This window comes from Jaculus jaculus, chromosome 3 (genome assembly GCF_020740685.1).
Source record: "Jaculus jaculus isolate mJacJac1 chromosome 3, mJacJac1.mat.Y.cur, whole genome shotgun sequence".
NCBI lineage: Eukaryota > Metazoa > Chordata > Mammalia > Rodentia > Dipodidae > Jaculus > Jaculus jaculus.
In genome coordinates, this window is record NC_059104.1 from 102049433 (window position 1) to 102193611 (window position 144179).

The window sequence follows — 144179 nt, forward strand, 5'->3', positions numbered from 1 at the left end:
CATCCATCCCCTCATGCTTGACCAACCAGCACTCTTACCTGTTGAACCATCTCCCTGACCCCTGGTTTTGTTTTGGAGACAGTATTTCATTATGCATCCCAAGCTGGTCTCAAATTGATAGTAATTCTCCTACCTCAGCCTCCAGAGTGCTGCTGGCATCACAGACATGTGCCATTGCATCAGGTCCATTCTTCCCTCTTCTGGTTCTTGGTTATGCTTATTGGCAAACACTAAGAAGAAAACCAATTTGTTCACTGACAGTTTGGGAATTTGGTTTTGCTTTAGTTTTGTTTTTGAAGCAGGGAGAGTCTTGCTGTGTCCAAGGCCGAACTTACTCTATAGCTCAGGCTGACTTCAACTCACAGCAATTTTTCTACCTCAGCATCCTGAGTGCTGGGATTATAGGTGTGAGCCATCACACCTGGCACTTGTGTTTGTGTCCAGAGTTTATGCTTTTTGGATAATAGGCCATTAGGAATGTATTCTTTTTATAACAAATACAATACTATCAGTTGACTTGCTTTTTAAACTTTATTTTAGAAACTATATTTTATTTATTTATTTGCAAGCAGTTAGGGAGGAAGGAAGGGAGAGAGAAAGAAGCATTGAGAGAGAGACAGTATGGGCATACCAGGGCCTCTTGCCACTGCAAGCTCCAGATCTATGCATCACCTGGTGCATCAGGCTTTTTAACTTTTATTTATTTTAATTTGTTTATTTGAGAGAGACAGACAGCGAGAGAAAAAGGTAGACAGAGAGAAAAAGAGAGAATTGGGCACACCAGGGCCTCCAGCCACTGCAAACAAGCACAAGACTCATGCGCCACTTGTGCATCTGGTTTACATGGCAGGGTAAGTACACATGAGCGAGCAGTGTGGGCCAAGCTGAAGGCACTGTGGTCTCTCAGAGCTTCTCTATATATAGTCTGCCACCTGAAGGACAGCCACTCTGGCGAAAGGACTTCCTGCCTCAGTTAATTCTTCTAGGAAACATCCTCACAGACCCCCCCCTCCCAACATATATGCATATATATATATATGTATGTATGTATGTATGTATGTATGTATGTATGTATGTATGTATAGAGAGAGAGAGGGAGAGAGAAAATGAATATGGGCATGCCAGGCCCTCTAGCCACTGCAAACTTACTCCAGACACATGTGCCACCTTGTGCATCTGGCTTACATGAGTACTGGGGTATCAAACCTGGGTCCTTAGGCTTCCCAGGCAAGTGCCTTAACCATTAAGCAATCTTTCAGGTCCTTGATTTTTTTTTTAAACTTTTTTGTTTATTTTTATTTATTTATTTGAGAATGACAGACAGACAGAGAAAGAGGCAAAGAGTGAGAGAGAAAGAGAGAGAGAAAATGGGCTCATCAGGGCCTCCAGCCACTGCAAATAAACTCCAGATGCATACGCCGCTTTGTGCATCTGATCTTTACATGGGTCCTGGGGAATCAAGCCTCGAACAGGGGTCCTTTAGGTTTCACAGGCAAGCATTTAACTGCTGAGCCATTTTTCCAGCCCAGGCCCTTGATTGTTTTAAAGACAGTAAACAGTAGTGTTTTTGTGCTTTATTTTTAGACTAATCTTGTCATTTCACATTTTTTCTTTACTTTGGTTCTTTTTCTTTTTTAAAAAAAAATATTTTTATTGATTTATTTGAGAGAGAGAGAGAGGCTGACAGAGAGAAAATGGGCACACCAGGGCCTCCAGCCACTGCAAACAAGCTCTGTCGCTATGGGTGGCACTGAGGTGCACTCCTGCTTTGCACATTCAGAGAAACAAAGCAACACACTGCATCTACAGGCTGCCTTCCTCAGGATATAAATGAATACACAACCATTAATTTGCATATACCACTTTCTCAAACAAAATGCTTTCTTCCACTTAGGGAAATTACTTAGGAACCAATTAGACTATGAAGTAGAATGTTTTTAAATTGTGGTCCTGTGTTCCTAAGCAAAAGCTAAGCCTTGTGTTCACAGCTAATTATAATCTAATGCTAGTCCAAAGGGATCCTGTAGATTGAGAAAGGTAGGTTTATAACTTAGATTTTTATTTCACTAAATTATTATCATCACCATCATCATCATTATTATTAATTATTTGGTGGTGTCTCACTGTAACCCAATCTGATCTGCAATTTACTATGTAGTCTCAGGGTGGCCATGAACTCACAGTGATCCTCCTACCTCTGCCTCTCAAGTGCTGGCATTAAAGGCGTGCGCCACCACGCCCTCCCAGTACTCTTTTGATCTTTTTTAGAATCCTGTGTTTTTTCTCTTTTACTAAGTATTTATAAAATGTATGCAAAGTGACATAATGAACATCATTTTATCCTCTCAGCTAATGATGAAAATTGATTATTGTTGTTATCTGTGAAGTCCCTGTATTCCCCTTCCTCATTCCATCCCTTCCCTTCCTCAGAGCTACTATTCTGAATTTTGTTTACAATATTTTTGCTTTAATTAGCACTTCAGCCATGAGTTTATCTAACTAACATATTGTTCCTGTAATTTGAATAAGTGAAATTGCTGTATGACATCTTTTTAAGGTGTTTTGTTTTGTTTATTTGCAAGAGAGACAGAGAGCATGGGTGCACTAGGGCCTCCTGCACTTGGAAATCAACTATAGGCGCATGCACCACTTTGTGTATCTGGCTTTACAATGGCACTGGGAAATTGAATGTGAGTCATTAGGCTTTTCAAGCAAGCACCTCTAACCACCAAGAAATCTCTCCAGCCCCCATCTTGTTTATTTTAGTTGCAAAAAGAGAGAGAAGCACCCCAGGACCTCCTGTAACTGCAAATGAACACCAGATACATGCACCACCTTGTGCATCTAGATTTACATGGGTACTGAGGACTAGAACCCAGGCCACCAGGCTTTGCAAGCAAGCACTTTTAACCACTGAGCCATTTCCCCAGCTCTGTGTGTCATCTTCTAGAACGTGGTTTTTGCCTCACAATTTTAATGTTACTGCAGTTCCTTCAAGGTATCACATAACTCTAACTCATACATTTTCCTTGTATATGGTCTGTCAAAATCAATAGAAACCAACAAATAATTACCTGGCTGAGTGTTTCAATACTAGGGCTGAGAAATGTTGTCCTAGATACTTGCTGATGCTTTATCAGGGCTTTGTGTGTGTGTGTGTGGTGGGTGGAATTGTTTTGAGATAGGGTCCCACTGTAAGCCAGGCTGACCTGGAACACACTCTGAAACCCAGGCTGGTCTGGAACTCATGGTGATTCTCCTACCTCTGCCTCCCAAGTATTGAGATTTTAGGCTGAGCCCCTGCGCTTGGCTTTGTTGTTGTTTTTCAAGGTAGAGTCTCACTGTAGCCCAGGCTGACCTGGAACTCACTCTGTATTCCCAGATTGTCTTTGAACTCATAGTGATTCTCCTACCTCTGCCAAGTGCTGGAACTAAGGGTGTGCATCACCATGCTTGATACTCTTGGCTTTTTAATCAGCTTTATGTGTTACACTTTCTCCCAGTTTCTGGGTTGTTTTCTGTTTTTTGGTTTTTGTTGTTGTTGTTGTTTTTTTTTTTTTTTTGGTTTTTCAAGATAGGGTCTCACTCTGGCTCAGGCTGACCTGGAATTCACTATGTAGTCTCAGGGTGGCCTCGAACTCTCAGCGATCCTCCTACCTCTGCCTTCCAAGTGCTGAGATTAAAGGTATGCACCACCATATATTTTATTTTTTTTCTATTTTTATTTATTTATTACAGATATAGAGAGAGGATGGGCACATCAGGACCTCCAGCTACTGTAAATGAACTCCAGACGCATCCACAAAATGCATCTGGCTTATGTGGGTTCTGGGGAGTCAAACCTGGATCCTTAGTCTTTGCAGGCAAGTGCCTTAACCATTAAGCCATCTCTCCAGCCCTCGTAGTATTTTCAATCTTACTTATTTATTTGCAAGCAGAGAGAGATAGAAGAGAGACAGAAGGAATGGGCATACCAGAACCTCCAGCCACTGCCCTCTTTGGGCACCTGGCTTTATATGGGTACTGAGGAATCAAATCTGGGTTCTTAGCCTTTATAGGCAAGCACCTTAACTATTTAGCCATCTGCTCAGCCCCCCCTCCACCTTTTTTTGAGACAAGTTCTCTCATATAGCCCAGGTTAGCCTCCAAGTCATTATGTAGCTGAGGATGACCTTGAGCTCCTGGCTGTTTTGCCTTTCTACCTGACAAGTGCTATGCCACTAGACCAGCTATCTTGTTTGTTTGGTTTTGGATTTTTTTGAGATAGGGTCTCTAATTCTACCTCAAAATGCCTGACCTGGCATTCACTATGTAGTTTCAGGCTGGCCTCAAACTCACAGCAATCCTCCTATCTTTGCCTCTTGAGTGTTGGGATTAAAGACATGTACCACCATGCTCGACTTGTTTGTTGGATTTTTATTTGCATGTGTGTCTGTGTGTGGGCATTCCCCGGTCTTGTCCCCTACAAGTGCATGTCAGATGCCCAAGCCCCTTTTTGTGTTTGGCTTTTTATGGGTGGGGGGAAATTGAACCCGTACTGGCAAGCTTTGCAAGCACGTGTCTTTAACCACCTCACCAGTTCCCACTCCCGGCCACCCTCCCTCAAACTGGCTTGGAAGTCACTGTGTCCCTAGACTTGCCTCAAACTTGCAATCCTACTGCTTCAGCCTCTGAAGTGCTGTGATTACATACTACTCCAGGCATGCTAACACATGTAGCTATTATGGCACCATATTTAGAACACGAGTTTATAGGGAACATCTGATTTGAACCACTACAGTATCTTTCTTTTCTCCTTAGTATTGAGGACTGCTGCACACAAACTAGGTAACAAATCTGCCACAGGGTTGTAACCTAGCTGTGTTTGTTTGTTTGTTTGTGGGTGGTTGAGGTAGGGTCTCACCCTAGCCCAAGCTGACCTGGAATTCACTATGCAGTCTCATGCTGGCCTCAAACTCACAATGACTCTTCTATCTCAACCTCCTGAGAGCTGGGATTAAAGGCATTTGCCACCACATTTGGCTTTATCTTTTTTGCAGGAAAGAGAGACAGTCGACTTCCTGCCAATTGAAGGAACTCCAAATGCAAGCACCCTGCTTTGTGCATCTGGCTTTACATAGGTACTAGGGAATCAAACCTGGGTCATCAAGCCTTGCAAGCAAGCATCTTTACCACTGAGGCAGTTCTCCATTCCCCCCTCCTTCAGCTCGTTTTAAAATTTTTGTTATTTTCATTCATTTATTTGAGAGCGACAGACTGACAGAGAGAGAAAGAGGCAGAGAGAGGGAGAGAATGGGCACACCAGGGCCTCCAGCCACTGCAAAGGAACTCCAGATGCATATTGAACGAAGGTCCTTAGGCTTCACAGGCAAGCACTTAACCACAAAGCCATCTCTCCACCCCTCAGCTCTTTTTAAAATTTATTCTGAAAAGATATTTTTTAAAGAGCTTAGTGTTTAAGACATTTGCCTGCAAAGCCAAAGGACCTAGGTTCAAGTCCCCAGGACTCACATAAGCCAGATGCACAAGGTGGCTCATGCATCTGGAGCTTGTTTGCAGTGGCTAGAAACCCTAGTGCATGCTTTCTCTCTCTCTCTCTCTCTCTCTCTCTCTCTCTCTCTCTCTTTCTCTCTCTCTCTCTCTCTCTCTCTCTCTAATAAATAAAATAAAATTTATTATGGGACTTGAGGGATCCTTAGTGGTTTAGGCATTTGCTTTCAATGTGAAAGGACCCAGGTTCAATTCCCCAGAACCCACATAAGGCAGATGCACAAGGTGGTGCATGCATCTGGAGTTTGTTTACAGCAGCTGGAGGCCCTGGCGTGCCCATTCTCTCTGTCTCTGTCTCTCTCTCTCTCCCGCAAACAAATAAATGAATTTTAAAAAAAATACAGTTTGCTCTGGCAAAGAGTCTCACTGAGTTTCCTAGGCTGGCTTTGAACTTACACTGTAGCATATGGGGGCTGCCTTGTGCTTGTGATCCTCCTGCTTCAACCTTCTTTGTGCTGGGATTATAGATGTAAGTCACTCTACCTGGCCTTGTAGTGCCATTTTTTGGTTGTTCTTTGTTTTTATTTTTTTTTAGAAAGGCTGTCATGTTCATCAGACTGGCTTTGAACTTCTGATCCTATTTTCTCAGCTACCTGAATGCTAGGCGCACCATGCCCAATTTCCTTCCTTCCTTTCTTTTTTTTCAGTTTTTCAAAGTTGGGTCTTGCTCTAGCATAAGCTGACCTGGAATTCACTATGTGTTCTCAGGGTAGCCTCGAACTCACAGCAATCCATCTACTTCTGCCTCCCAAATGCTGAGAATAAAGATGTGTACCACCACACCCAACTCTCCTTCCTTTCTTCCTTTATTATTCCTTCCTTCCTTTTTTTTTTTTTTTTTTTAAGGTAGGGTCTTTCTCTAGCCCGGGCTGACCTGGAATTCACTATGTAGACTCAGACTGGCCTTGAACTCACCACAAAACTCCTACTTCTGCCTTCTGAGTGCTAGGACTAAAGGTATGTGCCACCACACCCAGCAATAAAATGTTTTGGCTCTTACATTCCACCACCTCTTCTGCAATGGACCCTGAGCCTTGGAAGGTGTGATAGATCTTTCAGTGCTGAGCACTCCTCTGTCACTTCTTTTCAGCATTATGGTGCCTTCTGAGTCATCCCAAGGTTACCACCACCTGAAAAGAGAGGTTTCTCTAACCAAAGTTAGAGTAGCATTAATATATGGGGGCTGGAGAGATGGCTTAGTGGTTAATGTGTTTGACTGCAAAGCCAAAGTACCTTGGTTTGATTCCCCAGGACCCATGTAAGCCAGATGCACAAGGTGGTGTATGTGTCTGGAGTTCATTTGCAGTGGCTGGAGGCCCTGGAGTGCCCATTCTCTCTCTCAAATAAATAAATAAGTAAAATATTGTATATATAATATATATATATATATATATATATATGTATGTATGTATGTATGTATGTATGTGTGTGTATACACACACACACATTACAAGAAGCACTTACCAGGCAATTTGGTGAGCATAATATATACATTTAGGTAGACTCCATCAGAGATTACATCCCTAGGGATCATGACTTCTCCTGTCATAGTTTTTCGTATCAGGCATGTATTCCCTCCTTTAGAGCAGGCCTCCAGTCCAATTAGAGAGTGTTTGGTTTCCCCCATGATAGACATGCCACTATTGTATCCATTGGCTCATTTGGCCTGGATGCAAAACTTAACACTTCCACTGCTGTTTATATCCACTGGTGAATTCACTCTCTCATATGGATCTGCATAGCAGCACAGTTTTTTTTCACCATTCTGTCAGCTGGTCTACAGGGAGGAGGTTTTCAGGTCAGCTCCCAAAAGATTTCTCAGTGACCTTGAAGCCCAAATGTATGGAGTCTTTAGCAATAGGGTCTTACCATCTATTCCTTATGGAAAACCAAGAGCTTCAGCAATGGTCTGTAATGTTTTGGGGGCATCAGGGACCTCCCTGGCCAACAACTCACTGTAAGTATCCCATTCCTGGCACTGAAATTTTTCTAGTAACAATCTATGGCTCCTGGGTGTACCATTGTGCAAAAAAGTAGCTTTCCATATGACTTATTCATACCCTCTTAGATTTTGATTAAACCTCCCCCACCTTTCCTTTACTCAATCCTACTGATTTTTGGGTTGCCTTGTTCTTTTTCCAAGGCCTAAAGGTGAAGCATTAAGTAGTTTTTTGTTTTTTTTTTACTGTGACATTTCTAATTTATTAATATAGTCACTTAAAGCTATAAATTTCCCTCTTGGGACTGCCTTCATTGAGTCCCAATGGTTTTGGTATATTGTGTTCTCATTGTCATTTGATTCTATGAACTTTTTGATGTCCTTCTTGATTTCTTCATTGACCCATTCATCATTTAGTAGAGTATTATCTAGTTTCCATGATTTTGTGTATTCTCTATAGCTTTTATTGCTGTTGATTTGTAGTTTAATCCCATTGTGATCAGACAGGATGTAAGGAATTATTTCAATTTTCCTGTATTTGTTAAGGTTTGCTTTGGGTTCTAATATACAGTCTATATTAGAGAATGTTCCACATGCTGCTGAAAAGAATGTATATTCTGTAACATTTGGATGAAATGTTCTATAAATATGTTTAGGTCCATTTGTTCTATGACCTCCCTTAATCCATATGCTTCTCTGGTTATTTTTTGCTGGTGTGACCTGTCAATTGATAAGAGTGGGGTATTGCAGTCATCCACTACAATTGTGTTTGGTGTTATCTGTGGCCTTAAATCTGATAGTGTTTGATGAAATTGGGAGTCCCCATGTTAGGTGCATATATGTTTAAAATTGTAATATCCTCCTGTTGGAGTGTTTCTTTAATCAATATAAAGTAATCTTCTCTATCTTTCCTGACTAATGTTGGTTTGAAGTCTACCCTGTCAGATATTGTTTTCTAGCCCCATTTGCTTGAAATACCATATTCCACCCTTTCACCCTAAAGTTGTGTCCATCTGTTATGGAAAGGTAAGTTTCTTGGAGGCAAAAAATAGGATCCTGCTTTTTAACCCACTGTACAAGCCTGTCTTTTGGTTGGTGCCATTAATGTTAAGAGTTATTATTGAAAGGTGTCTATTTATCCTTGCCATTCTTATTTTGTAGCTCTTCCTCTTTTCCCTTTACTCTCTTCTATTAACTATTATTTGAGCATAGTTTATTTTTTCATTTTCCTTGTATGTGTAATTTTCTTTCTCTTCAGCATGGAGAATTCTTTCAAGTATTTTCTGTAGAGCTGGTTTAGTGTTCATATATTCCTTTAGCCTATTTTGATTGTGGAATGTCCTTATTTCTGTCAATTTGGATGGACAGCTTTGCTGGATAGAGTAATCTTGGTTAACAGTTGTTATTTTTCAAAGCTTGAAAGATATCATTTCAAGCCCTTCTGGCTTTTAAAGTTTGTGTTGAGTGATCTTGCTGTTATCCTGATGGGCTTGACTTTATATGTGACTTGATGTTTCTCTCTAACTGCTTTCAATATATTTTCTCTGTGTGTGTGTGTGTGTGTGTGTGTTTTGGTTTGTAGGTAGAGTCCCACTCTAGCCCAGGCTGACCTGAAATTCACTATGAAATCTCAGGGTGGCCTTGAACTCATAGCAATCCTCCTACATCTCCAAGTGCTGGGATTAAAGGTGTGAGCCACCATGCCTAGCTTGGTTTGTGTGTTTTCCAGTTTAATTATAATACAACAGTGAGAGATTCTTGTCTTATTTTGTCTGTTTGGCATTCTAAAAACTTCCTATATCTGTATTGGCATCGCTTTCCCTAGTGGGGTGAATTTTCTTTTATGATATTGTTGAAAATACCTACTATACCTTTGGAGTGAAATTCTTCTCCTTCTACTATGCCCTGAATTCTTATATTCAATCTCTTCATAGTATCCTGAATGTCTTGAAATTCACATTCATGCCTTCCTATTAGCTTGCCTTTCTCTTTGTTGGACTGTATTAAACTTGCTACCTGGTCTTTTACTATAGATACTCTGTCCTCTCCTTGATCCATTCTACTGGCGAGACTTTCTACAGTGTTTTCTATTTTACTCTGTTTTTCATTTCTAATACCTTATTCATGTTTTGTATTGACCTCCTTATTTCATTAAATTGGTTTACTGTGTTCTCTTGGTATTCCTTCAGGAGTTTGTTTTCTTATTTGATTCCTTTGATTTCTTCTTCGATTTTTTTTTTTGAGCATAGATATATATATATTTTTTTTAAATCTTTGTCAAGCATTTCATCTAAAACCATCTCACTGGAGGTCATTTCTGATGAATTTGTAATGTATAATTACATACAATTATATATAATTTTATAATTTTAAAGTTATATTGTCTTGATTTTTTGAGTTTCTTGTATTATAAGATAGAGATTTTTTCATCTTGAGTTAATTTGATGCTTGGATTCTCTAATTATGTGCAGTGCTCTTAACTGTGTAAATCTGACTTTATGTACCTTCATGGCAGGAGTGTAAGGTGCTAGTTGTAGCTCTTCTACTCCCAGAGTAATAGCAGAAGTGACCCTAGCTGTTATGTTTGCCTGCTATTCAAGTCTTCTAATAGGCTGGATAGAACAACTTTCTGGCAAATTCTTAAATTCAAATGAGAAATATACACACTAAATCAAAACCACTACAGAGTATTTATGCAAGAATGGTGGCGACAAACAGATAATCTAATAAAGCCAAAGTCCCTAAGGACATGTTATCTTATACCCTTAATCCTGTCAATTGGGAAGCCAAGATTTCTGGTCTGCAATGGGCTCCAGGTTCAGCCTGTGGCCAAGTCAGTCCATGCCCAAATAATGACAGAAGAAAAAGACAAAGGCCCTAAAAATCAGAAAATGTCAAAGGCAACAATAGTCAACACCAAAACACAGCTTATTTTAGAATGGTAAAGCAGACCATGAATACATCAACCAAATCTAACACATAACCTGCCCTGACATGGAAGGTCAGATTAGCACTTCCAGTGCAGACCTGTGTACCTGACTTTGTATAAGTAGGCACTGTTGCCTTTTGAAATGGCTTCCAATATCACCAACGCTGAGTGCCCACCTCAAACCCTCTCTGTTGTGCTGTGTACTTGGTTAGGCTACTTGGGTCACTGGATATGGTATTCTGATCAGTTGTGCTGGGGGGAGAAAAAAGGTAGGATGAGTTCTCTGGTGGCTCCCAGCACTGGTGGTTGGAGGTTGGGAGGCTATGCAGGATGCCTGGAGTTGTATGAGAGCTGCTCAGTTGGCCCCCTTTGCAATCTCCTTCAGCAGCTTCTCAACTGGCCCTGCTGTCTTCTTCTGCGGGTTTCTTGACTTTTCAAGAAGGCTGGTGTGAGTGGAAAATCCCTCCACCTGGTTTCTGCTCCTTCCACTCTGCATTGGCTGGGCAGGCCAAGCAGATTGGGGCTACTGGTGCCTCAGCTGGATTCTGGCCAGTTTCCTGCTTGCTAGATGTAAATCTCTCCTGCTTCTTTGCTGTGGTTGATATTTCCATACACACCTTCCCTTTTCAGTAGAAGAGTGCATTTTTGCTATTTTTCTGCTTATTTCCCTCCTGAGCTACTTTGCATGGTTACTATGCTACCATCTTACCCGGAAGTCTCCTAAAAATATTTTTAATGGAAAATTCTTCATTGATTTTTGATTTTTACAGTTTAAAATATTTTATTAGTTATAATGGTCTTCTGGGGACTCACCAAAAAAAAAATTGAATGCTCCATGAATTTGCATGCCATCCTTGCACAGGGGCCATGCTAATCTTCTCTGTATCATTCCAATTTTACTAGATGTGCTGCTGAAGTGAGCACTAGTTGATGTTGTTTTAAGACAAAGTTTGTTGTGATATATCCTGGTCCCAATGCAAGTTGCACTTAATCTTGAATATAGGTTATATCAGCTTATGAATACACACACACACACACACACACACACACACACACACATATATATATACACACATATATATACAAGTTGCTGATGACACCCAACCATAAGTAGCTTGTGGGAGGAAAGGGTTTATTTTGGCTTACAGACTCAAGGGGAAGCTCCATGATGGCAAGAGAAAATGATGGCATGAGTACAGGGTATACATCACCTCTTGGCCAACATCAGATGGACAATAGCAGCAGGAGCGTGTGCCAAATACTGGCAAGGGGAAGCTGGCTATAACACCATAAGCCTGCCCCCAACAATGCACTGCCTCTAGGAGGCTTGAATTCCCAAAGTGCCACCAGTTGAGGACCTAGCATTCAGAACACATAAGTTTATGGAGGCACCTGAATCAAACCACCACATTGTCCCCTGGGCTCCCATAAACTAAGAACCATATATGATGTAAAATAAATGCCTACAGTCCAATTTTAAAGGTCAGCATACTTTTTATCAACCCCATTGATGGTCAAACATCCCCATAGTCTAAGGTCTTTTTAACTGAGCCATAATACCAAAAAAAACACAAACAAACATAATGGCACAGAATAAACCTTCATACTACAGAAGATGGGATTAGGTACAGCAAAGAAATACAAGATTTATAACAAAGAGGGCAGACATCAAACTCTGTAGCTTCAAGTCTGACAACTCTAACTAGTGACAAGCCTCTCTCCCTGTCTAATCAGTGACCAGTCTCTGGAGTTCCAATTCTGCCCCACCAGGTAGGCTACTTACAGTCCCAGAAAATTATCAGTTTGTTAATCCAGGGGTGAATAAAACAGACTTTGAAGAACAGGACACTCCTTCAGCATTCAGACCCCTTGAAAATACTCTGCATTCTTCCTGTTGTCACAATGCAAGTCAGCTGACTCAATCTTAATAGTTGTAATCTCTCAAACAATTGCAGCTGAATGGTTAGCAGTTTTGATCCAAAGATTTCATTTTTTCTGTGCCATATCCCTTTGCTCACACCAATCCATTTGTATGCAGTGCAACCCTGCACAAATTCTTGGAACATGAACATAACAGCAAGCCTCTCACACAAACTGCTTCTTGCCCAATCCAAGTAAAGCTCTTTCTCACCCTCAAAAGCCAAACCTCACAGTCCATAGTTCATACTGCAGTCAGGTCTTTCAACTGTGACCAGAATATCCCATTAATCTGCATTTATAGCACTGCAAGACATCTCTTAGGCCAAGGTTTCAAATCCTTCCACATTCCTCTCGAAAATCAGCTCCAAAAGGGCAAAAGCCACACAGTTTTATAGCAGTAATGATCTCAGTTCTTGGTACCAATTTTACTGTAGCATCAGGTTCGCATTGCTGGCAGAAAGCACCTGTGGTGGTTTGATTCAGGTGTCCCCCATAAGCTTAAGTGTTCTGAATGCTAGGTTCCCAGCTGATGGAAATTTGGGAATTAATGCCTTCTGGAGGCAGTGTATTGTTGGGGTTGGGCTTACGGGTATTATAGCCAGTTTCCCCATGCCAGTGTTTGGCACGCTGTCCTGTTGCTATTGTCCACTTTATGTTGGCCTGGGGGTGATGTCCACTCTCTGCTCATGCCGTCGTTTTCTCCTGCCATTGTGGAGCTTCCCCTCAAGCCTGTAAGCCAAAATGAACCTTTTCCCAGAAGCTCTTGTTTGGGTGTTTTCTACCAGCAATGCTGAACCTGACTGCAAGAGTAAAGTGTACTGATCAGTGGGATTGCTGCTAGACACCTGGCTGTGTGGTTTTGGCCTCTTGAAGCTGATTTTCAAGAGGAATGTGGAAGGATTTGAAACCTTGGCCTAAGAGACACCTTGCAGTTCTGTAAGTACAGCTTGATGGACGGTTCTGGTCAGAGTTGAAAGACCTGCATGCAGTAAGAACTATGGACTGTGAGGTTTGACTTATGAGGGTGAGAAAGAGCTGTGCCTGGACTGGGCTAGCAGTTTGTGTGGGAAGCTTGCTGTTATTCCTGTGTCCTGAGAAGTTGTACAGGGTTGCTTTGAGTAGAAATGAACTGGTGTGAGCAGAGGGATATGGCATAGAAAAAATGAAATCTTTGGGCCTAAATTGCTTCCCATTCACCTGCAAATTGAGAGATTACAACCTTTAAAATTGGGGTAGCTGACCTGCACTGGGGCAACAAAAGAATGTAGACTCTTTTGGAAGGGCCTGAGTGCTCAAGAAATGTCCTGTTCTTCAAAGTCTGCTTTATTCACCCCTGGATTAACAAATTGGCACCCTACCTGGTATTATGGAGTATAAGAAATTAGGGAAAGAGTGTCATTGGAAGATACTTCTTTTGTTTGGCTAAATGGACATGATGTGCTATAAAAGTGATGTCTAAATAACTGTTATGCCGTCAGCTTTGTTTAGAGAAGTTTCTGTTTACAATGGTCAGCGGCAATTGCAGGGACTCATACCTTGTCAAATTATTGAGAATAAGTAACTGGTGGATGCTGGGCCGTAAATGGGGCATCCATGTTACCCCTCAAGGACCCAGGGGATATCTCAGAAGAGGTGGAAAGAGCCAAGAGCTTGAGGAAAGTGGGGAAGTGGTATGGAATACTTGAACTCACAGCAGCTGTAATTACCTGCACACCATAAGGTTTATCAACATCCTGTCATGGAGCGGGAAGGATTGTTGGGTTTTATCTCTCTCTGAGCATTTATAAGCCATTAATAGTTGATAGGGGAGGGCTGAAGAGATGACTTAATGGTTAAGACACTTGCTTGTGAAGCCAAAGGACCTAGGTTCAATTTCTGAGACCCACATAAAGATAGATACACAAGGTGGTGCATGAGTCTAGAGTCTGTAGTGGCTGGAGGCCCTGGTGTGTCCATTGTCTCTTTGTATCTGCCTCTCCCCCCCGCCTTTCTCTCTCAAATAAATAAAACATTTTTCAAAATAGTTGATGGGGAGGGTTGTTTATCTGCAGTGTTGAAGTGACTGATAATGTACTCCTGCTCCTGTAAATGACCCTGTGGTGGTTTGAATGGAAATCTTTCCCTGAGGCTCTTGTGTTTGAATACTTAATGATCAGTTGGTGACTCTGTTGGGGTAGGTTGTGGAACCTTGCTGGAGGACGTGTGTCACTGGCTGCTGGCTTTGAGGCTTTTCAGCCTGGCCTGCTTGTGGCTTTCTTCTTCCCTCCTGATGTGACAAGGGACACTGACTTCCAGCTCCTGTCATGCTTTCTTTGCCATGAGGAAATCTACTCTCTGCAAATGTAAGTTGAAATCAACCCTTTTCCTTCCAGAAGTTGCTTCTGGTTTGGTATTTTGTCCCAGCAATGAGAAGTAACTAATATAAACCCAGCTGAAAATCATTGAGTCATCAAAAAGCATTAAAGTAGAAGGTGGGCAAGTAAAATGGGGTGGTGGTGGGGAATGAGAGGCTAGTATATGATTACTATGTAATTGAAATACACACATACATGCATAAAATGTGGTAATTCACTAGTTTTTTTATTTTATGTTATTTATTTATGAGAGAGAGAGAGACAGAAAGGACATGTCAGGGCCTCCAGCCACTGCAAACAAACTCCAGATATATGTGCCACCAGGTGCATGTGGCTTACGTAGGCTCCAGGAAATTGAACCTGGGTGCTTAGGCTTTGCAGGCAACCACTAACCCATCTCTCCAGCCCATAATCCATTATTATGTATAGCTAATGTATATTAATAAAAACATAAAAAAAAATAAGCCGGGCATAGTGGCGCACACCTTTAATTCCAGCATTTAGGAGGCAGAGGTAGGAGGATCGCTGTAAGTTTGAGGCCACCCTGAAACTACATAGTGAATTCCAGGTCAGCTTGGACTAGAGTGTGACCCTACCTTGAAACCTCCTCCCCCCCCCAAAAAAAATCCATAAAAAATAATTAAAGGCTTTCATGAAGTCATACTTCTTAACAGGTTTTATTCCTTCTCTACATTTTCCAGAGAAACATGGTTATTTTATTAATTTATTTTTTGTATTTTTTTTCACAGTAGGGTCTGGCTATAGCCCAGGCTGACCTGGAATTCACCATGTAGTCTCAGGCTGGCCTCAAACTCAGAGAGATCCTTCTACCTCTGCCACCCAAGTGCTGGGATTAGAAGCAAGTGTACCAGGCCCAGCTTTCTTTTCTTTTCTTTTTTTTTTTTTTTTTAACTTTTTCTTTTGAAGCAGGAAGCCTGCTGGTATGTTGCTGTACCTGTGTGTGTGTGTGTGTGTGTGTGTGTGTGTGTGTGTGTGTGTGTGTGCTGGGGCTTGAACCCAAGGCCTCCCACATGCCAGACCAGTAATATACTTGTGAACTCTATTCCCAGACAAGCTTCACACTTTGACAGGTTTCTTGATTGCATATGCCATAAATCTGAGAGCATCAGACTCCAGCTTCTTCAGTAGTAACTCAGGGAGCCTTCCAACCCTTCAGCCTTGAGAGAGGAGGGAGAGGGGGCAGAAACAGGCATGGAAGTGTGCGGGTGGCTGCCTCTTGTCCAGGAACTTCTAGCTTGGACCAAGCAATCACTTGGATCTTTGGCTCTCCAGAGTGCAGCCAGCCATTGTGGGATTACTGTCTTTGATTGTAAAATATCAACTTAATTAATTCCCTTTTATAATTTTTTGTTGCTATTACTGTCTTTGTTTTCTCGAGGACGAGACAGGGTCTCACTGTAGCCCAGACTGACCTGGAACACTCTCTGCAGCCCCAGGATGGCCTCGAACTGAGGTGCCTGCTTGCAAAGCCCGGCCGCCTGGGTTCCCATTCCCTAGTTCCCTCGTAAAGCCAGATGCACAAGGCGGGACATGCAACTGGAGATCATTTTCGGTGGCGAGACGTCCTGATATGCCCTTTTTTTTTTTTCCTCTCTCTCTCTGCCTGCAAATAATAAATAAGCAAACAAGCAAATATAAAAAACAGGAGGGCTGGTGGTGTACCTACTTGACCCTGCATGTGCAAGGTTCAATGCCAAGTAAACCACAGCCTGAAAATCCAAGCTTGGACTACCTGGCAATTCTTTTTGCTCATCACACCCTACAGGTCCTGTGCTGGGCATCTGTGCGTGAGGCTCGCGGCGCTCGCCGCTAGCAGTAGGTCCCCTGCCTCTCCTAAGACGTGGTGCTAAGCCTCTTGTCCCTGGCTCAGGAAGGGGCCCCCCTCCTCCCCGGAAGGCCCGGTCGGGGGTGGCAGCGGTACCCTGCGAAGCGGCTTCACCTCGCTGGAGGGGAGTAAGCTGGAGGCGAGGGTGAAGCCTGGAGATGGGTTCAGGAAGAAGCCTCCGAGACGGACGTGCCGCGGGAACCACTCCCTGGCCACTCAGAGCGGAAACCCCAACCACCAGGGGGAAGCGACGCTGACCGTTAGCGGCCGGAGGGGAGGCGGGGCCTCGGGTCACGTGGTCGCCGCGGGCCGGAGCACGTGGAGCGCGGGGGGAGGCGCTCTCGGCCGCGCGCCTGGCGTGCGCGCGCAGCGGGGGCGGGGCGTGAGGGCCCGGCGTGCGGCGTGCGGCGCGCGGCGGGCGTGGGCGGGCCGGGACCCGGCGGGCGGGGGCGGAGCCTCCGGTGCTCCTGGGCTGTCGGGGGCGACGGAGGTGGCGACGGCGACGGCGGCGGCGGCGGCGGTAGCGGCAGCGGGCTACGCGCGGAGGGGCGCCTCGGCCATGACTGCGGAGTTGCAGCAGGACGACACGGCCGGAGCGGCCGACGGCCACAGCTCGGTGAGCCGCCCGCCACGGGAGAGCGGGGGCCGCGGCTCGGGGGTCGAGAGGGGCGCGGTGGGCCGCCGGGCGGGAGCGGGGCCTGCGGGGCGGTGGGCGGCCCGAGCAGATGCCCGGCGGCGGCGGCGGCGGCGGCGGGAGGATGGCGCCGGCTGCACCAGACGGGCTCGGGGGCGCGGTGAGGACGGGGTGCCCTGAAGTTTGGAGGGGGTTAGGTCCCCGGCCCCGCCGCCCGCACGTGAGGTCGCCTGCGGCAGGGCTCCGAGAGACACCGAGCGCTCGTGGGCCCCGAGCGAGGAGCGAGGAACTTCCCACGAGGACAGCCTGGGCTGTTTACGTTTGACTCCGACGTCTATCTTATGCCAGTGTTGTTGTACAGAGTTTGAGCAGACTGAAGTTATCTCACCAAAGCCGAGATTTATCAACAAAGTGCGAAAGACCTGCAGTCCCTCACTTCCACCGCCTTTGCTAGCCTCGTTGGGTGTTTTTTTTTGTTTTTTTTTTTTTTTTTTAACGGAAAGAGACCGGCTCCCCCTCCCACCCCCCAGTTAATGCATTGATCATTCTAGATTTCGAAGGAATGGGGAGGAGCAGAGTATGAATAGAAAAGGTCTATTGATTAGGTCCCTAATATCTAAAAAGGTAAATCAATACGACGGATTCCAGGCAAAGATGGCGAGAGTGAAAGAACTGGTTTGGGAAAATCAAAGGCTTATAATATCTGTGAAGAAACTTGGGAGGTGGGCAATTTGAGAACGTCTTCCAGTGTTTTTTTGAAATGTTACAATTTTAATACTATGCCCTTGCCCTTTGAATAAGGCATCTTTTCAAAGTCAGAATGGGCAATCTGTCAAATAACTCAAATATGAATTTAAAAGTGAGAGATCTCAAAGTATTTATAATACAACGCTGTTAGATATTGTCAAGTTAGAAATCTTTTCTGCTTCTTTATTTGTACTACTGGGTCTTGAATAGAGGACCTTGCTCATGGTAGGCAAGTGCTACATCCCCAGACTAATTTTATTAAGAATTTATAACATACGCTTTTAAAAACTCATACGGAAAATGTTAACTGTAGTCCAGGCTTCAAAATGAAAGTAGGTGGATATTTCATGTGCTGATAGCTAATGAAAATTTTATTGTTTGCTCACCATTGCCTTTTGAATTGGAGTCAGAATTTTTGTTTCAAAGACAGTTCTGTTTGTTTTTAAGATGGTGACTTAAAAACAGGTGGAATATTTTGGTTTTGAGATAGTCATATTGATTTAGAGAAGAAACTATTTTAAGGGAGAACAAGTCATATTTAAATTTATACAGGCTCTGTCATTTAAGACCATGTGTCCCTAAACCAGTGGCATCTTCATTTACCTCTGCCAGAGCTTGAGTAGTAACCCCTGTTTCAGCACGCTGTGTTGGAGAGTTTGGATGTGTGGTATCTGATGAGTATTATGTATAAGTCATAGCTATTTTGGGAAGGCTTGGCACTGGAGGGGCTGTGGCTGGCTGCAGTACCCTAATTCCTGGCGACCTGCAGAGTGATGACATTTACTGTTCTTTCCAGTTATTTTGCCCTAGGCTGACGGATGATAAGCTCAGAATGCATGATAACGTTTGCCCTTTTGGTTTTGGCCAAATGCTAGGAGGTATCACTTTAGGTCGAAGGAACTTAAGATGGGAGCATACCTTTTACAACTTACAAGGAAGATATTAATAACTTCTTCCTCTTCATAAGTTACATGCTAGAATCAATTCTTTCATTTCAAATTCGGTATTCTACTGTTCTTCTATAAGATGTTTAATCCAGTTGAGAAGAGCTATCTTCCCCTTATACTCTGAAGCTGTTTAAAACCTAGGAGGTGTTCCCTTCCTCTGTTGTACAAAGTACAGACAAAACCTATATAGGCTTCCCAGGATTTTAGTGAAAGAAAAGGTACTATTCTAAAGTCCTTTTCTTTCTTCCATCCTTCTTTCTTTCTCTTCTCTCTTTCTTTCTTTCTTTTTCTTAAAGCACAGTTCTTGAGGTGTGCTTTTGGTGTGCACTGCAGTCGTAGTGCTTGCTTTGTATCACTAAATCCTCTGGACTGAGTACTTAATAACAGCTTCCTGTATTTCTTTAGTCAGTTCTTGAGTTAGATAAAAACCAGCAGGGAAGTTTACAGTCACTGTAGGATAAACAGCTTCAAGTCAGTTTAGTTCTTATAAACCTGTCATTCTTGGCAGTATTGCTGAAGCTTCACACCATCCTTTCTCTCATGCCTCCCCACCCCAGTCTTTCTCCCTCCTTTGTGCTAGGGGTGGCACCCATGGCCTGGTGCATTCTAGGTATGCACTTTACCCCTGGGCAGCTTGACCTTTGTTTGATTTATCCATTCATTTTCCTTTAAAATTCTTTTTTTTGGGGGGGGGTGAGGGTTTCAAGGTAGGGTAATTTCAGGGTGGCCTCGAACTCAGGGTGATCCTCCTACCTCTGCCTCCGAGTGCTGGGTTTAAAGGTGATTAAAAGCAGCATGTGCCACCATACTCGGCTTTAATTCTTTTCTTTAAAAATATTTAAAAATTGTTTTTAACTTACTGGAAGAAAGTGGGAGAAAGAATGGGCATGCCAGGGCCTCCAGCTACTACAAACCTTAGACATATATATGCACCACCATGTGCATCTGGTTTGCATGTTTTTTGGGGAATCAGACCTGGGTCCTTAGGCTTCACAAGCAAGTGCTATAACTGCTAAGCCATCTCTTCAGCCCTCTTTTTTTTTTTGAGGTAGGTTCTCACTCTAGCTCAGGCTGACCTGTAATTCACTCTGTAGTCTTTGGACTCATGGCAATCCTCCTTCCTCTACCTCCCTTCCGTGTGCTGGGATTAAAGGCGTGTACCACCACACCCAGCCCTCTTTAATTCTTTAAAAAAAAATTTCATTTATTTATTTGAGAGGAAGAAAGTATGAGCATGTCAGGCCCTCCTGGCATTACAAATGAACTCTAGGTGCGTGCACTACTTTGTTCATCTGGCCTTATTTGGGTATTGAGGAATTGAATCAGGCTGTCAAGTTTTCCAAGCAAGAGTTTTTGACCACTGAGCTCTCTCCAACCCTCACTTTCTTCACTTTGGTGGTGTGTGTGTGTGTGTTTGTTTGTTTATTTATTTTTGGTTTTTCGAGGTAGGGTCTCACTCTAGCCCAGGCTGACCTGGAATTCACTATGGAGTCTCAGGCTGTCCTCGAACTCATGGTGATGCTCTTACCTCTGCCTCCCGAGTGCTGGGATTAAAGGCATGCACCACCACGCCCGGCTGTTTGTTTATTTTAATTTATTGATTTTTTTAAAATAAAAAGTTACACATATAGATCTCCTTCTCCCCCATCCCAGTTCTACTCAGGGTCTTCGTTGGAGTTATTGGTGTTCATGGTGGGGATCAAGAGCCCTCTGTCTCTGCAAGGATGGGGGAAGCATGCTGTTTCAGACTATTCCTACCTACCCTGAGGCTCTTACAGTCTTTTCACCTCCTCTTCTCAGATACTCCCTGAGCCTTGGTGGGCAAGGTAGAGATCTGATTTAGTGTTGCTTTCTCTGTAGACTCTGGATCTCTGTTTTTATATTTTATGAAGTTTGAGAGACCACAGTGTCTGTCGCCATTTCCCTGGAACTGGTTTTCAGGCTTGCAGTGATGGCAGTATCTGAGTCACTACTTCCCCTCTAATGACTTCTGGGTTCTGGGCATATGAGGTAGAGGTGACCCATCTCCTGGTAGACAGTTGGCGCTCTCTTCTTGATGTATTGACATATCATTGTTCTTGCCCGTGTTTTCCTCTATCTGTAAAATAAAACAGGTTGTCCAACCAAAAGTGAGAACAATTTGAATAAGGGAGTCTCTGTAGCCAAGGCTGGCCTGGAACTCCAAAACAATCTTCCTGTTTCCATCTCCAAAATTCTGGTATGTCCACCTCTTTACTTTATATCATTAATTGTGAGTTTTGGAACACCAGTAAATCCATAATTTTTTGGCTCTACAACTCTATTACTCCCTCAGCTACACTTACTATTCACATAGAAGACAGGACTCAGAACACAGTGATTACTGCGTATTGGGCAAGCTGTATGTGTTCTGCTTCATCAGAAACTTTGTTTTTGGTTTCATCCAGGTAGGCTGTCTTGTAGCATAGGCTGGCCTTCAGTCACCTCTTATGTATCAGAGGATGACCTTGAACTTCTGATCTTTCTATCTCTACTGGGATTACAGGCACATGACACCATGCCTAGCATTTTATGTGGGTCCTAATCATAGAACTCAGGTCCTCATGTGTGCTAGACAACCCTTTTGCAGACTAAGCAGTTGCCCCAGCCCTGTTTTTTTTTTTTTCCCAGTCAGGGTCTTGCTCAGGCTGGACTGACACTTGTGATTTAGCCTAACCTGTCCTTGAACAGCCCTGCTGGGATTTTGTTTGTCCTTACTCTTCCAGCTGTGAGCCTTCTTCTCGTGGGCCAGCTTTCCTCCAAAGTGAGTATTTTGATTTTATTTGGTGCTGTAATTCAACTGAAGGACCTCCAACATGCTAGGTGAGCAGTCTGTCCTGAGCTCCACACCCTCCCCAACTGGCTCTTCTCCCCTCCCTTTTTCATCGTCTTTGTTTTGTTTTTTGCGTATTATTATTAACATTATTTGAGACAAGATCTCTGTTAGGTAGCCCTTCCTCAAAAATTGTGAATCCTCCTGGTTCTGCCTCCTGAGTGTTGGGATTACAGGCTTGATCACACCTGGTTCTTTTGTTTTGGAGACTAGGTCACATGTAAATCTGACCTCAAACTCCCTAGTCCAGGATGACCTTAAACTCCTGATCCTTTTGCCTATACTTCCCACATATTGCTATTATAAATGTATAGACATGGGGCTGGAGAGATGGCTTAGCGGTTAAGCGCGCTTGCCTGTGAAGCCTAAGGGCCTTTGTTTGAGGCTCTATTCCCCAGGACCCACTTAAGCCACATGCACAAGGGGCCGCGTGTCTGGAGTTCATTTGCAGTGGCTGGAGGCCCTGGTGCACCCATTCTCTCTCTCTCTCTCTGCCTCTTACTCTCTCCTACTCTTCTCAAATAAACAAACAAATATGTGTATACATGAGCCACCACACTAGGCTTCCATTATTATTTTTCTTTTTTTACTTTTTACTGTTAGTTGGCATACAGAGATTTAGATTTCATTCATCCTGTCATTTTTCAAATACAGGGCATTTCCCTCCTATTCCCCTTTTCTTTCTTTCCCCCAACTTCCCTGACCCAGGTATCTTCCCTCCCCATTATTATTGTTTTAATGACCTCTCCTAATGTTTTAAACTTCTAACCCCACCCCCTATATTCTTTCTTTTCTAATTGACTGAACTCCCTATCTAAAGAGAACTTCCTATCTCATGTCTTGGCAGCTTATCTCTTGTTTCCTACCAGTAGAATTGTACTTTCCTCCTTTCACCTGAGATAAGTATACATCAGTGGTTCTTACTGGGAAGAGATTGTGCATTCTAGGAGATACTTGGCAATATCTGGAGATATTTTTGATGGATTGCTGGAGAAGGATGCTAGTGGCATCTAGTGGGTACAATATTTACTTCCCACAGCATAGTCTCCCTCCTTCCTCACCCCCAAACAGATTTATGTGGCCCAAAATGTAAATAATATAGAGCCTGAGAAACTTCCGTCTAGATAATGTCTCTGTGGAGATCATTCTCTTCTCATTTCAGCTCTATCTTAGCCCAAATCCCAGAGGCCTTCACTTGCTGCTCAGATGGGTTAGCAGTTTCTACCTCACCTAGAGTTTAGAAATAAAGCTGGTGTGTGAGATTCAGCTTGTACTGCCCCTCGAGCTGATGTATGTCCACCTTCCCAATTCTGTACAGTGACCTGTGTTGATAGGTTGAAACACCAGGATGGTTAGTGTTGTGACCAAGGAAGCAAGCATGTCCACCGCAAATCTCAAAACCACCACCTTGACCTCCACCAGGGACCTGTTAAATCAAATTCTGACCCATTGCACCTTGACCTTTCAGAAGCTTATGAATGGAATTCCCAGTTCCACTTTCCATAGGAGTGCTTAATCCTGAAAAGAGTAGCAACAATAAAATGCTCAAAAAAAAATTTTTTCCCCTGGGCTGAAGAGATGGCTTAGTGGTTAAAAGCTCTTATGGCAAGCCGGGCATGGTGGCACATGCCTTTTAGTCCCAGCATTTGGGAGGTAGAGGTAGGAGGATCACTGTGAGTTCAAGGCCACTCTGAGACTACCACGTGAATTCCAGGTCTGCCTGGGCTAGAGTGAGACCCTACCTTGAAAAACCAAACCAAAAAAAAAAAAATCTCTTGTTGAAAGCCTATCTTTTCAGGTTCAATTCCCCAGAACCTACATAAAGCCAGATGCACAAAGTGGCACATGCATCTGGAGTTATCTTGTGGTAAAAGGTCTTGGTGCACCCATTCTTGGTCTCTCAAAAAATAAAAATACTTAGCTTTTTTTTATCCACTCCCAGGCGCCAGGGAAATGGCTCGCTCAGCTAAGGCACTTGCTTAACAAAGCTTGCTGGGTCAAGTGTGGTGGCACATGTCTTTAATCCCAGCTGAGATAGGATTGCATGAGTTAAAGGCCAGCCTTGACTACAGAGTATGTTCTGGATTAGACTGGCTAGGTTGAGACCCTACTTTTAAAAAATAAAAAAAAAAAAGAGGCTGGAGAGGTGGCTCAGTGGTTAAAGGCACTTGTTTGCAAAGCCTGCAATGACAGGAGGTCCTAGTATGCCTATATACACACACTCATTCACACACACACACACAAACACACACACATATTCTCTCTCTCGCAAATAAATAAAATTATTTGAGCAAAAAACCAAAAAGCCTGCTAGCCTGGATTCATCTACCCAGGCACTGGAGTAACACCGGATGTGCAGGTGTTGTCTTATTCACTTCCAGGTTTCCAAGCTCACCTGTTTCTTTCTAAAACATTTTTTTCAGTTTGGTGCGGTGGACACACCTTTATTCCTAGCACTTGGTAGGCAGAGGTAGGAGGATCACCAAGAATTCAAGGCCACCCTGAGACTCCATAGTGAATTACTCTAGGTCAGCCTGGATTAAAGTGAACCTTTTGTTTTGTTTTTCGAGGTAGGGTTTCCCTCTAGCCCAGGCTGACCTGGAATTCACTATGGAGCCTCAGGGTGGCCTCGAACTCACAGCAATCCTCCTACCTCTGCCTCCCGAGTTCTAGGATCAAAGGCGTGTGCCACTACGCCTGGCTAAAGTGAACCTTTTTCCCTACCTTCAAAAATAAAAAAATAAAAAATAAATAAAAAAAGAAAACATTTTTTCCAGCGGGTGTGGTGGCTTGTGCCATGCCTATAATCCCTGTACTTGAAAGGCTGAGACAGGAAAATGGCTATGAGTTTGAGGCCAGCTTGGGCTAGGTAGTTCCAAACCAGTGTGGAATATAGTGAAGACCCTGTCTCACAATCCTGTCTCATAAAACTAAAATGAAGCTGCCATAGTGCCACAGGCCTTTTAATCCCAGCACCTGGGAGGTAGTGGTAGGAGGATTGCTATGAGTTCGAGGCCATCCTGAGACTACATAGTGAATTCCAGGTCAGCCTGGGCTAGAGTGAAACCGTACCTTGAAAAGCATAACAACAACAAAAAACCTGAAATGATTTCAGTGACAGTGTGATTCAGAGATTTCCTGTGTGGGTTCATCCCATCAGGATAGTTCCCAGCACTCTTAGAGTCTGAGGTAGTAGGGCAGCTGGGAGTCTAAGCCAGCGTGACATACAGCCTGGAACCCTGTCTCAAACAAAACAGAACATAAGCAAAAATATCCTGGGGGTGGGGATTACAACATTGTAAAGGGGGACATTGAAGTAGTGTACATGTTGACTTATGGAAAGAAAAGAGTTAGTCTTCTGGTCTTTAACATTCAGTAGAGTATGCTGATACAGTTAATGGGATCGCATAAAGCCACTTGGATACATTCCATGCACAAGAAAGCAAGTCAAGAAAACAAGTAACCTATCATGATGGTACATGCCTTAATCCTGGCACTCAAGAGGCAGAGGTAGGATTGCTGTGAGTTTGAGGCTAGCATAGCACTTTGTGGAGTGAGTTTGAGGTCGGCCTGGTTTGTTGAGACCCTACCTTGAAAAAACCAAAAATAATAAAAAATAAAAGCTGGGCATGGTGGCACACATGTTTAATCCCAGCACTTGGGAGGTAGAGGTAGGAGGATTACCGTGAGTTCGAAGCCACTCTGAGACTACATACATAGTGAATTCCAGGTCAGCCTGGGCTTGAATGAGACCCTACCTCAGAAAACAAAGGGTGGAGGAATGACTTAGTGGTTAAAGTGCTTACCTGCAAAGCCAAAGGATCCACGTAAACCAGATGCACAAGGTGGAGCATGTGTCTGGAGTTCTTTTGCAGTGACTGGAGGTTCTGGTGCACACACACGCTCTCCCCCCTCCCCCCCTGCCTCTCTCTCTGTCTCTCAAAATATTTCTTAAAAAGATAAAATAAAAAAGAAAGAAAGCTAGTTGTAGTAAAATCATGCATTTTGAATGTAACATTTATAGAAATAGGAGAAAACAATTCCACATGTGGCTAGTGTATGCAGGAAGATGTGTTAACATGTAAAAACCCATACATTTAGGAGAAATACTTTGTTGCAGTCAGCTTTGCATTGCTGGCAGAAAACACCTGATCAAGAGCAGCTTGTGGGAGGAAAGGGTTTATTTTGACTTACAGACTTGAGGAAAAACTCCATTTTGGTAGGGGAAACCACGGTTTGAGCAGAGGGTAAACATTACCTCTTGGCCATCATCAGGTGAACGATAACAGCAGGAAAATGTGCTAGACATTGGCAAGGGGAAGCTGGCTGTAACACCCATAAGCCCACTCCCAACAAAACATTGCATCCAAGCCGGGCATGGTGGTGCACACCTTTATTCCCAGCACTCGGGAGGCAGAGGTAGGAGGATCACCATGAGTTTGAGGTCACCCTGAGACTCCATAGTGAATTCCAGGTCAGCCAGGGCTAGAGTGAGACCCTACCTCAAAAAACAAAACAAAAACAAAAACACATTGCATCCAGGAGGCTCCGTTTCCCAATTGCCACCAGCTAGGGACCTGCTATTCAGAATGCATAAGTTTTGGGAAGACACCTGAATCAAACCAGCACATTCCATCCCTGGCCCCCATAAACTGATAACCATCCATGATGTAAAATATAATGCATTCAGTCTGTGGTTGTTTGATTCAGGTCCCTCCCCCCAATAAACTTAGGTGTTCTGAATGTTAGGTTCAAAGCTGATGGAGATTTAGGAACTAAAGCCTCCTGGAGGCAGTTGGGGGCAGGCTTATGGGAATTATAGTCAATTTCCCCTTGTCAGTATTTGGCACACACTCCTCTGATATTGTCCATCGTTAGCCAGGAGGTGATGTTCACCCTCTGCTCATGCCATCGTTTTTCCCTGCTATCATGGAGCTTCCCCTCGAGTCTGTAAGCCAAAATAAACTCTTTCCCACAAGCTGCTCTTGGTCAGGTGTTTTCTACCATCAGTGGAAACCTGACTATACCAGTAAAGTGGGTACCAAGGTGTGCTGTTACTGCTGCTTGAAACCTGACTATGTGGCTTTGGCCTTTTGGAGCTAATTTTCAAGAGGAATGTGGAAGAATTTGAAACCTTGGCCTAAGAGATGCCTTGCAGTGCTGTAAGTAAGCTTGATGGACTATTCTGGTGAGAGTTGAAAGACCTGAAATGCAGTAAGAACTATGGACTATGAGGTTTGGCTTCTGAGGGTGAGAAAGAGCTTTGCCTGGACTAGGCTAAAAGCAGTTTTTGTGAGAGGCTTGCTGTTATGCCCATGTCTTGAGAGCTTGTGCAAGGTTGCATTACGTAGAAACATACTGGTATGTGCAGAGGGCTATGACACAGAAATGAAATATTTGGACTGAAACTTCTGCCCACCCAGCTGCAATTATATGAGAGATTACAATCATCGATATTGGGCCAACTGACCTGCATTGGGACAACAGAAAGAATGCAGTCTTTTGATGGAGCCTGAATGCTGAAGGAGTGTCCTGTTCTTCAAAGTCTGCTTTATTCCCCCTTGAATTAACAAATTGGTACCCCACCTGGTTTTATAGAGTATGAGAAATACAGGAAAGAGAGGGTCATTGAATTTGCAGCTCTCTTGTGTTTTGGAAACAGCCATGGGCAGTGTGAAGCAGGTTTCCTGGATGCCTTTGTGAAGACCCTGTGGAGCTGTGAGGATGGACTGTGGGTTGTAGTGGAGACCCAGTGGAGATGCTAGGACCGTGAGATGGCTGCCAGGGATAGCTGCCGGACCCAGATGAGGTTTTCTAGGTTGTGAGTAGCCTTGTTGGAGGGGTGGAATTGAAACTCCAGAGACTGGTTGCGGGTTAGAATTATTGGAATTGGAGACTTGTCACTGTCTAGAGTTGTTGGAGTTGGAGCTACAGAGTTTGATGTTTGTCCTGTTTAAATCTTGTATTGGTTGACTATTTCTTTTTTTGTTTTTGTTGTTTCTTTGTTTTTCAAGGTAAGCTTTTGCTGTAGCCCAGGATGACCTGGAATTCACTTGGTAGTCTCCAGGTGGTCTTGAATTCACAGCGGTCCTCCTACCTCTGCCTCCTGAATGCCATCTTTTGCAGTGTGAATGTTAATTTTGTGCCATTATGGGTTTTGGGGGGATCTTTTGGTATTATGGCTCAGTTAAAAGATCTCAGACTATGGGAATTTTTTAACATCAATAGGATTGATAAAAACTATGGGAACTTTTAAAGTTGGACCAAATGCATTGCATTTTACATCATGGATGGTCATCTGTTTACGGGGCCTGGGGTGGAATATATCGGTTTGATTCAGGTGTCCCCCACAAACTTAGGTGTTCTGAATGCTAGGTTTCCAGCTGATGGATATTTGGGAATTAACACCTCCTGGAAGCAGTATATTTTTGGGGTGGGCTTATGGATATAGCCAGTCTCCCCTTTGCAGTGTTTGGTACACTCTCTTGTTGCTATTGTCCATCTGATGTTGACCAGGAGATGATGTTCACCCTCTGTTCATGCCATCATTTTCCCTTGCCATCTTGGAGATTCCCCTCAAGTCCATAAGCCAAAATAAGCCCTTTATTCCCTCAAGCTGCTATTGGGTGATTTGTGCCAGCAATGAAAACCTGAGTGCAACATATTCCAACTTCAGAAGTCCCCATAGTTTTTTTTTTTTTTTTTTTCTGATATTTTGTCACTTTCTGGCATTGTTTCATCATTAAAATGAAGTTTTTTTTAATCAGTCCCCATAATGTTCAAACATTCCTATAGTCTGGGATCTTAACTGAGCTGTAATACCAAAACCTCCCATAATGGTACAGAATAAACATTCACACTGCAAAAGATGGCATTAGGCATAGCAAAGAAATATTCAACAGATACAAAACTTAAAACAACAGGATAAACATCAAACTCTGTAGCTCCAAGTCTGACAACTCAAGCCAGTGACTGAGTCTCTGGAGTTCCAATTCCACCCCTCCACTTAGGCTATTCACAGTGCTGGAAAACTTTATCTGGTGCCAGCAGCTCTCCTTGGCAGCCATCTCATCTCCATTGGGTCTCCATGCAAGGAATCTAACAAGCCTGCTTCACACTGCCCATGGTCATTTCCAGAAAAACAAGCTGTGGTGCTCTGCAAGGTATGATTTATCATATTATGAATGAGATGAGAATTAAGAGCTTGTGTGAACCTCACAATATGATAATCAATTCTTTTTTTTTTTTTTTTTTTTTTTGAGGTGGGGTCTCGCTCTAGCCCAGGCTGACCTGAAATTTACTATGAACTCTCAGGGTAGCCTTAAACTCATGGTGATCCTCCTACCTCTGCCTCCCAAGTGGTGGGAATAAAGGTGTGAGCCACCAGCTTATTCTTTTTTTTTCCCATATATATATATATATATATATATATATATTATATATATAATTTTTATTTTTTTAGTATATATACATATTATTGAAAATTTCTATACTTACAGACAACAAACCATGGTATTGCCCTCCCCTCCCCCACTTCCCCTTCATAACTCTACTCTCTGTTATATCCCTTCCCTCTCTCCATTAGTCTTATCTTTTAATTTGATGTCATCTTTTTCTCTTATTATGAGGGTCTTGTGTAGGTATTGCTAGGCACTGTGAGGTCATAGATATCGAGACCAATTTCTGTCCAGACAGTTGTATGTTAAGAGTGATACCCTTCCTTTGGCTCTTGAATTCTTTCCACCACCTCTTCCACGGTGGACCCTGAGCTTTGGAGGGTGTGAGATGTTTCAGTGTTGGACACTCCTCCATCCCTTCTTCTCAGCACTATGTTGCCTTTTGGGTCATCCAGTGGTCATCGCCATCTGAAAAGAGAAGCTTCCCTAACCAAAAGTGAGTGTAGCATTAATATATGAATATGAACATTAAGTGTAGTGCTTTCAGGAAAATTGGGTGAGAGTAATGTACACATTTATTCAGACAAGAGCTGGCTTTATACCCTTAAGGCTTATGACCTCCCTTGCCATAGGTTTTTGGTTAGGTTTTTAGTACCAGGCATGTTTTCCCTCCCATAGAGCGGTCCTTCAGTCCAATTAAAGAGAAGTTGGTTTTTCCCAGAGCAGACATGCCACTATTACACTTGTTCAGTCATTTGGCCTGTCTGGCAAAACTTGAGGCTTCCAATGTCCACTGTTTGCACTGCTGACTTCTGTTTCCCATAAGGCTGCCTGCAGTGCAACTTTTTCCAGCTTTCAGTTGGTTGGGCTACAGGGAGAAGGTTTTCTGCTCAGCACCAGCTTGATTTCTCAGTGTCTTTGCCGCTCAGGCAAAGTGAAGCAATAGGGTCTTACCATCTATTTCTCATGGGAAACCAAGGACCTTGGCAATAGCCTAAAATGTTTTGGAGGCAACACTGGAAGGTATCCCATCCCTGGCACTGAAAATTTTCTAATAACAATCTATGGCTTATGGATGTGCCATTACTCAAGAAAGTAGATTTTCATATGTCTTATTCAGAATATCTTGAATATTGATCCCCCCCCCCCCGTTTTATACAATCTCTTCCCCTGACCTCACTTAGGCCTTTCCCTTCCCTGTAATCTGGTCTTCTACTTACATGTATATAATACAGTCCCCTTAAGTCCTTCCTTCTCCCTCCCTCAGAGCCTTTGTCTAGCTTATGGGCCTCTGCTCAAGTCTATACATTTGCAGCTAGGATCTACATATGAAAGAGAACATGAGATGTTTGTTTTCTGTGCCTGAGTTACTCAGTATAACCCTTTCCAGATCCATCATTTCCCTGTAAATTTCATTTTTCTTTACCGCTGAATAGAACTTCATTGTGTCAATGTACCACATCTTTATTATCCATTCATCTGTGGATGGATATCTAGGCTGGTTCCATTTCCTAGCTATTCTGACAGAAGAGAGATGGAATCTCAAAGTAGTTTTAATTTGCATTTCCCTGATGGCTAAGGATATAGAATACTTTTTTAAATGTTTATATGCTGCCTGTATTTCTTCTGGTAAGAACTTTCTATTTAGTCCGGTAGCCCTTTTTTGTTTGTTTTTATTTATTTGAGAGTGACAGACAAAGAGGCAGAGAAAGAGAATGGGTGGGCACTCCAGTGCTCCCAGCCCCTGCAAATGAACTCCAGACGCATGCACCCCCTTGTGCATCTGGCTAACGTGGGTCCTGGGGAATTGAGCCTCGAACCAGGGTCCTTAGGCTTCACAGGCAAGCACTTAACCGCTAAGCCATCTCTCCAGCCCCCATAGCCCATTTTTTAATTGGATTGTTTGATTTCTTACTGTTCTGTTTTTTTGGTTTTTTTTTTTTTTTTTTTTTTTAGTTCTTCGTATATCTAGATACTATTCCTCTGTCAGATGTGTCAGCTCATTATTTCATAAGAGAGTCTAAACTGATGGACCTGTCTCCATAGTGTAAATGAGAAACATTGCTTGCTGCTTGGCGTACTGGCACACACCTCTAGTCTCAGCATTCTGGAGGCTAAAGTAGGAGGATTTTTGAAAGTTCAAAGCCAGCCTAGGGCTACAGAATGAGTTCCAGGTCAGCCTTGGCTAGAGTGAGAACCTGCTTCAATAAATGTGGCTTGGCCAAGATAAAATTTGTAAGTAGCAGAGCTGTAATTTTCTGACTTTTCTTTAATTTCTTTATTGACAACTTCCATAAATATAAACAATATCCCATGATCATTATTTGCTCTCACTACCCTTCATTTTGCCCCTCCCAAATCTCTCCCCCACACTCAATCTTTTCTTTCCAATTAGTCTTTCTTCTGTTTTGATGCCATCATTTTTTCCCTCCTATTACACAGGTCTTGTGTAGGTAGCATAGGCTACCATGAGGTTATGAATATCTAGGCCACTTTGTGTCTGGAAGATAGTAAAGCACTCCTCCCCTTCTTTGGCTCTTACATTCTTTCTGCCACCTCTTTTGCTAGTGGTCCCTGAGCTTTGGAGGGTGGGATAGAGATGTTTCATTTAGTGCTAAACAAAATTCAGTACTTTGAGTTTTGTGTCTCCCCAGTGGTCACTGCCATCTAAAAAGAGAAGCTTCTCTAACCAGAAGTGAGAGTAGCAGTAACGTATGGGCATACAAGTAAGTATATATAGAGGGCATTTTGGTAGGCATAATAAATATACTTAGCTAGACAATGGTAATAGTTTCCACCCTAGGTCTTATGACCTCCAGGCATAGGCTTTTTATTTTTTAATTTTCTTTTGGAGACAAGCCCAACAGACTTGCCTGCCCCTCCCTTTTTTTAATAGAGAAAGAGAGAATTGGTGCTCCAGGGCCTCCAGCCACTGCAGTTGAACTCCAGGAGTATGTGCCTCCTGGAGTCTCAGGGTGACCTTGAACTCATAGCAGTCTTGCTACCTCTGCCTCCCAAGTGCTGGAATTAAAGGCATAAGCCACCATGCCTGGCTGTTTTTTTTTTTTTTCCTTTGTATTTATTTATTTATTTTAAATGCCATTAGCAGTAACAGTCTATGTAGCCCGAACTCAGAATTTGGTACGCTCCTGCATCTGCCTTCTAAGGAGCTGGGAACCAGGCCTGCTGGCAATAGCATTCTTGTAGGTATCCATTTGCAACTATTTAACTCTTCTCCATTTTTTGAGACATGACCCATTTCCCCCTAGCATCCTGCTTACCCATCATCACAACTGGTTTACTCAGTTCCCTATTACTCATTCAAATATAAGGCTCTTTCCCTATTTCATCCCACTTTGAACCATTGGCTCACATGTTGTTAGATTGATCTACTTAAATACCTTCCTATCTGTGTTCCCTGCTGAAGAGCCTGTCATGGTTATCCATTGTTGATCAGATTAAGTCTGAACGCATTCTGACATTTAGAACCTTCGTAACCCAGTGCCTCATCACCCCTCTCATCTAGCATTTATCAAAAATAGAAGTTACATACTGAGACACAACTCATGCGAAAATTGTACTGCTCTTTGATTTCTAAAATATAAGCATATAAATATAATTTCTCAGCTTTCTTTTTCTTTTTTTTTTTTTTTGTTATGTGTGTGTGTGTATGTTTGTTTTTTGAAACAGGATCTCACTTTAGCTTATACTGACCGGGCTGTCCTCAAACTCACAGAGAAAGTGGGAAAATAAAATTGAGAGGCCAGGCTTGGTGGTACATGCAGTCCCAGCACTCAGGAAGCACGTTCTCAGTTAGCCCTCATAGTGCTCAAAGTGGTATTTTCCTTTTTTTAAAAAAAAGTATTTTGGGAGAGCTGGAGAGATGCTTAGCACTTAAGGCACTTGCTTGCAAAACCAAAGGATCCAGGTTTCAATTTCTTAGGACCCATGTAAGCCAGATGCACAGGGAGCACATACATCTGGGTTTCGTTTGCAGTGGCTAGAGGCCCTGACACATCTGTTCTCTCTGCCTCTTTCTATCTATCTTTCTCAAATAAATAAAAATAAAAATATTTTTTAAGTATTTTTATTTATTTTTGAGTGGGGGACAGATAGAAAATGAGTACCACAGGACCTCCAGCCACTGCAAATGAACTTGGGACGCATGTTGCAAACTGTGCATCTCACTTACGTGGTACTGGGGAATCAAGCATCAAATGTGGGTCCCTGCATGTCACAGATGAGCGACTTAACCACTAAGCCATTTTTCCAGCCCTTAACTTTTTTTTTTTTGGCAACTTCAGTAATTAGAGACAATAAACCATGATAATTCCCTCCCCTCCCCACTTTCCTCTTCACATCCTCTCCCCCTCTCTGCCCCGACCCGTGGGACCTAGTTATTTGTGAGGGCACCAGGAGGACCTTAGCCTGTGAAGAAAATGGGCGAGAGAGGGGAATGGACTCAGGCAAACCAATGCTTGTCGAGAGTCGTTTATTCAGCCAGAAGGCTCATCTTTTAAAGTCAGTTTTAGGTAGGGGAGGGGTAAGGAGAGTAGAGGGTGAGACAGTACAGAATCTTCTTGCACAAGGCATGGATCATATGGAAGGGGGTCAGGGTGACCTAGGTGGTGGAAGGTTACAAACTCTTCTTGGCCTCAGGCCAGAGACATTGTGGTGGTTCTGGGAAGTCAAAACTCAGGGGCCTTGATACTGCAGGCACAGAGCAGAATGTTTGTTCTTTAGCCAGAATGCAGCGGGGGTGGAAGAGGGGGTAAGGGAAAGATGAAGCATTTCTTAAGGGTGGTCCCCAACACCTCTCAATTAGTCTCTCTTTTATTTTGATGTTATCATCTTTTCCTCTTATTATGAAGGGTTTGTGTATGTAGTACTAGGCACTGCAAGGCCATTTTGTGTCTGGAAGATTGCATTGTAAGAAGTTCTACCTACTCTGAGCCTTGGAAGGTGTGATAGAGATGTTTCAGTGCTGAACACTCCTCTGTCACTTCTCAGCACTGTGGTCCCTTTTAAGTCATCCCAGTGGTCACTGCCATCTGAACAGAGAAGCTTCTCTAGCCATAAGTGAGAGTAGCATTAATATATCGTTATTAATGTTGAGAAAAGTATTTAGCTTTTGGGGCCTGGGTTACCTTATTTAGTATAATCCTTTAAAGATCCATCCATTTCTCGACAAATTTCATCATTTGATTTTCCTTTACTACTAAATAGAATTCCGTTGTATAAATGTACCGCATCTTTATTATCCATTCATTAGTTGAGGGGACATCTAGGCTGGTTCCATTTCCTAGCCACTGTGAATAGAATGGGAATAAACATGGTTGAACAAGTATTCCTAAGGTAGTGAGAAGAGTCCTTAGGATAGATACGTAGGAGTGGTAAATCTGTTTTCAGCTGTCCACACTGATTTCTACAATGGCTGTACCAGATTGCATTCCCACCAACAATGTAGAAGCGTTACTCTTTTTCCACATCCCATCCTCACCAGCATTTATTGTCTTCCTTTTTTTGGGGGGGGAGGTCATTTGTTTTCTTGATGATAGCCCTTCTGGCAGGAGTAAGATGGAATCTCAAAGTAGTTTGCATTTTCCTGATGGCTAATGATGTAGAATTTTCTTTTAGATGATTACAGGCTATCTGTATTTCTTGCTTATTTATTTATTTATTTATTTTGGTTTTTCGAGGGAGGGTTTCACTCTAGTCCAGTCTGACCTGAAATTAACTATGTAGTGTCAGGGTCTGTATTTCTTTGAGAACTCTTTATTTAATTCCATAGCCCATTTTTAATTGAGTTGTTTGGTTTCTTATTATTTAGTTTTTTGAGTTCTTTGTATACCCTGGGTATTAATCCTCTTTCAAATGTATAGCTTTCAAAGATTTTCTCCCTTTCTGTAGGTTGCCTAAAGACTCCATTCACAGTGTCCATTGATATACAAAAGCTTTGTAAATTCATGAGGTCCCAGTGATTGATGAGTGAATTTATCTTGAGCAACTGCGGTTATGTTCACAAAGTTGTTGCCTTTGCCAATAGGTTGAGGGCTCCCCCTACTTTTTCCTCTGGCAGTTCAGTTTCAGGTCTGATACTAAATTCTTTGATCCATTCAGACTTGATTCTTGTGCATGGAGAGGGATAAGGATCTATTAACATCCTTCTACATAAAGATATCCAGTTTTCCCAGCACCATTTGTTAAAGAGGCTGTCTTTACTCCAGTGAATATTTTTGGCATTTTTGTTGGGGATTAGATGGCTGTATCTGCCTGGGTTTACATCTAGGTCCTTGAAGGAGCTTGGATGACATCAAAATAAAAAAGAGACTAATTGAGAGGAGGAGGAGATATGATGGAGAGTGGATTTATGAAGGAGAAAGCAGGGGAGGTGAGGGAATTAAGGTTTATTGTCTTAATTATGGAAGTTGTCAAAAGAAGTTTAAAAAAAAGCAGCAGTATTATTAGTACATTGTTAAACTGTTGTTGGCACAAACTTGCTGTATACATATATGTGTGTATTTGTCTTAACAAGAGCAGTTAACAGTGTGTGGTATGTATGTAAATGTACTTCATCTTCTACTTTTTTCTTCGTAAAGTTTTATTTTGAAATTGAAATGCAAGATTTTTTAGTTTTAGAAGAAATTTTATTTACTTTTAACTTTTTATTGACAGCTTCCATAAGTATAGACAATAAACCATGATAATTCCCTTCTACCACCCTCATTTTCTCTCTCCCCAATCCTCCCTCCATTGAATCCTTTTTGTATTCCAATTAGTCTCCTATTTTGATGGCTTTTTTTTTTTTTTATTTTGGAGGGAATTTTATTAGGCATCCCTTTATAGTTCTTTGGGCTAAAAGAACACAAGTTTTTTTATTATCTTGGTCTTCTTTGTTGTTGTTTTGAGACAGTCTCACTATGTAGCCCATGATGGCCTTGAGCTTTGGTGCTTCTGCTTCATCCTCCCCAGTGCTGGTGTTACAGGTGTGAGTGAGTCACCGTGCTTTGCTTACCTAGTTTTAAATTTATTTTATTTTTGTTATTTTTATTAATTAATTTATTCATTTGAGAGAGAGACAGACATGCAGGCAGATAGAGAGAGAAGGAATGGGTGGGCTAGGTCCTCTAGCCACTGTCAATGAACTCCAGATACCTGTGCTACCTTATGCATCTGGCTTTTAGTAGATACTTGGGAATCAAACCCAGGTTGTTAGGTTTTGCAGGCTAATGCCTTAGCTGTTGTGCCTTCTCTCCAGCCCCAAATTATACTTACTTACTTTCTTGCTTTTTTTTTTTTTTTTTTTGGTTTTATAAGGTAGGGTCTCACTGCTCTCTCTGTAGTCCCAGGCTGGCCTTGAACTCACAGGAATCCTCCTTCCTCTGCCTCCCTGAAGTCTCAGAAGTGTTTATTAGATCTATGCAGATTAAAGTAATGTCCCATTTGGAGACATGGCATAATCTAGAACGCATCTCATCTCAGTGCTAAATTAGAGTTTAGGGATAAGGGAACGTTTTAATATAGTTGTATTTGGATTGGGCCAGTTATTGTTTGTAATAAAGCTTGATAGCTTAAGGTTGTTTATTATCCCCACAGTCCTGCTTATTGCTTGTTGTGAAGTTATTGTCTTGGTTTAAAGAAAATCTCCCTTCTGAGGAGTTTGATTTGCTCTCAAGTTGTTCTGGGATTGAAGCTTGAGCCTTCTGAGATAGGCGGGGTCTGGCTTTCTTCACAGCCTCTGGGCAGGAAAAGAGCATTTTTTGTTTTGTGTGAATTCAGTCAAGGAAATTTAAACCTGTTGGTTCTTGCCAGTTACTTGATTTCATTTGAAGGGGAGCCCAGGCTTGTCTCGTCTGCACTTGAGTGTGTACTTCATGTGCAACGTTTAGGTAGTGCGAGTCCATACTCCGCCTGCTTTCTGTGAGGTTCCTAGGAAATAGCCAGTCAAGAATACAGTGGGATCTTGAATTTAGTTTGCCATTGTAAAATTAACTTTATTCTGTTTGTTTGTTTGTTTTGGAGATAGGATCTAGCCCAGGCTGTCCTGGAATTCACTCTGTAGTCCCAGGCTACCCTTGAACTCACAGAGATCCTTCTACCTCAGTTCTGTGACTAAAGGTGTTAGCCATCATGCCTACCACCACTGGGAAATTGAACCTGGGCCTTGCAAGCAAGGCCTTTAACTGCTGAGTCATCTCCCCAGCTCTGATTTACCTTTGAATTCAAGATATTTGATAATAGATTATATATTTTTTTTAATTTCTATTTTATTTTTATAAAAATATTTTGTTATTTAAAAACTATTTATTTGAGAGAAAGAGAGAGACGAAGAGTGAGTATGGACACACCAGGGCCTCTTGCCACTGCAAAATGAATTCCAGGCATATTCTTCACTTTGTGCTTCTGCTTTATGTGGGTACTGGGGATTTGAACCCAGGACATTGGGCTTTGCAAGCAAGCACCTTTAACTGCTGAGCCATCTCCCTAACACCCCCCCTCCATATTTTTTTAATTATTCATAAGCACAGAGATGCAGGCAGAGAACGAGAGAGAGAGAGAGAGAGAGAGAGAGAGAGAGAGAGAGTGTGTGTGTGTGTGTGTGTGTGTTTATGGGTACTCCAGGGCTTCAAATAGCCACTGCAAATGAACTCCAGATATATGTGCCATCTTGTGCATCTGACTTACATGGGTACTGAGGAATCGAACTTAGATTGTTAGGTATTGCAAACAAGCACCTTAACCATTGAGCCCTCTCTCCAACCCCTATTTCTTAAAATATTTTTATTAAATTATTTATTAGAAAGAGAGAATAGGCATACCAGGGCCTCTAACCACTGCAAACAAACTTAGACACATGCATCTGGCTTATGTGGGTTCTAGGAAATCAAACCTGGATCCTTAGGCTTTGTAGGCAAGCACCTTAACTTCTAAGCCATTTCTCCAGCCTCCAGTTATTTCATTTTATTTTTATTTATATATTTAAGAGAGAGAAAGAGGCAGGAGGAAGGAGAGAGAGAGAATGGGCACACCAGGGCATCCAGCCACTGCAAATGAAATCCAGTTGCATGCACCACCTTGTGCATCTGGCTTACATGGGTCCTGAGGAATCAAACCTGGGTTCTTTGGCTTTGCAAGCTATCGCCTTAATGGCTAAGCCATCTCTCCAGCCTCCCTTTTTTGAAGCAAGAGTCTGATGTAGCCATGTTGGCCTCAAACTTGATATGTAGCCAAGGGTTTCATTGAACTCCTGATTCTCCTGCCTCTACCTCCCAAGTGCTGGTGAGTCTATGTTTTTTCTCTTTATATATGTACATAATGTATTTTGATCATGATCTTCCCATCACTGTCTTTCCCCCCTCTATCCCTTTCACTGAACCCCTTCCTCCCTCTAACCAATCTCTCTTCTGTTTTGATGTTTTGTATTATTGTTGTTTTCCTGCCTTCATCATCCCTGGTGACATGTTGATAAGCTCAATTTTTGCACATAGCAGTATCTGCTGTGAGGTCATGAATGCAATGGTCACCTTGTGTCCAAAATACAACTTTCCAAACACTCCTCTCTGTCCTATCCTGGCTCATAAGATTCTGTCTACCAGCTCCTCAATGAGCCTCAGTAGGCGTGATAGAGACGCCTCACAGTGAGTCTATGAATTTTAATTTCCTAATTGGCGCAGTGCTTAACTTTATTGCTATAAGGATTATACATGTACGTTAAGCATAGAATTTTGTGACATAAAGTTGATGTTGAATAAATGTTGGTTATAATAATTATGAGCGGCACCACTAACTTTGAGATCTTTCCTCTCCTGGGTACCGAGGTGCTATGAAGCCAAGTGACAAAGATGTCTTACAGTTCCTTTATTTGCAACTTGAGCCATTTAAAGACCAATAAACTTGCTTTTTAAAATTTTTTTATTTTTTTTTAATTTATTTGAGAGCAACAGACAGAGAAAGAGGCAGAAAGAGAGAGAGGAGAGTGGGCACGCCAGGGCTTCTAGCCACTGCAAACACACTCCAAACGTGTGAGTCCCCTTGTGCATCTGGCTAACATGGGTCCTGGGGAATCGAGCCTTGAACCGGGGTCCTTAGGCTTCACAGGTAAGCGCTTAATCACTAAGCCATCTCTCCAGCGCTAAACTTCCTTTTTTAAAAAAGATAATAATAATTAGTAGCACTGTCCTATCAAGTTAGGTAGCAAGCCACATTTTATGTTCTTCTTACTTTAAAAGGCCACAGGATACTGTGGCCCACACTTTAATTCTAACACTTCAGAGGTGGAGGTGGGGGAGCAGATATTCAAGGTTGTCTGCATAGTGAGTTTGTGACCAGTCTGGGCTGTTTGATACCCTGTCTCAAAACAAAACAAAAGCAGTAAAGGATGCAAGAATTTCATGGTAAAACAGTTGCGTCAGGTAAAGAGAAGTAGAAGATAATGAGCCCTATTCATTCACAGGCTCATTTGTTTCCTCAACATTCCAGTTAGAAAGGGGAGAGGGTAGTGTGGACCAGAATTCTAGAGGCAGCTTTATGGAGGAAATAAGATGAGTATACCCCTTGACTGTTAATTGGCATTCATAGTTTGTCAGGGAAAGAGGCATTATTAGAGGCAATAGTAGCAATGTTCCCTGGCATGTGCTGTCATTTGGATCTTGAATGTCTCCTAAAGCCTCATGTGTTGAAAGCTTAGTCTGCAGGCTATGGTGCTATTGGGAAGGTAGTGGAACCTTTAAATGGTGAGGAAGTGGGCATTATGGAAGGAAGTTAGATCATTGGGGTGTGCTTTTTTCTTTTAGTGTGTGTGTGTGTAGTGTGTTTTCATGGATATATGCATGTTCATATGTGTGTGTGGACACTTGTGGAGGCTAGAGTACAACCTCAGGTGTTATCCTAAGGAATGTCATTCACCTTTGTTTAAGACAAAGTCTCTTAGTGGCCTTGAGTTTACCAATTGGGCTAGAGTGGCTGGCCATTGAGTCCCAGGCATCACCTGTCTGTACCTTACTAGCACTGGAATTACACATGTGTATCACTGCCCAACATCTACACAGGTACTGGGGATTAAATGAAGGTCCTCATGCTTGCAAGGCAAGAATTTGACATGCTGTTCTGCCTTCCCAGTCCCTGGAGTCATGTTTTTGAATAGGATATTGAACCCCTTCCAGTCTCTCTGCTTTCTGATTGTCATAAGGTAAATTGTTCCTCTTGATTTCATGTCCCAGCCATGGTGGACTGCTTTTTCATAGTCCAAAGGCAACAGGGTCACATACTGTGAGCAACGTTTCTTAAACTGTAAGCTAAAAATAAATCTTCACTCCCCCACATGCTGATTATTTCAGCTGTTTAGTCACAGAGGTGGAAAGTTGACTAATAGATTGGGAATGAGTTTAAGTGAGTAGGGTAAAGGTTCAATGGGACATGAATGGAGAATCAAGTAAGTGTTTAAAATGAAAGTTGAGGAATTTGATTTTTTTTTTTTTTTTTTTTTGGTTTTTCGAGGTAGGGTCTCACTCTGGTCCAGGCTGACCTGGAATTAACTATGTAGTCTCAGGGTGGCCTCGAACTCTCAATGATCCTCCCACCTCTGCCTCCCAAGTGCTGGGATTAAAGGCGTGCACCACCACGCCCAGCAGGAATTTGAATTTTTTAAAGACTTATTTATTCCCCCTCGCCCCAAGGTAGTGTCTCACTCTAGCTCAGGCTGACCTGGAACTCACTTTGGAGTCCTAGGCTGGCTTTAAACTCATAGCAGTCCTACCTCTGTCTCCCAAGTATGTGCCACCATGCCTGGTGAATTTATTTATTTATTTATTTGTGAATAGAGAAGAGGGGAGAGTGTGAATATGGACACACCATGATGCCTTTTTAATTGCTGAGCTATCTCCCCACCCAGGAATTTAGATTTAAACTACTGCAATGTAGGTAGGACATTATTCACAGAGCAGTACAAAACAATTTTACATTAGTCATCTCTGCCTAATACTTTTTTGTTTTTGAAGTAGGGTCTCAACTTACCCCAGGCTGATTTAGAACTTGCTCTGTAGTCCAGGTTGCACTCAGATTTACAGTAATCCTCCTGTCTTTGCCTCTCAAGTGCTGGGATTATAGACATGAGCCACAAGGTGTGGCTGCCTTCACAATTTGAGACAGATTTTTTTATAATTCAGGAAACTGGCCTCAAACTCACTCTGTAGCTGAGGTTGACTTTGAACTGTTGAATTGAACCTGAACCTGCCTCCACCTCTGGCTAAGTGCTGGGATTACTGGCATGAACCACTATGCTTGGTTTTCCCCACTAGCTTTTACAGTAGGGAAGCTGTTCCCTTTGTATTATTCTAGATATGTTGCTGTCTACTGCTACCTAATGCTAAGGGGAGATAGGTATGGAAATACTAGTATCACTGACTTTAACCCAAAGCCAAATGGAAGTGATTGTCAAACTAGTAGAGAGAGCAGGGTATCTTGGGGCTTGCTGGCTAGCTAGTCTAGCCCAGTGGGTGAGCTCCAAATTCAGTGACCCTGTTTCAGAAAAAATTTGGTAGAGACATAGAGGAATACACCTGATGTAAATTATCTGGCCTTCATGTGCAGGCACATTCACCCACATACATGCATACACACATGCACACCCACATATGCACACAAAATTAGACTGTGGATGGGAGATAGGAGAGCGGAGACAAAGGAGCATGTTGGGAGGGGATTATGCTCAGGGTGCATTGTGTATGTTTGCAGGTTGTCAATAAAACATTTAGGGCCTAGAGAGATGGCTCAGCAGTTAAGGCACTTGCCTGCAAAGCCTAAGTACCTGAGAAGTTTGATTCTCCAGGACCCACATAAATTCAGATGTACAAGGTGGCACATGCATCTGGAGTTTGTTTGTAGTGGCTAGAGACCATATCTCTGCCTGCCTCTTTCTCTCACTATCTCTTAAATAAATAAACAAAATAACATTTAGAAAACATTTACACTGATTATCATTCAAAGAAAAAAAGAAAACTAGTATATGAAGAAATGTATGAAAACAGAACAGGAGGGAAGCATACATTAAATTTTTTGTGAACAGTCATATTTATTTATTTTTGTTTTGTCGAGGTAGGATCTTACTCTAGCTCAGGCTGACTTAGAATTCACTATGTAGTCTCAGGGTGGCCTTGAACCCTCAGCAATCCTCCAACTTCTGCCTCCCGAGTGCTGGAAATAAAGGCATGTGCCACCACACCTGGCTTGAACAATCATATTTATTATTGGAGGAATGATTGTGATAAGAAATTTTCTTACAAAGCCCCAATTTAGTGCTTTATGTCACCTAGAAAGAAAAATGCCATGGGTGAGTTCAGCTGTATTTAGTTTTGTTGCTGAGAAACATGCAAAAGAGTACCTTATTACATGCCTTGTTCTAGTCCTCAATGTAAATGAGCTGGCGTGACCAAGTTCAGTCTCCTTAGGACTGTCATTAAGTCACTGTGTCATCGTTTGAGTGGCAGTGGTTTTTTTTTCTTAGTGTGTAACTGAGGCATCTTTCAATCAGACAAACATAGTATTTACCTTTCTACTTCTGTGTGGTACTGAGTGGTAGGATAAAGGCAGGCAACTTGTTTAAAATAGAAATTTATTCCCATATAAAGTTCAAGGTCAGAATACAGGAATAAAATGTTTGCATTGAAGATAGATGGCTCAGAGGTCAGAGGCTTGCTTGCTTGCATAGACTGCCCCAGTACTCACATAAAGCCAGATGCACAAAGTAGTGCATACATCTGGAGTTGGTTTGCAGTGGCAAGAGGCCCTGACGTGCCCATTCCCTACCTCCCTTTATTCCTTCCCTCCCTGTCTTTTTCCTTGGAAATAAATAAATAAAAATAATCATAAAAAATAAATATGACACAGGCATGGTGGTGTCTACACCTTTTAATTCCAGCACTCAGGTGGCAGAGGTAGAAGGATTGAGGTCAGCCTGGCACTACAGAGTGAGTTTCAGGTCAGCCTGAGCTAGAATGACACTAGACATCAAAAAAAAAAAAAAAAAAAAAAGGGTAATAACAATGAATAACATGTTTGTATTAGGTGTTCTCTCCTATTTCTTTGTCTTCTCAGAGACAAAGTGTTAATGTGTAGAGCGCAAACTTCCAATTCAGGCAGGCGGGGTCAAATCCCAGCCCCATACTACAGCAATGCTTTTGTATGTGTTTCTTCTTTGTGTTCTGTCAGATGAGCACAATACCTATCTTAGAAGTTTGTATGAGGATTTTAAAAAATGAGTTCCATCAGAATTAGTTAATACTTGCAGAGTTTTTAGAATAGCACCTGGCAAGAAGGAGTTGTGTGTGTGTGTTAGCTCTTACTTTGTACTGAGATTATTGAATTGTAGTGCTGATGATACTGAATAATTCCACATGAAGATGTGGTTATCTATCCTGTTATTGCCTCTTTCGTTCCAATGTGATATTACTAGGGCATTCAGTTCCCTTCCTAAATAGCCCATGATAGTTGGGTGTGTTGATTTTGGTCTCCCAGAAAATGTCATGGGATTCAGATTCATAGATTTCATATTTTTTAATTTATTTATTTTTATTAACAACTTCCATGATTGTAAACAATATCCCATGGTAATACCCTCCCTCCCCCATCATATTTTTTTCTGCAAATTGATTTGAGACAAAATTAATAGCCCATTTTTCTAAAAATCACATGCTTACATTTTCCATTTTTTGCCAAGGCTGAATCTCAATACCTTTTAGTGTAATAATCATCCTCCCAGCCCATAGCTGATGACTGGCTTTGACAAGACCCAGAGTCAAAGAGTACTGTCTGAGTAAGATAGGGTTCCATTGCATCTGTAGTCTTGGACTAAAAGGGAAAGGCTATAGCCCTTTGTCCAGGCTGTAGAGGAATGTTTCAGTTAGTTATTTCTAGTTGTGGCACTTAAGTGTTGCACTATTGGGCCCTCAGCTGTTGAAGACCATAGGATACTGTTTCGGTTACAGCTGGCAGTAAATGTAGGCTGTCTCTCACAGACATATTTATAATTGAAGTTAATGGTGAAGCCACAAGTAATGCATCAGGACTTAATTCTGGCATAAACTTAGCAATAGTCTACATGAGATTGCTTCTCACTGATTAATCTTGAACTATTTGTTTTAAATTGTCACCTAAAAGGTCACTGTGCTTCACACTGGGCCAGCCAGTTGTTTAAATTGAACTATACTTAAGAGTAGGTATTTGTATTTCTTTTGTCTATTCAAAATAGAATAGAGTAGTAAGGTGAAGACTTTCAAGGCATATGTCTAGCTAGAAATTAACTAGTTAGGCTTTTTATTATGCAGATTAATGGAAACCTTTTATAGTTCATTCTTCTGGAACTGGACATTTTTTTCCCTCCAGATGCATGTGCCACTTTGTGCATCTGGCTTTATGTCTTTATGTGGATACTGGAGAATTGAATCTGGGTCTTTTGGCTTTGCAGGTGACTGCCTTAACCTCTAAGCCATCTCTCCATCTCTGGAACTGTACATTTCATTTGACAATTCAGAAAACTCCGGCTTTAGCCATACTTTAATGAAACCTAAAGTTTAAAATGTGTTAGTGCTACCAGTCATTTAATTACATGATTACAAATGTCAGTGACAGATTACACATACAAATGGCATGCATAGTAAAGCTTAAAATAGCTCATCTTCATGCAAGTTCCCTGGTCTCCTTATACGACCTATTTATGCACTGCATACAGAAAGGAAAACCTGAGGCTCTTTAAATATCTACTAAGGCCAAAATATTAGTTAAATATTTGATATGTTTGTAATTCTACTATTGGTCATATTTCTTAAGTGTTCAAAAGTATTTTTCCATAATTAGACTTTATCTATTTATTCACAAGCAAAGAGAGAGAGAGGAGAGACAGACAGAAAGAATGGGTGCTCCAGGGCCTCCAGCCACTGCAAACAGGTTACAGATACATGTACCACTTTATGCATCTGACTTTATATGGGTGCTGAGGAATTGAACTCTGGTTGTTAAGCTTTGCAGGCAAGTGCCTTAACTGCTGAGCAATCTCCCCAACCCCATAATTAGACTTTGAAAGAGTAACAAATTTGAACAAGCATGTTACCTGGAACTTGTCAATTATTTTATTTTTTTGCCTGTGTAGTATGTGCTCTCTGTGTGTGTGTGTGTGTGTGTGTGTGTGTGTGTGTGTCTGTGTGTGTGTCTGTGTGTGTGTCTGTGTGTGTTGTGTTCATATGAAAATGCACACGCAGAGAATGGAGGTGGTCTTCTGTTGCTCATCCGCATAGCTTCTTGAGTCAGAGTCTCTAAACCTGAAACTATGGTTTTCTCAAGTGACCAGCCTTTTAAAGATGTTCTTTATACCGGACATGGTGAAGTGCACCTTTATTCCCAGCACTCAGGAGGAAGAAGCAAGAGGATCACTGTGACTTTGAGGCCACCCTGAAACTACATAGTGAATTCCAGATCAGCCTGAGCTAGAGCAAAATCCTACCTCAAAAAAACTTATTTTTGAGAGAGAGAGAAGGAGGGAGGGAGGGGAAAGGATAGGGTAGGTATACTAGGGCTACTTTGTGCATCTGGCTTTATATGAGCACTGGGGAATTGAACCCAGGCCAGCAGGCTTTGCAAGCAAGCACCTTTAGTCACTGAGCCATCTCCCAGCCCTTCTTTTTCTTTTAAGGTTTTTATCTGTTTATTTATTTGTTTATGAATAGAAAGAGAGGAGAGTATGGGTACACCCAAGACCTCTTGCCACTTTAGAAGCTTGCACCATTTTTTGCATCTGCCTTTACGTGAGTACCAGGAAATTAAATCCTGGCCAGTAGGCTTTCCAATCAAGCATCTTTAACCACTGGCCCATCTCCCTAGTCCCAACTCTTTTATTATTATCTTTTTTGTTCATTTTTATTTATTTATTTGAGAGCAACAGAGAGAGAGAGAAAGAGGCAGATAGAGAGAGAGAATGGATGCGCCAGGGCCTCCAGCCACTGCAAACGAACTCCAGACGCGTGTGCCCCTTGTGCATCTGGCTAACGTGGGTCCTGGGGAATTGAGCCTCGAACCAGGGTCCTTTGGCTTCACAGGCAAGCGCTTAACCGCTAAGCCATCTCTCCAGCCCCCAACTCTTTTTTTTAACATCTATTTTTCTAGCTTCCCATTTTATTCTTTTCACATAGAGAAAATTTTTGTTTTGTTTTTTGTTGTTGTTTTTGAATGGGCACTCCGAGGCCTTTAGTGCAAATGAGCTCTAGATGCATGTACTACCTTTGACATCTGGCTTTATGTGGGTACTGGATGGAACTTGGGTCCTTTGGCTTTGCCCACAAGTACCTTAACCACTAAGCCATCTCTCCAGCTTGAGTATGTGGTTTTTTTTTTTAATACTTTATTATTTGCAATGAGGGAGGAAAGGGGAGAAGAAAGAGGAGGGAGAGGGGGGAAGGCTGGGAGAGAATGGGTGCACCAGGGCCCCTTGCTGCTACAAACGAACTCCAGATGTATGCACCACTTTGTGTGGCTTTATATAAATGGGTATTGGGAATCAAGTCTGGGTCACCAGGCTTTGCAGGTAAGCACCTTTATCTGCTAAGCCATCTCTTTAGCCCCTTAATGTTCTTTTTTTACTTATTTATTTAAAAACGGGGGGGGGGAGAATATGGGTGCACCAGGGCTTCCAACCACTGCAAAGGAACTCCAGATGCATGTGCCACCTTGTGCATGTGGCCTTAAGTGGGGACTGGGGAATTGAACCCAAGTCCTTAGGCTTTGCAAGCACCTTAACCCATGAGCCATCTCTCCAGTCCAATATCATCTTTTCCTAAGGTAGGGTTTCTTCTAGCACAGGCTGGCCTTGTACTCATAACAATCCTCCTACCTTGCCTCCTAAGTGCTAAGATTAAAGGCATGCGCCACCATCTTTTATTATTGATTTATTAGACAGAGTGAATGAGTATGCCCAGACTAGAGCCTCTTGCCTCTGCAAAAGAATTTCAGATGATTGTGCCACTCTGGCCTTTATGGAGGTAATAGGGGTTTAACCTGGACCAGTAGGCTTTGCAGGCAAGCCCCTTTAATCACTGAAGTACATCTCCCCAGCTTTTTGTCAACTATTTAAAAATAATAAGCTGGGCATGGTGGGACATGCCTTTAATCCCAGTACTCGGAAGGCAGAGGTAGGAGGATTGTCCTGAGTTCAAGGCCACCCTGAGACTACACAGTGAATTATAGGTCAGCCTGGGCTAGAGTAAGACCCTACCTTGAAAAAACAGCAACAACAAAATAATAATAATAAATAAATAATACAAGTCTAAGGCCTTTCTGTCCATGACGTACCAAAGCTTGCTTTCTGACTTACATATGTTTGGTTTTTGTTTGTTTATTTCTCAAATACAGAGCTGCCAAATGCTGTTAAATCAACTGAGAGAAATCACAGGCATTCAGGATCCTTCCTTTCTTCATGAAGCTTTAAAGGTTCGTTTCCATACCCTCCTAATCAACAGGCTGTAACAGTTTTCCATATCATAGGTGTGCAAGTTGAAGCGATGTTTTGTTTTTTTTGAGGTAGGGTCTTGCTGTAACCCAGGGTTACCTGGAATTCACTATGTAGTCTGAGGATGGCCTCAGACTCAGTGCAATTCTCCTACCTCTGTCTCCAGAGTGCTGGGATTAAAGGCATGCAACACCAAACCAGGCAGTTCAAGCTATTTTTAGGTCAACTGAAAACACATGTGGAGACTGAAGCTGTGTAGGTCAGATGGCTCAGTTTCTTCAACATATTGCAAGGGGTTAGGGGAGACTTATGGTGGGAAACCCACAGGGCCAAGAATGCTTAAGAATTTCATCAACTAATAGGTTGGTTGTGTATTATAGACCTTGTAGGGATCATGAATACAGATATCTAGTATAGATGATGCTGAGTAGTAGGCAGGAAAACCATCTTCAGAGAGAGGAGTTGTTGACAAAGCCATTAAGGAAAAATATTTGAATCTCATCTGTTAGCCATCATGACCTGGGTAGAGTATTCATAATTATAGATAGTCACATTCCAGAAGAAATCAGATAACAAGACAATGTCTTATAACAAAGTTTATATTTTAGTGACAGAGAGAGAACCAAAAGGCCAGACTTGTTGCAAATTATAATTTGTAGGCTTTGTGGATAAAACCAAAAAAATATTTTGAAGATATTTTATGTTTGAGAAAAAGAAAGGCGGATAGAGAGTATGTGCTCCAGGGCCTCTAGGCACTGCAGATGAACTCTAGATGCACGTGCCACCTTGTGCATCCAGCTGTTTGTGGCTGCTTCAGCTTTGCCAATAGGTGCCTTAACCATTAAGCCATCTCTCCAGACCTTTTTTTATAGAGGCAGAAAGGACAGTGGTACTCTAGTAGGAGTTACTACTACGAAAGTATGAGTATTGTTTCATTAAGTTGTTTTTTTTTTTAATACCAGCTTTTGTCCTGGGGAGGTGGTTTAGTGGTTAAGGCGCTTACCTGCAAAGCCAAAGGACGCAGGTTTGATTCCCCAGGACCCACACAAGCCAGATGCACAAGGTGATATATGCATCTGGAGTCTGTTTGCAGTGGCTGGAAGCCCTAGTGGGACCATACACCCCCCATATCTCTCTCTGCCTTTTTCTCTCAAAGAAATACTTTTAAAAACTGTCTATAAAAAATAAGCTTTTAAGGTATTAAAAACATCATGAATATCATTAGAAGTTGACATATTTTATATAATTTGGATAAGAGGAGTTAACCCAAATCTTTATGTATAACTGTAGTTAAAATTACATTTAAGGTGTCAGAAGTTTGAATATGTCATAGAACCTTTTAGAGCATTTAATTTGTTGTGTCTCTCTATTTTTAAACATATTAATCTAATTTGTTGGACAAAATTTTATATATGTACTATGTATATAATCCCCTACCTGCCCCCTGAGATAGAGTTTCAGTCTAGCTCAGGCTGATCTGGAACTCACTGTTTAGGCCCAGGCTGGCTTCAAACTCAGCAGTCCTCCTACCTCTGCTTCCTGGGTGCTGGGATTAAAGGTGTATACTGCCATGGCTGCCTTTCACCCAGCATTTCTGAAGTCCAGGTGGTTGTGCTCTCAAAGGCTTGAATTGAAGCAGGAGATACAAATATCTGAGAGCCTTGAAGTTATACACCCGCAGAAGTTGGTTAGCTGTACTTGATAGAGTCCTTACTATGTAAGCAGGAGTCTTTGATGCCACATCTTTTCTTTGTCTTGTGGTAGCTTTTTGTGAACTTTTAAACAAGTCTGAAATTTCAGTTGTTCCTTAAAGATTTCTTGTACTAGTATATGACTCTCTTTCATAGAGATGGCACATGTAGAATATATATTTGGTAGGGTCTCAGTCCAGCCTGGGATACAGTCTCAGACTGGCCTTGAACTCTCAGCAGTTCTCATATCTTGGCATCCTGAGTGCTGGGATTAAGCATGTGCCACTAGTAATGGCTACAATATATACTTACAGATATATATTTATTTAATTTTATAGGGCACTAAGTACTTATTTTATGAGAAGATAGTGAATTTTTTGTTTTTAGAAAACATATCTTAGATTTACAAGAACTAAATGGGAGTATCTAAAGAAGCCAAATGTTTTAATAAATTTTGACAACTTAATAGTATAATTTGTTTATTTAACCAGTACTCTAGATTAAAATCCATAGGCATAGTTAATTTTTTATGATAGGCAAAATTTTATTAATTTTTTAGGCCAGGCGTGGTGGCACACGTCTTTAATCCCAGCACTCAGGAGGCAGAGGTTGGAGGATCGCCATGAGTTCAAGGCCACACTGAGAATACACAGTGAATTCCAGGTCAGCCTGGGCTTGAGTGAGACCCTACCTCAAAAAAATAAAAAAATAAAAAAACTATGTATTTTTTAATCTAATCAGTGAAGGCTTAAACTAAATGGGAAGCATACAAACTTATCATTTAGATATAATTTAACCATATATTATTAGAGGCCTCAGTTAGTAATTAGAGACTTGTTAGTAAAAAGATGAAGCATACAGTCTTTATAAGGTATTTTTATAAACATTGCTAAGAACAAAATAATATTTAAGAAGCCTTATTATTATAAGTAGAGAGACAAATGTTATTTATCAAACAAAATAGCAACAATGTAATGGAAAACCTATAAATTAAAAATCCTTGTTTGTAGGGTTGGAGAGATGGCTTAGTGGTTAAGCCCTTGCCTGTGTAGCCTAAGGACCCTGTTTCGAGGCTCAGTTCCCCCAGGACCCATGTTAGTCAGATGCACAAGGGTTTGCATTCATCTGGAGTTCATTTACAGTGGCTAGAGGCCCTGGCGTGCCCATTCTCATCCCCCCCCCCCCGCCTCTTTCTCTGTCTCTCAAATAAATAAATAAAAATAAAAATAAAAATAATTCTTGTTTATAAACCATTTAGCAAGCATTAGTAAAAGTAGAGTAATATCTAAGAGATATATTATTGGGAACAGATTAACCACTTTGTTAACATTACTGAAAGCAGAATCATTTAACAAAATTTGAATTTTTTTTTTCCAAGGTAGGGTCTCACTCCAGCCCAGGTTGACCTGGAACTTTGTAGTCCCAGACTGGCTTCAAACTCACAGTGGTCCTTTTGTTTCTTCCTGGATTTAAGATGTGTACCGCCCCTTTGTCCTTTTATTTTTTTAATATCTTATTTATTTATTTGAGAGAGAGAGAAGCAGATAGAATAGAGAGAGCATGGGCATGCCAAGGCCTCTAGCCACTGTAAAGGAACTGCAGGTGGATGTGCCACCCTGTGTATCTCGCTTTATGTGGGTATGGGGGAATTGAACTTTGGTCTTTTAGCTTTGCAAAATTTAATAACCTTTATTTCTATAAGCATATATTAATTATTTATTCATTTGATAAAGAGAGAATGGTCATGCCAGGGCTTCTAGCCATTGCAAATCAATTCCAGACACATGTGCCACCTTGTGCATCTGGCTTATATGGGTACTGGGGAATTGAACCTGAGTCCTTAATCTTTGTAGGCAAGCACCTTAACCACTAAGCCATCTCTCCAGCCCTCAAGCATATGAAATTTAATAGCTTTTGATCTAAATTTTTTAAACTATTTTGTAAAAGGATTATTGAGAAGGGGAGGCAGAGAGAGAAAGAGGGAAAGAATGGCTGTATCAAGCCCTCTACCAACTGTAAATGAATTCCAGACATATGTGCCACCTTGTGCATGGGGCTTTATGTGAGTACAGAGGAATCAAACCTGGGTCTTTATTCTTGCAGGCAAGTGCCTCAACCACTGAGCTGTCTTTCCAGTCCCTTTTAAACCTTTTAATCTAGAAATACAGTATTTCTTTCATATATCTGTCTAGGGTCAGTTCCTTGATTAGGAGAGAGTGGCTTTTTCAAAGGAGGATAATGTCTTGTCATCTTTATTTGATTTTAAAATATTTTATTTGTTTATTTGCAAGCAGAGAGAGGGGAGGAAGGGATGAAGAGAGAGAGAGAAAGAATGGGCCCACCATTGGCTCCAGATGCATGCCCCATGTTATGCATCTGGCTTTACATGAATACTGGATATTGAACTTGTGCAGATGGGCTTTGCAGGCAAGTGCCTTTAACTACTGAGCAATCTCTCCAGCCCTTTTATTTTAAAAATCATTTTTATTTATTTCAGACAGGTACAGAAAGAGACAAATTGAAAAAGAAAAGCTTAATTATGTTGTGGTTTACAATTTTAGCTATATTATTATTTAAAAGAAATCTGGACTGACTGTTTTCATCTATATGACCATTTACTTGTAAGTCAGTTTGATATTATATAAACATTATAAAAGTATAACCATATATAAACAATACATATATGTAATATAAAAAGATTGATTAAATGAAAGTTAAAATTATGCTTTATTTAGATCTATCATTCATTTTTAAAATAGTATTATATAATCTTTAATCTTAAAACATATATATATATACACACACATATATATATAAAACAGCCTTTTTATTTTTATTATTGACCACTTCCATAATTTTAGACAGTAAACCATGATAATTCTCTTCCCCCCACCACCACCACTTTTCCCTTTAACAACTCTACTCTCCACCATATTCCCTTCCCCTCTAAATCAGTCTTTTATTTTGATACCATTTTTTCCTCCTTATAATGGTCTTAATGGAGCCTTTAAAATGAACCTTTTTTAAAAAATTTGGATAGGATACAATTTTTTTTTAAACTTTTAAAAAGCTGTTTTGAAAGTGGAGAGTACAGATAGACAGGCAATGCTCTTTAAGCCTTAATGTCATATAACTTAAAATTTATCAAAAATGCAAGACATTTAGTTGAAGACTTAATAACATAGCCCTCTTCATTACCACAAGTAAGCCTACTCAGATTCTGAGTGCCACTGTTTTCTGGGACTGCATTTTCTGTAATTGCCACTGTGAAAATAAAATTCATAAAGATCCCCAACAAGCTCTTAAAGTGACATTTGGTACTTTGTACAGCAATTATGAAAAAGAAGTCCATAGTAGTCAGTCTAATTAAAGGACCTTTAAATGTACATTGTTTAGAAGTATTTTTATGCCTAATTTTACTTGTGACCATCAGAACAATGACATAGAATTTTTATAAAATCTGTTTTGGAAGGAAATTATTATCAAAATCTAAACATCCAGTGTTTATCTCGAAGACTAATGAATATTACATTACTCAAGTGATTATATATAAGTTTTTATGAAACATCTAATAAATCTAAAGAAAACGTTTTATAGGTTCTAAGCTAAGACAACTTAAGTTTATGAATATGTACTTACCAGGCTCTTGAATATATCATCAAAACATTCATACCCTCACACATATACATTCAAGTTGGTATATCAAAAATGTATTAAAACTTAGTAGCAGAGGCCAGTAAGTTAAAAAGGAGACATAAAGGGTAGAGAAAGGAAGAGGGGAGGATACTTAATAGGTTGATATTGTATATGTGTAATTACAATGATTGTAATGGGGAGGTAATATGATGGAGAATGGAATTTCAAATGGGAAAGTGTGGGGGTGGGGAGGGAGGGAATTACCATGGGATATATTTTATAATCATGGAAAATGTTAATAAAAATTTTTTAAAAAAATAAAAAATAAAAAAATATTTTAAAAAAATGTATTAAAATTTGGGCTGGAGAAATGGCTTAGCAGTTAAGGTGTTTGCCTGCAAACTGAAAGAACCTGGGTTCAATTTCTCAGTACCCATGTAAAGCTAGATGCACAAGATGGTACATATGTCTGTAGATTGTTTGCAGTGGCTGGCTAGAGGCCCTGGTGTGCCTATTTGTTCTCTTCCTGTCCCCTTTTCTGCCTCTGTCTTTCTCTCTCTCTTAAATAAGTAAAAAAAATAAATAAATAAAAATAATTGTTTTTCTGTTTTTTTGTGTTTTCTTTTTTTTTGAGGTAGGGTCTTACTCTATCCCAGGTTGACTTGGAATTCACTATGTAGTCTCACGGTGGCCTAGAACTCACAGCAATGCACCTACCTCTGCCCAGTGCTGGGGTTAAAGGTGTGCACTACCACACCCAGCTCAAATAAAATATTTTAAAAATATATTAAAAGCAAAAATGAAAACTTTATAAAAGTCATCTACTTTGGCCTTGAGAGCTAGGGAGACTTCTTTACAATGTGATCTAGCGAGGATACAGATTGAAAGATCAGGCATATAAGGAGAAAGGCCGGCTAGCAATGTAAGTACCGAGAAGGTTCTTAAGAGTTCTCTCTAAGTGAGGCTGGAAAGCAGACTTGTAGACCCGAATTTAGGGAATCTCTCTGCTTAGGGCTATCTGTTGACAGAGCAGATAAGATAGGAGCAGAAGTGGCCATTTCTTATGTTCTGGATCTATTTTTAGGAGCAACTACTACCACTGTGTCTTGGGTGCTCTCTTGGAGGCAAGAGAGTGGCTTAGGACATCTGGGAGGGAATCAGCCCTTATGTCCCCTCAAAAAGCCATATGCTGTTCCTGTGACTCAGGAATGGGGGAATGAGTGTGTGGGGATTTTTCCCTTTTTTCATTCCTTTTCAATACTTGAATTTATTTTTAATTGTTTATTTGAGAGGGAGAGTGAATGGGTGCACCAAGGGCCTCTAGCCATTGCATACAAACTCCAGTTGTATGTGCCACCATGTGCATCTGGCTTACGTGGGCTCTAGGGAATTGAACATGGGTCCTTAGGCTTTACAGGCAAGCGCCTTAACCACTAAGCCATCTCTCCAGCCCTAGGGGATTCTTTTCTAATATGCCAGTGGCATTCATTAAACACTGTTTATGTTTTTGGCAGGAAAAATAAACATAGAAATCAAGAAACCATGTAAGCCAAGAATATAGTTGAGGAAAATCAGTAGTTAGGGAGTCTTACCCACAAGGTTTAAGATAGATCTTTTGTGAGCCCCCAAAATGTCAGTGGTAAGGAGACTGAGACACAGCCCCACATTGCTGCCATTTTACTGCCTAGAGAGCTCCCTTGAACGTTTAGAGACTACAACTCAGACTGTATCCAGGATTCATGTAATTTTAGGAAAAGCCAGTATGAAGCAGAGTTATAAAGTTTTATTAGAGATAGTTTAATATTGGTTTAAGCATAAGGGTTAGGATAAAGAAGGTCGCTCAGAAAGTGAGTAAAAGCAACACCAGGAAAATGGTTGTGGACTCTCAGGAGAGTTGACTTTATAAATGAAGATTTTAATCCAGTATGAGATTCTTTTGGGTATTTTCTTACAACAAATAACAGTATTTTTTTTTTCTTTCTTTGAGGTAAGGCTGACCTGGAATTCAGTCTGTAGTCTCAGGGTGGCCTCAAACTCACAGTGATCCTCCCATCTCTGCCTCCCAAGTGCTGGGATTAAAGGTATATGCCACCACGCCCAGCTAACAATAATGGAGAGAGAAGAGAAAGACAAGGTCAGAGAAAGATATACAAGAGAGGAAGTTGAAAATAGTTAGCATTTTCAGAATTTACTTATTTTTTCAAGGTAATGATGAAGGATTTGGGGATTCAGTATGGTTTCCCAAATCTATAAACCCCAGTTTTTAACAAAGAATTGCTAAAAATGTACTCAAAAGTAAATTATGAATTATTGAGTTTATTTAGGAAGAAGTCATAATTTTTTTTTTTTATTGTGGGGTTTATTTAAGGGAAATTGGGGTCTAGGTAAAGACTGGAGCAGAATCATAAACATGTGGAACATAGGAAACACATTTGTGTGGAAGGCACAGCACAGTCCACAGGTACATTTAAGAGAAATGGAGGTTTAGGAAGAGACTGGAGCAGAGCCTCAAGTACATACATGGAAGATAATAGGATCTAGAAGCTTATGTAGAGAAAGTTAGAAAAAAACACACATTTAGGTGGAAGGCCCAGTATCCATCGAGAGCCTCCCCATAAAAGAAAGTTAAGAGTAAGTAGTGATGGACTAGGGGAGAGAGAGAGAGAGAGTACCAAAGCAGAGACCAGGAAACTCAGATGAGAAATGGGTAGTAAAGAGTTACGCCTATGGTTACCTCAAGTTTAGAGAAATTACACAGCAGACTCAGGGTTTAGAGGAAATACATACATGGTAGACTCAGAGAGCAGAGGAAATTTATACATGTAATTAAAGTGAGTAGTTACCTCAAAGCATAAAGCAGAGGCAAGCAGAAAACTGTGCAAGCCAAGAAACAGTGCTGTCCTCTACCCAGCCTGGTTTCCACGTGTCTAGACAGAGATCACAGGGCAGAGAAAGATGGGAACAGCACAGGCAAGCCTTTATAGTCAATTGGAAAATGCATTCTTTCCTCAGATTCAGGTACGTAGAAGGAAAACCTGCTGATTCAAGGGGGCTGACCCCAAAGACCAGCACACCTAGGTAGTGTGCCAGACTGTGAAGGCAACAGGGGGCGCTGCAGCTGTTGTGGATGAGGCTGGGCTTACATTCCTGCCAGGGAGGGGTAGCATCTTCTGATTGCCTGTTTGGGTTCCTGTCCCTAACTGAAACTATCTAAGAGAAACTAGCTTTCTTCTGAGTCTCCCTCAGCAGGGTCTCACTCCAGCTCAAGCTGACTTGGAACTCACTCTGTAGTTCAGGCTGGCCTGAAACTCAGTCATCCTCCTATCTGTGCCTCCAGAGCGCTGGGATAAAAGACATGCGCCACCACGGCTGTGTGTCTTTACTTTTTGACATTACCTTTCAAATTTTCTTATTAATCTTACTGTTTTGTTTTGTTTTGTTCAGGGTAGGGTCTCAAGCTAGCCCAGGCTGACCTGAAACTAACTTTTTTTTTTTTTCTGGTTTTTCGAGGTAGGGTCTTGCTGTAGTCTAGGCTGACCTGGAATTCACTGTATAGTCTCAGGGTGGCCTGGAACTCATGACAGTCCTCTTACCTCTGCCTCCTGAGTGCTGGGTGCCACCATGCTTAGCTTCAACTTATTACTTTGTAAATATTGTATTCATTTATTTGAGAGAAAGAAGCAGAGAGAGAAAGATTGGGTATACCAGGGCCTCTAGCCACCTTGTACATCTGGCTTACATGGGAACTGGGGAACCAAACCTGTATCCTTAGTCCTTGCAGGGAAGCATCTTAACCACTGAGCCGTCTCTCCAGCCCTTTCTTCTTCTTCTTCTTCTTATTATTATTATTATTATTATTTTATTTATTTATTTATTTATTTATTTTGGTTTTTCGAGATAGGGTCTCCCTCTAGCCCAGGCTGATCTGGAATTCACTGTGGAGTCTCAGGGTGGCCTCGAACTCACAGCGATCCCCTACCTCTGCCGCCTTCCCCACCCCCAGTGCTGGGATTAGAGGTATAAACTACCATGCTCAGCCTCACTTACTTATTTTTAACATGTCTTACTGACTTACAGCTTTTAGAACTCCTAATGATTAGTTTGTAAATAATCATTTCTTAGATGGTTTAAAAAAATTTTAATTTTTTTTGTTAATTTTTTATTTATTTATTTGAGAGTGACAAAGAGAGAGAGAAAGAGACAGAGAGAGAGAGAGAGAGAGAGATTGAGAACGGGCACGCCAGGGCTTCCAGCCACTGCAAACGAACTCCAGATGCATGCGCCCCCTTGTGCATCTGGCTAATGTGGGTCCTTGGGAACTGAGCCTCGAACCGGGGTCCTTAGGCTTCACAGGCAAGTGCTTAACCGCTAAGCCATCTCTCCAGCCCTGTTTTAAAATTTTAATTAAAGTAGGCTGGCCTTTTCTGATTTATTCTTATAGAGTTAAAAAAATTTAAAAAAAAATTTTTTTTTACTTATTTATTTTGCAAGGAGAGGAGAAAGTGAGAATGAATATATGCATGCCTGGGCCTGTAGCTACTACAAACAAACTAGATACATGTATGACTTTGTGCATCTGGGTTTATGTTGGTACTGGGGAATTGAGCCCAACTCCTTAGGCTTTGCAGACGAGTGCCTTAACCACTGAGCCATTTATTTAGCTGCACTTAAATTTGAGAAAATACAGCAGGAGAGAGAGAGTATGGGTGTGCCAGAGCCTCATGCCACTGCAAAAGAATTCCAGACACATGTACCACTTTCTGCGTGTAGCTTCACGTGGGTGCTGGGAAATCAAACCCAGGCCTTCAGGCTCCACAAGCAAAAGCTTTTAACTGGTGAGCATCTCTCTAGTCCTCATTTGTGATTTAAAAAAAAAAAATACTATTGCTTAAGACTTTAGCATTTCAAAAAATAAAAACAAAAATGCACCCCAATTTAGGATGAAACGTTTCCCATTGTGGGAATGTAAATCTAATTTACTTTTAGTTAGGTTTCTTCATTTTTTGTGTGTGTTATTTTCAAGGTAGGGTCTCATGCTAGCCCAGGCTGACCTGGAACTCAGTGTGTAGTCCCAGGCTAGCCATGAACTCACAGCCATCCTCCTACCTCAGCTTCTCCTCCAAAGTCCTGGGATTAAAAATGTTGTCCACCAAGCCGGGCGTGGTGGCGTACACCTTTAATCCCAGCACTCGGGAGGCAGAGGTAGGAGGATCGCCGTGAGTTTGAGGCCACCCTGAGACTAAATAGTTAATTCCAGGTCAGTCTGGACCGGGGGAGACCCTACCTCGAAAAACAAAAACAAAACAATGTTGGCCACCAAGCCCAGCCTGGTTTTCAACTTGCAAGTTGAATTGATACAATCATCAAACCAGCTGGTGTACCAAACAGCAGTTTTCTCCAAACATTTTTCCTTTGAATTAAATATTGGAAGAATGCAAGAATGAAAAGACTGAATGCTAGCAGACTAGCAAATGAACAGTCAAAACACCAATTCAGTGTCCCAACATAATAACAATTTAATGAAAGTTTTATAGTTATAGAACAAAAGAAAGTTATTAAATCAAGGCATTTTTTAAATGCATTGGTTGAAGCTTCAGGTAGGTGGGTTACAAAGCAAAGGGTGGAAATCTCTTGTACAGCTTCAGATCTTTGGAAAGTGGTTCTTTTGATCTCTTGTTTGGGGTCTAAATATGTTAGCTCCAAGGGAGTAGCTGTTTCTTCCCACTCAGGTATAGAAGGTCCTCAGAATTATCACAAGCTATTGAATCTAAGCAGATCTAGACTGAGATAGGGATGGGTGAAAATAACTCTTTGAAATCTCAGTTTCTATAATAGAAGAGAGTTTCCTCTGGAAGGTTAAGCAGGGCCAGAGAGGGTGTGGGATGAAATGATAAGCTTTTGAAATTTTTACACTGACTTCATTTAGATTATGTGTTCATTAACAGTTCCTTCTGTCACACTGTGCCTTACTGTTCTGTGCAGCAAGGACCAGTGAAGCAGTGACCACACACGTCATGTTCAGTGAGGTTTTGATCTGGATTCCACAATTTCAGATTGGAGTGTGGCATCTCACATCCTGTCACTGGGTGCCTGATGCACCTTCAAGCATATCAGACTTTCTCTTGTCACTGTACTTGCTTATTCTACTTTCTTCCCTAGAGCTACATCTAGAGTTACTCAGTGAGTCACCAAACTAGTAAGGGAGTATCACCAGAACTTACTTGCTGCTTATCATAACTTCTTTGGTGTTCTACTTTGGAAATTTCTGTTGTTTTTCTTCTCCCCTTAGGCCAGTAATGGTGACATCACCCAGGCTGTCAGCCTTCTCACTGATGAAAGAGTTAAGGAGCCCAGTCAAGACACAGTTGCTACAGAGCCATCTGAAGTAGAGGGGAGTGCTGCCAGCAAAGAAGTGCTAGCAAGTGGGTATTTCTTGTGTTGGCCCTTCTCTGAACTAGCAGAAGACAATATAAGTGTACATGATCTTGTAGCTGATTCCTGAGCCATAACAGTTCTGAGCTGTTAAGTGCTTGTGGCTCACTGTCCCTCTCTGTTTCTCATCTTAGACATTCAGGCTGAGGTCTTGGGGCAGTGGAGACCCAGGGTGGTAATTCTGAGGAGAGTTTAAGTTAGGAATAGGTAGGTAGAATCATGTAAGCCATAGGTGGGTAAAGCCTTGAGACTGATATGTTCTCTAGGGAGGAGTGGAAGAAAGAAAAAAGCTTCAGTGACTGAGCCCTGGATGTTCCCATGTTGTGAAGTGTGGGGTGGTGACTAGTGTCCAGGTTGGTATTCTAGTGGACACCAAGTAGGTTTCTGGGACGAAGTAGCCACTTTCTGGGTCAGGTGGTTTCTGTGGGTATTTGGGCTATTGGCAGTTTTCAGCTCTTGTAAGTAATGCTGCCATGTGAATATTCTTACTTGCATCTCTTAAGTGTCCAACATGGTTTTAGTTAACATCTTTCTTCCTAAGACTTACTGTGATGGGGGTAGCAACTATAGCTTGTTTGTTTTCATTGGGGTGTACTCCATCGCTGACTACACTGCACCATATATATTTGTTATGGATGTTGGAATTATTTTGAAGTTTTGCTAGTATCAAGAAGGGCAGTTAAGCCGGGCATGGTGGCGCACTAGGGAGGCAGAGGTAGGAGGATTGCCGTAAGTTCAAGGCCACCCTGAAACTACATAGTGAGTTCTCGGTTAGCCTGAGCTACAGTGAGACCCTACCTTGAAAAAGCAAAAAAAAAAAAAAAAGAGAGAGAGAGAGAGAGAGAGAGAAGGGCATTTAGAGTTGCTTGGGTACATATGCAGTTATGTCTCTTGTGTGTATACCTAGTAATATATTAAAAGTCATTTAGATAATCTCATCTTCAACTTTGCTATGTTATGACCATATTTTCCAAAGAGATATTTACAAAGAATTTATTCTATTGATTTGCGTGAGAGATTAGATTGAATAACTATAGGTACACCAGAGCCTCTTGATGCCTCAAATGAACCCCATACAAATGCACCACTTTATGTGTCTGGCTTTATGTGGGTACTGGGGAATTAAATTCAAGATTTCAGGTTTTGTAAACTGGGATTACCAGACATATACTACCATGCTTGTCTTTATGCAGTGATAGGGTAGGAACTCAGGGCTTTGTGCATGCTAAACCAACTGAACTACATTCCCAACCCCTAAAAGTGATTTCTTAATCTCATCAAATACCCAATATAGTTATTTCTTTTTTGTTTTGTTTTGCTTTTGGAGGTAGGGTCTCTCTGTAGCCCAGGCTGACCTGGAATTCTCTACATAATCTCAGGGTGGCCACAAACTCACAGTGATCCTTCTACCTTGACCTCTCAAATGCTGGGATTAAAGGCGTGTGCCACCATGTTCAGCTTCAGTGTAGTTATTTCTTTGATTGCCTCATTAGTAGTATAGTTGTAGTTGTGTTACATGGTCAATGACCAAAATAAATAAAAATATTAAGTATGTTGAAATATTCTTTAAAATTGTTTTTATAGCCAGGCATGGTGGTGCATGCCTTTAATCCCAGGACTCAGGAGGAAGAGGTAGGAGTCAGGAGGCAGAGGAAGGAGGATTGTTATGAGTTCAAGGCCACTCTGAGTCTATGGAGTAAATTCCAGGTCAGTCTGGGCTAGAGTGAGACCCTACCTTGAAAAAGAAAAAGTGTTTATAAATTTCTCCTTACAGTATAAGGTCTAAAGAAATTACGACCTTAGTTCTGTCAAATTTAGTACACCCTAATTTCTCTTTTTGTTTTTTTGAGGTAGGGTCTCACTCTAGCCCAGGTTGACCTGGAATTCACTCTGCAGTCCCAGGTTGGGTCTTGAACTCACAGCAGTCCACCTACCTCAGCCTCCCAAATGCTGGATTTTTTTCATTACTGTTTTTTGTTTGTTTGTTTGTTTGTTTTGTTTTGTTGCTGTTTGAGACATGGTTGTTGCTGTGTTACTCAGACTGGCATTAAACTCCTGCCCTAACCTCCCAAGTACTAGGATTTTAGCATGTGCAAATGTGCACAGCTTTGTTGAATTTTTTTTTGTCTCTTTCCAGCTTGTTGCATGAAGAATTTTTTATTTTTTGCATGAAGAATTTATAATAGTTAAAAGAGGATTCCAAGTAGTTTTAACTTACTTGTGAGAAGAGTGAATGTGAGTATGCCAGGGCCTCTTGTTGCTGCAAACTCCAGACACGTGCCACTTTGTGCATCTAGCTTTATGTGAGTACAGGGGAATCAAATCCAGACTGTCAGGCTTTGCATCTTTAACCACTGAACTTTCTCTCCAGGTCTCCCCCCAACACACACATATATATTTTTAGACAGGGTGCCCCATAACCTAGGCTGGGCCTTGAATTCATGATTCTCCTGCCTCCGCCTCTTGAGTATTGAGATTACAGTGTGTGTTATTCATCATGGCTCTGCATATATATATTTCTCTTGGGTCTGAAAATATATATAGAGAGATATCTACATCTATCTCTGTACCTGTTTGTTGCCTAATTTCCATACAAGTCACCAGTGACTCATACTGGTTCCATATTCTTTCAGTTCTCTTCCTCTTCTGCAGAGTGCTCTGTTCTCTTTCCAGAAAACCTTCCTTATACTCTTCTTTGTATGTCCTGCTCCTCTCCTTGTTTGCCTTTCTGTGACAGAGGAGGGAGACAGACTCAGAGCCACTGGCTTCAGGAGTTTTAGTGACTGTTGAGAGGCTGGTTCTCTAGTCTAAAGGTAAGCCTGCCCACAGCCAAGACAGGCTCCATAATTATCAAAATCTGCCACACTCTGTGTCCCCCACCTACTTTGGTACTGGAGATTGAACCTCGATTCTCAGACATGCTAGGCAAAGTCTAACACTAAGGTACTCCCTCATCCCCACCCAACCTTTTTTAATTTTCTATTTTAAGACAGAGTCTCATAAAGTTGCACAGGTTGACCTTGAGCTCATGAGCTAGCTGAGATTGGCCTTGGATTTTTCCATACACCTGTGGTATTCTTCTGAGCAGCTGGGATTATGACCCTGTGCCACTAGGCCTGACTTGCCATATGCTACTCATGGATAGTTTTTCTCAACCTAAGAATACTCTTGGGCTGAGAAGATGGCTTCAATGGTTAAAGGCACTTGATTGCAAAGCTTGCTGGTCCTGGCTTCAATTTCCCAGTGCTCATGTTAAGTTGGATGCACAGTGTGGTGCATGTATGTAGAGTTGCAGCAGCTAGAGGCTCTGGCACACTCACTCTGTCTCTCAAGTAAATACATTTTAAAAATATGCTGGGTGTTGGGGTGGAGAGATAGCTTAGCAATTAAGCGCTTGCCTGTGAAGCCTAAGAACCCCAGTTCAGGGCTCGATTCCCCAGGACCCACGTTAGCCAGATGCACAAGGGGGCGCATGCATTGGGAGTTCCTTTGCAGTGGCTGGAGGCCCTGGTGTGCCCCTTCTCCCTCTGTCTTTCTCTCTCTGCCTCTTTCTCCCTCTGTCTGTCGCTCTGAAATAATAATTAAAAACAAATAAATAAAAATATGCTGGGTGTGCTGGCATACACCTTTAGTCCCAACACTTGGGAGGCAGAGATAAGAGGATTGCTGTAGTGTGAGGCCACCCTAGGACTACAGAGTGAATTTCAGGTCAGCCTGGGCTAGAGTGAGACCTTACCTTGAAAAAACAAAGCAAACAGGGAGATCCTGTTGCATTTAGCTTCACATTGCTGGCAGAAAGTACCTGACCAAAAACATTTTATGGGAGGAAAGAATTGATTCTGGTTTATAGTCTTGATGGGAAGCTCCATGATGGCAGGGGAAACTGTGGCATGAGCAGAGAGTGGACATCACCTCCTGGCCAACATCAGGTACACAATAGCAACAGGAGAGTATGTCAGACACTGACAAGGGGAAGCTGTCTATAACACCCATAAACCTGCTTCCAACAAGACATTGCCTCCAGGAGGCTCCAGTTCTCAAGTTGCCACCAGCAGGGGACCTAACATTCAGAACACATAGTTTATGGAGAGGCACCTGAATCAAAATACCACATATCTCTTACCTCATCCTCCTCTCTGCTGAGATTAAAGGTGTGCACCATCATGCCTGGCATGTGTGTGTGTACATATACATGTGTGTGTGTGTGTATCTGTGTGTGTAAATTTTTTTGAGATAGAGAAAGAGGGAGAGGAAGGGAGAGAAAAAGGCATGTACCACTGTTGAATGGCTTTATATGGGTACTGTGGAATAGAACCTCTGCCATTGGGCTTTGCAAGCAAATGTCTTTAACCACTGAGACATCTCTCTAGCCCTCACCTTTTTTTTTTCAAGATAGGGTCTCATATAGCCCAGGCTGGCCTTGAATTCCTAATCTTTCTACATATATATGTGTATATGTGGCATTTATGATCAAGTGTGAGTTTGTCATTTTTCCTGTTTTTGCTGTTACTATTCTGTGTGTACTGTTGTTGCAGCTTTTTAAAATATTTTTTATCAGAGAGAAAGAGAAAGAATTGGCACACCAGGGTTCCAGCTAGTGTAATCAAACTGCAGACGCATGCACTACCTTGTATGCATGTGCAACGTTGTACACTCATGTCACATTGTGTGTCTGGATTGCTTGGGACCGGGAGAGTTGAAAATGAGTCCTTAGGCTTTGCAGGCAAGCACCTTAACTACTAAGCCATCTTTCTAGTCTAGTGTTGCAGATTTTAAGAGCACTAGCCTTTTTCAGCTCTGGAATGGTGTGGTTTGGGTATTAAGTGGTAGGCATTCAGCAGGCATGGAAACTCCCCAAAGCCAGTGACTCTCAAGTTCTTCATCTGCCAATCATGTAGAATGGCACAGAGGACACTCAAATGAGTTTTATGCAGACAGGATTTATTGAAGATAATTAAAACAAAGGTCCCATGACAGGAGGACTTGAAAAGAGTTGCCAAGTAGCAGTCAGGATTATGGGGGCATTTCTTGGTTCAGGACATTTACAGGTGATGATTTTGGAAATTGGACATTGGACAAGTACAGACTGGTAAGTCCATGTAAATGCATCCAGGTGTGTCTGATAGGTGGAAAGGTAAGGTTAGATTGCTCCGCTATAAGGAGAGCCCACCAAAGTTTAAGAAAGTTGTGAATATAAGAAATGGGGAGAACAATGGACAAAAGCAGATGGTCAGTGGGTGAATTAGTGTGAGGAATCCTGTCTTTGAGGGCCTGTGACTTTGAGGTACCTGGCTTCTTACCTCTTTTCACTAGATCTTATGCAGACTTCATAAAGTGAGTTTAATAGGTCTTCTGTGCTCTAGAATCATGTGGGATCTGCTCCTTGAATGTTCTATATTTAGCCAATATATTGGGATGATAGAGACCGTGTAACCTACAAATGTGGAATACATTTTTTACTTTCTGGAATATTGATGTGTTGCATTTCAGGAGCTTACTTCTGGACATGGTGAAGTGAGGATACAGTTTTGGTGTAAGTTATTCATTTGACATAGTGACAGGCTAACAGAATTCATATTACACAGATGAGCCATTGTAGTGAAAACTGGAGGATATCTTATTCAGGGAATGCTTCTACCATTTTTCTTACTCTCCAGTGAGGACAGTTTTCTGAATGAAGATTAATTAAATTTTTATTTCTCTTGCAGAAGTGATAGACCTTACTCATGACAGCAAAGATGATCTTCAGGCTGCCATTGCTTTGAGTCTACTGGAGTCTCCCAAAATTCAAGCTGATGCAGGAGATCTCAGCAGGTTACTGTTTTAGTTTAAGATCTTTGTTCCCCACTTCATGTGTGTAGGTCAAAGGCAAGAGCTCTGGGAAAGCCATTCAGGGATAATTCTGTGAAGCTCCTTTAATGGTACCAGAATAAAATTTAAGGAGAAGCTCCTTAGCTTACTTTACTCTCTGGTTCACATTTTTCTTTTCTTTTTTGAGACCAGGTTTCATAGCTCAGGTTAGCCCAAACTCATGATCATCTTTCCTCAGCCCAGGTGCTGAGAGTCCAAGTGTGTGCCAACATACCAGCTTTGGTTCACTTTTGAAGAAGCCAAATATAGCCGGGCACGGTGGCACACACCTTTAATCCCAACACTTGGGAGGCAGAAGTAGGATTTCTGTGAGTTTGAGGCCACCCTGAGACTACCTAGTGAATTCCAGGTCAGCCTGGGCTTACTTATTTATTTGTAACTAGAGACGGAGAGAATGGGCACACCAGGGCCTCTTGCCACTTCAAATGAACTCCAGATACATGTGCCACTTTGTGTATCTGGCTGTATGTGGGTCCTGGGGAATCAAACCCAGGCTGGCAGGCTTTGCAAGCAAGTGACTTATTTCCCCAGTCCGTGTTGGTTGGTTTTTTTTTATGGTTTTTTGGTTTTTTTTAGTGAGAGCAACAGGAAGAGAAAGAGGCAGGTAGAGAGAGAGAGAGAGAGAGAGAGAGAGAGAGAGAGAGAATGGGCATGCCAGGGCTTGCAGCCATGGCAAATGAACTCCAGATGCAAGCGCCCCCTTGTGCATCTGGCTAACGTGGGTCCTGGGGAACTGAGCCTTGATTAGGCTTCACAGGCAAGTGCTTAAACACTAAGCCATCTCTTCAGCCCTTCGTGTTGGTTGTTTTTAACTGAAAGTTATCATTCACCTACATTGTATCTGATGACTAGGGGCTGTAAGTTTGAATTGGTGTTAAAACGGTGATTATCTGCTGTTGGTAGACATCCATTTTCAGTTTCTGGACATGTTTGTTTATATTTTTCAGTTATTTTTGTTTTGTTTTTTTCAGGGAAACATAGGGCAAGGTGTTATGTGCTGGGCAATGAGGAGTTTCCTACTTTTAAAACAGTTTCTCTCCTGCCTGTTTCAATAGCAAGCTCTTACACAGCACACTGGATGAAAATGAAACTTCAAAAAGTAATTTTATTTGTGTATGTATGTGGTTTGTGTACCACAATGAGTAGGTGGAGGTCAGAGGACAACCTCAGGGTGTTAGTCCCTGCATTGGAACATATGTGAGGCAGGGTTTCTCTTGTTTTGTTTTTTTTTCTGTCAGTGGCCGACTAGCTGGCTTGTGGGCTGCAGATTCTTCTAGCTATGCCTCCCACTGTCATAGGCTTCTTAGGATCAAAGTGACCTGAGCCACTTTGCCTCTGGCTTTCTGTGGATGCTAAGGAATTGAACCTAGGCCAGCTGACATTGCAAGCAATTGCCTTCACCTGCTGAGCCATTTTCCCAGCTCCCAACAAATGAAAACTCTTAATGGTGTAGTCTTAAATAAGCTTGAGACTTGACTCATTTTCATCATGGACCTTAATAATAATAGTCTCTATTATGGAAGGATTGGGTTTTGTGTTCAAACATTGCTCTTCACTTATGTACAGTCTTACAGCTATTAATGTGGCCATGAATAAATTTTTGTAGCAGTTTGATTGTGCAAAGTTACCAGTTTTAATAATTTTCTTTTTTTCTGTGTGCTATGTTGGCATGACATAGGATGCACGAGGCAACTTCTGCAGAAATTAAACGCTCAAAGAGAAAACGTTGTGAAGTCTGGGGAGAAAATCCCAATCCTAATGACTGGAGGAGAGTGGATGGTTGGCCAGTAGGACTGAAAAATGTTGGAAACACATGTTGGTTCAGTGCTGTTATTCAGGTATGATATTTTAGAGAGAAGATATGTCTTCTGAAAATGATTTAATTTTTTTTTTATTTGAGAGAAAGAGGCAGATAGAAAAGAATGGGCATGGAGGGTCTCTAGCCATTGCAAACAAACTCCAGACACATGTGCTACCTTGTGCATCTAGCTTATGTGGATACTAGGGAATTGAACCTGGATCCTTGGGCTTCACAGGCAAGTGCCTTAACTGCTAAGCCATCTCTCCAGCCCCTGAAAATGATTTTGTAATTGAAAAAAGCTTTTTTATTTGTATGTGTCTGTCTTGTCATTATAAACACATCATGCTTGTACCACTTTTTGCATTTGGCTTTTTGTGGGTGCTGGGGAATTGAACCTGGGCTGGTAGGCTTTGCAAGCAAATGCCTTTAACCACTGGACCATCTCCCCACCCCCAAACTGAAATAGAAGAGGTAAACTTCAGAAGAAAAGTTAAAACAGCTGGGTGAAGGAGTACACTCCTATAATTCCAGCACTAGGATGTTAGAAACAGAGTGGTCTGTGGTTCAAGGCCAGCAATGGCTATATAGTGAGTTCTGAACAATCCTGGGCTGCATAAGCTTCTGTCTCAAAACAAAATGAAACAAAAAAACCCAACAAGGTGAGGCTAGAGAGGCAGGTATATAAGATTGAGTAGTTATTGCTATACTACTGTGTCATAGTTACTTTTTTTGTTTTAGATTTATACTGTCTTGATGTCTAAATCGTATACTACTAAAGATGAGCTATGCATTTGTGAATATATTGCTTAGGATAAGCAGTTAGTGAATGTTGTTAAGATGGCTTGGAATGAACACTATAAAAGGTGGCCTGGAGTAGAAGCATGCAGATATCTTGGGGGAAAGAAATAAAATACTTTAAAAATATATATATATTTATTTGGTTATTTGAAGTAGGGTTTCACTCTAGCCCATGCTGACCTGGAACTCACTCTGTATGTAGTCCTAGACTGGCCTTAAACTTATGAGACTCCTCCTACCTCTGTCTCCTAAGTGCTTGGATTAAAGGCATACACCCACCATGGCTGGCTAAATTTTTTGTTGTTGTTGTTTATTTTTATTTATTTATTTGAGAGTGACAGGGAGTGAAAGAGGCAGGGAGAGAGAGAGAGAGAATGGGCACATAGGGCCTGTAGCCACTGCAAATGAACTCCAGATGCATGTGCCACCTTGTGCATCCTGGCTTACGTGGGTACTAGGGAATCGAGCCTCGAACCAGGGCACTTACGCTTCACATGCAAATGCTTAACCCCTAAGCCATCTCTCCAGCCTTTTTTTTTTTTTTTTATGATGGGATGGGGCACATAGAAAGAGTGAGCATGCCAGAGCCTCCTGCCACTGCAAATGAGCTCCAGACACATGTGCCACTTTGTGGATATGGCTTTACATCAGTACTGGGAAATAGAATCCAGGATATCAGGCTTTCAAGTAAGTGCCTTAACTTCTAAGCCATCTCTCCAGCTTCTCTTTAAAAAATAAAATAAAATATATACATGTATATATAAAATTTGCAAGCAGAGAGAGAGAAGAGAGACAGCAAGAATGGCCTGTAGCACTACAAACGAACTCCAGAGGTATATACAACTTTGTGCATCTGTTTTTACGTCTGTACTGGGGAATCAAACCCAGTTTTTAGGTTTTGCAGGCAAGTACCTTAACTGCTGAGCCATCTCTCCAGCCCTCTTTTTTTTTTAAAGGTGGTTTCAACTATGTAGCCCCAGGGTGGCCTCAAAGGTGTGATCTGCCTCTCTTCACCTCCCAGGTGCTGGGATTTCAGACATGAGCCACCTTGCTTTGCTGTTTAAATTTTCTGCCCCTCCCACCATGCTAAAGATTGAACCCAGGGTGTTTTGTATGATAGGTCACCACTTTACCGTGCTCAATCCCATCCCTGTGAAAACATTTTTGAGGTATTGAGACAATCAAAACTATAACACTTGGTGAATATTTCCAGGAGTGGACTGCAAACGACTAGAAGGTTTCAAAGCTCAGTAGCCAGGTTGATTATAGTAATGTTTGATATTAGAGGAGGATAATTGGGTATGTGTTTGGAGGTTTCATTGTACTTGTAGACACTTGAGATACCTGTGTAATGCTTCCACAGGTACCATATAGGCAGTTAAAACTATACACATTTGTAATTCAGAAAAGAAATGTGAGCTTGGTGTGGTGGCACACACCTTTAATCCCAGCACTCAGGAGGCAGAGGTAGGAGAAGGATCCAGCCTGGGACGATAGAAAGAGTTGAAGGTCAGTCTGGCTAGAGACCCTATCTCAAAACACCAAAAAAAAAGAAGGAAAGAAATGAAATGACATAAAATATGGCATGATGAAATGACATGAGCAATGACATGATGAAATGATATGATATAGTATGACATGATGACATGAAGGTTGCAGATAGCATCTTGGAGTCATTACCACATTGGGTGGTAATAAAACAAGCAGGTGTATAGACTTCCCTAGAAAGAAATAGCTTTCTCTGGAAATGTCTTTTAAAATTTTTTTATTATTATTTGAGAGTCGGGGGAATGATATATATAATGATAATACCAGGGCCTCTAGCTGTTGCAGATTGACTCTGAATGCATGTACCACTTTGGGCATCTGGTTTATGTGGGTCCTGGAGAATTGAACCTGGGTCCTTTGGCTTTGTAGGCAAGTGCCTTAACTGCAAAGCCATCTCTCCAGCCCTGGAAATGCCTTGGGTTTTTAATTCATGTATTTGTTAAGGGGTGGGCAGATAAAGAAAATGGGTGCACCAGGGCCTTCATCCACTGTAAATGAACTCCAGATGCATGTGCCACCTTGTGCATCTGGCTTACATGGGTCCTGGAGAATTGAACCTCAGTTCTTTTTTTCAGGCAAATCTTTTTTGGGGGTGGAGCAATAGCTCAGTGGCTAAGGCACTACTTGCAAAAGTACCCATGTAAAACCGGATGCACAAAGTGGCACATGTGTCTAGAGTTTGTTTGCAATAGCAGGAGGCTCTGGCATGCCCATTCTCAATCCCTCTCTCCTTCTTTTTCTCAAATAGATATATATTTAAATTATTTATTTGAGAGAGAGAGAAAGAATGAATATGGGTGTTCTAGGGTCTCCAGCCACTGCAGATGAACTCCAGAAGCATGTTTCACTTTGTGAGTGGCTTATATAGGTCCTGGGAAGTTGGACCTGGGTTCTTAGGCTTCACAGATGAGCACCTTAACTGCTAAGCCATTTCTACAGCCCCCAATTTTTTTTTAAATGAATATCTTTTTTATTTTACTATTTTTTTTACTTTATTTATTTTTTTGAGACAGAAAGAGGCAGAGAGAGAGAGAATGGGTGTGCCAGGACCTCCAGCTACTGCAAACAAACTCCAGAAGCATGAGCCACCTTGTGCATCTGGCTTACATGGATATGGGGGAATGGAACCTGTGCCCTTAGGTTTCACTGGCAAGTGCCTTAACTGCTAAGACATTTCTCCTGGCCCCCCCCCCTTTTAAAATTGTATTTATCAGTCTGTAGAGATGGCTTAGTGGTTAAGACATTTGGCAGTGAAGCCAAAGGACCCAGGTTCTGTTCCCCAGGACCTACCTAAGCCAGATGCACAAGGTTGTTGTATGCATCTGGATTTCATTTACAAGGACTGAAGGCCCTGGCACTCCCATTTTCTCTCTCCCCCCTCCCTTCCCCCCCCCCCCGAATAAAATAAATAAATTTTTAAAATTATAAAAATAGCCAGGTGTGGGCTGGAGAGATGGCTTAGCGGTTAAGCGATTGCCTGTGAAGCCGAAGGATCCCGGTTCGAGGCTCAATTCTCCAGGACCCACGTTAGCCAGATGCACAAGGGGGCGCACGCGTCTGGAGTTCGTTTGCAGTGGCTGGAGGCCCTGGCGCGCCCATTCTCTCTCTCTCTCTTTACCTATCTGCCTCTTTCTCTCTGTGTCACTCTCAAATAAATAAAAATAAACAAAAAAAATAGCCAGGTGTGGTAGTGCAGGCCTTTAATCCCAGCACTCAGGAGGCAGAGGTAGGAGGATTGCTGTGAGTTCAAGGCCTGAGAATACATAGTGAATTCCAGGTCATCCTGAACTAGAGTGAGATCCTACTTTGAAAAACAAAAATCATAAAAATAATAAAAACTTATTTATTTGTGAGTGAGAGTGTGTGTGTGCACATGCACACCAGGGCCTCCTGCTGCTGCAAACAAATTCCAGATGCATTGCCACTTTGTGTGTCTGGCTTTCTGTAGGTACTGGGGACTCTAACCCAGTCTGCAAGCCAGCGCCTTGAACCACTGAGTCATCTCTCTAGTCCTAAAACTATCTCTTGGGCACCATAAATTTAACATGATTACAGTGCCCTATCTGACCTCTGCCTGCAGGCTTCTCTGTCATGGTTTATGGCACCCAGTCAGCTGCTCAAGTCAAAACACTTATAGTACATTCATCAAAACACAGTGTATTAATCTTATTATGTGCCTGGCCCGGATTAGGATCTAAGAAACAGTGAATAAATAAACCCCCACTTTGCTGGGTTTACTTTGAAAACAGTGAGGTAGTCTGTCAGCATTACCAGATGGTAATGAGAAATAGAAAGACCACATGAAGCAGCTTGAGCACGCTGGAGACTTCACATAGAGTGGAAGGGCTGCTGCTTGCATGGGTTGTTCAGGTGTGGCTTGTCTGATAACATGGATGTTTGTGCAGAAGACTGAAGATGGCTAGGGCATGGGTCATGTAACTGTGTAAAGAACATTGCCATCCAGGTGTGGTGGTACACACCTTTAATCCCAGCACTTAGGGATAGAGGTAGAAGGATCACTGTGAGGCCAGCCTGGAACTACAAAGTGAGTTCCAGGTCAGTCTGAGCTAGACTGAGAGCCTACCTTGAAACAAACAAAAAGGAGCATTGAAGATAGATGGACCACAAATAAAATGACCCAGGTTCAAGACTTGTTTAAAGTGAAAAATTGCTTAGACAACTAGAATTGGATGATCAAGTATGTCAAGCAGGCTGGAGAAATAACTTAGGTTGGTAGAGTGCTTGCCTAGCATTTATGAAGCCCTGGGTTTGTTCTCTAGCACTGCATAAAAACTGGTTTTGATAGTGCATGTCTGTAAACCCAGCATTCAGAAGGAGGGGGAAAGGACCAGTAGTAATCCTTGGCTACATAGTGAGTTTGAGGCCAGGCTGGACCAGAAACCAGGCCTCAAGCACAGCAAGGTGTAGTGGCTTATGCCTATAATCCTCACACGTGATAGAGTGAAATCTGAGGAAAGAGAATTCCCAAAATTGAAGCCAACCTGGGCTACTGGAGCAATGCCCTATCTCAAAGAAAATCAAACTACAAGCCAAAACACCTGTAATCCTGGTAGCCAGGAGACTAGGGCAGGAAACTCCTGTTCACAGTAGCCTCAGTTATATAACCAGCTTGAGGCAGGCTTGGACTGTGTAGAAGATCTTGTCTTGTAAACAAAGAAACCAAAAATCAAAAAGTAAATTGATGGGGCTGGGAGATGGCTCATTGGTAAAGGTCCTTGCTTGAAAAGTCTGCCCACCTGGGTTCTATTCCCAGCATCCATGTAAAGCCAGACGCACTGTTTTGCATACATCTGTGATCCCAGTGTGCCTACAGCAGTGTGAAGTAGAGTCAGTGGGTCAGCTAGTGTCTGCCCTTTGCAGTTTGGCAGTTTCCTTTGGAATAGCAAGAGAGCCTGTCAAAGAAGTTGGGGCACAGGCTCTTTAAAATCACCCTCTGACCTCCACAGGCATGCTAGGGCAAGTGCACATGATAGATGGTTGATAGACAAATAGACAGACTGACCAGCCTGAATAGCAGGTATATGGCAGTTCATTAAAAATATATAATAAAATGAAATGAAAAGCATTTTTTTTCTTTTGCTGTTTATTGAAAGAAGGCTATGAATTTATTTCTGTGTTTTTAGTCTCTCTTTCAGTTGCCTGAGTTTAGAAGACTTGTTCTTAGCTATAGTCTGCCACAGAATATACTTGAAAATTGCCGGAGTCACACAGTAAGTTGGCATTGAGAAATTCTTTACTGTTTGCTTTCATCTCAAAAGGTTCCAACATCTATCTGAAGATGACAGCCATGATACTCTAGCTTGTGCTCAAACCTGCTTGCGTTTCTTTTTGTGTGTGTTTGTATGTATGTGAGCATGCATACCACAGTGTGCTTATGGTGGTCAGGACACGTGTTGGTCTTTGCCTTCTACCTTGTTTGAGACGGGGTCTCTTGTTTGCCAAGCTAGCTGGTCTGTGTGCTTATGGAATTCTGCCCTTGCATTCCATCTTGCCATAGCTGTGCTGAGGTTACAGATAGTTACATCACTGCATCTGACTTTATGTGGTTCTGAGATCTGAACTCAGGTCCTTGTGGCAAGTGCTTTTTATCGCTGAACCATCTCCCTAGCCTTTGTTTGCATTTCTTTTATTTACTTATTTATTTATTTGAAAGAGAGAGAGAAAAAAAATGGGTATACCAGGGCTTCCAGTCACTGCAAACGAACTCCATACACATGTGCCACATTGTGTAGCTGGCTTACGTGGGTACTGGGGAATCAAACCTGGGTCCTTACACTTTGTAGTCAACTGCCTTAACCACTAAGCCACCTCTCCAGCCCTTTTGTTTTCATTTCTAAATCACTCTTCATCCTTTTTAGTGACAAGAAGTAAGGATTTGAAAGACGTAATATTTAGAGAAAAAAAATTTGAAGTAGTACTGTGCTGATCTTGGCAATGTTACCCCTTGTGAGGACGTTAATGGCTCTGTTTGCTGTGGGTGCTCTCTGCCCTGCCATTGGCCACTCAGGTGGAGGGATGCCAGAGACAGAGGTCTGGGCCATCCTAGAAGAAATTTTTCTTACTTCTCTCTGTTATCCAGTCACCCTTCCTCATGTCATCTTGCTATAGTACCTTGTCCTGATGGGAGAGAGACTTGGAACAGATGCTGAGAGCAGACTGATCTGTCTTTCCCACAGCAGCCAACTTGGCTTTACATAGTTACTCTTTGGTTTGACTCATTGGCAGGTATGCCCAAACTTTTGATATTGCAATATGATATTGTTACCTATAGAGTTCACTCTTTGGTATCACAGTGTTTAATTACATTTAAAAATTGGAAAATGCAGCTGGGTGTGGTGGTACACACCTTTAATCCCAGCACTCGGGCAGCAGAGTAGAAGGATCGTCACCAGTTCAAGGCCACCCTGAGACTACATGGTGAATTCCAGATCAGCTTGGGGGAGAGTGAGATCCTACCTCACAAAGAAAAAAAAAAATTCTCATAATGTTTGTGTGTGTGTGTGTGTGTGCGCGCGCGTGTGTGCATACACAGTTGCCTGAGCATGTTAGAGGACAGAGGGAGGACATTGAGTGTCTTCCTTTATCTCAGGATGGCCTCCAGCTCGTGGCGATCCTCCCACCTGTGCCTCCTGAGTGCGGTGCGCACTACCACACCCGGCTCATTGCCTTATTTGCCTTCTTTTCTTTCTTTTTTTTTTTTCAAGGTAGGGTCTCACTCTAGCGCAGGCTGACTTGGAACGCACTATGTAGTCTCAGGGTGCCCTCAAACTCATGGCAGTCCCCCTACCTCTGCCTTCCGAGTGCTAGGACTAAAGGTGTGCACCACCACAGCTGGCTATCATTGCCTTATTTTCTTGAGACAGAGTTTCTTACTGAATTTAGCACTTGCTGTTTTTCAGATAGAGTAGTTGACCAGCCCCCCCCCCCCCCCCATCCTTCTTTCTCCATTCCCTTCAGCCCTGAGGTCACAAGCATGTGTGGACCTGCCTAGCCTTTTACTTGGGTGCTGGGTATGAAGCTCAGGTTGTTATGCTTGCTCAGTAAATGCTCTTACCCACTGAGCTATCTCTTCAACCCCATCACCATGTTTTAAGTAAGTTTATGATTTTGTGTTGGGCCACATTTATAGCCTTCCTCAGCCTCATGTGGATACAGGTTTTGGTAGAGTGGGGACCATCTAGGCAGTCCTTATCATTGTCCCTGTGGAGTAGTCTGAGACCTAACTGACCTGAAACTTGGTCAGTGTTAATTAGAGAGTGATTATTGACAGCTTTTCTCTTTATTCTAATTTTCCAAAAAGATGATGTAAGTTTCTGCATGACTATCTTTTCTGTAGGAAAAGAGAAATATTGTGTTTATGCAAGAGCTTCAGTATTTGTTTGCTCTAATGATGGGAACAAATCGGAAATTTGTAGACCCTTCTGCAGCCCTGGATCTGTTAAAGGGAGCGTTCCGGTCATCAGAGGAGCAGCAGGTACTCAGAATTCTTATTCTCTTGTCTTGTTTTTCACTCTTGAGTCTGAAGCCACCCTTTGTTAATGTCACAGTGATAGTGCTCATTTCAGGTGTGTATCAAGCAGGGTCACTGCCTTTATTTTACTTTCAGAACAGGTGACAAGAGGTCCAGCACGTGTGCATGAGCAAGAGTTCCATGGTTCTGGCAGTTCTTAAAAGAAGAAGAAATAGTACTTGGAAGAAAAGTAGACTACCTGGGTGTGGTGACCCATACCTTAATACCAGAACTCAGGAGGCAGGTGGAGGAGGATTGCTGCAAGTAGATGGGGTACAGAGGCTGTCCAAGCAGAAAAGAGTTTGAACAATACCTTTGTAAGTCATAGCAAAGGGTCACTGAGAACAGGAAAGGGTCTCAGAAAGAAATCTTAGGTGCTCTTTTTGTGTCTGAGGCAGGGTCTCATGCTAGCCCAGGCTGACCTGGAACTCAACTTGCCTTGAATTCAGCAATCCTCCTACCTCAGCCCCCAAGTATAGGGATTATAGGTGTGAGCCACCTTGCCTGGCTTTAGTTTAGTTTAGTTTGGTTTGGTTTGGTTTGGTTTGGTTTGGTTTGGTTTGGTTTTAGGTTTGGGTTTGGGTTTGGGTTTGGGTTTGGGTTTGGGTTAGGGTTAGGGTTAGGGTTAGGGTTAGGGTTAGGGTTAGGGTTAGGGTTAGGTTTGTTTTAGTTTGAGACAGGGTCTCACTATGTCACAGGTTGGCCTTCAACTCATGATCCTCCTGTCTCAGTCCCCTGTGTCTGGGAATACAGGATTGTCACCACTCCAGAGCAGACATCCCATTTCTAAAACCACCAAAACAGGCTTGGTGGCTCATGCCTGTAATCCCAGCCCTTGGGAAATGTTAGGAGGATTAGGAATTATCCTCTGCTACATATTGAGTTACAGGGCAAAGAGAGGGGGTATAGCTCAGGGGTAGAACATTTGACTGCGACTGAGTTACAGGGCAGCCTGGGCTACATGATTCCCTGTATCAAAAACCAAAGCACAAATCTAAGCAGTTTTTCTGAGCATTTTTTTTCTCATTTAGACCTTAAATTGGGCTTGCCTTTCTACCTGCTACTAACAGTAGAATCCACCTGTTACAGAATCCACTTCTTCCTCACATGGGGTGGTTAGGATTCCAGCTAATGTTTGTACAGCTAGCCAGTATTCTCCACATTCTGTAAGTCACCTTTCTCACTCAGGTCTCAGTGTTCTAGAAGGGTATAGTCTGTTCTTTGAGTCTTTTTCAAAAGGCTTATCTGGAAGATTTGTCTGTTGTTTTGTTTTTTTTATTATTTTTGTTTTTCTGTCACACATGGATATGGCTGGTGTAGCTGAGTTACAGCTCCCACCCTTGGCGTATCTTAGGTCACCTAACACGCCTTCTATTTTGTCTGTAGTTGCTAGATCCCACTGTTTCTAAATATTAATTAAGTTTGCTCCTTAAATACTTGGTTTAATAGGAATAGAGTCATAATTCATCTCTGAAGTTAAGGGCAAGTTTTCATTTCCCTGAGCACAATACAGTAATGCAGCTGACTTACTGCGCTCTATGCTCTCTTCCAGCAAGATGTGAGTGAGTTCACGCATAAGCTCCTGGATTGGCTGGAGGATGCATTCCAGCTGGCTGTTAATGTTAAGTGAGTGTTGACAGTTTGTTCATCCATCCTTCCTACTTACAGCGCTCACTGAAAATAATGGGAGAAATTGCATGTATTTATCAAACCTCATAGTGGCTACTGGGCTATTCCTGACTGTGTAGGCCCATTATTTTGGCTTTCTTCTCTGGGTATAGAGACTGTTCCTTTAGCCTGCCACGTTTTTACTAAAGGAGTACTAACCCAGCTTGTGTTGTAAGGCTTGTTTAAAGGAACATAAATCAGTTTTAGATGGTAATGTGGTATAGATGTAGAATAAATTTAATGTAGATCACTGTGGAGTCTGCATAGTATGTGCAGAGGAGAGGATAGGTATTCACCACTTCAGTTACTAATACAGGTAAAAATCAGAACCAGAAGTATCTAGCTCATGCCTGATAAAGATGCTAAGAACCTGCTTTTCTAACTAAGTATAGCTTGCCCAAATTGAAGAATTAAATATCATAAAATGACTTTGCAAATAACAGCATGAACGTTTACTTAAGAGCAAAGCAACAGTAAAGGTTTGAATGTACTGCCAAAGGGGCAGCCGGCACTCAAGCGGAGAGTACTAAAGGGCTTCGTTCTGCTTCTGCTGTGTCACTGAGAAAACTTGAATTACTTGTAAAAGCCTCAGAGTTCAGTTACCTTGTGTGCTTCCATCATAAGAAGTAGCAGTATGGTTTGCATGCATATACATACCTGTATTTATTGGCATATGTAAGTCTCCTTAAGGCCAGGGAACATGCTTTACTTACTGCCTTTGCATCTTCAGCACAGTGCTAGGCACATACTTGTTTAACCACTGTTTAAGTGAAGTAATTCATTTCCTATTTGGTTGATGAAAATAGACTTTTTTGTTTAGAGTGCCACGTGGTTTTTGTGTAGCACATGTTTGATCCAAATGATACAGAATTGTCTCCTTTTTTTTAAATAGCAGCAGTCCCAGGAACAAATCTGAAAATCCCATGGTGCAGCTATTCTATGGTACTTTCCTGACTGAAGGGGTTCATGAAGGTAATTCCTTGTCCTGATTGCTACCTGTGCCCTGCTCTGTGTTCTTTCAGAGAGTAGACTTCAGTCCAATACACCAGATCTGAGGACTGGTTCTGCCTCTTATCTGTGTGACTGAACAAATGATGAGCACCAGAGTCTTTAGTCTCTTCATCTGTGTAGTGGGTGCAATCTTCATCTTAAGAGTTGTCATATTGGGGCTGGAGAGATGGCTCAGCGGTTACGCTGCCAACGAACCCAGGTTCTATTCCCCAGGACCCATGTAATCCAGATGCACAAGGTGGTGCATGCAGACCCTGATACGCCCATTCTGGAGACCCTGATACGCCCATTCTCTCTATCTCTCTAATAAAGAAATTTTAAAAAGTTGTCATATTAAGTTGGGTATCATTTTCACTGCCACAGCTAGTGTTCATATCGGATATTACAGTGATCTTATTGCCTTTCCTGATGCAACACTGCTCGCAAAAGAATTTATTGAATCAAACTGCTGAAAGTACTTGTTTATTCTAGAGGTTTGTTAATCTGTATATTGGACAGATAATTTTTATCTTTAACTGTGGAGAAGTTCAAACATACAAATAGAGCAGTATAAAAACACCCATGAAACCAGTACCTATCAGCTCCTGGCCAGCTATCCCCTGCCAAACCCCTGTTTAACCCTATATTATTATTTGCCCACTGTTAATATTATATATTTGGAGCGGTGTTGTTGTTTTGGTTTTTCGAAGTAGGTTCTCACTCTAACCCAGGCTGACCTGGAATTCACTATGTAGTCTCAGGGTGGCCTCGAACTTATGGCGATCCTCCTATCTCTGCCTCCCAAGTGCTGGGATTAAAGGCATGCACCACCATGCCTGGCAATAGTTTGTTTTTTTAATCAATATCCAAGTACAACTTTATTTTTTCTGTGCTGGGAATGCAACCCAGAGATTTGTGAATATTGAATAAGCAGTCTACCACTGAGCTATATCCCCATCTCCCAGGTGTGATTTACCTATAAAATGTCTTTTTAGTACTGTAGATGCTACCTCCATACTTTCATATTTACTTGTTTGAGGCAAAAGACTTGTTTCCTAGCCCAGGCTGGCAACACAGGTTTTGAAGAAATTGGTTTGTCATATCCCCTAATGTCTGAAATTTTGCTGTTTGCATTCACAGGATATGTACTTTAGTCCTCTCTGCCCCTCTTTTTGTAAATTGGATGGTTGAATATAAAGGCTTCTCTTGGCAAGGTTTGTTCATGGGTGGCAGGAAGATTTGTGCCTGGGAGACATATGCGTGGCCACTTACATTTTTGCCACGTCAGCAGTTGCTATGGCTTATGCCTGGGTCCACTGGTGAGCTAGAGATGACCAAAGAGACTTATGTGTATTCTTAACGAGTTCTCAGGAAGTTTCAGAATTTTAGAAAGTATTATCTTTGGAGATATCAATCGCTGTAGTGATGCTTTAAAAATCAGTGTCTCTCTTTGCTTAGGAAAGCCCTTTTGTAACAACGAGACCTTCGGCCAATATCCCCTCCAGGTAAATGGTTATCGCAACTTAGACGAATGTTTGGAAGGGGCCATGGTGGAGGGTGACATTGAGCTGCTTCCTTCTGGTCATTCAGTGAAGTATGGACAAGAGGTAAGGGATATTTTTTACTTGCTGTGCCAGTGACAAAGCCAATTAAGTAGCACTGAACTTTAGGCAGGCGACTTCCCATCATACTGAAGTAACTTGACACTGAATAGAATAGAATGTGTCCCACATCTCTATCAGCTATTGCAGCCAGTGAGTCTTAGAGCTTTGATAAGTTCTTTACTAAACTGTGACTTTGAGTTATTCATGTAAAGGTTTATACTGCTTCTGATGTTTTCAGTATGATCAAGTTTCTTTTTTTCTGTTGAAGCCTACCTGTACCTGATTAGGGAGAACCACTGCCTCCATATTTTCGGAGGGTAAAAGTACAGTGATTAACTCCTATGGTATGCCATTCAGAATATTTTCCCTATTAAAGTATTTATTGATTGTTCTCAATGATACATTCTGCCTTTGATTTTACAGTTTTAAAATTTTAGTTTTCATTGGTATGGGTTTATTTTTCTTTAATGGGTTGGAAAGAAGGGAGGTGGAACATAAAGGGAAGAGCAAGGGTAATTAGTATCTTGACATTCCAGCTGGGTAGAGTTAGTGAGTAGCATATGTAATGTTAACACTGCACTGTTTGGATCATTTTGTCATCATACATTCTGAGGCATATTTGTGGATTATATAAATCTCACTCAATAATTACTATAAGGAAGCTGGGCATGGTGCCGCATGCCTGTAATCCTGGCACTTGGAAGGCAGAGGTAGGAGGGTGTTGGGAGCTATGAACCAAACCTCAGCCGTGTTGACAGAAATCGCCATATAGCAAGTTAAGCTTCTATTTCCTCATCTAATGATCTATTACCAGAAATGAAGAAGCCGTTACGCCTGGGTGATAGCCTCTCCTGGTGCTGCTGATAATTGATGAAGAAACAAATAAATTGCATTTAGCCAGTAACCCTGTGATCTCTGGCCTGATTATGACTCCTTCCCCCTACAACCCTATAAAAACCTATGTGTAAAAATAAACTTCGAGACCTTGACAAATACCTAGCTTGGTCTCCTTACTGTGTCCGTTTGCCTCCCCCCATTCAGGTTAGCTTCTCTTCGAGTCCTTGTTCGACTCCCCACTGGCCGGGGCAGGAGGGTCTCTGTGAGTTTGAGACCACCCTGAGACTACATAGTGAATTCCAGGTTAGCCTGGGCTAGAGTGAGACCCTACCTCAAAAAAACAAAAAAAAAAAAAAGAATTACTGTAACGGAAATTGAATTGAATTGATTAAAAAAAAAAGAAAAAGGAAACCTAATATGAGGCTTTGGAAGTCCATTACCTTTAGAACGTGTTGGCATACAGAGAGAGCTTTCCTGTCAGCTTCTCACAGAAAGATCCAATCCTTAATGGGAGACATATTGTCTGTACAACCTGATGCTTTTTTGTTGGAGAGAGAATGAATGGATGCTCCTTAGTCAGACCTCAGTATTCAAGGATAAGAACTCTGCAAAAACATACTAACACAATCTCTGTCTGACTTTCTGAGATTGAGGGATAGATAGATGATGGATGGATGGATGGACGGACGGACGGACGGACAGACAGACAGACAGACACATAGACAGAGCTGGAGGGATGGCTTAGTGGTTAAGGCATTTGCCTACAAGGCCAAAGGATCCTGGTTCGATTCCCCAGGACCCACATTAGCCAGATGCACAAGGGGGCACATGTGTTTGGAGTTCATTTACAGTGGCTAGAGGCCCTGGTGTACCCATTCTCCCCCCCCCCTTTCTCTGTCAAATAAATAAAAAGATAGATAATTTGACCCTGAGGTAGTCAGATAGGCTGTATTCAACTTGTGCCAGTAGGACCTCTGAAGGGGGCATTATTTGATCTTTGATAAAGGGAACATTTTAAAGCTTCCCTTAGGAACTTCTAGCATATAGGTGAGTGGAGCAGAAGTTCCTTTCCTGGTGCAGCTTTTCTTCAAAGGGTCAGTTAGAGTTGATATGTATCTATGTATATATGTATGTGTGTATGTATATATGTATGTATGTATGTGTATATGCCAGTCCTTTCCTTAAGTTCTAGGTACCATTGTAGATTGACTTTGACTGGCTTTCTTTTGCAAACTCTGTTCATTGAACTCAGATTTATTTTCCCCTCAGAAACTTGGGGAATTATAAAATCATGAGGCTATTTCATGTTTCTGTTTTTGCTATAAAGATGATTTAAATTATAATAGACTATGAATTGCAATACTATATGTCCAGTATAGTATTAGTCTTTTATATGACTCCTGGAGACTAATCTCCTTATTACATATTACTTAGATCCTAATTTCACTTCTTCATCTTGAATGCTGATAACTTGTCTAGGGAATGAGTTGCTTACATGCTGGGTCAGTTCACATTGCTGAAGGTGGTTAATTCTAAGGATGTTGTATTGAATCAAATGCTGCTGACTTGTTGTCTTAAGGAATCTTTAACCATATTTTCTAAGCATGGCCCTAAGTATTCATTTCTTTGAGTATGTGGTATAAAAATATGCTGCAGTATGCATTTGAGTTGAGTATGAGTTCCCTATCAAAGAGTAAAGTTTGGTAAAGGATATTTTAAATGTAGCTCTTATTTCTTAAGATAATTTTTCTTTTCTCCATGTTTCTACCTTGAACATAGCGTTGGTTTACAAAGCTACCTCCAGTGTTGACCTTTGAACTCTCCAGATTTGAGTTCAATCAGTCTCTTGGGCAGCCAGAGAAAATTCATAATAAGTTGGAATTTCCTCAGATTATTTATATGGACAGGTGAGTCCTTGATCAGCTGACTTCCTGATGTACTACAGCAGTAAAAATGACTTTGTAGTAAGCCTGTTAGGGATGGGAGTACATGCAAATTCAGGATAATGTGCAAATTTAGTAAATTTATATATATATATATATATATATATATATATACACACACACACACACACACACACACACACATATACATACATACATACATACATGTATGTATGTATTCTTATTTTAGAGGGAGAAAGAGGCAGATAGAGTGGGCACACCAGGGCCTCCAGCCATTCAGATGCATGCGCCACCTTGTGCATCTGACTTTACTTGGGTATTGGGGAATCGAACATGGGTCTTTAGGATTCACAGGCAAGCACCTTAACCACTAAGTCATCTCTCCAGACCACATGCAAATTTAAATTCATTGAGTCTGAGTTGGCGTTTTTATTTCTGAGAAGCTCACGGTAAAGTGAATGATACATCTGGTTCCTAGTCACCAATTCAAGTAGCTAGACATATGCCCCAGCTCAAAACACAAATTTAAAAAAAAAAAAAAATTTATTTGTGACAGAGAGTGAGTATGGACATACCAGGGCCTCTTGCCATTGCACACAAACTCCAGATGCATGTGCCACTTAGTGCATCTGGCTTTAATGTGGGTACTGTGAAATTGAACCCGAGCCATCAGGCTTTTCCTTTTCACACAAGTACCTTTTTGTTGTTCTTGTTGTTGTTTTGGTTTTTCGAGGTAGGGGCTCGCTAGCCCAGGCTGACCTGGAATTCACTATGTAGTCTCAGGGTGGCCTCAGACTCACAGTGATCCTCCTACCTCTGCCTCCCAAGTGCTGGGATTAAAGGTGTGCACCACTATGCTGGGCTGTCACACAAGTACCCTTAACTGTTGAGCCATTTCTCCAGTCCATCAAAATGTAAATTCAGGAGGCAAAGATAGGAGGATCACTGTGAGTTCAAGGCCATCCTGAGACTACATACTGTGTTCCAGGGTAGTCTGGGCTAGTGTGAAACTCTACCTCAAAAAAAAAAAAAAATGCAAATTTTGGGGTAGAGAAATGGCTTAATGGTTAAAGCGCTTGGCTGTGAAGCCTAAGCATTCAGGTTTGATTCTCCAGGTTCCGCATAAGCCAGATGCACAAGGTGGCATATGCATCTGAAGTTTGCTTGCAGTGGCTAGAAACCTTGGCATGTCCATTCTTTCTTTCTTTTCTCCCTCCCTCTATCCATCCATCCCTCTCTCCCTCCCTCCCCCATCTCTAATAACTTTTTTAAAAAAATATTTTATTTACTTGAGAAAAAGAGAGAGAAAATAGGCACTCTAGGTCCTCCAGCCACTGCAGACTGAAACTCCAGACACATGTGCCACCTTGTGCATCTGGCTTACATGGGTCCTGGGGAATTGAACCTGGATCCTTAGTCTTTGCAGGCCAGTGTCTTAACCGCTAGGCCATCTCTCCAGCCTTAAAAAAAAAATCTTTAATGCAAATTAATTTGTTTCTATTGATGCTATAAAACCAACAGAGAATAAAGAATCCAAGAATGTACTAACAATCTGGTAATAAATATTACCAAACAAAGTAAAATTGCATATAGATAAACTCACAGGATAGGAATGTATTATATATGTATATGTATGTATATGATATATAATAAGTATATTAATTATAATAAGTATATAATGTATATAAATAAGTTTCTAATTGTATGTTCGGTTTCTGTTCCACACCAAAACTAGTGACTATAACTTCTGTTACCTTTGCTTTAACAGAAACCCTCACTTTTTATTTTATTTATTTATTTATTTATTTGAGAGAGAAAGAGGGAGAGAGAATGAGCATGCCGGGGCCTCCAGCCACTGCAAATGAACTCTAGACACATGCGTCCCTTTGTGCATCTGGCTTGTATGGGTCCTGGGGAATTGAACCTGGGTCCTTTGGCTTTTCAGGCAAGCACCTTAACCATTAAGTCATCCCTCCAGCCCTTTATTTATTTATATATATTTATATATATATATATATAATTGACAACTTCTATACTTACAGACAATAAACCATATTTCCGTCCCCCTACCCACTTTCTTCTTCATAACTCTGCTCTCCATCATATCCCCTCCCTCTCTCCATTAGTCTCTCTTAATTTGATATCATCTTTTCTCCTATTATGAGGGTCTTGTGTAGGTATTGCTAGGCACTGCGAGGTCATGGATATCGAGGCCAATTTCTGTCCAGACATTTTCATTGTAAGGACTGGTACCCTGCCTTTGGCTTTTACATTCTATCCACCACCTCTCCCACAGTGTACCCTGGGTCTTGGAGGGTGAGATGAGAAACCCCCACTTTTGCTCCATCATGCACTAAGTAGTAGAAGAACCCTTTTTTCCTATATAGACCCATTAGCAAGGAAGCAAGTGTTTGAATCTCATGAGAGATGTCACACCCACAACCCCTGTAATGTGAGGCTTTCTCCACTAGTTTAGCATTTACAAATGAAATCCCCACACTGTCAGTGACTTGAGTAACATATTCTGGCTTTTTGCATTTCCACAGTTTTTAGCAACTTGCTGGACTCTACCATGTAGCTATGGGCATTGTGCTGGACCCTGTACATGAGATTGGGGACAAATTACATCAGAGTATCCTTTGTTTTGTAAACATGCTGTCCTCCCTTTATTTATTCTTTATTGATTTCTTTCAGTGATAGTTTGTAAGTTTTGGTATACAGGTTTTCCATGTATATGATTAAATTTATTCCTTATTTGTTTTTAAAGCAGGATCTCACTCTAGCCCAGGCTGACCTGTAGTTCACTCTGTAGCTTCAGGCTGCCTCTAATTCAAAGCAGTCTCCTACCTTTGCCACCTAGTGCTAGGATTAAAGGCCTGTGCCATCATACCTGGCTTAAATTTATTCCTAAATAGACAGATTTGAGAATATAGAAATGAAGTTGAATACTGAGTGAATTCAAGTGATTCCTCTCTTCTCCTCTCCTGTCCTCCTCTGTGTGAGCAGCTAGGGAATTGAATTTGGCCTGACACGCTTTACAAGCAAATGCATTTAACTGCTGGGCCATCTCCTCAAGCCCTATTTTGGTCTGTCTAAACACACTTATTTCGATGTTTTTTTGTGGGTCTCTTGAGATGTTCAAAATAGACAGTTGTGTCATCTGCAACTAAAAAGTATTTTTACTTCCTTTCCCTTTTATTTGTTGTCTTACCTAACCTCAATGGCTATACTTTTAGTAAAACATTGACTAGAAGTGGTAAGAGTCTTATTGCTGACATTAGAAATGCATCAGTCTTTCATTATTCTGTGTAATATTGGAACTGGAAATGTAGCTCAGTTGGCACACAGTCCTAAGTTCAATCCCCAGCACTGTATAAACTGGGAATAGGGCACATGCCTATATAATCAGGAGGTAGAGGAAAGAGGATCAGAAGTTCAAGTCATATTTGGCTATCTAGGGAGTTGGGCTACATGAAACCTTGTCTCAAAAAAAAAAAAAAAGAAAGTATAGGCTGGAGAGATGGCTTAGTGGCTAAAGCATTGGCCTGCAAAGCCAGAGGGTCCTGATTTGACTCTACAGGACACATAAGCCAGATGCACAAGGGGGCACGTGCATCTGTAGTTTGTCTGCAGTGGCTGGAGGCCCTGACTTGCCATTCTCTCTCTCCCTCTTTCTCTCTCTTGAATAAATAAATGAATTTTTTTTTTTTTTAAAGTAAGATGGGGGCTGGAGAGATGGCTTAGCGGTTAAGCGCTCGCCTGTGAAGCCTAAGGACCCCGGTTCGAGGCTCGGTTCCCCAGGTCCCACGTTAGCCAGATGCACAAGGGGCGCTCGCGTCTGGAGTTCATTTGCAGAGGCTGGAAGCCCTGGCGCGCCCATTCTCTCTCTCTCCCTCTATCTGTCTTTCTCTCTCTGTCTGTCGCTCTCAAATAAATAAATAAAAAATGAACCAAAAAAAATTTAAAAAAATAAATAAATAAAAGTAAGATGGCTTAGTGGGTAAGCACTTGCCTGTGAAGCCTAAGAACCCCAGGTCGAGGCTTGATTCCCCAGGACCCACATTAGCTAGATGTTACAAGGGGGCACAAGCATCTGGAGTTCATTTGCAGCGGCTGGAGGCCCTAATATGCCCATTCTTTTCTCTCTCGGTCTTCTTTCTCTCTGTGTCTTCTTTGTCTCTGTGTCTGTCTCTCTCAAATAAAAATAAAACAAAAAAATTAAAAAGAAAGTAGCAGGTGTGGTGGCACAATCCTTTAATCCCAGTGCTCTGGAGGCAGAGGTAGGAGGATCGCTGTGAGTTCGAGGCTACCCTGAGACTACATAGTTAATCATAGTTAATTCCAGGTCAGCCTGGACCACAGTGAAACCTTACCTCGAAAAACCAAAAAAAAAAAAAAAAAGAAAAAGAAAGTATGGTGTTTGCCTGTTTCATAGATGTCCTTTATCTATTTGAGGAAGTTTCTTTGCATTTTTACTTGGCTGAAACTTTGTGTCATTAATGTTTTCTAATATAAATTGTGTTTATGGAATTATCCTTTGCTTAGGTACATGTATAGGAGCAAGGAACTTATTCGAAGTAAGAGAGAGAGTATTCGAAAGCTAAAGGAGGAAATAAAGATTCTGCAGCAAAAACTGGAAAGGTGAGTTTGAACTCTTTTTGTTTGTTTTGTTTTTCAAGGTAGGGTTTCACTTTAGCCCAGGCTGACCTGGAATTCACTATGTAGTCTTAAGGTGTCCTTGAACTCACAGAGATCCTCCTACCTCTGCCTCCAGAGTGCTGGGATTAAAGGCATGCATCACCATACCCAGCTGAATTTGAACATTTTGTGTTTAGAAATGTACAACAGAGAATATTAAAATCAGGTAATTTGTATTGAAAAATTCGCAGTATAGATAATTACCACTGTTATTTTATAAAATACCTAAGGCTTTTTTTCCTAAGTGCAAAATAGTCTTTATGATCGTATTATCCATGGCTAAATAGTAGTCCCAAGGGACTTAAGAGATCCAGAGGCACATTGCTATCAGCAAGTACTGGACCGTTCCAGCTTTTATTGATGTTATGTGTAGCTTTGCACTTTTTCTGTTTTCCCCGCTGTGCTGTTTTGGTTTTCGTGAGAGAAAAGGCAACCATAGTGCTCCATACATACATATACTCTGATTGTTTTTGAGACAGAGCCTTGAACATATCTATACAGCCAAGGTTGACCTTCAACTTTCTTTCTCTCTGTCTGTTTTTTTTTTTTTTTTTTTTTCCTTTCTGAGGCAGGGTCTCACACTAGCCCAGGCTAACCTGGAATTCACTCTATGTCGCCCAGACTGGACTTACACTCACAGAGATCCTGCTACCTTAGCCTCCTAAATGCTGGGGTTAAAGGTATGAGCCACTGTGCACAGCTAACTTTCAGCTCTTGATCCTCCTATCTCCACTTCCCTGGTGCTAGGATTACAAGTGTACACCAGTATGCCTGGCCATTACACTTGTCTTGGATAAATAGTTTCTGAAGTGTTCTAATAGTGGTGCTGATTAAGCAAGAGTGCTAATGTTCCTCTCACATACATAGTTCTTTATCCAATGAGGACTCCTTTTGTTTGCTCCTTTTGTTTGTTTTTCACTATTTCTGGGGAAGCACCCTGATTTCTCTAGGCGGAATCAGAGTCAGCCTGATGTCTCTCTAATCCAGGTAGATCCCATTGGGTTGGTATTTACGAAGGAAATCAAACACACGGGTCAGTAGCACTTTACTCTTTCAGACTTCAGATTTTTCCCTACCCACTCAGCACTTTGCACTCAAACCCTAGATTGATCCTACACTGTATGTAGCTCCCATCCCCCATCTGCCTCACTGCCATTCACAAAGAACCTCTTGGGTTGTGTGACCTGTCCTGAATAGAGATTAAACTGAAGGTAGAGTCTTCAAAAACAGTTCTGAACATGATTCACAGGACTCTTAACTGTGGCAGTATTTTCTGTCATACTCTGGGGTTAGAAATTTTTGCTTATTTTTTGTTCTTACTTATTGAGGTAGGGTCTTGGTCCAGCCCAAGTTGACCTGGAATTCACTCAGTAGTCTGAGGCTGGCCTCAAGCTCATAACAGTCCTATTACCTCTGCTTCCCAAATGCTAGGATTAAAGGCATGCATCACCACACCTGCCCAGTTTTATTTCTTTCTTTTCATTTCTTTTTTTTTACTTGTTTATAAATTATTAATTTATTTATTGACAACTTCCATGATTGTAAACAATATCCCATGATAATTCACTCCCTCCACCCACTTTCCCCTTTGAAACTCCATTCTCCATCATATCCCCTCCCCCTCTAAATCAGTCTTTTATTTTAACGTCATCATCTTTTCCTCCTATTATGATGGTCTTGTGTAGGTAGTGTCAGGCACTGTGAGGTCATAGATATCCAGGCCATTTTGTGTCTGGAGGAGTACATTGTAAGGAGTCCTGACCTTCCTTTGGCTCTTACTTTCTTTTTATCACCTCTTCTGCAATGGACCCTGAGCCTTGGAAGGTGTGATAGAGATATTTCATTGCTGAGCACTCCTCTGTCACTTCTCAGCACTGTGGTGCCTTCTGAGGCATCCCAAGATCACTGCCATCTGAAAAGAGAAGCTTCTCTAACCAAAAGTGAAAGTAACATTAATACATGGGTATGAATATTAAGAGAAGTGCTTACCATCTAAAAAAATGTTCTACGTCACTAGTCATCAGGGAAATGCAGATTAAAACTACATTGAGATTCCATCTCACTCCTGTCAGATTGGCCACCATCATGAAAACAAATGATCATAAATGTTGGCGGGGATGTGGAAAAAAAGGAACCCTTCTGCACTGCTGGTGGGAATGCAATCTGGTCCAGCCATTGTGGAAAACAGTGTGGAGGTTCCTAAAACAGCTAGAGATTGATCTACCATATGACCCAGCTATAGCGCTCCTAGGCATATATCCAAAGGACTCATCTCATTTCCTTAGAAGTACATGCTCAACCATGTTTATTGCTGCTCAATTTATAATAGCTGGGAAATGGAACCAGCCTAGATGTCCCTCAACAGATGAGTGGATAATGAAGATGTGGTACATTTATACAATGGAGTTCTACTCAGCGGTAAAGAAAAATGAAGTTATGAAATTTGCAGAAAAATGGATGGACCTGGAAAGTATTATACTAAGTCAGGTAACCCAGGCCCAGAAAGCCAAGTGCCACATGTTCTCTCTCATATGTGGATCCTAGCTACAGATGACTGGGCCTCTGCGTGAGAATGAAAATACTTAGTAGCAGAGGCCAGTAAGTTGAAAAGGAGACATAAAGGGTGGAGAAAGGAAGGGAGGAGGATACTTAATAGGTTGATATTGTATATACATAATTACAATGATTGTAATGGGGAGGTAATATGATGGAGAATGGAATTTCAAATGGGAAAGTGTGGGGGTGGGGAGGGAGGGAATTACCATGGGATATATTTTATAATCATGGAAAATGTTAATAAAAATTAAAAAAAAAAAGAGAAGTGCTTACTGGGCAGTTTGGTGAGCATAGTATGTATATACATTTAGCCAGACAGTAGCAGATGTTACACCCCTAGGGCTCATGACTAACCCTGTATTAGGTTTTCAGTATCAGAGATGTATTCCCTCCCACGGAGCAGGCCTCTAGTCAAATTAGAAGGAGGTTGGTTTTTCCCCATAACAGATGTGCCACTATTGTACCCATTGGCTCATTTGGCCTGGCTAGGCAAATACAAGGCTTGCAGTGTCCATTTTTGAGTATCTTCACTGGTGATTTTTTTTCTCTCCCATTGAACTGCATGCAGTATGGCTTTTTCCAGCTTTCTGTCAGGTGGTCTACATGGAGGAGGTTTTTAGCTCAGCTCCAGCAGGATTTCTCAGTGACCTTGCAGCCCAAGTATGTGGAGTCTTTAGCAATAGGATCTTCCCATCTGTTCCTGGTCGGAAGCCAAGGGCCTCAGTAATGGCCTGTAATGTTTTGGGGTCATCAAGGACCGCCCTGGCTAACAACCCACTGGAAGGTATCCCATCCCTGGCATAGAAAATTTTCTAGTAATAATATGGCTCTTGTGTGTTCTATTGTCCAAAAAAGTGGGTTTCCATATAACTTACTTGTATCCTTTTAGATTTTGATTAGCCCTCCATCTCTACCTTTCCTTACTCAATCTCTTCCCCTGACCTCACTGAGGCTTTTTCACCCCCATTAATCTGTTCTTCTACTTACATATCTACAATACCATCCTATTAAGTCCCCCCTCCCTCCCTTTATATTCCCGTTCTGGCGTTTTGTTTTGTTTTGTTTTGTTTTGTTTTGTTTTGTTTTGTTTTTTGAGGTAGAGTCTCACTCTAGCTCAGGGTGACCTGGAATTCACTATGTAGTCTCAGGGTGGCCTCAAACTCAGGGCGATCCTCCTACCTCTGCCTCCCACGTGCTGGGATTAAAGGCATGAGCCACCATGCCCTCTTTTATAGAACTAATAAACACATTTGCTCTTTCATATCAGAAGAAACCAGGAATTATTTGGACTCATTTAGATTTTTAAATAGTATATAGGAGCATTTTCCTTAGTATAATAATTATTTTACAGTAAAATGGCCTTGTAGTTCAGATAATTTAATGGTTTTGTTTTTTTTTTTTCCAAGGTAGAGTCTCACTTTGGTCCAGGCTGACATGGAATTAAGTATGTAGTCTCAGGGTGGCCTCGAACTCTCAGCAATCCTCCTACCTCTGCCTCCTGAGTGCTAGGATTAAAGGTGTGCACCACCACGTCTGGCAATTTAATGTTTTAAGTATACTTTAGAGGTTACATGTACCTGCTTGTATACATGTGACACACTTATTAGTGGATATCATTTGGTAGTAGCACGGAGATGGGTGTAGATGACTTATGGTAAGCTGTACATGTTCTGTATTTGAATTTTTGTACCATGTGCACGCGTTGCTTTTATTGATTAAAACTAAACATATAGTCAATCATGGTGGCCCATGTCTATAGTCTCAATATTTGGGAGGCTGAATCAAGGCCAGCCTGGGTCACATAGTTAGTTCCAGGCTAGCTTGGACTATAAAATGAGACCCTGCCTCTAAAAATCAAAATGCTAGGCATGGTGGTACATGCCTATAATCTCAATACTTGGGAGGTAGAGATTGGAGAATCAGGAGTTCATAGGTATCCTATATTGAAAGTTCAAGGCTAGTCAGGGGTATATGAAACCATCTGTCAGAAAACAAGCAAAGAAAATTAGCCATTTATTCTCTAGTTTAATTGGTATTGTTTTTCAAATAAGATTTCTTTTGTATAATCAGAGATTTTATTTTTTCTTGAGACATTTTTGAAACCACTTTTGCTCTCATTTTCTTTCTTCTTTGTATTGTTCACTCTATAGTCCAGAATGATCTCACTACATAGATCAGCCTGGCCTAGAGTGACCGTACCTCAGAGGAAAAAGAAAATTTAGGGTGCTGGAGTGATGGTTCAGCAGTTAAAGGAGTTTGCTTGCAAAGCTTGTTGGCCCATATTTGACTCTCCAGTGCCCACAAACCCAGATGTACAAACTAGCTTATGTGTCTGGAGTTCATTTGCAGTGGCCAGAGATCCTGGCATGCCCATTCTTTCTCTTCTCTCTTCTGTCCTGTCCTCTCCCCTCTGCTTCTCTCTGTGCTCATGAATAAATCATAAATTTAAAAAAGTCTTTTTTTTTTTTTTTTTTCTTTTTCGAGGTAGGGTTTCACTCTAGCTCAGGCTGACTGGAATTCACTCTGTATTCTCAGGGTGGCCATGAACTCACAGCAATCCTCCTACCTCTGCCTCCCGAGAGCTGGGATTAAAGGCGTGTACCACCACCCCGGCTGAAAAAAACTTTTTAAAAAGATACGTTAGGGCTAGAGAGATAGCTCATCATTTAAAGGCACTTGCTTACAAAGCTGAAGGCCTGCACTTGATTCCCCAGTATCCGTGTAAAGCCAGACAGTACAAAGTGGCACATGCATCTGGAGTCTGTTTGCAGAGTTAAGAGGCCCTGGCATACCCAGTCATTCTCTCTGTGTGTCAAATAAATGAACAAATCAAAATTTTTAAAAGATTTTTGATTTATGAGTAGAATCTACTGGAGCGACTGGTCATGAGCCATTTAAAATGTTTCTGGTCAGACATAAGCCATTAGATTTTAGCAGTTTTTACAGTTAGATTATTTTTTTTACTCTATAGATGGAGTAATCTATTAAATATTATATGCCTTTAGAAATTAATTAAGCTGGGCATAGTGGCACATGCCTTTAATCCCAGCACTCGAGAGACAGAGGTAGGAGGATCATCATGAGTTCAAGGCCACCCTGAGACTACATAATGAATTTCTAGGTCAGTCTGGGCTAGAGAGAAAACCCTACCTCAAACCCTGCCCCCCAAAAAGGAAAGAAATTAATTTCTCTTGATGCTTTTTAAATTTTTATTTATGAGCTGGCCATGGTGGCACGTGCCTTAATCCCAGTACTCACTCAGGAGGCAGAGGTAGGAGGCTCAACATGAGTTCAAAGCCACTCTGAGACTACATAGTTAATTCCAGGTCAGCCTGGGCTAGAGTGAGACCCTACCTTGAAAAAGAAAATAGTAAAGCCAGGCGTGGTATCACTTGCCTTTAATCCCAGCACTTGGGAGGCAGAGGTAAGAGGATCGCCATGAGTTTGAGTCCACCCTGAGACCATGTAGTTTATTCCAGGTCAGCTTGGACTAGAGTGAAACCCTTCCTTGAAAAACCAAAAAATAATAATATAATTATTTATTTATGATCAGAGAACGCAAGAGTATGTATGGATGCCTTCTTGTTTCTGCAAACAAACTCTAGGTGCACATTCCACTTTGTACATGTGGCTTTAGATGGGTCCTGGGAATTGAACCTGGGCTAGGCTTTGCAAGCAAGTACCTTTAACTGTTGAGCCATCTTCCTAGCCCTCTTGGTGCTTTTATGAAACAGTCTCTCACCAAGTTTTGCCCCCCCAAATTCCCTCTATAGTCCAGACTGATCTCAGACTCTTGGCAATCCTTCTGCCTCAGCCTCCTGAGTGCAGGGATTACAGAAGTATGCTGCCATATCAGGCTAGGAATAAATTTTTCTCTTGACTGTGTACATGATCGATCCTTTGTTAGATATCTTAAAGTATACAACAGACTTGGCCTATAGAGTGCTGTTGTCTTTGCTTCTCAGGTATGTGAAGTATGGCTCGGGCCCCACTCGATTCCCACTCCCGGACATGTTGAAATATGTTATTGAATTTGCCAGTACAAAACCTGCCTCTGAAAGCTGTCTATCTCAAAGTGACAAGCACATGACCTTACCACTTCCTTCAGTGCACTGCCCAGTTACTGACCTCAAGTCCAAGGAAAGGTAATGAAAACAGGGTTCTTAATGGTTTATATTGTTCTTCTGTCTAACTTGAACTATGCACCATCTTCCCACCTGATGAGCACTCACCTCATGGGAGCCCAGGAACTATGAGCTTGTGTGCAAGGAAGGTTTTAATCTGTCTCCACCTGGTCACAGTGTTCTTCATTCCCTCTGGCACACTGTTCTTGTTTCTAGAGTGGTCAGTCTGTTTCAGAGGCTTCTCTCTCACTGCCCCAGATAGTGATTAGACACTGCCAGGACTGACTTACTCTGAGCTAATTGCTACAAAACCTTTCTCAGAGGAAAGTCAGGCCCTGCCCTTCCAAAAATCTCATTCCTCTATATGTGGTCAAGTCAGCATGGCTAAGCGAACATCAAGGGAAAACGCTTAAGAACTGGCAAGAATTCAGAGTACAGCCTAGAGGGCTTATCATGTGAAGAGCAAACCTCACAGGTCCCTTGGTTCTCCTCCAGGTCAGTCAGGTATAGCAATCTTATATATATAGCCTGAAGGAGCCAGTACGTTTAACCTGGATCATATTTGATGATAAGTGTGTGTCCTGGCTAATAAAAACACTAATATCCATTTGTACCCATGAGGGTGGAATCTATGTTAAAGAAAAACCAACTATTTTTCATAATCTCCCCATATTAACATTTATATTATTAGACTTTAAACATAGAGGGGTTGTGAGTGTGAGATCTCTTCTGGGATCCAGGTATCTGCTTCCTTGTTGTTGGGTTTATCTTTCTACATGTAGGTCTGTAGGAGAAGAGTTTTCTCTACCTTTTTTTTTTTTTAAAGTCAAGGTTAATAGATGTTTATGTTCTCCAAAACTTGAAGTGGATATTTTTGTGGGTTTGTTATGTGCAATTTTACTTTATTTGTTATACTAAATAATAATTAAATTGATCCTTATTTTGATTTCTTTATTCTCTGTTGGCTTGCACCCCTCCATCCCCTTTGTATTTGGATTTTATTTCAAAACAGTGTCTCATTCTAAGCCAGGCTGACCTGGAATTCACTCTGTAGACCCAGGCTGGCCTTGCAGTCAAGGCAGTCAATCCTCCTACCCCAACCTCCCAAGTCCTGTGACTAAAGGCATATACCACCATACCTGTCTGGTTTAGAAATTTGATGAAAACAAATTAATATTTGGGTTTTTTTGGTTTTTTTTTGTTTGTTTGTTTGTTTTTTGCTTTTTCAAGGTAGGGTCTCACTCTGGTCCAGGCTGACCTGGAATTAACTACATAGTCTCAGGGTGGCCTCAAACTCACAACAATCCTCCTACCTCTGCCTCCCGAGTGCTGAGATTAAAGGCGTGCGCCACCACGCCCGGCAATATTTGTGTATTGAGGGCTGGAGAGATGGCTTCGTGGCTAGCGTGCTTGCCTGCGAAGCCTAAGGACCCAGGTTCGATCCTCCAGGTCCTACATAAGCCACATGCGTGTGGTGGCACATGCATCTGGAGTTCGTTTACAGTGGCTAGAGGCTCTGGCATGCCCATTCTCTCCCCCCCCCCATCTCTGTCTCTAATAAAGTAAGTCTTTAAAAAAAATTGTATTTTGAGCCAACCACGCCCTTTGATCGCAGCACTGGGGAGGCAGAGGTAGGAGGATTGCTGTGAGTTCGAGGCCACCCTGAGACAACGTGGTGAATTCCAGGTCAGCCTGGGCTAGAGTGAAACCCTACCTTGAAAAAAAAAAAAGATTTGTATTTTGAGCTGGGGCACATGCCTGTAATTTTAGCACTCAGGAGATGGAGACAGGAGGAGTCTCATTCTCATCTATGTAGTGAGTTCAAGGCCAACCTGAGCTACATACAATCTTGTTTCACTGCTCCCATCCCAACATTTGCATTTGGTAGATTATTCCTTAGGCATTTTACTGTGGAGCATAGAGCTAAAGCCCTACTCTGACTCTGCTGGGTGGAGGCAGAGGGTGACCTACTCTGTGTGTCCGTGAATTGCATAGACAAAGCTGATGTTTTGTTTTCCTTCTGTATATTTTGTTCTTAGATGGAAGGATCTTACAAACTGTACTTCACTCCTTGATTCTTTTTTTCTTTTTTTTTTATTAACAACTTCCATGATTGTAAACAATATCCCATGGTAATTCTCCCCTTCCCCCACTTTCCCTGTTGAAACTCCATTCTCCATCATATCTCCTCCCCCTCGCAATCAGTCTCACTTTTATTTTGATGTCATCTTTTCCTCCTGTTATGATGGTCTTGTGCAGTTAGTGTCAGGCACTGTGAGATATCCAGGCCATTTTGTGACTGGAGGAGCACATTGTAAAGAGTCCTACCCTTCCTTTGGCTCTTACATTCTTTCCGCCATTGTCTTCCTTTTTAGTACAAGTCCAGAAAGTGGTTCTCAGGAAGTTGAAGGTACCTTTTCTTCTCCTCAAGACTCTTTACACAAGTCAGAGGTAATGAATGGGCCACTTACCTCTACTCGGCCTTCCCTGGCAATGCCTGCATCCCCAGCACCTCGGACAGTCACAGATGAGGAGATGAGTTTTGTTAAGACTTGTCTTCAGAGGTGGAGGAGTGAGATTGAACAGGATATACAAGGTGGGCATTTTGAAAACTTTTTTTGCTCCTTGCCATGCCTGTTTGTTTGACTGTGTGGAAGCTAGGCACCTAGTTTGTGTCCGGCCATTGTCATCCTTGCTGTTGAATTTAGACCTAGTAACTGTGACTTCTACTCCTTTATTTTGTAAGATTTATTAAGACTCACATTATAGGCTCGGCATGGTGACACATGCCTTTAATTCCAGCATTTGGGAGACAGAGGTAAAGGATCTCCATGAGTTCAAGGCCACCCTGAAACTACAGAGTGAATTCCATGTCAGCCTGGGCTATAGCCAGACCTTACCTCAAAAAAACAAACAAAAAATCTCTCCATTCATTTAACTGTGCAAAAAATAATTAAAAGTGAGGAAGAAGTGTGAGATAAATTTTAGACAGGCATGGTGGCTCATACCTTTAAGCCCAGCTCTTGGGAGGATTGTCATGAGTTCAAGGCCATCTTGAGGCTACATAGTAACTTCTAAGTCAGCCTGGGCTAGACCCTACCTTGAAAAACAAAAGTCACATTATACATCATCTGTCAAATTATCCCTCCTAGATTCCACCTCAAAATTTCTGTAAAATCTTAGGCATTTTGATACAACTTCCTTTGCTGAGATTAGCCTCCATCCCTCCCTCTTTCCCTTCCCCTCCATTCCAATCTCTCCTCGTTCTCCTTTCCCTCTTTCCTCTGCCCCCCTCCTCATGAGGGCAGTGCTTCAAGACTGGCTTGAACTCAGGGCCTTGCTCTCTGGGGGAGTACTGGGATTGCAGGGATATACCACCATGTTAGCTTAAATTTTTTTTTTTTTTTTTTTTTTTTTTTTTTTGAGGTAGGATCTCACTCTAGCCCAGGCTGACGTAAAATTCGCTCGGTATTCTCAGGTTGGCCTTGAACTCATAGCAATCCTACCCCTGCCTCCCAAGTGCTAGGGGTGTGCACCACGCCTGTCTTAACTTTCTTTAAACATGATTTATAATTAATGAAAAATGGATAGGCAGTTTCTGCTTCGTAACCCAAGTTGTGTTAAATGAGATAGTTCACATAAGAAAAAAATCTTAATAGCTTTTTTTTTTTCTTTTAAGTTCAAAGTAGGTTCTTACTGCAACCCAGGCTGGCATGGAACTTACTCTCTAGCCCAAGCTGGCCTCAAACTCATGGTGATCCTCCTACCTCAGACTCTTGAGTTCTGGGATTAAAAGTGTGTGCCGGGCTGGAGAGATGGCTTAGCGGTTAAGTGCTTGCCTGTGAAGCCTAAGAACCCTGGTTCGAGGCTCGGTTCCCCAGGTCCCACGTTAGCCAGATGCACAAGGGGGCGCAGGCGTCTGGAGTTCGTTTGCAGAGGCTGGAAGCCCTGACACACCCATTCTCTCTCTCTCCCTTTGTCTGTCTTTCTCTCTGTATCTGTCGCTCTCAAATAAATAAATAAATAAAAATTAAAAAAAAAAAGTGTGTGCCACCATGCCTGGCTCTTTTTCTTTTCACTTCGTTCTTCTTTAAAAAAATTTATTTTTTTTTTTATTTTATTTGAGAGAGAGAGAGAGAGAATGGGTGTGCCAGGGCCTCTAGCTAGTGCAAATAAACTTCAGACACACATGCCACCTTGTGCATCTGGTACATAAGTACTGGGGAATTGAACCCCAGTCCTTAGGCTTTATAGGCAAATGCCTTAACTACTGAGCCATCTCTCCAGCCCCTCTTTTTATTTTTACTTTTTAAATAAGGTTTCCCAGGCTGGAGAGGCGGTTTAGTGGTTAAGGCGCTTGCCTGCAAAGCCAAAAGGACCAGGTTCCATTCCCCAGGACCCACGTTAGCCAGATGCACAAGGTGGTACATATGTCCAGAGTTCATTTGCAGTGGCTAGAGACCTGGAACTCCTACTTTCTCTCTATTTGCTTCCCCCCCCCCCCATGAATGAATAAGTAAATAAATAAATAATTTACGAAGAAAAATAGGGTTTCCTTATGTAGCCCAGACTAGTCTCAGACTCCTGTTTATCCTGCCTCAGGCCCTCCAGTGTTGGGGTCACCACTGTGAGCATCTTTATAGAGTTAATACTCATTAAATAATAGCTTATCCTTGTTCCTTCCTTTCTGTCCTCCTTTCCCTCTCCCTCCTCTTCCCTCTCGTTTTTTGAAGTAAGGTCTCACTCTAGCCTAGACTGACCTGGAACTCATTCTGTAGCTGCAGGTCGCCTTGAACTCTTGGCAATCCTCCTGTATCAGCCTCCTACATTCTGGTGTTAAAGACATGCACCACCATGCTTTAGCCCACAATCCCTGGCTTGTCCATTAGGCTACTGGGGCCCATCCCTTATTATCTTTTTTCCTCCCTATTCCTTCCCAAGGCCTCACTCATGGAAGCTTGTGATCAACCACTGAGCTATATCCTGAGCCCAGATTTTTCTGTCTCTAATTTCTATTCCTATAGTAGTTTTTTGTTTTTTTTTAATTCTGGCTTCAGTTAACCAGAGTCAAAGTTGCTGTATATCTTCCTTCTTTTCCATGTAAATCATGCTTTATTGATGGTGTTATTGAGTCAGGGAATATTGGAGACATCCATACAATATAAAATTGAATTGCTTTATTTTCTTGAAATTCATATGGCCTTACTCATTTTGTTCAGATTGTCCCTTCTCTTTCTCCTTTTACTTAAGGAACAAAAAGAAAAAACACTGGATTCTTTTCCAAGTTTTTTATTTTTTCTTCAGAGAAATGTGTCTACTTTTTGTTCTGCCCTTTCAATTCCTATGGTTGGGCTGTATTATTTCACTTCCATGTGACCCATTAAAGACTCCTCCTAAACTGAGACAATTTTTTCTTTAAGAAACATTGGTGCCAATTATAAAAAAAAAAAAATTGCTTTTAGAAAACCTTCATGCAGTTATGTTGACCTGACAGCCTTGTAATCTAGGCTTTGCTACTTTCAGTACTGTACTTAGTGACTTGTGGTGGCAATTGAAATCATTAGAACCGCAGGTATAAATGAATAATACTATTTGCATGGTTGGGATGGCCTGTGGTCCCTGGAATGTGATAAATTTAACAAGTGTTCTTTCTTAACAGATTTAAAGAATTGTATTGCCAGCACCACCCAGACTATTGAGCAGATGTACTGTGATCCTCTCCTTCATCAGGTAGAGTAAAAATTCATGGGAAAGTAATCAAGGTCCAATGCTGATGGCAGATACCATAGAAAAAATGAGTTTTCTGTGAAACCAAATGGACATCTCCTTAAGACAGAATAAGCTTAACATATAACCATTTTGTTTCCTTATTTTAGGTAAAAGAAAGCAATGCATTTTTTACTTGCAGAAAAACCTAAAACATCCTTATTTTGATTCTGCCATGTGGCTTTTTTTTTTTTTTACATAGTGTAAAGGTTTGTCACACACAAAGAAAAATCTCTCCTAAAGTGGCAGTGGAAGGGTCACAGCAGGGAAATTGGCTCTGGGGTCACTTGCCCATCTCCAGGACACTGCGGTCCTTTCACATGCTTTTTTAACACACTGTTAAGCTTGCTTTTCTGATAACCTGAAACTCCACAAGGGAGCTAGTCAGGTCAGAAATCTTTATCATCCACACACAGTTTTGTTCAGCCCAACATCCTGAGTATGGCATTGCAGAGGCATTTACACAAAGGGACCATGACAGACTGGCTGCAGGAGGACAGACAGCTCTGCTCCCATCTGGGCAGTGAGTGTCATCTGGTGTGGAATCGCAATATACTATGTGAATCTTGAGTTCCATGTTGTCTATTCCATGTTACCTCAGCAATGTCCACCAGAGTGACAGCATGTGAAGGTACTGATAGGAATGTAGAGTTGAAAACACTTTCATAGAGGGCTAGTAGAACTGTCTTGTTCTAATAATTCTGAGACACAAGTGATATTCCAAGGCTGTGGTTTTGTTGGCTTGTCTTGAATTAACATGATGTTTGATATGAACCTTATATGACCATATGAGATAAATATATAATCAATTTTCTGTTATCTGATCATAGGAAACTTTTTGAATTTTAATAACCTAAAGTTTATCAGGTTTCTTTGCCTGATCAAGGACTTCCTTTCTGATTTGCAGGTGCCTTATCGCTTACATGCAGTTCTTGTCCATGAAGGACAAGCAAATGCAGGACACTACTGGGCTTACATCTATAACCAACCCAGACAAACCTGGCTCAAATACAATGATATCTCTGTTACTGAATCTTCCTGGGAAGAACTTGAAAGGGACTCGTATGGGGGTCTGAGAAATGTCAGTGCTTACTGCCTGATGTATATTAATGACAAGCTACCACAGTTCCATGCAGGTAAAAATACCTGAACAGAACCCAGAATTTGGGGGAAATCTATACTCCTGGGAGAGGGGAACAATCTCATACTTAAAGCTTTTATTTTTTATTTTATTTATTTATTTATTGGTTTTTTCAAGGTAGGGTCTCACTGTAGCTCAGGCTGACCTAGAATTCACTATGTAATCTCAGGGTGGCCTTGAACTCATGGCAATCTTCCTACCTCTGCCTCCCAAGAGTGCCACCACGCCCGACTTTCATACTTAAAACATTTAAACTGTCACTTTATTATTATGTAAAATGCACTTAAGGGGCTGGAGAGATTGCTTAGTGGTTAAAGCACTTAACTTGCAAAGCCAAAGGACCCAGGTTTGATTCCCCAGATCCTACATAAGCCAGATGCACAGGCGGTGCATGTGTCTGGAGTTTGTTTGCAGTAGCTGGAGGCCCTGGCACCCCCATTGTCTCACTCTCTCTCTCCCCCTTTATCTGCATCTTTCCCTTCCTCCCCCCTTCTCAAATAACTAAATAAAAAAAATGCATTTAAAATATAAATAGTATATAAAAAGGACTAAAGAGTTTGGGAGAGGACTGGAGAGATGGTTTAGTGGTTGAGGCATTTGCCTGCAAAGCCAAACCCACATAAGCCAGATGCACATCTGAATTTGGTTTGTAGGGGCTGGAGTCCCTGTCATGCCCATTCTCTCTCTCTTTCTCTCCTCCCTTTCCTCCCTCCTACCCTATCTCCCAAATAAATAAATAATAATATATTTTTTTAAAAAAAGAGTTTGGGAGAGCCAGGTATTATGGCATGTGCCTTTAATCCAAGTACTTGGGAGGCCAACATAGGAGGAGTGCTGTGCATTCAAGGCCAACATGAAACTACATAGTGGATACCAGGTAGCCTGGGCTGGAGTGAGAGAAAAAAAAACGAGAGATAATGTGTGTGTGTGTGTGTGTGTGTGTGTTGCATACTGGTTCGCATTATTGGTAGAAATCACCCAACCAAGAGCAGCTTATGGGGCAAAAAGGTTTATTTTGGCTTACAGTCTCGAGGGGAGGCTCCACGATGGCATGAGCAGAAGGTGGATATCACCCCCTGGCCAACATAAAAGATGGACAATAGCACCAGGAGAGTGTGCCAGACACTCTCAACTCCCACCCCCAACAATAGACTCCCTCCAGGAGGCATTAATTCCCAACTCTCCATCAGCTGGGAACCTAGCATTCAGAACACTAAGGTTGTAGGGAACACCTGACTCAAACCACCATATTCTGCCCCTGGCCCCCATAAACTGATAACTATATATGATATAAAATGCAATTCATTCATCTAACTTTAAAAGTCTCCATAGTTTTTATCTTTTCCAATAATGTTCATACATCCCCATCATCCAGGATCTTTTAACTAAGCCATAATATCAAAAAAAAAAAACATAATTGCGCAGAATAAACATTCACACTGCAGAAGATGGCATTGGGCATAGCAAAGAAACATTCAGTCAATACATGATTTAAAACAACAGGGGAAAACAACACTCTGTAGCTTCAAGTCAACAACTCTAGCCAGTAACAAATCTCCAAATTCTATAATTTTAACCAGCAATAAGTCTCTGGCATTCCAATTCTACCCCTCCAGCTAGGCTACTCACAGTGCTGGAAAACTTCCATCAGGGCCAGCAGCTCTCCTTGGCAGCCATCTTGTGGTCCCAGCATCTCTGCTGGGTCTCCACTGCAATCCACGGTTCATCCTCATGGCCCCATGGGGTCTGTCTGCAGGCAACCAGCAAACCTGCTTCACACTGCCCATAGCCATTTCCAAAACACAAGACCATGTTGCAAACTCGGTGACCCTCTCTTTCCTGCATTTCTTATACTCCACAATACCAGGTAGCGTGCCAATTTGTTAATCCAGGGGGGAATAAAGCAGACTTTGAAGAACAGGACATTTCTTGAGCACTCAGTCCCCTTCAAAAGAGGCCTGTTGCTCCAGTGCAGGTCAGAGATGTTATGGCAGTTTGGGAGGTGAGGCCTTGCTAAAGGAGGTGTGTTGTTGGAGGGGGGCTAGGGATGTTATGGCCAGTTCCCCCTTGCTGCTGCTATTCTCATGAAATTGGCCAGGAGGTAATGTCTGGCCACTGCTCTTGACATCCTTTCACCTGCCATCATGGAGCTTCCCGTCAAGACTGTAAGCCAAAAATAAATCCTTTCCTCTCATCAGCTGGTTTTGGGCGATTGCTGTGTCCTAGCAATGAGGAAGTAACTGCAACAACATTTAATAAGCCAGGCATTATCAAGCCCTAACCATTTTTTCACATTGGTTTCTGGTAACACTTTATTGTGTAAAGTTTCAGAGAAGTATAAGTGCCTTGATATTCTTATTTAACTACACTGAGATAGATGGACATTTTTATCTTTTTTGTTTGTTTGTTTGTTTTTGTTTTTTGAGGTAGGGTCTCATTCTAGCCCAGGCTGACCTGGAATTCACTATGGAGTCTCAGGGTGGCTTTGAACTCATGGCAGTCCTCCTACCTCTGCCTCTCGAGTGCTGGGACTAAAGGCATGCGCCACCACATCGGCATTTTTATCTTTTTTTAAAAAATATTTATTTATTTATTTATGAGAGAGAAAAAGAAAGGGCACCCCAGAGCATGTGCCACATTGTGCATCTGGCTTTACATAAGTACTAGGGAATCAAACCAGGCCATCAGGCATTGTAAGAAAGCATTTTTCCCCCTGGGAATGGTGGTACTTGCCTTTAATCCCAGCACTTGGGAGGTGGAGATAGAAGGATTATAGTGAGTTCAAGGTCAGCCTCTACTAGAGTGAGATCCTACCTCAAAAAAACAAAACAAAAAAAAAAATCATTTTTGATGGTGGTGACTGGGTAGGGTTTCATGGTAGAGTTTCATACTAGCCTGGGCTGACCTGAAGTTCACTATGTAGTCTCAGGCTGGCCTTGAATTTAGGGTGATCCTCCCACCTCTGCTTATTTACAACTTAAGAGGGAGAATGGGTATGCCAGGGCCTCCAGCCATTGCAGTCCAGATACATGCACTACCTTATGCATCTGGCTTACGTGAGTCCTGGGGAATTGAACCTGCGTCCTTTGGCTTTGCAGGCAAGCACTTTAACTGCTAAGCCTTTTTCTCTAGCCCTATGTTTCCTTTTTGAGACAGAGTATCACATAGCCTACCTTAGTCTCAAATTTGCTATGCAGCTAAGGAGGACCTTAACCTTCTAATCCTCCTGTCTTCACATGAGGGCTGGGATTATGGCTGTATGCTACCTCACCCAGCAAGGACAGTGTTTTATATTTTTAAGTTTTTATTGACAACCTTGGTACATACAGACATATGATCATAATCCTCTCCCACTCACCTCTTTTTTTCTCCTCTCAACTTTTCCCTCCCCCTCCACTGAATTCCTTCTTTGCAACTAGTCTCTACTCTGTCTCCATCATTTCTTCTCCTTCTGTTATACAGGTCTTATGTAGGTAGTGTCAGGCTCTATGAAGCCATGAATACCACAGCCACTTTGTATCTGGAAGGCAATATTGTCAGCACTTCTTCCCTTCCTTTGGTTCCTACATTCTTGCCGCCACCTCTTCTGCAGTAGTTCCTGAGGTTTGGAGGGTGTGATGTCTCAGTCCAGATAGGGCATTCTTACTGATACTCAGTGCAGTGATTAATTTGATAAAAAGATTTACCTTAAAATTTCTAAATTGATTTCTAAATTTTTAATAAATTCTGGATATATCCAGTGATTAACCATGACAAAATTATTACTCTGTCATTCATTCATTCATCCACCAGATATTTAATAAGTGCCTATCTTTGCCTTATATTTTCAATATTTCTGATGTATATGTACATGTGTTTATATGTATGTATTTTTAGTTAGGATCAAGAAAAAGATGAGAATCTTCACTGTTTCTTCTCAGAGGCAGCACATGACAAATCAGATCAAATGGCCGAAGAAGTGGAAGCCCTGTCAGTGGAGCTCAAGCATTACATTCAGGAAGATAACTGGCGGTTTGAGCAGGAGTTAGAGGAGTGGGAAGAAGAGCAGTCATGCAAAATCCCCCAGATGGAGTCCTCCCCCAGTTCAGCATCACAAGATTTCTCCACACCACAAGGTATCAGAGAAGGCAGTATGCCAGTGGTCTCTCATACTCATGCTGCACTCGCCGAGTCAGCCCCATATATCTGTATAGATTAGGTGATGCCAGTCCTCATAGCCTATGCCATCTATAGTTGCATGACTTGTTAAAATTAGTTATGACTTTAGAATGTTTCTGACAAACAAATAACCTAGGAACCTCTGGGTGTGATGACACATGCCTTTAATTCCAGCACCCAGGAAGGCAAAAGTAGAAGATGCACCAGGAGTTCAAGGTCAGCCAGGGCTATAGTGAGACTACCTCAAAAAAATTTAAACTGTAGCTGGGTGTGGTGGCCTTTAATCCCAGCACTCAGGAAGCAGAGGTACAAGGATCGCTGTGAGTTTGAAGCCACCCTAAGACTACATGGTAAATTCCAGGTCAGCCTGGGCTACAGTGAGAGCCTACCTCAAAAAAACTAACTAACAAAAATCTGGGAGCTGGGGAGATAGCTCAGCAGTTAAAGGCACTTGCTTGAGAAGCCTACTATCCCTGGTTTGATTGCCAGTACCCATGTAAACCTAGATGTACAAAATGGCACTTTTGTTTAGAGTTTGTATGCAGTAGCAGGAGGCCTTAATGTACCCATTCCTTCTCTCTCCCACTCTGCAAATAATTAAAAATATTTTAAAAAGAAATAATAACCTAGTAAAACTGCCATTACTTTGACCCTGTTTGTTTTGCTTTATTGCACAGTTATAGGAGTAACCATGACACAGTTAAATGTTAGGCTTATGGAAAACTGTTTTCCAACAGAGATCCTTCTAACATGGTGGAGTGTAGGAAATCCTCTTGGCATACGTAAACAGGTCAAAGTTGGGGAGCTGGATAAATTTTATAAATCCTTGGTGGTGGTTCTTAAAGTAGCTATTTCTTGAACAGTTTTTAGGAGCATTGGCATAGGCTTCTTAAGTATGTTTAAAAGACCATGTGTTAAATTGTGTATCTGTCCCACTTGCTTATTATCAGAATAATCTTGATATTCATCACCAGCTGCTCATGCTTGTGTGTGATTCATTGTCAGATCCTCCAGCAGCCTCTTCTCATGGAGTTCGTTGCTTGTCATCTGAGCATGCTGGGATTGCAAAGGAGCAGACCGCCCAGGCTATTGCAAACACGGCACATGCCTATGAGAAGAGTGGTGTGGAAGCGGCATTGAGTGAGGTAGGACTGAGCAAGAGGCTTGCCTTAAGAGGGCCTGGCTTTTTAGCAGCAATTTCCAGCTTTCCACATCTATTCTGAATCTCTCCTGAATTTAACAGCCCCTTTTTATTTCCCTGTTTTGCTCACTCTTCCTCTCCATTGTGCTGCCACAGCTTAAGGAAACTGAACCCGAGAAGCCTGGGCCCCAGGAGACAAAGCTTGCAGAGCAGTCAGAGCAGCCCCCAAAGCCTAATGACACAGAGTCTGCTGCCCAACCCAGTTCTGAGGTCTCAGAAGTGGACATTCCCAGTGTGGGAAGGATTCTGGTTAGGTCTGATGCAGATGGATATGATGAGGAGGTACAGAGATGAGTGCAGGAAATGGCTGTTTGTTGTCTCTTGTAATATATTCGTTGAAAAAAAAAAAATTTACCTGGACAGGTCTGTGTGATGTTGACCTTGGGCAGTTGTAGTTGTGTTCTTGCAAGCACTGCTTATGTGTGTGCATGTGCATGCTTGGCTGTCCACCCAGGCTTGTATTGAGAGTGGCTATTACTGAACCTAGATTTCCCTGAAAGGAAGGATTTAGCTTCATTTTGGGATTAGGGGTAAGAAAACTGCTTTGTTTTAGTGATTTTTTCCTCCAAATTGAAATTTTCCAGTTCAGTGGAGAAAACATGTGGATTAAAGTTAATTTTGCTTTCAATTCAGATGTTTAGCAGCTGTAGAAGCACCAGTTATTCTTGTCTGTCTCCTTTTCAGTTGCACTGCACATACCATCATGTATCCTATTTCAGAGTTCTGTTTTTTCCTGTGGGTGTTTTTTTTAAGTTTTTTACTTGTTTATTTGAGAGAGAGAATGGACACACCAGGGCCTCTAGCCACTCACTGCAAATGAACTCCAGACTCACATGTTACCTTGTACATCATCTAGTTTATGTGGGTCCTGGGGAATTGAATCTGAGTACTATGGCTTTGCAGGGAAGTGCCTTAACTGCTAAGCCATCTCTCCAGCCCAGGTTTTTTTGTTGTTGTTGTTTTGTTTTTCATCATTGAAAGTTTCCAGATTGTTTTTTGTTGTTTTTTTTTTACTTTCCTCTCATCTGAGGCAAGGCCTCCCTTCAGGACAGACTGACCTAAAACTCACTCTGTAGCCCCATGCTGTTCCCAAACCCATAGCCATCCTCCTACCTCAGCTCCCCTAGTGGAGTGCTAGGGCTAAAGGTGTGCACCAACACGCCTGGCTTTCCGGACTGTTTTAAATAAATATATACTCACCCTAGTAAAACTCTAAAATGTTTTTGTATTTAAGGTATACACTCAGAATTATGGAACTAAATGGGAATTCTGACCTTAGACACCTCCTTCTGAAAACCTGTAGTGCAACAACTCTTCAGGAATGCCTCACTGGAAGTACCGTTAGACATGCATCTTTTCTTGTCAGGCAGAGCTCTAGCATGTCATGTCCAGGGATGGCTTGTCTTGGGCAGATGCTAACAGTATCAAAGGAACAGGCTGTGGTGTGCCTAGAACAGGGCTGTGGATACGCTGTGAATTCATTCCTTGTGGCCAAGGAACATACTGCTTTGCTTCCCCTCAGTACTCCGCCTCTTGGCTTTCATCCACTCTTCTGCTGAACCTGTCTTCTCTCCTTTTCTTTGTTTTGTGCCCTCTTGTGGTAGGTGATGCTGAGCCCTGCCATGCAAGGGGTCATCCTGGCCATAGCTAAAGCCCGCCAGACCTTTGACCGAGATGGGTCTGAAGCCGGGCTGATAAAGGTACTTCTGTTTTCCAGTTCTAATCTTCATAACCCAGCTATCACGACATTGGAGCACTATTTCGATAAAATGGTGGGAAATGCTATTAAAAATGACATGTATTGAAGCAGACCAAACTGTCTTTCTGCCCCACTTATGAGCAGACTGTCCCACACACTTGATGACTCTTTTCCTAATAGTACCAGCCTTGGCTAGCAGGGCTGCTGTACCTTGCATTCGCCTACAAAAGCTTCTGATGTGATTATCAGGAAGTGCCCAGCCATAAAGTTGTGAGAGCCTATGCTTTTATAATTTGGGAAACTCTGAATAAAAAAGTAAACCATACTTTTTAAGGTAATTGGGATTAGGTTTAAGATACTTGAAAGTCAGGTGTGGTGGTACACGCCTTTAGTCCCAGCACTCAGGAAGTTAAGGTAGGAGCATTACCTTGAGATTGAGGCCAGCCTGGGCTAGAGTAAAACTTGGCTTCAAAGAAAATTGAACAAAATTACAGCTTTTTGACTTGTTTTTTTGTTTGTTTGTTTTTTTATTGTTTTTCTAACCCAGGCCGACCTGGAATTCACTGTGTAGTTTCAGGGTGACCTCAAACTCACGGAGATCCTCCTACCTCTGCCTCCTGGCCCCATTTTCATGACTTTTAAAAAATCAGCTCTTTGGACTCGAGGACATAACTTCACAGTTTAAATATTTGTTTCCAAGAACTTAATGAGAGTCAGGCATGGTGGCCCTGTCCCAGAAAACAAAACAAAATTGTGATGAGAAAACTGGGTTTTTATGCTAATAACTCATATCCCATAATTGTTTTTGTTTTTGATATTTCTTGATAAGAATTCCACCAAGCCAGGCGTGGTGGCACATGCTTTTAATCCTAGCACTCGGGAGGCAGAGCTAGGATTGCTGAGAGTTTGAGGCCAGCCAGAGAATACATAGTGCATTCTACATCAGCCCAGGCTAGATTGAGACCCTACCTCAAAAAAAAGAAAAAAAAATTCTTTAACCCATCTTGGCATTATGAGACCCTTTAGCCTTTCTATTTATGTGTAGAAGTCCATGATGCACTCTTTCCTAACCATCAGAGGTCTGTCTCTAATAGGCATTCCATGAAGAATACTCCAGGCTCTATCAGCTTGCCAAAGAGACTCCCACCGCTCACAGTGACCCTCGGCTTCAGCATGTCCTTGTCTACTTTTTCCAAAATGAAGCACCCAAGAGAGTAGTAGAACGGACCCTTCTGGAACAGTTTGCAGATAAAAATCTTAGCTATGATGAAAGGTGAGAAGAGGGGTTTTTCTCCATCAGGGTGGACTAGACTAATTCCTCTAAGGGGGAGCATTGCCCTGCCCTCACCCATTGCTTTCTAAACTCCATCCCACACAGATCAATCAGTATTATGAAGGTGGCTCAGGCTAAACTGAAGGAAATTGGTCCAGATGACATGAATATGGAAGAGTACAAGGTAAAGTACTTTCCCTTCTGCTTAACTTATTAACAAAACATTAGTTTGGGGGCCAAGTGGTACCTAAGGCAAAATGATCAATTTTGTATTATCAGACTAACTTGTTCCCTGCAACAATTAAATTTGGTATGTTGGGAGACAAATAGGTAAAGAGTAGTTCTTTACTTTCCCTTAGAATAGCAGGTGTCTTTACTTGCTTCTGTTACAGTAAATCTGTGTATTTCATTGCTCTTGGAGACCTTCTTGAGCTTCGTCATAGGCAGTCATGCTTTTAAAGAAAAACTACAATTATTTATTTTATGTATTTGCATGGAGATAGGGAAGGCAAGGGAGGTGATGGGCATGCTAGGGCCTCTTGCCATTGCAAATAAACTCCAGGTGCATGCACCATTTTGTGAATCTGGCTTTATATGGGTACTGGGAGTTGGACCCAGGTTGTCAGGCTTTGAAAGCAAGTGCCTTTAAAAAAAATGCTTTCTATGCATTGAAATCCATGTAGTACAAATTTTATTTTTATTTGTTTTTTTGAGGTAGGGTCTCATTCTAGCCCAGGCTGACCTGGAATTCACTATGTAGTCTCAGGGTTGCCTTGAACTCACAGCAATCCTCCTACCTCTGCCTCCCAAGTCCTAGGATTAAAGGTATGCGCCCCCACATTCACTACAAATTAAAAAAAAAAAAAAGACAAAAGTCTACTGTGCTGCATGTAGAGGTGCGTGTTGTACTACAGAGTTGCGTTTACACTGCTGAGCTCCTTCCCATGCCTGCATGGTGGTGTTGGCACTCACGGTGTCATTCATTTGAGCTAAAGCTGAATGGATTTGACATGGGCACTGGAATTGTGGAAAATAACTTTTAACACGTGAAATATTTCTGTTCCTCTATGGAAGGACTGAAACACTGACAATTGAAGTCTCATTGACAGTTTTTATTCTGAATTCTGATCTTCCTGCGTCCAACTCCCAAGTGGTGGGATTACAAGTGTGCCACACCACGTCTTGATTTAAATAAGTTATTTGTTTGTTTTTTCTATCTTTTGTTTGAAAGTTTATGTTTGTTGTTTTCCTACTTGGCCAGATATGCTCAGTGAATGTTGGTACTGAATTTAAAACTCTCAGTAGTGGGGGTACAGCACTGATTTTTTGAGATCAAGTCACTAATGGCAGTCCTTGCTTTCCAGAGGTGGCATGAAGATTATAGCTTGTTCCGAAAGGTGTCTGTGTATCTCCTAACAGGCCTGGAACTATATCAAAAAGGAAAGTATGTTGGCCTTTTGTTTCACAAGATTATTAGCCAAAGCACTAGTATTTACTGAGGCCCATACAGGGATCAAGAATTAGGCATATGTCCACTCCTTGGCCACACACACTAATGTGCTCTGAGTGCCACAGTTCTTTCTTTTTTCATACAAAAATAGGTGTTTTAATGAAAAGATGATGCCAAGCTGGACTTCCTTAGCAACAAATAAAGATGAACACAGAAAATGAATTTTTGAGATTATGTGGGCCCCAGTGGATATCTAGTTGCTTTGTTTTAGAGACAGAAGAAACCTGAGGGCCAAGAAAAATTCCTAATTTGTCTTGGGTTTCTTGGCCTGTCTCTAGAAGAGTCCAGACTGGCTGTGGTCTTTGGCTCTCTGGCTCTTTTCTGTATACTATATTACAGCCAAGTAGCCACTTGTATTACAGAGAGGTCTAAATCCTAGATTTTAGCAAAAGAGAACTCAACTATGGTTTGTCTCCCATTTTCTAAGGTATCAAGAAGCACTGTCCTACCTGGTGTATGCCTATCAGAGCAATGCTGCACTGCTGATGAAGGGGCCCCGCAGGGGCGTGAAGGAGTCTGTGATTGGTTTATACCGCAGAAAATGCCTTCTGGTTTGTAAAACATTAATCTCCCTCTCCCTCTCTTCTCCCTTCCTTTCTGTCTTTCTCCATGTTATTCTTCAACTTCTGATTAGAGTTGAGTCATCCATGCCTCTATGCCTTTCCCATATACCTGCATTATAGCGTTAAGCATTATATCCCCATTCTAGATAGTGAACTCATTGAGCAGTGAGCCTCTTTGTATGCAGCTGTTTCCTGTCAGCCTGGCATGTATGTAGAATGTAGTGAAGGTGTGTGGAAGGAAGGTAATATTTTCCTACTAAGCAAATGTGCAAAAGTTTTAGGGACTTGTAAGATTCCATGTTTGTTTTTTGTGCATATTTGTGTGTGCGCTCACGTGTGTGTGTGTGTGTGTGTGTGTGTGTGTGTGTGTGTGTGTGTGTTAGGTGATATGTACATGTGTGTGTGGAGATGCAGGTGCCCCATATGCATGAGTGTAAAGGCCAGAGGAAAATGTTGGGTATCCTTCTTGTATTGCTCATCTGCATATATTCTTTAGATGAGGGTCTGTCCCTCAATCTGGAGCTATTGTTCATCAGCAAGCCCTAGTGATTTTTCTGGCTTCTGCCCATGCAGACTGGGATTACAGATGTGTGGCCCTGTCCAGCTTTGGGGTTTTTTGTTTGTTTGTTTTTGCAGGAGGGTTTTGTTCTAGCCCAGGCTGACCTGGAATTCACTATTTAGTTTCAGGGTGGCCTTGAACTCCTAGCAGTACTCTTACCTCTGCCTCCCAAGTGCTGAGATCAAAGGTGTGTGCCACCACACTGGTCGCTGTCCAACTTTTTATTTGGGTTCTGGGGAGTTGGACATGAGAGACCTTCATGCTTAAGCAGCAGTGCTCTTAATCACTGAGCAATCCCTCCAGCCCATAAGATTTCAGTTTTACAAAAAGGTTATGAATGTCTTGCTGGTCTATTAACATCATTGCCATGTACTGGCGAAGATGAAATCTATCCTGCTTTAATATGCATTTTGCAGCTACTGGGAAAGGCAGGTGTGATGCCCTCTGCAGGCCCAAGAGTATATATATATGGTGCTAGTCCTTCTTGGAACTGTAACGAGGTAACTTGTCTATACATGATACATGTGTTTATTTCCCTAGAAGTAAACATGTTTGCCCTTCATGAATGAAGTCAGGCTACTGTTTCCATGACAGCCATGGTCTTGCTTCTATCAAATAGAAGATAATGAAGACACTATATGAGTTTACCTCAGCAGCTCCATATTCTGATTTATGTTTTGATTTCTGCATTAGTTATAGATGTGGCAGGATTATTTGGAAGCTGAAAAAAACAAAGAGCCATGTTTTTGAAGTTCGTCACCCAATACAGATTGACCTACTGAATGTCCTAGTCACCTTCTTTATTAGAGATCACTTAGTCTTTCTGTTGCTGGCTTCTCAGCCCCACTGTATACCAGAACCACACAGGAAGCTTCCAGAAGGTGGTGGTGGTCAGGCCCCTCCCTGCCCACACAGTTGAACAAACTGAGAAGTGGCCTGGGGATCAGTGTCTTTTCCACGTGTGATCCTGAGGCTCAGTGAAGATTGAAAACGGTGAATGGGTCTTTTCCTTTGCAGTAGAAGCAGATATTGAGCATGACCTTGACTTGTAAGTTTAGGCGAATGGGAAAACCTCCCACATAATTAAATTGTCACATCTGAGGTGGGAACCATGTGTTGATGGTTTCCACTTATTTGATTCCAGTGAACAGTAAAGTGTGTATAGATTCTCAGGAAACAGGTTTTTACCTTTTTCAGACTCATTATCCCCTTATTCTGCCTTTTATCTGTAGGAGCTGAATGCCAAAGCAGCTTCTCTCTTTGAAACAAATGATGACCACTCAGTAACAGAGGGCATTAATGTGATGAATGAGCTGATCATTCCCTGCATTCACCTGATCATTAATAATGACATCTCCAAGGATGATCTGGATGCTATTGAGGTCATGAGAAACCACTGGTGCTCTTACCTTGGGCAAGATATTGCAGGTATACTGTTAAGTCTGTTTGGATCATCTGGTTTTTAATTGATTTTCAGTTCTGAGGACTGTACCCAGGGCCTTGTGCATGCTAAGCAAGGACTCTCCTGCTGAGCTACATCCCGAGCCCTATCAAATCCTCTTTGCAAATAGTCACTGCTCCTAGGAATATTAATCTTCCATTAGTATCTCTTATTCACCAACATCTAAACCCTTTTATAATGTAAAAATCAGAATCTATTCAGAATGTATAAGTATTACTTGATGTTACCTTAACTAAATTTTCCTGTGGTTAGAAGTTGTAAAACATAAGGACATTATTTACTGACGAGTTCAAGACTAACAAATTAGTATATGGAATAGCCTTACTTTTAAGTATCTTAAGGACAGAGCTAAACCTACTTATTTGTAGGTGAGTTCACTAGACTTAAAAGGCTGTTGTACATTTGGATATGAATCCTCTTGGTTGTTTGTTGTTTTTGTTTGTTTTATTTTTTGATTTTTTGAAGTAGGTCTTCCTCTAGCCCAGGCTGACCTGGAATTTACTATGTAGTCTCAGGGTGGCCTTGCACTCATGGTGATCCTCCTACCTCTGCCTCCGAGTGCTGGGATTAAAGGCATGAGTGACTATGCCCTGCTTATGAATCCTCTTTCTTAATTTTTTACTCATGTAAATATGTTGTCAGCTGGGCATGGTGGCACACACCTTTAATCCCAGCACTCAGGAGGCAGAGGTAGGAAGATCACTGTGAGTTCAAAGCCACCCTGAGACTACATAGTGAATTCCTGGTCAGCCTGGACTAGAGTGAGACCCTACCAAAAAAAAACAGCTATTGCAATGACTTAAGTTTATAGATTTCCAGCATAATATTCTATAACAGGACTGGAGAGATAGCTTAGCAGTTAAGATGCTTGCCTGAAAAGCCTAAGGACCCAGATTCAATTCCCTAGGACCCACATAAGCCAGATGTATAAGGTGGCACATACATATGGAGTTCATTTGCAGTGGCTGGAGTCTTGGCATGTCCATTCTCTCTACCTGCCTTTCTCTCTCTCAAATAAATAAATAAAATATTTTTTAAAAAAATTCTAACCAGGCGTGGTAGCACATGCCTTTTATCTCAGCACTCAGGAGGCAGAGGTAGGAGGATCGCCATGAGTTCAAGGCCACCCTGAGAATACATAGTGAATTCCAGGTCAGCCTGGGCTAGAGTGAAACCCTACCTGGAAAAACTTAAAACAACAAAAAAAAATTCTTTAATAATCAGTTGTTACGTGTTTCCTTGCAATGTCTTCAATACTTTGTTTTTAATGAGCGAGAGAATTAGAGCGCCAGGGCCACCAGCCACTGCACTCCAACTCCCACCGTGTACACACGTGCATCTGGTTTACACGGGATCTGGAGAACTGAACATGGGTCCTTAGGCTTCGCAGGCAGGTGCATTAACCACTATACCATCTCTCCAGCCCTGTCTTCAGTGTTTATTAGACCATGTGTGATAAACACTGTTACTTAATGCTCTGTGGATTGTTGTATTTTAAGCATTTGAAGAAAGACAGCACCATTATATGTCTGGTAGGTTTACTCAGGTGTTAGAAGAATGATTGATGAGAAGACTAGCCAATGGTAACTTGAATGTAGGGTCAACTCTACCAATATCAGATAGTTTAGAGCATTGGCCTAAAGCTTTGATATTTGGTAGATAGGTCTTTGTTCTTGTTTGGCCAAAGCAGGGCTTCTTAAAGTTTTTCCAATTTAGACTCCTTTTTGCCAATAGTTTAAAAAAAAAAAAAAAAAAAGGGGCTGGAGAGATGGCTTAGCAGTTAAGGAACTTGCCTGCGAAGCCTAAAGGCTCATGTTCACGCTTCAGATCCCACATAAGCCCAGATGCACAAGGTAGTGTATGCATCTGGAGTTTGATTGCAACAGCTGGAGGCCCTGATGTGCCAACTCTCTCTCTCCCTCTTCTTCTCTCTCTCCCTCCCCCCTTCCTCTCTCTCTCTCTCTCTCTTCCCCCCCCCTCTCGCTCTTGCTCTTGCTCCCACTCTCTCGTATTTAAAAAAAGGGGGGAGCTGGAAAGATGGCTTAGTGGTTAAGCTCTTGCCTGTGAAGCCAAAGGACCCTGGTTCGAGGCTCGATTCCCCAGGACCCATGTTAGCCAGATGCACAAGGGAGCACACGCGTCTGGAGTTTGTTTGCAGTGGCCAGAGGCCCTGGCGCGCTCATTCTCTCTCTCTCCCTCTCTGCCTCTTTCTCGTTCTGTCTGTTGCTCTCAAATAAATAAATAAACAAACAAACAAAATTTAAAAAAGGAAAAAGGCCAGTCTGTTGGGCTTGCCTCAAAAAAATTGTTTGTAAACAGAGAGAGTATGTGTATATGAGTGCACCAAGGCCTCTTACTGCTGCAGATGAACTCCAGACACATGCACCACTTTGTACATCTGGCTTCCTGTGGGTGCTAGGACTCTAACCCAGGCCATCAAGCTTTGCAAGCAAGCACCTTTACCTGCTGAGCCATCTCCTCAGCCTCCTTGCCAAGAAAATTTTACACACTTTCAAGTACATAAGTAGATAAAATCAACTCTTTTTTTTTTAATTAAAAATTTTTCTTAACATTTTCCATGATTATAAAATATATCCCATGGTAATTCCCTCCCTCCCCACCCCCACACTTTCCCATTTGAAATTCCATTCTCCATCATATTACCTCCCCATTGCAATCATTGTAATTACATATATACAATATCAACCTATTAAGTATGCTCCTCCCTTCCTTTCTCTACCCTTTATGTCTCCTTTTTACCTTACTGGCCTATGCTACTAAGTATTTTCATTCTCACGCAGAAGCCCAGTCATCTGTAGCTAGGATCCACATGTGAGAGAGAACATGTGGCACTTGGCTTTCTGGGCCTCGGTTACCTCACTTAGTATAATCCTTTCCAGTTCCATCCATTTTTCTGCAAATTTCATAACTTCATTTTTCTTTACCGCTGAGTAGAACTCCATTGTATAAAAAAATCAACTCTTAATTGATAATAAATTGTAAAGGAACTGATTTTAAGACCACCTTTGGTGTACATACAATGGTACCTAACAATTTTTTTTAATTTGAAAGCAAAGAGAGAATGGGCACACCAGGGCATCCAGCCACTACAAACTCTAGATGCATGTGCCACTTTGTGCATCTGGTTTTACATGGGCACTAGGGAATTTAACCTGGGAAAGTAGGTTATGCAGGCAAGTGTCCTAACTGTTGAGCCATCTCTCCAGCCCCAACCTAACACAATTTAAAGATATACTAATTTAATACTTACATGCTGAGGAATGATTATTCAGTCTCTGTTTTATTATTTTTTTAGAAGTGCGATCTGATTGTAATCCATACTACCTGGAACTCACTCTGTAACCCCAGGCCTCCTACCTCAGCCTCCCAAGTGCTGGGATTAAATGTGTATATCTAGGGGAAAAAAAGTTCAGTCTTTTTTAGGTTCTCACTCTAGCCCAGACTGACCTGGAATTCGTTATGGAGTCTCAGGGTGGCCTTGAACTCACGGCGATCCACCTACCTCTGCCTCCCATGTGCTGGGATTAAAGGCGTGTGCCACAACGCCCAGCTTCAGTCTTTATTTTTTATTAAATCTTGTTTCTAAAGAACAGAAAACAATGCCAGGCATGGTGGCACACGCCTTAAATCCCAGCACTCGGGAGGCAGAGGTAGGAGGCTGTCCCTGAATTTGAGGCCACCCTGAGACTACATAGTGAACTTCAGGTCAACCTGAGTTAGAGTGAGACCCTACCTCAGAAAACCAAAAAAAAAAAAAATTTTTAAACATCAGAAAATTTTGTATAGTATAAACACTGTACTTATGGGCTGGAGAGATGGCTCAGCAGTTAAGGCACTTGCTGCAAAGCCTAAGGACCCAGGTTTGATTTCCCAGTACCCATATAGTAAGCCAGATGCACAAAGTGGTGCATGCATCAAGTTTGTTTATAGTGGCTAGAGGCCCTGGCCTGCCCATTCTCTCTCCTCCCCTCTCTGCCTCTTTTTCTCTCTCTTAATAAATAAAATAAATAAAAACACTGTAGTTAATAGCACACTACAACCTTGAATTTGAACTGTGATGGCATTGTTGGGGGTGACATGATGCAATGCAGAGTGTGCCCATTATGTGTTCAGAAGTAAGGCTTCAGTGAAGTTGTGTGATGCTATGTGAATGAGCACTGGCTTAAGGGCCTTGGGTTCGTTATGTATTTGACTTTGAATTAAATTTTGGTTGTGTGTGCAGAAACCTTTTATTACTGACAGACTTTTCATGACCCTTCCCATATAGTTACATAACACCATATGGGCACTGACTGTGAGTCAGAACGGGTCCTAAAAGAATCCTCATCTTTGGTGGCTACTTGCTGGCCTTCCCGTACAGTTGCAGCTTTTTAGGTTTTACTCAGTGTTTATGTGTCTGTAACAGTCCTTTTTCCCCCTACAGAAAATCTTCAGCTGTGCTTAGGGGAGTTTCTACCCAGGCTTCTCGATCCGTCTGCAGAAATCATCGTCTTGAAGGAGCCTCCAACTATTAGACCCAATTCTCCCTATGACCTTTGCAGCCGGTTTGCAGCTGTCATGGAGTCAATTCAAGGAGTTTCCACTGTAACAGTGAAATAAGCCCTCAGTGCTACAGTTCCATCGTGGTCTCTGCTCACCTGCCTGTTGTTACAGTATCCATCTGGGGAAAGGGACCAGGTGGATGAGTAAGGTTCACATGCTGTGTGTTTAAATAAAGGTTATTGATAAAATTGCACTTTTTAGGTAAAAAGTCATGAAACCTGTTTCACTAGAGAAGGCAGGAGGAGCCAGTTTATTAAGGTTTTTGAATTATGCCAGAAGACCTAAAATGCCTTTAAATTTCCCATAATACTTGGGCTTTTCTAAGCCTCTTACCACTTTTTAAATTATCCCTCAGGCACAGATACTTCTGACAGCAGAATAGAAGTGACTCATCAGAATCTGAAGCAGAGGAACAGCTACTAGTTATTTTATCAAGCCCAGGTGACATTTAAGGATTCTTAACTCCCAGAGACTGGTAATAGAACCCTTGCCTTGCTTTTGACAGGTGAGAAAATGAGGTGCTGATGAACCTCTGCCTTGTCCATGTGAGTAGAACATAAGGCTGGCAGCAGGGTACCACAAGGTCAAGGGATAGCTGCCGCCCCCTGTGTTCTTTTATATTTTAAATCAACCAGAAAACCTCACACTCAGTCCTGAGTGAAAGAAAGGAAAACATTAAGGACTTCTGACCGAGTAGTGTAGTGAAGTCAGACTAAAGTTGTGTTTTAGTGGTTGTTTATCATTTTGAAAAAATTTCCAGTACCTGAAAATTGTCAAAAAAAAAAAAAAAAGTGTCTAAAACTACTACTCTGGCCCAATAGAACATTGTGATTCCCCTCTCCTTTTTTGCTTTTAGAAAATAAGGGGTGTGGGTTTGTAAAAAGAACAGAATATATATATGTATATGTAGAGAGAATCATTTTTAAAGTACTCCTAATTGGAAACTAATGTTTTAACCTATCTTTAAAGATTAATGGAGAAATCATGGGAGAGAAGAACACTTGATACAACTATGCAGATTTTATAAATGTGCAATAAAAGTATTTGTTTTGCCTTTGTGTGCAGTGTGACCTTTTTAAAACTGAAGCTTTCCTTTTGGGGGGAAATAGGAAGATGTAAGCATCTATCTTATTTCAGCTTTCTTTTATTTTAATATATTTTCAAGCAGAGAGAGAATGGGTGTGTCAGGGCTTAGGGGTGCTGAGAATGAACTCCAGACACACGCGCCACTTTTGAGTATCTGGCTTTACATGAGAGCTAGTGCTAGGGAATCTAAACAGGGCCAGCAGGCTTTGCAAGCAAGTTTCTTCAACTGCTGAGCTTTCTCCCCAGCTCCAATAGCTAGTGCTTTTTTATTACTTCTCAACATCTCTGTTAGTCTTGTAAAGTTTTCTCTCTCCACATTATTTTCTTGTCAGCTGTCGGGAACCTACTCTCTCTTACCTACAAAAGAAACTGGTATGCAGTGTGCTGAGCTGAGCAATCTACATATTTAGATCCAATCTGACCACCAGGGGGAGCAATGAAACCTAATTTCTGTCCCATTCCTCCTGCCCCATAGGTAGGTGCCTTAGATACAGCCTCTTTTCTTTCAGGGCTCCAAAAACTAAGGTCTCAGACTGTTGTGTTGTTTGGTTTTTGTTTAAATATTTTTTATTTATTTGAGAGAGAGTTTGGGTACACCAGGACGTCCTGCTGCTGCAAATAAACTCATGAGGTACATGTGCCACTTTGTGCATGTGGTTTTGTGTGGGTACTGGGGAATTGAACCCAGGCAATCACTCTTTGCAAGCAAGCACTTTAATCCTTACAAAGTTAACCCCTGAGCCATCTTTCCAGCCCTATCGTTTTTTTGTTGGTTTTGGTTTTTGAGGTAGTGTCTCACTCTAGCCCAGGCTGACCTGGACTTCACTCTGTAATCTCAGGATGGCATTACAGAATTTTATTGACACAGTAAATTAAATAAAAACAAAGGGGCCAAACATGGCAGAGGTAGGAAGATCGCCATGAGTTTAAGGCCATCCTGAGACTACAGAGTGAAGTTCAGGTCAGCCTGGGCTAGAGTGTGACGCTACATCAGAAAACCAAAAAAGAGCCAGGCATGGTGGTGCACATCTTTAATCCCAGCACTCAGGAGGCAGAGGTAGGAGGATCACCATGAGTTCGAGGCCACCCTGAGACTACATTGTGAAATCCAGGTCAGCCTGAGCTAGAGTGAGACCTTACCTCAAAAAACTGAAAGGTATATATAATAGAATAAAGAATTCAGTATGTTATTTTATAACATAGTCTTTAAAATTAAAATATTTTAAATCTCTTTTTTTAATTTTTTTGTTATTTTTATTTATTTATTTGAGAGTGACAGACAAAGAGGCAGAGAGAGAGAGAATGGGTGCTCCAGGGCCTCCAGCCACTGCAGATAAATTCCAGATGCATGCGCCCCTTGTGCATCTGGCTAAAGTGGGTCCTAGGGAGTCGAGCCTTGAACCGGGGTCCTTAGGCTTCACAGGCAAGCACTTAACCGCTAAGCCATCTCTCCAGCCCATTTTAAATCTCTTAATTGCCATGAAAGGCCAGAAAATTCCAGGACCAATACTGAAGTGTATAGTCACGAAAGAACTTCAGGACTACTTCACAACTTGCCAGGTGCCCTCCCAGCAGATGCTTCAGTCCTTTGTGATGGCCGACAGCACCTCTGAAGATTTTGGGTGCCCTGGAATAAGCCGGCTGGTTTGGGTTTTTTTTTTCCTCTCCATCTTTTATTGAAATACCTTTTCTTTCTTATGTTTCTTAGCTAGCTGAGCATTCCACTGCACCCCTGCTGATGTCCTCTATATCATGTGATGACAGCTGTCCACATTGCACACGACACACTGCAGTGCCAGCATCTCTGATAGTTCCAGAAAGCTTTCTGGCTAAAGCCCAGTGGCACATCTTTCCAGCAATATTGACAATCTCATGGAAAGAAATGTTGCCACTGTGTTTTTCTGCTTTCTATCTCTTGCTGGCTCCTTGAGGGCTTTGATCAACAGGGCAAAAGCAGAAGGTACCACTAGAGTCTGAGCTTGTCCTGAATGGCCACTTTCACTAGAATTCTCAGACCCTTCTAATCACCGGTTACCTTGGCAATGTTGTCATCACCAGTATTTTTTGGAAACAGACCCAAGGCACCAATTTTGGGGGTCAGGGCATATGTGGTGCCTGTCCCGCCTCCTGTGCACCTCAGGTACACGGACTTTGATCTTGCTGGGGTCAAACTTGGGCGGCATGGTGGAGGCAGCTGGTGTTGGATGAACCTGGATTCAGACAGCTGAAGAAAGTTACCAGGCAGAACTGTAGGTAACAGATGAGGACCAGTGTTTTTGAAAAGGGGATAATTGTTTATCTTTTTTAGAAAAATTTAAAATATTTAGGGTAGGGCTGGAGAGATGGCAGTTGGATGCTTGCCTGTGAAGCCTAAGGACCCAGGTTCGAGGCTTGATTCCCCAGGACCCACATTAGCCAGAGGCACAAGGGGGCGCACACATCGAGTTCGTTTGCAGTGGCTGGAGGCCCTGGCACACCCATTCTCACCTCCCTTCCCCCCCCCCCCGTCACTCTCAAATAAAAAAACCTAAAGAAGCTTGAAAAAAATTTTAAAAAATATTTAGGGTAAATAATGCCTTTTTTAGTTGGTCATGTAGGGTTAAGGATTCCCCCTTTTGTTTTTGTGAGACTTGAGAGTTTGATTATATTTTTTAACGATAGCTTGGCCCCTGGCGTTGTATGGGATACCTGTGGAATGTGAGATTTTTCAGGTCTGGAGAAAATTTACAAAGGCCTTGCTTATGAAGTTTTAATTTGATCAGGCATCCTGAGAGTGGCAAAACATTGAAGCATATGACTAATGGTATGTTTAGATTTTTCCCCGGCATGTGCCGATGCCCAGTAGGCGCAGATAAAGGTCAGTGAGCCCAGTCACCATGAGAGGGCGGACTTCTCTCCTGTCCCCACCTGGGTCGGTCCCAGGGAGCCACATGGCAGTCTCCCAGGAGCCACATGGCAATCTCCCAGGAGGTGAACTGCCCACCAACTCCCAGTAAGGGAGGGCCAGGCACAAGCTGCCAGGAGGGGGGCCATCTATTTAAATTACCACATTTTGTCCTTGGTTCCCAATAGATTTATAACCATCATATGTTATAAATTGTACTTAGTTGAATTTTAAAGGTCTCCACAGTCTTGACCAATTTAAGATATTAAGATCTGTAAAATTAAACAAGTTAAACACTTCTAACATATAAAGGCATAGAGTAAACATTTTTAACTAGTATAAGTCATAGCAAGGAGAGACTAAATGTATATTGAACCACCATAACCTAAAATTAGTCTCGGTGCCTATAATTTTAACTTGTTTGAGGTTTTCTAGCTTAAAATCTTAACTCTCCGCCAGGCGTGGTGGCTCACGCCTTTAATCCCAGCACTTGGAAGGTGGAGGTAGGAGGATTACCATGAGTTTTAGGCCACCCTGAGACTCCATAGGGAATTCCGGATCAGCCTGGGCTAGAGTGAAACCCTACCTCGAAAAACAAAAATAAAAAAAAATAAAATAAAAATCTTACATCTCTCAGACCAATATCTCTAAGCATATCAGTCCATTACAAAGTTAACCTTGATTAAACTCTCTGGGCCTGGGCAGCAGGACGCAGCCAGCCCTTATGCCAGTAGCCCAGTTCCAACAAAGTCCCCTGTAGTCTTTCCTTTTCCTTAGAAAGCTCATAAGTCAAGCCTTGAATTTTAATGCTGTCTGTATTAGCATTTTAAGACTCTCATTAGAATAGTCCATAAAATTTGGCTCACCACTCCAGAAGACATCTTCAGTTGCAAGCGCCAAGTCCATGTCTATTTCTCCAAAACAAAGGTTCCAAAAGATTAACATCCACATGGTCAGGTTCGTCTCAGTTCATTCCTCAGTAAATATGAAGACTACCTCATAACTTATGAGGGTATGCTCACCCACACACCAATTGACCTCCTCAATGAATGTCTGTCACGGGGCACTAGTCTGCCAGGTTCCCGGAGCCACATGTTAGGCACCAGATGCCCAGTGGGTAGGTAGTGCTGAGGAAGGACCAGGCCTGCTGGTTCCTCCCAAAGGGTTGAGAAGGAGGATGGGCGTCGTATGACCCAGAACCTCTCCTAGTCACTGGAGAAAAACCACACTAAGGAGTCTTGTGGAAGCAGGCACTCACAGGAACTCGTTTTATTGTTAGAAGCAGTTGCCTCTATCATGTTGGGGACGAAGGCGGGGATTTTAGGACATGGGGGAGAGGTAAGGGCCAATAGTTAACTGTGACTATTGAAATGATAATTCCAACTCCTATGCTGAGCTGGCAGGCAAGAAACCATTAGGCGTCTTGCTGAGTCATAGCTGGCCAGAGACAGGTAGCCAAACTTTAGCTAGGCTCAAGAAGTTCTACTAGGCCTCACGCCTGGGCCTTTCAGGGCCCAACAATAACTTACCACACACTTAGAAAAATCTGTTAAAGCTTAAATTAAATATATTTTTTACTTCTCACTTACCTTCAAAGCAGGTGGGTAAAATAGTGGCATTTTTAAGGTGAAGTGTCTTTTTTTAGACTGGAGGTAGCTTGTTACCCTACTGCAGATCCCATTCTCATCTGGGGATGACATTCTGCTTGTTGACGTCCTGTCCGATTCCTGCTTTAAAAAAAAAAAAAAAAGGAAGAAGAAGAAGCAGCCTTTGTGTCCTTGGGAAAGAGTTGAGAAGACAATATTTTCCTAACAAGTCTTTGGTTCGTGTCTGTTTTCTGCAGAGAAAGCTATAAACAAATACTGATTTTAAGAAATCCTCAACACCTGCGAACATGTCATTAAGCTGAGGCTCACAAACCACCATCAGGCACAGGTGAGCCACCTGTCAGCAGAGACCTGGTTGGACCGAAACACAAGCGTGAAGGGGGGTTTTCTTTATGCGTCAGTGGGTGCTGGCTTTTCCTTGGCTCTAGTGGGTGCTGTAGGTGGCTCATCCCATGAACTAATAGGATGAGATGGAGAAAGAAAGCTATGACTTCAAAACGCTGGATTCAAGTCTTGACCTAGTGAATTATTGCCACCGGCATGTTGCTTGAAGACCTTGAATCTCAGTTTTCTCATTACCAAAATACAAATGCAGTATAGATGCTCTTGCAGTCTGAATACTCTTTCAAGATATGTTAAGTAAAACCACTGTAGTAGAAAGCTTGAGCTTGCTAAGATGAACTTCCAAACCAGGCACAAGTTATGGGAGGAAGAGAATTTATTTGACACTTACAGAACCAGGGGAAGTACTATATTGACAGAAGAAGCTTGCCCCCTTTCACAGGTCCACATAGAGAGAAAATGTCACCACCAATACCTTAAGCAAGCCCACTCCAGGAATCCTGGGCAGAACTGAGGCACTCTGCATAACTTTACATGGGAATTCAGATTCACCCCCACACTTTAGGCCTGGACCCTAGTGTCCACCCACGGTGACACCAAGTTACAAGCTTGAATAAGACTCTTGAATCTATGGGCCATCCATTTAAATGACCACAACCACCAATATATGTGGAAGTGAGCTAAATGCTCTTAGACTGCACAGCTGTGTGATAGAACTGCAAAGGAGAAAGCTGGAAGGAAGGGGTGCTGGCTACTGCCGCATCCTGCTTAAGCTCTCATTGCCAGGTCATCTGCTTGCCATCCTGTGATCCTGAGAATAGAGACCCTCGCATTCCTTGCCATGGCCTGTATTGTCCTTCTTATCGCACTAGCCTCACCTCACACATTCTCTTCCTCCTTCTTCTGGAACTGCTCTCTACCCTTTACCTATTCATAGTTAACACTGCCCCCAGGGTCCCCACCATGACTCCCTGACTCACATTGTTCCCATTGTCTGATCTTGTGAAGTCACACATTACATTGACTTGAGTGGTTTTACATTAATTCCTGTATCCTTTAATTGCCTGAATAAATAAAGCAGGGATAAAGCTTATTTTACCATTTCATCTCTGGTTCCCAGCGTAGTATAGTGGTATGTGGTAGGTACCATCATTTGTTAAATGAGAGAATACTAATAGATAAGTGGTGAGTTCCAGGTTATCCTGGGCCAGAGAATGAGATCTTGTCTCAAAAGAACCCTAAATAAAAGTCGAGCATGGTGGCGCACGCCTTTAATCCCAGCACTTGGGAGGCAGAGAGGTAGGAGGATCGCCGTGAGTTCGAGGCCACCCTGAGACTCCAATTCTAGGTCAGCCTGAGCTTGAGTGAGACCCTACCTCGAAAAACCAAAAGAAAAAGAACCCTAAATAATAATCATGTTAATAACAATAAAGTTTACTATGTGATTTTTGCACATGGTAAGATATGTCAGGGAGTGGCTCTTTATATGTACACCAATATTAGGTAGTAATACGTATGAATATCCTAGGATAACCAGCTTGTCCCAGTATGCCCAAACCTTTGCTAGTTTTAGCAGTGGAAGTCCCGAGTCCTGGATAATCAGAGGGTTGGTCAGTTACTGCTCATTCATAGTGACCATTACCTTCAGTGAAAAGCATTAGACCACTTACAGCTTCATAATATAGCAGAAATAGATCTCCCTTCTGGAATATTAAGATCTTTTGTAAAGCGGTCTTTCAGACTGTATAGCAGAGGGAGGAGCCATGCTAACGGGCCATTAGAGGCCAATAACCTTCACCAAGTCACCTTCAGCATCAGCTTTTCTAACTATACATACAAGGCTTCTTCACACTTAGGTTATCACCTATGACAGGTGCAGCTTTGAAAAAAATTTCCTTAGTAATAAGATCAAGTATATCACTAATGTGAGGGTTCTTTTGGCATAGTACTCACGATGTGCGCAGGCTGGCCCTGAACTTTTGGCAGTTTTCCTGCCTCTACCTCCTGAGTTTCTGGCATTATAAGTGTGAGCCACCATATACAGATTTTGTTTTGGGGGGGGGGTTCAAGGTAGGGTCTCGCTCTAGCCCAGGATGACCTGGAATTTACTATGTAGTCTCAGGGTGGCCTCAAACTCATGGCAACCCTCCTACCTATGCCTGCTGAGTGCTGCAACTAAAGGTGTGTGCCACCACACCTGGCCTAGATTTTTTTTTTTTTATTTTAAGACAGAATCTCACTGTGTTACCCAATTTGGTCTTGAACTCTGAATTTTGTCTTTGTGTCTCAAGTGTTGGGATTAAAATTGTGCAGTACCTGGCCTAGAGAGATGGCTCAGCTGTTAAGGTGCTTGCCTGCAAAGCCTAACTACTTGGGCTCAATTCCCCAGTACCCATGTTAAGCCATATGGACAGTGGAGCCTGCATCTGGAATTTGTTGCAGCAGCTAGAGTCCCTGGTGTCTCTCTCTCTCTCTCTCTTTACTTGCAAATAAATAAAAATATTTTTAAAATATTGTGCATCATCTTGCTTGGCTGGAAGCATTTTTATATAAATAAAAGTTTCAGATGAGATAAATATGTTTCTTTGACAATGTACCCTGATTTTTCATTCTGCAATGAAAAATCCCAGATCACCAAGATAATCGAATCCTTGACAAATGGACAGTAACCACTCCTCCCCAAAATAAATAAAGTGATGAAGGGTAAGAAAAAAGATTCCACTGGCATTCCTTTATTGTAGAGATTGGTGGCCAGAAGCCAGTCCTAGATAAGCAGGTTTGCAGTTCTTGGTGTGAGGTGGAATGAGCCAGGGAATTCCTCCACCGGAGCACAGGGTGGTGGGGCAGCGGGATCAACCAGCCAGGACGAGGGCATGTCTTCCTTTCCCAGGCACACGGAGAAGATGAGGAGAAGTCCACCCAGAGCTAGGAAAAGACCTGCAGCCCAGCCCAGGAACAGGGCATCTCCAAACTCCCACCGGGGTACAATTTCGAGGACGTTGTCATCCCAGAAGTCACGGAATGTGGCATACGCCACCCAGGAAACTGGAAAGATGGTAGTGACTGAAGCTAAAACCTCCAAAGTCCCTCCCAGGAAGCAGAGCCGCCTCTTGAGTAGCTCTCTGGTCCTGTGAAAGTGGGAGCACTCTGCCCCATAACCTGCCAGCAGAAGCCCCAAGAGTCCCAGCCCATGGGAGGTCACCATGAGGATGCGGGATACCTGGAGTTCCTGGGGCAGAGACAGGAAGGACTCGAAGGTTTTGCACACACTGCCAATCTCCTCCTGGTTCACACAGGCCTCCCAGAGTCCCGCAGTCCAAGTCTCCATCTGATTCAGATCCAGACTGAGAGTCTTCCACTGGGGCAGGATGGTGGTGACGCAGGAGCACAGCCAGCCGAGCAGAGAAAGGAGCAGACCTCCAAGCTGGACTCCTCCACGGGGACTCCAGGCCATGGCTGCTCCCTCCACAGAAGGGGAAGGAAGACTATTCGGGAGGCCAGAAGTGCAAAGTCTCACAAGTTTGAGAGGATTCCAGTATTAATTTTCAGTGCAACAGCTGAGGCAGGTGTTGGGGTTGGGGGTGTGTCCAAGGTTGGATGTGTGTGGATTCTGGAGGAAGGGCCTATGAGAGGGGCATAACCAAACAGCTCCCAATTTGTATTTGATGTGCATGTTCACTAGGTTGTTAAAATCACTGCCCAACTCTGAGATCACAGGAAGGCTTCTCTGATATATTTTTTATATATATTTTTATATATTTTTTTTATATATTTTATATTCTTTGATATATTTCTGGACAGTGGTATGACTTCATTTGCATACTTTTAAACATATGCAGACTTTGGCCAAGAACCTTATTAGCAGGAATTTATCTATTTTTTATGATTAAATACAGATTTATAAAAATGTCCGTGGAGGGCTGGAGAGATGGCTTAGCGGTTAAGCTCTTGCCTGTGAAGCCTAAGGACCCCAGTTCGACCTAAGGACCCCAGTTCGAGGCTCGGTTCCCCAGGTCCCACGTTAGCCAGATGCACAAGGGGGCGCATGCGTCTGGAGTTCGTTTGCAGAGGCTGGAAGCCCTGGCGCGCCCATTCTCTCTCTCTCCCTCTATCTGTCTTTCTCTCTCTGTCTGTCACTCTCAAATAAATAAATAAAAAATTTAAAAAAAAATGTCCGTGGAGATACTGTTAATAGTTGTGCCTTTTGGATGATACTAGGCAGCCATTTTAAAGGGATAGTGTAGAAGAAATTCTAATGACATGAAAAGTGATTTTGATTTGTTTTAATGGTTCTTGCTGGGTATAATGGCACACACCTTTAATCCCAGCACTTGGGAGGGAGAGGAAGGAGGACCTCTGTGAGCTCAAGGCCAGCCTGGAACTATAGGGTGAGTTCTCCATCAGCCTGGGCTAAAGTGAGACCCTATCTCAAAAAAAAAAACATGGTTCTTAAGTCACTAGGTTTTGGAGTTTACAATTGGGACAGAAAACAAAGATTAGACAAAAAATTTTGGTAAATCATTAAGAAGCTTAAGTATACAAATGACTTAGTTAAAGCAATACTCAGATAATATAAATCCTTAATAATTTGTTCCTAGACTCTAAAGATAAAATTTGTAAAATGTGTATGTTATACAAAATGCCAAGTAAGAGCCAGGCATGGTGGCACATGTCTTTAATGTTAGCACTCAGGAAGCAGAAGTAGGAAAACTGCTGTGAGTTTAGGCCAGCCTGGGTTAAGAGTACATTTCAGGTCAATCTAGGATTGAGTATACGACCCTGCTTTAAAAAAACAAATCTAGGGCTGGAGAGATGGTTAAGCACTTGCCTGCAAAGCCTAAGGACACCCATTCGAGGCTTGATTCCCCAGGACCCACATTAGCCACATTAGATGCACAAGGGGGCGCATGTGTCTGGAGCTCCTTTGCAGTGGCTGGAGTCCCTGGCACTTCCATTCTCTCTCTCTCTCTCTCTATCTATCTATCTATGCCTTTCTCTCTCTGTCACTCTCAAATAAATAAACAAAAATAAAATAAAATTTAAAAAACCAAATCCAAAACAAAATGAACAAGAAATACCAAAAAACAAAAATGCCTAGTAAGAATATCTAGAACACTGATCCTTACACATTGCTTAAAAACACACAGTCAATACATGGTAAATTAGGCCATGGACTCTGAAGGATTCTGAGAGTTTGCTGGCTCTCCAACACCAGGTGGAAAATGTATGGCTTCACCCTCCTTGAGCGGATATAAGTCTTCCTCAGCTTAAGAAGTTTCCATGTACATTTGGCTGGCCCTGTGGATTGTACACAACATGATGGAGGTGTGGCAGAAGAGCTGTTTCACCACATGGCACATGGTACCAGGGTGGAGCCTGCTGTTCTGAAGTGGGAAAGGAGGTGACTAAGCAGTGCATAGCATAAATAGAATGCAATCATTTTCATAAAAAGCACAGGCTGGGCATGGTGGCGCACACCTTTAATCCCAGCACTCAGGAGACAGAGGTAGGAGGATTGCCATGAGTTCATGGTTAGCCTGAAACTACAGAGTTCCAGGTCACCCTGGGCTGGAGTAAGACCCTGCCTGGGGGGAAAAAAACAAGGCTGGAGAGATGGCTCAGCAGTTAAGGTGCTTGCCTGCAAAGACTAACTAGCTGGGTTTAATTCCACTGGACTCAGTAAACCCAGATGCACAAAGTGGCATGTATCTGGAGTTCATTTGCAGCAGCTGAAGGCCCCAGTGCAACCGTTCTCTGTTCTCTCTCCCACGCCCCTCCTTGCAAATAAATAAAAATATTTTAAAAATACATGTGGGGAGAAACTCTGTAGGGACCCCTCCTACTCCTGAGGAGATTTCTTATTAATAAACTCTTTTGCTTTACTGAAACAAAAACAAGAAAAAAAGTGCATGTGGGAATATAACTTGGTTGGTAGGGTGCTTGCCTAGCATTCATTAAGTCCAGGGTTCAATCCCCAGCACTGCATAAACCCAGGTCCTGTAATTCCAGAATTTGGGAAGTGGAGGTAGGAGGACTAGAGGTGCAAGGTCATACTTGGCTATGTAAGGAGTTTGAAGCACACCTCAGCTACACAAGACTTCTGACAAGAAAAGAAGCAAAGTCAGGTATGTTTACACATGCCTTTAATTCCAGCACTCAAGAGACTGAGATACAAGAATTGTCATGAGTTCAGGGCCAGCCTGGGTTTACAGTGAATTCCAGGGAGGTCAGCCTGGGATATAGTGAGACCCTATCTCAAAAAAAAATTTTTTTAATATACACATACATACTACACACACAAACACACATGTACTGTTGCAATTACCTTCCTTTTGCTGGCACAAAAAACCAGGCCAAAAACAGCTGATGGGAGAAAAGTTTTTATTTTAGGTTACAATCACGAGGACAAGCTCTATGATGGCAGAGGAAAACATAGCAGGAGCAGAGGCTGGACATCACCTCCTTGTCACATCAAGTGGACAACAGCACCAGGAAACTGAGCTGAACATTGGCAAGGGGAAGCTGGCTATAACACCCATAAGCCCTCCCTCAAGAACACACCTCTTCCAGCAAGGCTCCAATTCCCAAATCGCCACCAGCTGGGGACTTAGCACTCAGAACACATGAGTTTATGGGGGACACTTAATTCAAACCAACACACACACACACACATCACAAGTACTTTATGACTTAGCTATCTCCTCACCCACTGTTTTTTATTTTATTATTATTATTATTAACAACTTCCATTATTATAAACTATATCCCATGGTATTGCCCTCCCCCCACCACTTTCCACTGAAACTCCATTCTCCATCAGATCCCCTCCCCCTCTCAATCAGTCTGTCTTATATTTTGATGTCATGATCTTTTCTTCCTATTGTGATGGTCTTATGTAGGTAGTGTCAGGCAGCGTGAGGTCATGGATATCCAGGCCATTTTGTGTTTAGAGGAGCATGTTGTAAGGAGTCTTACCCTTCCTTTGGCTCTTACATTCTTTCCACCACCTATTCATCAATGGACCATGAGCCTTGGGAGGTGTGATAGAGATATTGCAGTGCTGAGCATTCCTGTCACTTCCCAGCACCATGATGCCTTCTGAGTCATCCCAAGGTCATTGCCATCTGAAAAGAGAAAGTTTCTCTACCAAAAGTGAGAGTAGCATTAATATATAGGTATGAACATTAAGTGCTTACTGGGCAGTTTGATGAGCATAGTATATACATTTAGCTAAAAAGGAGCATACGTTACACCCCTAGGGCTCATGACTACCCCAGTTTTAAGTTTTCAGTATCAGAGGTCTATGACCTCCCTTGGAGTGGGACTCGAGTCCAATTAGAGGGCAACTTGTTTCCACCATGACAGACGTGCCACTATTGCACCTGTTGGCTCAATTTGGCCTGGCTGGCCAAATATAAGGCTTGCAGTGTCCACTGCTGAGTATCTTCACTGGTGATTTCTCTCTCTCCCATTGAACTGCATGCAGTATGGCTTTTTCTAGCTTTCTGTCAGCTGCTCTACATGGAGGAGGTTATCAGCTCAGTTCCAACAGGATTTCTCAGTGGCCTTGCAGCCCAAGTATGTGGAGTCTTCAGAAATAGGATCTTCCCATCTATTCCTGGTGGGAAACCAAGGGTCTCGGCTATGGCCTGTAATGTTTTGGGGGCATCAGGGACCACCCTGGCCAACAACTCACTGGAAGGTATCTCATCCCTGGCACTGAAAATTTTCTAGTAGCAATCTATGGCTCCTGAGTATTCCATTGATTACCCACTGTTTTATTTATTTTATTTTTAGGTGTTTCCATGGCATGGTCTCTCCAGCCCAATTTGACCAGGAGCTCTCTAAAGCCCCATCTGGGCTTGGAACTCTGTGATCTTTCTAACTCAGCCTGAGTGCTGGGACTAATGGCATGTACCATCACAACTGGCTCTGTGTGTGTGTGTGTGTGTGTGTGTGTGTGTGTGTGTGTTTTGTTCTGTTTTTGTGTTTTGAGACAGGTCTATCTTCCAGACTGTCCTGGAACTCACTATTTGGCCCAAGCTGGTCTTGAACTAAAGGCAATACTTCTGCTTCTGCTGAGATTATAAGCATGTGCTACCATGCTTGGATTTTTTTTTAAGGATGTCCTTTTAAATTTTCTTTCTTGGGCTGGAGAGATGGCTTAGTGGTTAAGCGCTTGCCTGTGAAGCCTAAGGACCCTGGTTCGAGGCTCGGTTCCCCAGGTCCCACGTTAGCCAGATGCACAAGGGGGCGCACGCGTCTGGAGTTCGTTTGCAGTGGCTGGAAGCCCTGGTGCGCCCATTCTATCTCTCTCCCTCTATCTGTCTTTCTCCCTGTGTCTATCGCTCTCAAATAAATAAATAAAAAATGAACCAAAAAGATTAAAATAAATAAATAAATAAATTTTCTTTCTTTTTTTGGGGTGGGGTTTTGCAAGGTAAGGTCTCACTCTAGTCGATGCTGACCTGGAATTCATTATGTAGTCTGAGGGTGGCCTCAAATTCTTGGCAATCCTCCTACCTTTGCCTCCCAAGTGCTGGGAATAAAGGCATGTGCCACCATACCTAGTGACTAATTTTCTTTTATTTATTTATTGACAACTTCCATGTTTGTAAACAATATTCCATGGTAATTCCCTTCCTCCCCCAACTTTCCCCTTTGAAACTCCACTCTCCATCATATCCCCTCCTCCTCTCAATCAGTCTCTTTTCTATTTTGATGTCATCATCTTTTCCTCCTATTATGATGGTCTTATGTAGGTAGTGTCAGGCACTGTGAGGTCATGGATATCCAGGCCATTTTGTGTTTAGAGGGAGCACGTTGTAAGAAGTCCTACCCTTCCTTTGGCTCTTACATTCTTTCCACCACCTCTTCTGCAATGCACCCTGAGCCATGGGAAGTTTTTTTTTTTTCTAATTTTAAAATTTATTTATTTTTTTTATTTTTTAAAATTAAAAAAAATTTTTTTTTTAAATTTTTATTTTTATTAACATTTTCCATGATTATAAAATATATCCCATGGTAATTCTCTCCCTCCCCCCCACACTTTCCCCTTTGAAATTCCATTCTCCATCATATTACCTCCCCATCTCAATCATTGTATTTACATATATACAATATCAACCTATTAAGTACCCTCCTCCCTTCCTTTCTCTTCCCTTTATATCTCCTTTTTAACTTACTGGCCTCTGCTACTAAGTATTTTCATTCTCATGCAGAAGCCCAGTCATCTGTAGCTAGGATCCACATATGAGAGAGAACATGTGGCGCTTGGCTTTCTGGGCCTGGGTTACCTCACTTAGTATAATCCTTTCCAGGTCCATCCATTTTTCTGCAAATTTCATAACTTCATTTTTCTTTACCACTGAGTAGAACTCCATTGTATAAATGTGCCACATCTTCATTATCCGCTCATCAGTTGAGGGACATCTAGGCTGGTTCCATTTCCCAGCTATTATAAATTGAGCAGCAATAAACATGGTTGAGCACGTACTTCTAAGGAAATGAGATGAGTCCTTAGGATATATGCCTAGGAGTGCTATAGCTGGGTCAGATGGTAGCTCGATTTTTAGCTGTCTCAGGAACCGCCACACTGATTTCCACAATAGCTGGACCAGATTGCATTCCCACCAACAGTGTAGAAGGGTTCCTCTTTTTCCACATCCTTGCCAGTATTTATGGTCATTTGTTTTCACCATGGTAGCCAATCTGACAGGAGTGAGATGGAGTCTCAACATAGTTTTAGTCTGCATTTCCCTGATGACTATGGATGTAGATTTTTTTTTTAACATGTTTATGTGCCATCTGTGTTTCTTCTTTTGTGAACTCTCTATTTAGTTCCATAGCCTATTCTTAATTGGGCTGTTTGATTTCTTCTTATTTAAAGTTTTGCATTCTTTGTATATTCTAGATATTAATTCTCTATCAGATGTAGAACTGGCAAAGATTTTCTCCCAGTCTGCAGGTTGCATCTTTGCTCTATACACAGTGTCTTTTGCCATACAAAAGTTTTGTAATTTCATGAGGTTCTAACATCTGTGGTTTTATTGCCTGAGCAATTAGGGTTATATTCAGAAAGTGTTTGCCAAGACCAGTATGTTGAAGAGTTTCCCCTACTTTTTCCTCTAGCAGTTTCAGAGTTTCAGGTCTGACATTAAGATCTTTGATCTATTTGGATTTAATTCTTGTGCATGGAGAGAGAGAGAGGTTGCCACGCCAACTCCAGTGGAGTCTGCGTGACTTGTTCACCAGGCTGAGGTGAAAGCTTCAAGGAAGAAAGCCTCCTGGAAGGACATGCATTCTCCAGGCTTGTAGTGCCTTTTGCTATCCTTTAATAGCTGTTTTCTTCATTACTACTGTTCTGTTCCTGACACATGGCAGCAGCATGATGTTCTTTCACAATTTAGTAAAAATTAGATATGGAGCAAGTTTCCATAAACTTGAGTCACCTGATGGTGTGACGCTTCCTCCAAGAACCCCACTGTTGTTTCAAGCCATAGTCAGAATTCTGAGGACCAGAACCAATCAATGAACCATTCATTACCTTATACAGGAGTGTATAGGAATGGGGATACACTAGTAAACAATGGTGACAAGCATGTTTCTTGGTAATCTTTAACTTTTGTGGACAGACTTGTTAGGTTGAAGCCACCTTGGTGCTTGCTTATGAAAGCACAAAGAGAAAACATTAGGAAAAAACTGGGATCCAATTATGAAAAGGCAAGCTCTGATACACCTACATTTTTATGGCATGGTTCAAGAAAAAAAAATTTTCTAGAGTTATGAAGTCGCCCTGTTAGAACTTTTGTTAAAAATAGTTGATGCTTGAAGCAGGCTAAAAACCAAACGTTATTTGTAACCACTGACTGTCCAACACTCATTTTGGTGAGATATTAGCTATTAAATTTGTGATTGTAATCTTTGCTCAATGTATTTGTGCCTCTCCTGTAACAGGCTATTCATAAAAATTGTACTGCTTAAATAAACAAAGGCTAAGCTTATACAGCCAGAATTGTATATAACCTGATGCTCTACTTCAGTAAAATACACTCAGATACATTCACCTTGTGTATGTGTGTGTCTGTTTGTCACTTTGCCGACTCCTTGCCTACCTCCCAAGGCCCTGTTCTCCCTCGGACTGGTGGTCCTGGCTTTGCCAGTCTGTGGCAGGAGGAATCTATTTTCATCCTTCTACAGATACATATTCAGTTTTCCCAGCACCATTTGCTGGAGAGGCTGTCTTTTCTCCAATGAGTATTTTTGGCATTTTTGTCAAAAATCAGATGGCTACAGCTACCCAGAGTTACATCTGGGTCCTCTATTCTGTTCCATTGAACTATACATCTACTTTTGGGCCAGTACCATGCTGTTTTTGTTACTGTGGCTCTGTAGTATAGGTTAAAATCAGGTATGGTGATACCACCAGCCTTACTTTTGTTGTTCAAAATTGTTTTAGATATTTGAGATTTTTTTTGTGCTTCCAAATGAATTTTTGGATTGTTTTTCTATTTCTGTGTAGAATGCCATTGGAATTTTGATGGGGATTGCATTAAATGTGTAGATTGCTTTTGGTAAGATTGCAATTTTCACAATATTGATTCTTCCGATCCAAGAACAAGGGATGTCCTTCCGTTTCATAGTGTCTTTTGCAATTTCTCACTTGAGTGTTTTAAAGTTTGTATTGTGGAGATCCTTCACTTCCTTGATTCCAAGGTATTTTACTTTATTTTATTTCATTTTGATACAATTATGAATGGGAATGATTCACTGATTTTATCCTCTTTGTTTTTGTTGTTAGCATATACGAAGGCTACTGGTTTCTATGTGTTTATTTTGTATCCTGCTAAGTGGCTGTAGGTGTTTATTAGCTCTAACAGCTTGCTGGTAGAGTCTTTACAGTCCTTTATGTAGAGAATCATGTCAACTGTCAATAATATGATATCTCCCTTTCCAAACTGTATCTCTTTTATGCGTGTCTCTTGCCTTATTGCTATGGCTAAGACTTCCAGGACTATATTAAATAAAAGTGAGGACAGTGGACACCCTTGTCATGTTCCTGATTTTAGTGGAAAAGCTTCAAGTTTTTCTCTATTTAGTATTATGTTGGCTGTAGACTTGTCATAAATAGCCTTTATAACGTTGAGGTAAGTTCCTCCTATTCCCAGTCTCTGTAGGACTTTTATTTATTTATTTTTTTATTTTTTTAATTTTTGTTTATTTTTATTTATTTATTTGAGAGAGACAGAAAGGTAAAGAGGCAGATAGAGAGAGAGAGAAAGGCAGATAGAGAGAGAGAGAGAATGGGTGCACCAGGGCCTCCAGCCACTGCAAACGAACTCCAGATGCTTGTGCCCCCTTGTGCATCTGGCTAACATGGGTCCTGGGGAATCGAGCCTCGAACCAGGGTCCTTAGGCTTCACAGGCAAGTGCTTAACCACTAAGCCATCTCTCCAGCCCTCTGTAGGACTTTTATCATGAAAGGATATTGGATTTTTGTCAAATGCCTTTTCTTTATCTAATGAGATGATCATGTGACTTTTGTCCTTCAGTGCATTTACATAATTTATACAATATTACATTTATCAACTTGTGTATGTTGAACCATCCCTGCATCTCTGGGATAAAGCCTACATGGTCAGGATGAATGATATTTCTGATATATTCTTGTATCCTGTTTGTCAATATTTTGTGGAGAATTTTTGCATCTATGTTCATGAGGGAGATTGGTCTGTAATTTTCTTTTTTTGTTCTATCTTTGCCTGGTTTTGGTATCAGGGTAATGCTGGTGTTGTAGAAGGAGATTGGTAGGATTCCTTCTTTTTCTATTTTATGGAAAAGTTTAAGAAGCATTGGTGTCAGCTCTTCCATGATGGTCTGGAAAATTCACCAGTGACTCCATCTAGGCCTGGATTTTTTTAGTTGGGAGATTTTTTTTTTTTTTTTTTTGTCTATTTGATTTTTGTTTTTTTTCTGAGGTAGAGTCTCACTCTGGCCCAGGCTGACCTGGAATTCACTATGTAGTCTCAGGGTGGTCTTGAACTCTCAGCGATCCTCCTACTCTGCCTCCTAAGTGCTGGGATTAAAGGGGTGTGCCACCAAGCCCGGCAGTTGGGAGATTTTTGATAACCACTTGGATATCCATACTTGTTTTAGGTCTATTTAAGTGGTTAATCTCATGTTGATTTAATTTAGGTAGGTCATATAAACCAAGGAAATCATCTATTTATTTCATATTTTCAAACTTAGTGAAGTATATTTCTTATAGTATGTCCCTATGATTTTTTTAATTTCTCTGGTATCTGTTGTAATGGTGTCCTTTTCATCTCTAATTTTATTAATTTTTTTCTCTTCTCTCTTTCTTTTGGTCAGATTTGCTAAAGGTTTACCAATCTTGTTTATCCTTTCAAAGAACCAACTCTTTGTTTCATTCATTCATTCTTTTGTTGTTGTTGTTTTGGTTTGGTTTGGTTTGGTTTTTTGAGGTAAGGTCTCATTCTAGCTCAGGCTGACCTGGAATTCACTATGTGGTCTCAAACTGGCCTCAAACTCACTGTGATCCTCATACCTCTGCTGGGATTAAAGGCATATGTCACCACACCCGGCTTTCATTGACTCATTGAGTCTTTGGGTTGGTTGTTTTGGTTTCTATTTCATTAATTTCTGCCCTAATCTTTATTGTTTCTTCCCATCTATTGATTTTCAGTTTGCTTTGTTCTTCTTTTTCCAAGCCTTTAAGTTGAAGCATTAAGTTGTTTACTTGTGGCCTTTCTAACTTCTTAATATATTCACTTAAAGCTATAAATTTCCCTCTTAGGACTGCCTTCATTGTGTCCCAAAGGTTTTGGTATGTTGTGTTCTCATTATCATTTGACACTATGAATTTTTTGATTTCCTGTTTGATTTCTTCATTGACCCATTCATCATTTAGTAGTGTATTGTTTAGTTTCCATCATTTTGTGTATGCTCTATAGCTTTTCTGGCTATTGATTTGTAGTTTGATCCTATTGTGGTCAGATAGAGTGAAAGGAATTATTTCAATTTTCCTGTATTTGTTAAGATTTTTTTGTGTCCTAATATATGGTCAATTTTAGAGAATGTTCCATGTGCTGCTGAAAAGAATGTATAATCTGCAGCCTTTGGATAAAATGTCCTGTATATATCTTTAGGTCCATTTCTTCTATGACCTCATTTAATCCAGTTGCTTCTCTGTTTATTTTTTACAGGATGACCTGTCAATTGATGAGAGTGGGGTGTTGAAGTCACCCACTACAACTATGTTTGGTGTTATCTGTGACCTTAGTTCTAATAGCATTTGTTTGATAAAATTGGGAGCCCCCTTGTTAGGTGCATATATGTTTAGGATTGTAATGTCCTCCTGTGGGAGGGTGCCTTTAATCAATATAAAGTGGCCTTCCTTATCTTTTCTAACTCATGTTAGACTGAAGTCTACCTTGTCAGATATTAGGATAGCAACCCTGCTTGTTTTCTAGGCCCATTTGCTTGAAACACCATTTTTCTGCCCTTTAACCCTAAGGTAGTGTTCAACCTTTGTAGAAAGTTGAGTTTCTTAGAGGCAACAAATTGAAGGATCCTGCTTTTTAACCCAGTCTGCAAACCTATGTCTTTTTGTTGGGCATGGAGGCCGTTGATATTAAGATATATTATTGAAAGGTGTGCATTTATTGTGGCCATTTTTCTTGCTTTGTAGTTCTTCCTGTTTTACCTTTGCTTTCTTGTATTAACTAGTATTTGAGTATGGTTTATTTTTTACAGGTTCCTTATATGTGTACTTTTCTTTCTCTTCAGTGTGGAGGATCCTTCCAAGTATTTTCTGTAGAGTTGTTTTGTCTTCAAATATTCCTTCAGTCTGCTATTGCTGTGGAATGTCCTTATTTCTCCATCTATTTGAATGAATAGCTTTGCAGGATCAAGTAACCTTGGTTGACAGTTGTTATCTTTCAGAACTTTGAATATATCATTCCAAGCCCTTCTGTCTTTTAAAGTTTGTTCTAAGTAATCTGCTGTGATCCTGATGGGCTTGCCTTTGTATGTGACTTGATTTTTCTCTCTAACTGCTTTCAATATATTTTCTTTGGTTTGTATGTTTGGTAGTTTAACTGTAATATGGCAAGGAGAGGTTCTTTCCAGCTTTTGTCTGTTTCGTGTTTTAAAGGCTTCCTGAAAAAATAAATAAATAAAGGCTTCCTGTATATGCATTGGTATCTCTTTCTCAATTTGGGAGAAGTTTTATTCTATGATTTTGTTGAAATTGCCTGCTATGCTTTTGGAGTGAAATTCTTCTCCTACTATACCTCAAAATCTTTTTTTGTGTGCGTGTATGTGTTTTTTGAGGTAGGGTCTCACTCTGGTCCAGGCTGACCTGGAAGTAACTATGTAGTCTCAGAGTGGCCTTGAACTCTTGATGATCCTCTCACCTCTGCCTCCCAAGTGCTGGGATTAAAGGCATGCACCACCACGTCCAGCTACCCCAAATACTTATGTTTATCTTTTCATAGTGTCTCAAATACCTTGAAATTCCCATTCATACTTTCCTCTTAGTTTGTCTTTCTCTTTGTTGGACTGTATTAGATCTGTTTCCTATGTCTTCTTTCATTTCTTTGACTTTCTCTTTGATTTCTTTGAACATATTTGTAATCATTCTTTGGAAATCTTTCTTAGTCATTTCCCCTAAAGCAGTCTCACTGTAGGTAAATTCTGATGCATTAATACTTTTTGGTAGATTTATATTGTCTTGACTTTTTTGTGTTTCTTGTATAATAAGGTATATATTTTTGCATCCTTGACTAATTTAATGCTTGAATTTTCTAATTATCTGCAGAATTATTAGATGTGTCAATTAATCTGATGTCAATCTTCAGGGTAGGAGCTTAAGGTACTAGGTATGGCTTTTAATACTCTCCAAGAGTAACCATAAAAATGAGCCTAGATGTTGGGTTTGCCTGCTATGAGAGTATTCAAGTAGACTGAGTGGAACAATATACAGATTCTAAAATTTGACTAAACAATGTACACATTCAAACCTCAACCCCCCCCCCACCCAAAAAAAGAATGGCAAATCTGACCGTCTATCAGAGTTAACATATAATTTATCCTGACATGGAAGATGCAAATAGCACTTCCAATTCAAGACTATGTATTAGGCTTATTTGGCAGATACTGACCTGGTGTGATTCCAGTTGCCTTTTAGGATGGTTATGACCTCAATTATGCTGTGTTCCTGCTTGGGTCCTTCTTTGCTGTGCTGTGGGCTCAGATAGGCTGGCTGGATCACTGGATTGCTGCTCTGATCACCTGTTCCAGGTGTTGTGTAGGTGAGCTCCCTCCCCCAGGTCTCTGGTGCTTGCTGGCACTTGAGCTGGCAGTGGGGGAGAGGAGGCTGTGGATGGTGGCTGAAATTCTCCTGCTGGTCCTCATGATCTTTCTCCTCATGAGCCACTCCTCTGTTCTTCACTGCTGTCCTCCCACCACGTTTCTTGAGTTTGGGTGTGAGTGGAGAATCCCCTCACCTGGCTTTTCCTCCGGCTCAGGCAGAGAGAGCCTTGTGGCTGTGGCCACGCAGACCTGCTCTGCTGCTGCTGGAGCCGCTTCTGCCTGCCTATGTGGGCTCTAGATGCTCTGAATCTCTCCTACTTCTCGGCTGCAGTTGATAATTTCTTATACTCCTCACTTTTTAGTAGAAGAGTGTATTTTGCTGGGCTTATTTTTGGCTTTTTCTCCCCTAAGCTGTATTGGTGTGATTCCTATGCTGCCATCTTAACTGGAAGATCCTAATTTTCTTTTCAGTTTGTGCATGTAATGTGTGTGTGAGTGAAAGAGCACGTGTGTGTGTGTGTGTGTGTGTGTGTGTGTGTGTGTGTGTCTGATATGTGTGTTAGTGAAAGAATATGTGTGTGGAGACCATAGGATAAATTTTGGGTGTCAGCCCTTACTTTTTACCTCCTCTAAGGAAGGGTTTCAGTTGCACACCTTTGTTTGTGCCAGGCCAGCTGGCTCCCAGCATCCTCTGTATTTTCTTGTTTGCCTCCCTTCTGGTCAGGCAGGGTGGCTGGGTTTACAAATGCTGGCCACAGCATCCAGCTTTTCTGTGGCCGCTATGGATCTGAACTCAGGTACTGATGCTTGCCACCCAGTGCTTTATTCACCTAGCCACCTCCCCGGCTTTGATGCCACTTTTTCCTTTTTTCTGTGGGGGTGCTAGGGGTTGAACCCAGGACCGTGTGTATGTCAGACACTCTATTACTGAGCTACACCCCCAGACCCTGCATCTGCAATGCTCTTTCTCTCTCTCTCTCTCTCGTTTTATTACAGAAAAAATTCAAACATATACAGAGTAGAAACTGGATAAAGAAATCCCATAGTCTTTCAGCTTCAGAATTTAATCACTTGTACCACCCTTATTCACCCATACCTACAATGTTTTCTCATTTAAAAAAATCCCTGTGTTTTGAAATAAATGGGATGTTCTTTGTGTTGCAGGCTGCTGCTGCTTTTGTAATACCCGCATAAGCTAATTACCAACATGATGGTAAAGTCTTTTTTAAAATATTTTTTATACTCTATATTTATTTATTTGAGAGAGAGAGGAAGAGGCAGGGAGAGAGAGAGAGAGAGAGAGAGAGAGAGAGAGAGAGAGAGAGAGAGAGAATGGGCACACCAGGGCCTCTAGCCACTGCAAACAAACTCCAGATGCATGCATCCCTTGTGCATCTGGCTTATGTGGGTCCTGGGAATCAAACCAGTGTCCTTTGGCTTTGCAGGAAAATGCCTTAGCCACTAAGCCATCTCTCCAGCCTGATGGTAAAGTCTTATGCAGTCTTGGGCATGCTCTCTGATCATGATTCATGGCCAGGATTGTACATCTGATACTTGGCTTCCAGAATATAGGTGTGCCAGGTATGTGTGAGCAGTGGTGAGTCAGAAGGAATTCTTTCAGACATTGTTCTGAACTTCTTTGCCAGTGCTGGCTTGTGAAAATCTGTGGAGAGGCAGGCATACAATGATAAATGTAAATTAGGAAGGAGGCCAGGTTAGTAGTGGGGAAAACAAAGCTTAGCTGTTAAAGGCTTTTGCTTGAATTTACTTTCTTTTCTTTTCTTTTCTTTTCTTTTCTTTTCTTTTCTTTTCTTTTCTTTTCTTTTCTTTTCTTTCTTTCTCTCTCTCTCTCTCTCTCTCTCTCTCTCTCTCTCTCTCTCACTTGTATAAGAGAGAGAGAGAGAGAGAGAGAGAGAGAGGGAGGATTGACATTCCAGGGCCTCCAGCCACTGTAATGGAACTCCATTTGTGTGTGCCACCTTATGCACATGTGCAAACTTGCACAATTGTGTCACCTTGTGTGTCTGTCTTACGTGGGATCTGAAGAGTTGAACATGGGTCCTTAAGCTTTGTAGGCAAGCACCTTAACCACCAAGCCATCTTCCCAGCCCTGAATTTCTTTTTAAAACAATTCTTTAAAAATTTATTGAAAGGAGAGAGAGAGAGAGAGAGAGAGAGAGAGAGAGAGATAAGAGACAGACAGAGAGAATGGATATGCCAAGGACTCCAGCCACTGCAAACAGACTCTTGAGGCATGCACCACTTTGTGTATCTGGCTTTATGTAGTACTGGGGAATAGAACTTGGGTTGTTAGGCTCTGCAGGCAAGCACCTTAACCACTAAGCATTCATTCATTACTTTAAAAAAATATTTAAAGCCAGGTGTGGTGGTGCACACCTTTAATCCCAGCACTCGGGAGGCAGAGGTAGTATGATCACCATGAGTTCCAGGCAACCCTAAGACTACATAGTGAATTCCAGGTCAGCCTGGGCTAGAGTGAGACTCTACCTCAGAAAACAAAACAAAACAAAACAAAACAAAACAAAACAAAACAAAAATCCCAAGGAGGGAAAGGACTGGGCATACCAGGGCTTCTAGTGCTGCAAAGAAACTTCAGACGCATAGATGCATGCACCTGACTTCATGTGGATACTGGAGAATTGGTCATTGGGCTTTGTAGGCAAGCTCCTTAACTATTGAGCCATTTCTGCAGTCCAGCCTTCATTCATTTCTGCAAGCATTGACTATGTATAGCAATCCTATTCCATTCTGTGGTGATTTTTCCTTCTTCTTCAGCTCAACTCTGGCTCTTCCTTGCCTTTTCTGTGGATGCTAAGGGGCACTCATATAGTTGTATTTGAGGGCATGTATGTATTGGTTTCCTGGAGGAAATTTTCAGAACAACTTGAAAGCAGCACCTCTTTCAAGTCTCAATCCAAAGTAATTACTGCAAAACTTCCCTGAGGGCTGAGGAGATGGCTAAGTGGCGCTTGCTTACAAAGCCTGCCAGTCCAGGTTTGATTCACCAGAACCCACATAAAGCCAGATGCACAAAGCGGCATATGCTTCTGGAATTTGTCTGCAGCAGTAACAGAGGCCCTGGTGACCTCCACCCTCTCTTTCTGCTAATAAATAAATAAATAAATAAATAAAAGCTTCTAAGTCATTCAGAGACTGGATACCCATCTTTCAGTACTTCCTATGTCCTTTGAATTTTCTTGAGAGGTAATAAAGCTTCCCAGTTCATTAATTGTACAGGCTCCTTCCAAAGACAGAATCTAATTTTATATTTGTTATATTTTTCCCCTAATGAATCTCCCCTTTCCTCCCACCCCACTAATGCTGGATCCATCTCTCCTCTCTCTCTCTCTCTCTCTCTCTCTCTCTCTCTCTCTCTCTCTCTCTATTTGTTTGATTTTTTGAAGTAGGGTTTTACTCTAGCCCAGGCTGACCTGGAATTCACTATGTCTTAGGGTGGCCTCAAACTCACCACGATCCTCCTGCCTCTGCCTCCTGAGTGCTGGGATTAAAGGCATGCACCACTACACCGGCATTCTCATATACTTTTTAAGTAGTAATTATCATATTTTTCTGTTGCCATTTATTCACATTTTTGGTTCCCCAGACCTGTCAGAACTTGCTGTGTAGTAATTGCTCAATACATTTGCTGTAGAAGATTTTAGAAAGTTCATGTATTTTTTTGTCATTGGGCATTTATTTACTTATTTATTTTTGCTTGTGTGTGTGTGTGTGTGTGTGTGTGTGTGTATGCGTGGAGGGCAGAAGGCAACATGGGACATTGGGTGTCTTCCTCAATAGCTCTCCACCCTCTCCGATTTATTCAAGACAGGGTTTGTCACTGAACCTGGGGCTCATCAGTTCAGCCAGACTAGCTAGCCAGCAAGCCCCAGCAATCCTCCTGTCTCTGCCTCCTCTGTGCTGGGATTGAGTTCGGGTATGTGTTTATTCAACTGGCTTTTTCATGGGTGCTGAGGATCTGAACTTGGGTTCTCATGTTTGCATGACAGTTACTTCACCCACTGAGCATCTCCCCAGCCCTGGGCATTTTCATTGTTAGTGATACTTGGCATTCAAAGTAAGGCTATCAGGTATATCAAAAGGTTTGGTATTTTTAGAGAGAAGCATTTTCTGGGATATTATGGCTGTCTTAGAGCATGTCCCTCCTCCTGGGTTTTGTTTTCTTGGTTCCTGGAACAAGAAGCTAATTGCTCTTGCT

General features: G+C 41.8%; 2 protein-coding genes and 1 non-coding gene across 8 annotated transcripts; 1 reads left to right on the plus strand and 2 right to left on the minus strand.

Moving 5' to 3' along the window:
• Positions 1 to 11235: 11235 nt before the first annotated feature.
• On the minus strand, positions 11236 to 11342 carry LOC123459646. Its single transcript, XR_006636405.1, has one exon. It is a non-coding gene; the product is annotated as a U6 spliceosomal RNA (small nuclear RNA).
• A 5699-nt stretch (positions 11343 to 17041) lies between these two features.
• Usp28 (ubiquitin specific peptidase 28) lies at positions 17042 to 118746 on the plus strand. 6 transcript variants are annotated; one of them, XM_045145563.1, is made up of 25 exons: positions 17043 to 17154; positions 47508 to 47585; positions 59221 to 59353; positions 65072 to 65177; positions 66913 to 67072; positions 73026 to 73112; positions 75239 to 75376; positions 76965 to 77038; positions 77976 to 78052; positions 79529 to 79677; positions 82291 to 82418; positions 86961 to 87056; positions 93635 to 93814; positions 96169 to 96389; positions 99453 to 99523; positions 100467 to 100695; positions 104621 to 104815; positions 105864 to 106003; positions 107664 to 107759; positions 108853 to 109031; positions 109137 to 109215; positions 110396 to 110475; positions 110969 to 111092; positions 112896 to 113091; positions 117570 to 118746. In XM_045145563.1, exons 1-25 carry the CDS (start codon positions 17098 to 17100, stop codon positions 117743 to 117745), a joined length of 3249 nt encoding a protein of 1082 aa, XP_045001498.1. In that variant the 5' UTR covers positions 17043 to 17097; the 3' UTR covers positions 117746 to 118746. The 6 variants fall into 6 exon arrangements, with proteins under 6 accessions (XP_045001501.1, XP_045001498.1, XP_045001497.1 ...); XM_045145562.1 differs by having other exon boundaries at positions 17044 to 17154; positions 77973 to 78052; XM_045145566.1 differs by lacking the exon at positions 93635 to 93814 and having other exon boundaries at positions 17042 to 17154; positions 77973 to 78052.
• Positions 118747 to 126371: 7625 nt separating this feature from the next.
• Positions 126372 to 127061, minus strand: Cldn25 (claudin 25). Its single transcript, XM_004666462.2, has one exon. The coding sequence runs from the start codon at positions 127059 to 127061 to the stop codon at positions 126372 to 126374; it is 690 nt and encodes a 229-aa protein (XP_004666519.2).
• Positions 127062 to 144179: the final 17118 nt, after the last annotated feature.

Coding starts and splice junctions, on each gene's coding strand:
- Usp28 (XM_045145562.1), top strand. CDS start 17,098: ATGACTGCGGAGTTGCAGCAGGACGACACGGCCGGAGCGGCCGACGGC. Junction 17,155..47,507: donor CGGCCGACGGCCACAGCTCG/GTGAGCCGCCCG, acceptor TCTCAAATACAG/AGCTGCCAAATGCTGTTAAA. Junction 113,092..117,569: donor CCTTGGGCAAGATATTGCAG/GTATACTGTTAA, acceptor TTCCCCCTACAG/AAAATCTTCAGCTGTGCTTA.
- Cldn25 (XM_004666462.2), bottom strand. CDS start 127,061: ATGGCCTGGAGTCCCCGTGGAGGAGTCCAGCTTGGAGGTCTGCTCCTT.